We start from the raw sequence: 144,179 nt of genomic DNA on the forward strand, positions 1-144,179 counted from the left end.
TCTCTCTCTCTCTCTCTCTCTCTCTCTCTCTCTCTCTCTCTCTCTCTCTCCATAAATAACTAAATTAATGCATAAAAAGGATAAGCAGTATGACCATCACGTTAGGGGTGGCAATCGGGGCGGGTTGACGGGTCAGCATACCTCAACCGGAACCCGATCCGTTTATTAAACGGGTCGGCTGCAGCAAACACTAACCCGACCCATTTAATAAACGGGTAACCCGACATGACCCGCCAACCCGTTTAATAAATGGGTTGGGTCAGAAAAACGGGTTGGCTGGTAGCGGGCAGGTTGGGTTGGTGGGCAGGTTGGCGGGTTGGTGGGCGGGTTGGCAGGTTGGCGGACGAGTTGGCAGGTCGGGTTGGCGGGTTGACCCGCCCGCCTAACCGGTTTATTAAACGGGTCAGCTGGGTTGGCGGGTTGGCATACCCCCAACCCGAACCCAACCTAAGAGGCGGGTCGGGTTGGCTTAAGCCCAACCCGAACCCGCCTAAGAGGTGGGTCGGGTTGGCGGGTCGTGTCAGGTTTTGCCACCCCTACATCACGTTATAACTGTTTGTTCAAGGACCAGACCGTCTGTGCTCACATTCTAAAGATGAAAATTCTGGTCCATTGAAACCATACTTGATTTAAATATGATCTGATCTTAGCCAGACCCAATCCAAATTAGTTGGGGTCTTGGACTTAGCTTAACATACGTCAGTGGGTTAGTGGACATAATTGGGTTGTAGGGCTGTTGATGGGTTGTGGTTGTTTCAGGTATACTTGATCCAACCCGAATCTGGATATCTAGGTAGGATGAAAAAATTATATGTTGAAAATCAGCATTGAAGCATCCTTCTTCAGTACACGAAACTAGGATGTGGACTTTTGACACTCAGTAGCAAGTTTTTTTTTTTTTGTTTCGGAGAAACCACCCCAGGCGCAGAGACTAAGATGTGGACGCCAGTTGTACTTATGACCCCAGGAAGTCGCCAAGCTTCGGCTTACGCAGGAGGTGACATCATGGACTGCCCGTCAAACGGTTTAGGCCCCCATCCCACTAGGCCAAACCCCTTGGGTCGACATTCAGTAGCAAGTTGAGGATGATTTCGATAGTGTTAAGTGCATAAATTCCTCTCCAAGTTGTATTATACTGAGAATGACATGAAGGTCCGCATCTAAAGGCATATTATAGGCGTGTGCCATCTTTGATCTGGTTGCTGGGATTCCTAGGAGGTAATCATTTTCATATTTGAGTGAATAAACCAAGAATCATTTTCATTTGCCCATAAGGGTTCGGCATACCTAGATGGTGGGTCAGATAAGGGCATTCAAGTTGAAAGATGACGTTATGAGTTTGATATTTGGGTGTGCATACCTTGCTGCATGGTCAAAGCCAATGGAAAACTATCCTTAGTGATCAACATGGCACTGATAGGACCATAACAGGATATTACTATCATAATGGTGGGTTTTCCTTTCACAAAAAAAAAAAAAGCAAAACATACGAATTTCAAATTATTTTATATTCTTCTCCTGTTATTAAATTTAAGCTGAACCCTTTGTTGATCCCTTACTTATAAGACCATGCACGATCATGGGGATGCTTATAGACTTCAAACCAATGTTGTCGGTATTGGAATCAGACCTGTATCTTTTGGCCAACGATTCAGGTGAATCGGTCCATACTGTTTTTTAAGTGAATAGTTCTAAATAGGCCAAAAAATAATTAAAAAATATTGTGTGTCAATCAGAGCGAGACACGTGTTAAAGCCATTAAAAAATATTAAAAAATTAATTTTAAGTTTTTTATATTTATTAAAAAATAGCCAATTCAATATCGTATCGATTTTCTGTCGATACGCACCGATAATGACAACACTCACTATAAGGATGCAGGTCAATAGCGGTGATATATCTTGCCGCTATTGCCCTATTTCTTGTTGTTATAGGCTTATAAATGGTCTTTGTTGAGTAATAACGGTGATATTTATAGCTCACACTTAAAGGGCGAACCAACACTTGGGAAGAATCTCGTTGAATCTTGAAACATGAATAGCGGTGTAGCAATCTTTAACGGTGAAGTTGTTTTAACGACAAGACAGCATATAACGGCGAGATATCTGGCTCACTGTTATAAGGCTACCTATAGGTTATAACAGCAAGGTATTATTATTATCGTTATAGGCTATAATAGTGAGATCCCTACTCACTGTTATAGGCTATACGGGAAGAATTAACTCATTGATATAAGCTATAACGGCGAGATAGGGATCTCGCCTATAACGGCAAGACATGGATCTTGCCTGTAGCAGCGAGACAGGAATCTTGTCGTTATAGGCTATAAACCTACAAACAAAAAATTAAAAATTAGTTTAAAAAAAAATACATTCAAAAGATTTATATCCAAATAGTGACACCAGCAATAATAAATAACATATCACTTTGAGAAATAACAATGAAAAAAATGTGAAGGGCTCCAAGAAATAGTAAAAGGCCCAACCTATCAACCAAAATGTCTCTTGCATGTACATGTAACTAATCAACTCAGACTAGTGAGAAAATTTGTTTATAACTCTGTTACTCATTGGATCTTGTGCCATAACAGTAATATCATACTCGATAAAGAGAGATCTTATACCCATGAAAAGCAAAAGCACAAAGAAAACTCCATACGTGTATACAGTGACAAACAACAAAAATATTAGTCAACACAAATACAATGACTCATCTTTTTTTCTGATTCAACCAAAACTATAATCAATTCTTACCAGAGTGGACACTCATACAAAGCAGCAAGATCCACACATTAATTTGCTTAACATAATCTACCCATATGTTCATCTGTCACAACAAGCACCAATTAACAAATTAATCAAAGAGAGCATGCACATCAGCAAGAGGATAGCCAATATCTAAAGGGAAAACCAAATCGTTCTGACTTTGTACAAGCAATCTCAAAATATAAGATGCAATCTTGGTCTAACAACCTCTTATATTGTCTATAGAGGATCTTTGGTCTGACCCCTCTCCATTGGACTAGAAATCCACGGATTTGAGGGCATTTTAAGCTAAAACAAGCATCACAAATCCTCGAATATGAGATTCTTTGTTCAAGGAGTCAGATCAAGGCGTGCGGCCCATACCTTGATCCATCCACAAACTAGCTCACTTAGTCCAGTTTAGTAAGACTTTTAAGATCTCAGGCAGGTTCAAATTGGTTTTAGGTTTTCTTGTCTAAATCTTTAGAAAAAGAAATAAACATCAGAGCATCAAAATGCATTTGCATATAAAGGTCTAATCAAATAGGAAGATGAATAATTAGTGTTCGGGCCTTAAACCCATGGTCCAGCCTAGTGAGGGTCAAGTATTTGAGTAGAGAGTCCTTGTGGTTTAGATGGTCCTATAGGGTAGTTTCGTGGGGATGGAAGGGAATTTAAGAAGGTATGACCATTTTAGATATAGCAGCCAAGTGGTTCATAGGGGATGGTAGAATGGTAAATTTTTGGATAGACAATTAGGTTGGTTATTTTTCTCTTGTATGTCTTTGAGGGTCGCATGAATTTTAGAGAGTATCAACAATTGAGTCATATCAAAGTCTAGGAAGTCATTGATGAGTCTTATAGGGATAGGTGTGTTAAGGTACCCGGAATTATAAAGGAGTTGGTGGAGCAAGTGTCAAGGAATGCCATAGAACCAGACAAACTGATGTGGTTGAAAAGAAAGGATTTCTCTGCAAAGGTCGGTTGGGAGTCCATTAGAGACAAGGGGTAACCATTCAGATTAGCGAAAATGATTTGGTGTAAAAACTATTGGCCCAAGGTGGCATTAACTATGAGATTCTCAATTAAGAAAAGTTTTGGTGACCCAAGATAAGTTAAAGAAAATAGGGTTTCAATTAGCTAGCATTTGCAGTTTATGCAGGAATGCTGAAGAGGACATAGATCACATCTTCATTACATGTAAGATGGCTAAGATGGTATGGGGGCAGGTCACACATTATTTCAACACCAATCATAAGGTTCAAGGAAGTGTTAGTGAGGCTCTTAAGAGATGGGGCTAAGTCGAGGGCGAGAATAAAGCTATCAGATCAGCGTAAGTGGTGTCCTTTGAGAGGAGTTACTTATAACATTTATATTGGCTGGCTTTTTCCTGGAAGATGGAAGTCCCCATGTGAGGGATGGGTTAAGGTATCAATTGCCAGTTGCAAGAACGATGTACTAAAGACTGGTTTCAATGTTAGAGATCGTAAAGGGTGGTTCTTGAAACTTGTCTGGCTGGTGAGGAAAATTGATAAGGAGGAGCATAGATGGTGGTATGACATCCTCAACGATCTAGAGAAGAACCTCAATATTATTATTGAGTCTTATAAGAAAGATATAATGGATGAAGTTAGATCCATGTTAGAGGGGAGACATGGGAGAGGGCTGGAATTGCTATATGAGAAGTTGTTATCCTTTAACAGAATTCATTGTATGTGGTGTCTAAGATCTCAGAACTATATTGCAAGTTATGTGATTTATGTATTGTTAAAGTGATGTCCAGAAGCTTTCCTCAATATTTAATAACTCATGCAACTGATTTTTAAGCTTTAAACCCTCTTCAATCAAAGAAATCTGACCACAATCCAGTTTCTTTTGCACCTCCTCCAACAAGGTTCTAACTGAACTGATCCTTTCCTAAATCACACTGAAATCAATTTTGTTCCAAGCCTTTAGCCTCTTTTTTATCTCCTCCAGCTTTGTCATCACTATAAACATATTGTTAGTATAAAAAACAAAAACATGATATAAAACAGATTTTCATATAACATGATATGCAAGTAAAACATTTGATTCAAATCATAACAGGGTTCAAGCATGTCATATTCGGTTTGAAACCAAAATCCAAACAAAGGCAACAAAGCAAACATATGCCTGAAACAGAATAAGAACAACAAAAAAATCATGTTATTATTCTGCAAAAGGCTAAGGCATATAAGAATACTCCCCTTAGAGAAGATTTTCCCCCACATACGGTGCAAAAAGGGTCAGGCATCCTTCTCCCAGGATACAGTAGCCTCGGCGATCTGAGTCGGTGCACTCCGATGATAGATCACCCTTCGAAGACAACCTTAGCGAACGACTGATGCAAAACTTCCCTTTCTTGGAAACACCCACAGAGAAGCAAACGAGAGAGAGAGAGAGCAGGGAGAGAGAAAAATGAGAGTCACTTGCGTCTATCTGTGTATATGCATAACTACAACCCTCTAGCAACGTTTTATAACCCCTGAACGGGTACCAAAATGTGGAAGAGACCTGTTACTATTTACGAAGTAACGTGACCCGTTAACGGAATGATCCGTTATCCATTTATCTTTTCCCAATATTTAATCCAAATAAAAACAATAAATGCAGGACAAAAAGAACATTAGACTTAGAATATATATAGCCCTAAAGGGTCAATTACTCAAACTTGAACCTAGACCGGCTCGGCACGGCGCGGTAAGCGGGCGCACGCGCACGCATGTTTGTGGTAGCCATCTCATCCCCTTGTTCTTTGGAACAAGTGATAGAATCTCCATATAGGTTATAAAGCAAACAACCTTTTTTGAGATTCTTCAATATGGGATCATTCTACATCATCAAAGTCCAAAAGCACTCCATAAAGGAGTGGTCCCCAATTGTTTTCTTCTTTGAATTATCTCATCATCTTCCTACATCCAACATTCTCCCACAAATTCAAAGAATGAAAACAGGATGAAACAAAGATGCAAAATGCAGTAATCTGCAGCAAGACATATCATGCTTTCAGTAATGGTACCTTCCGGTTTGAACCACTACCTTAGTTGACTAACTTTACTCTCACAAAAACGAAGTGAACTAAAGTCTTGAACTTGAACCTTTGGTGTAGGAGTGTCCATTAGCAACAACATGATAAAGGTTCCGGTTGTAATCTTTAGGGGGGGCGCATAAAAGGTCATGCACCTGAATCCTATTTCATGAGTGACTTCAGAAATAACCCAATTCCTTATATTGCGGCCACACAGTCACACTCACATAGGTGGGCTTCTCCAGAGATGCACTGCTAACATCTCGCCAATAAGGCTTTGAACTCATTCAGAGTTTTAACTCTTCCTTAACTTGCAGCTACAACACCTTTCTAGAGTAATCAGAGGAAAAGACACAGATACATAGTATATAATTAAGAAGGTGCTATCCAGTTCACCATACAGCTTGTTATTACCACATTGAACCTACTTTATGGGATCTTCACTCAGATAGGTTGGGTTGCCACTGTAGATGAACTACTGATGGGTTTCAGTCTCATCCCCTCTCTAGATTTCAAAACTAATGACTTATTTAGTCTTCAGGTGAATGAAAATGCTAATATGCTTAGACTTGATTTGTTATGCTGGATTTGGATATCGTTGTCTAGTTGTTTTCATGGGCATGAGCAATCATGAAACTAATGCTTTATTGCTTGAATCCACATGCATGAGTATTCACATGATATAATAAAAATTTAATCAAAAAAATGACAACATACACTTTGGTATAAATATGTGAATCCTTGCACATGAATCTTTGAAACCGTGCTTGTGAATGTTGTTGTTTTATGTCCATGGTTATATTGGCATATATGGATATGCATTTGTAAACACTTGTCGTGGATGTTTATGCTTTCACTTGACTGTTATGATTATGGTACGCATGAGTGTGAGCATGATTCAATCTTTAGTAATTCTTCTTGAATATGTACGCTTGATTATTGTGTGAAATGGTACATGTACACTCACACACTTAAAGAAACCATAGATTTGGTTAATGCCCATATGTGATGTAGGTAACACACACATTGAAAATGCATATGAATGAATTATCACCAATTCCCTTACAGATTTTATTTTGACTTGAATGTGTCTTCTCTATTTTTTATTATATTTTGTGCTTTTGATCTTTGCAATTGTGGTCATATTGTCACAATGCAGAAATATTGCAGGAATTGGTTTGCTCATTAAAGAAAGTTCCTCAAGAAGTCTCTTTAACCATTCAGCTTTCATTTCTTTGATATCTAAAGCACAAAGCTCAACTTCAAAAGTAGACTGTGACAAGATGGTATGCTTTACTGATCTCTAAGCGATTGCGCTGCCACCCAAGGTAAATATATACCCTATTACGCCATAACTCTCAGAGTTCATGGCAATCCAGCTTGCATCACTATATCCCTCAAGAATGACAGAGAATCTCTTGTAATGCAAACTCAAGGAAACAATTCTTTTCAGGTACCTAAGTATCTTTTCCAATGAGTGCGATTTAGACAACTTGTGTATCTACTTAATTTTGTCATAGACAATAAAATACTTGGTCTCTTGCAATTTGTAAGATACATCAAACTTTCAATAATTTGAGAATACTTTAATTGAGACACAATAACACCAGTCGTATTCTTATAAAGAGAAGTAGAAGGGTCATATGGAGTTGCTACAGATCTTTCTTGGTTATAGCTAAATTTTTTGAATACTTTCTCAACAAAGTGAGATTGAGAAATAGTTATTCCATCAGCTGAATGAGTCAGTTTTAAGTTTAAGATCATATTTGCAATTCTCATATCCTTTATATCAAATTTACTACTAAGAAATGACTTCGTCTCATTCACAATTCCCATATTGAAACCAAACAATATCATATCATCTACATACAGACATAAAATGATACATGCATCACTTTTAACTTTACAATAAATACATTTATCAGATTCATTGACAACAAAGCCAAATGATAAAATAACTTTATCAGATTTCTCATGCCATTGTTTAGGGGCTTGTTTCAGTCTATATAATGACTTAACAAGTCTACAAACTTTATTTTCATTACCAGGAGCCACAAAACCCTCAGGTTGATCCATATAGATCTCTTCGTCAATATTGCCATGCAAAACGACAGTCTTCACGTCTATTTGATGGACCGAGAGATCATAAATGGAGGTCAGTGCAATAAGCACCCTAATTATGGTCATCCGTGTAACCAGAGAATAGGTGTCAAAATAATTTATTCCTTCCTTTTGTTTCTAGTCTAGCCTTGTACTTATCAATTGATTCATCTGGTTTTAACTTCTTCTTAAAGATCCATTTGCACCCAATAATAGAGCCACCACAACGGAGGTCAACCAATTCTCAAGTGCCATTAGAGACAATAAAGTTTATTTCACTTTTTATGGCTTCTTTTCAATGCCTTGCTTCAGGTGAAGCCATTGCATCTCGGAAAGTGGGAGGATCATCCTCGATAAGGTAAGTGATAAAATCACTTCCCAAATCCTTGGTAATATGTGTTCTCTTGCTCCTTCTTGATTCAACCACTTCCTCAGACTCATTTGGTCTAAAGTGGGGAACAAGATGACTCAACCCCCACATTTGTCATTCTTTCTATATGTTCGAGAATAAAACCAGAAGTCGAAGGTACATCTACAGAAGAAAGATTCTAAGGTACACCAACTTTCATGAGAAATACATCCTCAAAGAATGTAGCTTCTCGAAGCTCAACAATAGAGTTTACATCTATGTCAGATATCTCAGACTTAATTACTAAGAACATATAGGCATAGTTGTTTTCTATATGACCCAAAAAGACAACATCTATGGTTTTAGGACCCAACTTCTTTCTTTTGTGTTCTGGGACAAGTACCTTTGCAAGGCACCCCCACACTTTAAGGTATTTTAAGCTAGATTTTTTATTTCTTCAGAGTTCAAATAGGCTACTATCTTTATGCTTCTACAGAACTCTATTCAGAATATGGCAAGCCGTATTTAGAGCATCCCCTTACATATAGGTAGGTAATCCAGAACTCCCAAGTAGAGCATTTATCATATCAGTTAGGGTTTTATTCTTTCTTTCTGCAATCTCATTAGATTGAGGAGAATATGGAGCGGTAAACTCATGAACTATACCAACAGATTTGCAATATTCATCAAGTTTGTTAGACGTATATTTTTCCCCTCTATCAGACCTCAATCTTTTAAGTTTTCTACCAATTTGTGTTTCTCCTTCATTCTTAAAAATAAGAAACTTATCAAAAGCTTCATCTTTTGATTTTAGCAGATACACATAACTGAATTTAATGTCATCATCTATAAAAGTGATAAAGTATTTTTTTATGATTTCTAGTTAACACTCTGTTAAACTCATAGATATATGTGTGCACCAAATCCAATATTTTAGAATCTCTAACAATCGTATGGAAGGGTTTCCTACATTATTTTGCTTGCACACAAATTTTACACTTTTAGTTTTATCTATGGAATGTTCAGGAATCATCTTCAAGTTTATCATGTGTTTCACAGAATTAAAATTCACATGAACCAATCTATTATGTCACAAATCAGATGATTCTATATTGTAAATAACATTAGACAATGAATTAAAAGAAATAGCATTATCTAATTTATTACTGCAAACATGTTCAACACAAAGTTTAAACAAATCATCATCTAAATACCCCTTGCCAATAAATGTTCCAGAATGTAAAATAACAACTTTATTACATTTAAAATTAAACGCATAACCTCTTTAACTAGACATGAACCACTTAAATTATTCCTTCTAACTATAAACACATGGTGCACTTTGTGTAAAGATAAAACTTGTACTGAAGGAAACTTCAGGTCCACTCGTCCAATCCCCAACACCTTTGCAGCTGTGGAGTTGCCCATAGTCACGGATCTGTCTGCAACATCCTGGTATGAGACAAAGATAGACTTATCAACACAAACGTGCACATTAGCCCTTGTGTCAACCATCCATTCAGTTGGCTCATAAACATGATAGACTTGAGGGTTAACAGAAACATACCCAGCACTGGTCTCAACGACCTCAATCACCATATTGACTTGAGGGGTATCATCTGTGGTCCCATGAGCCTTGGCCTTCTTGGAAGGACATTCCTTAGCCCAGTGCCCAACCTATCCACAATTCCAGCAAGGTTTGTTCTTTGCCTTCTTCTGGATTTTGGCCTTAGATTTAAATTAGTTTTTCATTGCAGGTTTCACTTTTTGTCCCTTGCCTTTAAAAGATCCGGTCATCATATTCACTTTAGGCTATTCAGTTGGCATCACAACTTGTTTCTGACTCCTATGCTCTTCCTCAATGGCTATGGCTACCATAAGATCATCCACGGAGATCTTTCCTCTACGATGCTTGAGGGACATGCCAAAGTCTACCCAAGACTTAGGAAAATTTTCCACGATGGTCATTACTTGAAACTTCTCAGGAAGTTTCATATTAGCCTCAGCCAAACTATGAAGCAATAACAGAAACTCATGTGCTTGTTCAGTGACTGACTTGCCCTCAACCATCTGATATTTCAGAAACTTGGCAATCGAGTACTTCTCAAGACCTTGGTCTTCGGTATTATACTTTTTGTCAAGTTGATCCCATAAGGCTTTAGCAGTAGTAGAAGAGAAATTGTATACATCGAACAAGGAGTTGGATAGAGCCAACAAAATACAACCATGACATATACCATCCTTTTCTTTCCACTCTACAGCTGCATTGACAGCGACGGGAGCAGGATCAGTCTCAGAAACCTAAGGGCATTCAAACTTTAGAACAAATAGCAAGCCTATTGTCGTGAACTAGATTTTCATGCATTGTTGTCAGCGCTTGAAATTCTGACCGACAATTTTTTTAGGCATACCGAACATGTCTACTTTTGGTATAAAATCGGATGAAATCGACATGCTTAGAATCTTATCTAAGACTGTTAGTATCAAAAACAGAATCATGATATAAATTGAATTTTCATATAACATGATATACAAGTAAAACATTTGATTCAAATCATAACGAGGTTCAAGCATGTCATATTCGTTTTGAAACCAAAATCCAGACAAAGGCAACAAAGCAAACATATGTCCGAAACAGAATAAGAACAATAAAAAAATTATGTTGTTATTCTATAAAAGGCTAAGGCGTATAAGAATACTCCCCTTAGAGAAGATTCACTCCCACATATGGTGCAAAAAGGGTTCGGCGTCTTTCCCCAAGGATACAGTAGCCTCAGCGATTTGAGTCGGTGCACTCCGATGATAGATTGCCCTTCGAAGACAACCTCAACGAACGACTAATGCAGAACTTCCTTTTCTGGGAAACACCCACAGAGAAGCAAAAGAGAGAGAGAGAGAGTAGGGAGAGAGAAAACCGAGTCACTTGTATTTGTCTGTGTATATGCGTAACCATAGCCCTCTAGCCACGTTTTATAACCCTTGAATGGGTACCAAAACGTTTAAGAGACCCGTTACTATTTACGAAGTAACGTGACCCGTTAATGAAATGATTTGTTATACATTTCTCTTTTTCCAATATTTAATCCAAATAAAAATAATAAATACGGGACAAAAAGAACATTGGACTTAGAATGTATATGGCCCTAAAGGGCCAATTACCTGAACTCGGACCGGCTTGACATGGCTCAGCACGGTGCGGTGGGTGGGCGTGCGCGCACGTGCGTGTGTGTGGTAGCCATCCCATCCTTTTGTTCTTTGGAACAAGTAATAGAATCTCCATGTAGGTTATAAAGCCCACAACTTTTTGAGATTCTTCAATATGGGACTATTCCACATCATCAAAGTCCAAAAGCACTCCATAAAGGAGTGGTCCCCAATTGTTTTCTTCTTTAAATTACCTCCTCATCTCTTCCTACATCCAACACATACCACATCCTCTAATCTTCATTATCCAGGCTTCTTCTATGATCTGCTTGCATTCAGGTTTTTACATTCATATCTTAAAAAATTTAAATGGAACCACAAACTTACTAGAATTTTGACCAATTCTCACCGCAATAGCATTATGATCTGACACACTTTTAGGAAGCAATTCTGCCCAAGATATAGGATATTTGTTCAACCATCCCTCATTAACAAACACACAATCAATTTTACTAGCTTCGAATATGATCTCCAACTGATTATTGTGCCATGTAAAAACCGCATTGCCTAAACCAATTTCTGATAACCAACAATCCTTATTCATCCCATATAAATCTTCTAGCGCCTTACTATAGTTGTCGTCTCCCGACCGCTCTTGCGGGTTCCTAACTGCATTCCAATCTCCAATCAAAATTCATGGCTGATATTGCCTATAGGATGGAGACTCAGAGTATCCCATAACTCCCAACGCCTTGCATAATAGTTGAAACCATATATGCTAGACACAAAAAAGACTCACCACCTTTGATGGCCTTTACAGTAAAGCATTGGTTAGTAGTACATAAAGGCACAATTGATATGGATCTAGGATCCAATAGCAACAAAATGTGGCTCAATGGGCATACTTCAAAATTACCCATTATTTCATAATTTGGAAAGGAAATATGAATCTTACCCAAAGCATTATAAGAAACTTTAGTTTCTAAGAGAAAAATAATATCATCTTTTACTTTTTGGAGGACTCTATTGATTTTTTTTCTAGATCAACTTATACCAAGACCTTTTACATTCCAAGACAACACCTTCATTGAGACTCTTTTTTGACAAATTTTTTTGGAATTTAGAATTTCCTTTCAAGAGAGCCAATTTATGCATCATTATTGAGCCATTCTTTATTGAGTCTTCTTGCATTGCCCTTCCCCTTTACTGCTGGGACTTATTTTTTCTTGTGGTTTCATAGAGGAACGTCTACCTCTTTTGGATTCAGTATGGTCCAACCCATATACAACCATGGCCCACCCATTTGAATAATGTTCTCTCTATAACCTTCCTCCAAAGGATTTATTCTTTCCATGTTCTTTTTTATTTCCTTCCTTTTTCTTTCCATTTCAACCCCACTCACTAGGTCTTTTGGGAGGGTGTTGTGTGTTCTCCCCTGAGGATAAATTTGCATGTTCTGGTGTGTACGAAGGAATATCTTGGGACCCACGATAATTCATATGCCAATGTTACCTATGACGATTTTATAATAAAATAACATATAAAAAAGGTAGATATGTGTTTGACAGAAATGTCCTTCCATAAAATAGATATCCGTTTGACAGAAATGTCCTTTTGTAAATAGCTTTACATATTCCTGCGACTCTTATCATTGCCTGAGTCAGAGCTCATTGACTTCTTCAAGGGGACAGTGTCTGAGCTAAAGTTTGTGAAGCATATTCTCAAGAGTTCACCATTGCTAGAGTCTCTAAGAATCAGCCTTAGTCTGAGGAAAATGGTGCACTGGGCTGCCATTACTAATGAGCTTGTTTGCTTGGAGAGGATGTATCTTCAGTTGCACATAGAATCGCTTTGCAGTAGGAAATGAATAAACGTTCTGGATCACCCTTTGACAATGTACCATTTGCTGTAACAGGAGTTCCCTTTGATGATACACCCTTTCTCATTGTTTGTTGTCGTCGGAGCACCCTTTATTGTCGTCTATTATCCTTGGAGCACCCTTTGTCGTCATCTGCTCGTAAGAAATAGTTGAGCTACCAGAGGAATTAACATTTTGTCTATTATTCATCATGATACCAGGGTGCAAGCATCAAACTGAGTAGATAAAGAATAATGATTTACAAAAGAGATAATAGTGGCAGCGTCGAACTGAGTAGACAGAGAACAATGATTTACAAAAGAGATCAGATTAGAGTGTAGCGATTTACAGTAGAAATCAGATCAAGGAGTAACGATTTACAGTAGAAATCAGATCAAAGAGTAGCGATTTATAGTAGAAATCAGATAAGAGAGTAGCGATTTACAGTAAAAATCAGATCAGACAGTAGCAATTTATAGTATAAATAAGATCAAAGAGTAGTGATTTATAGTGGAAATCAGATCAGAGAGTAGCGATTTACAGTAGAAATCAGATTAGAGTGTAGCAATTTAAAATAGAAATCAGATCAACGAGTAGCAATTTATAGTAGAAATCATATCAGAGAGTAGCGATTTACAATAAAAATCCGATTATAAAATAGTGATTTACAGTATAAATCAGATCAGAGAGTAGCGATTTACAGTGAAAATCAGATCAGAGAGTAGCGATTTATAGTAAAAATCAGATCAGAGAGTAGCAATTTACACTGGAAATCAGATCAGAAAGTAGCGATTTACAGTGAAAATCATATCAGAGAGTAGTGATTTACAATAGAAATCAGAACAGAGAGTAGCGATTTCTAATGTAAATCGCTACTTTCTAATCTGATTTCCACTATAAATCTCTACTCTCTGATTTGATTTCTACTGTAAATTGCTACTTTTTGATATGATTTTTACTATAAATCGCTACTCTCTGATCTGATTTTTACTGTAAATCGCTACTCTCTAATCTGATTTTGACTGTAAATCACTACTCTCTGATCTGATTTCTACTATAAAACACTATTCTTTGATCTGATTTTTACTATAAATCGTTACTCTCTAATCTGATCTCTTTTATAAATCGTTGCTTTCTGTCTACTCAGTTCGACGTTGCCACCATTATCTCTTATGTAAATCACTATTCTTTGTCTACTCAGTTCGACGCTTGCACTCTGATGTCATGATAAACAATAGACAAAATGCTTATTCCTCTGGTAGTTCAACTATTTCTCACGAGCAGACAATGACAAAAGGTGCTTCGACGACAATAGACGATGGAAAACAATGCTCTAGTGGTAGCAGAAGATGGCAAACGGTGCTCCGACAACAGCAAACAACGACAAAGGTTGCTCCCGCGACAACAGACGACGACAAAGGGTGTGTCATCAAAGGAAGCTCTTGTTACAGTAGATGGTCTGGTGTCAAAGGATGATCCAAAACGTTTAGGGCAAAATATTGCGAGGAGTTCCTGTTACAACAAAGGAGTTTACTTTTTAGGACGAAAACAAAATGTTTGAACTTTAAAGAGTTAAGATCATCCTCTCTTTTCTGGATGAAGGACATTTTTGTCTTTTTTTGGAATCATCGTTTCATGGTGGAAATGGTGAGAAAGGGTACTTAAGTCTTTGCAACTGCACCAAACTTCAATGTTAACTAATGCTGACACACAGAGATACGAGCTCCACGTGCTTACATATGTGGCGCTCATTCGCACCCCCGAAGATGCACTTGCATGTTCGGGGAGGGGGGGCATATAACCTGCTTCTATGTCTTTCCCTATTGCCCATAGTTATCAATGGTTTTTAACCTTCTAATTATATTTTTGTTATATTCCTGATTTAGAACTTCGAGATCACATTTTGAAACTATAGTCACATCATTGGATTTTGGTGAGGAGTTATCGGAAACCCGAACAGTCACATCCAAGTCACTTGAAAAAACATGCATACCTTGAACCATACCGGGATCCTCTTGGTTGGTCAGGTTTCAGTGCTGATCGCCAGTACCTCAACCTCCATCTATGAAGTCTTCACGCCATCTTCGTCCATTTTTGCAAGCACGTCAAATTTGTTCGGAAGTTTATTCCCTTCGTGATTCAGCTCCTTCTTTCTCCAAACTCTCTTCGGTTTTACTTGATGCCATTGCTCAACAACTATTTTTCCATCCTTTTCCTTGGATGGAGCAGCTCGAACACATTTTTCATCCTTATGACACAAAGACCTGCAAATTTGACAAAAAGATATCATTGATTCATACTCGATACTTTGCTTTATCACTTTTTCATTGCCGATTAAAACTTCCATCTCCTTCATAGGCATGAACCATGTCGGGACTTCAATGTATATTTTAGCATAAGCTACCCTATCTTGCCTTCTTGTGCGATTATCAATTTTCAAAAGAGATGCATTCAGAAACATTGTCACAACTTTAAAGAACTTCTCATCCCAGAGCTCTACCAATAGATCTGGTAACCGAATCCATAATGAAATAGTTGATGTCATTTCAAGACGCCATTCTTGGCAAGGTTTCCATCTATTAGTGATCAACGTTCTTCCGACCACTTTCCAGGCCCCTTTCTTCATAATCAGTCTCATATCTTCCTCACTCTTGACTCTTATAAAAAAATAATCCATTTTTACCCGACGAGAATTTGATTCTGGAGATGCCTGACCATAACCTTGCTAGGATCTAAAAAATAAAGTTGAACTCCATTTTTTTTCCTATCTTCTCCACTCAACTTACCAGCTATGAGAGTGCATGAGTGTGGTTTCAACAGTTCCTCATATCGGTCATCCAGAATGAACATCTTGCGATCTCCCACCATGCTCGAAGCAAAACCTTCATTCTGAGTATTCGACTATACACCATTATTACCAACCACTTCTGACCAAGATCTTACCTTCAATCCATCAGAAGTGTTGGATGCCCGATTTTTGCTCCCTTCTGGATCACCCGAGTCAGGGTGCCCACCCTTGATAACATCTTCCTCTCCCTCGTTCTCACCTCTCTCCATCACAATAAAAATATTTCTTTTTTCTTTCTATATTTACATCGAAAATGCACCCAAATGATCGAGAGGGTGGTGTGTTCTCCCCGGAACACAAATTGCGTGTTTCGGTATGTACGGAAGAATATTTTGGGACCCACGATAATTCATATGCTAATGTTGCCCACGATGACTTTATAATAAAATAACATATAAAAAAGGTAGATATGCTTTTGATGGAAATGTCCTCCCGTAAAATAGATATGCGTTGGACGAAAATGTTCTCCCGCTTCTGGTAAATAGATTTGCATGTTTCGCCTTTGTTTTTAGCCTGTGTTACAACACATGGCTGCCTTCTTGTTCCTGCCTTGTGTTAGATAAAAAACTTTTCCGGGTTCGTTCCTACCTCATGGAGATAATTATAAATCGAACGACTGGTTCGATCATTGGTGGGCGTCATAGGGAGATTTGTCGGACATCTCTTTTTACAACCTTCTCTTCTCGTTTTCGTTAGGCAGTATGGAAAAAAACAATGACGCACAAACATTCCAACAAGTGCCATTAAAGCATGGTGAGTACCTTTCCATGTCATCATGCTATTGTTGAAGAACGTATGTCATTGTCAGTGCCATTAAGGCGTTTTGTTATTGCAGATAGATTTTATCGTTTTAACGGTTGGAAACTTGAAGACATTTGTAAGATGCTGGGACCTGTTGACAAGAATGCTTGGTTACAGATGTGAGCAAGGGCCTCTACCCCATCCGCTATCATCCATTCACTCAGTATATTCAATGTAACGCAAATCGCGGTTATAGTAACACATATATCGATTTATGAGATATTATTTTGTTTGTTAATATTGATTTATAATATATTATGTTGAAATATCGTATATCGATTTATAATATATTATGTGTTTTCTAGTGTCGATTTGTGAGATATTGTTTTGCTTGATAATATTGATTTGTAATATATTATGTTGAATTGCCGTATATGGATTTGTAAGATATTATGTATTTTCTAGATTCATTTATGAGATATTGTTTCGATTGAAAATCTTGATTTATAATATATTTTGTTGAATTTTCATATATCGATTTGTAAGATATTATGTGTTTTCCAGTGTCGATTTGTGAGATATTGTTTTATTTGTTAATATCGATTTGTAATATATTATGCTAAATTGCCATATATGAATTTGTAAGATATTATGTATTTTCTATATTCATTTATGAGATATTGTTTTGGTTGAAAATCTCAATTTGTAATATATTTTGTTGAATTTCTGTATATCGATTTGTAAGATCTAACGTATTTTTCAGTGTCAATTTGTGAGATATTGTTTTGTTTGTTAATATCGATTTGTAATATATTATGTTGAATTGCCGTATATCGATTTGTAAGATGTTATGTATTTTTCAATGTCAATTTGTGGGATATTATTTTGTTTGTTAATATCGATTTGTAAGCTATTATATTGAATTATCGTATATCGATTTATAAGATATTATGTGCTTTCTAGTGTCGATTTGAGAGATACTGTCTTGTTTGTTAATCTCGATTTGTAATATATTATGTTGAATTGTTGTATATCGATTTCTAAGATGTTATGTGTTTTTCAGTGTCGTTTTGTGAGATATTATTTTGTTTGTTAATATCGATTTGTAATATATTATGTTGAATTGTCGTATATCGATCTGTAAGATATTATGTGTTTTCTAGAGTCAATTTGTGAGATATTATTGTTTGTTAATCTCGATTTGTAATATATTATGTTGAATTTTTGTAAATCGATTTATAAGATGTTATTTGTTTTCCAGTGTCAATTTGTGAGATATTGTTTTGATTGTTATTATCGATTTGTAATAGATTTTGATGAATTGTTGTAAACGTATGCGCTGGCTAACACAAATTGATGTTTTGCTCATGACAATGTTGAGCATATCAACTGGTTGCAGTGAAAATGATGTGTCTCAATCACTGGAAAGTCATGGAGCAACGGACATCAGTACTATCGATGCACCTGAAGAAGTGAATATGTGCACTATTGATGCACATGATAAGAAGGGTGCAGGCATTGGATTCACTCTAGACTTGAATATTCCAACAGACAAAATGCAGTTCGATAATGATATTTCATCAGACGAAATGTAATTCGATAATGAGGTAGACGATCAAGAAAGTGCACTTGACAAAGGTGCAGGCACCTCAAGTCTACATGATATTACACTTGACTTTGTTCCCGTAGAGGGAATGCATTTTAATAATGAGGAAGTTGCATACAAATTTTACAATGATTATGCCTTAAAACTTGGCTTCAGTGTTAGAAGGTATTCTTGAGCAAAAAATGCACAGGGTGTCGTGGTGAGAAAGGCATATGTTTGTTCTAAGTAAGGTTGAAAGAAGTCAAGTGGAAATCCAATAAGGAGCAAGCCAAATTCAAAATGTGGTTGTCCAGCGAGAATGGTGTTAAGAAGACTTCTGAATGGGAAATATGTATTTCGTACTTTAATCAATGATCTTAACCATGAATTAGCCCTTTCATTTATGACTCCTATGTTAAGGTCACATCGTAAAGTAACTGAAGTGCATGCTACAGTTGCTAAAATAGTTGATAGCGTCGGCATTGCACCAATGAAGACATACAATTTGTGCGCGTGCATAGATGGTGGTCGCGAGAATGTACCATTTATACCTATGGATCTAAGAAACCATTTGAGAAGGAAGAGGTCAGACAATATGAAGAATGGAGGAATATGATCTTTGGTTGATTACCTACAAAAGAATTCAAACAATGACCTTGGGTTTTTTAGTGCAATACAATTGGATGAAGATGGGTATGTTGTGAATATGTTTTGGGCAGATTCAAAGTCAAGAGTAGATTCTGAATGCTTCAATGATGTGCTTGTTTTTTATACGACACTGAAGATTAATATGAAACAATGGCCATTTACGCAGTTTGTCAGAGTGAACCATCACTCACGGAATTGCATATTAGGCGACGCTTTTTTGTATGACCAGACCAAAGAAACCTTTGAGTGGTTGTTCAGAGTATTTACATAGGCAATGAATGGGAAGCACCCTGGAGCTGTACTTACAGATGGTGATCATGCAATTGCAGCTGCAGTGTCTCATGTATGGCCATATACACATCATCGCCTATGTTTGTGGCATATCTTTCAAAATGCAACAAAGAACATAGGACACATTTTTAATCAGAAGATAGGGTTTGATAAAATGTTTATAAAGTGTGTACTTGAGAGCATGGACGAGGTCACATTTCTGTCTGATTGGGAGCAAATGATTCAGTTGTACGACCTTGAAGATTGTGTGGTTATAAAATTTATATGCAGACAAAGAAAAGTGAGCATTGGCATATGGAAGACAATACTTTTGTGTAGGTATGATAAGCACATAAAGAGTTGAATCTATGCATGCCACACTGAAAAAAAGCCTTGTATTCATGTTTAACAATATTTCGCTTCATGGAACAGTATGAATTATTTATAGACGGACTTAGACAGAATGAGCTTAAATAAGATGTGAAATGCTTCAACACTTATCTTGTAACTTTGGGCATGAAAATATTGACGCTATCTGCAGATCTATATACACTAACTGCATTTGAATGGACCAAGAAGGTGGTTATACAAGTCATGAATTGTAACATAGAAGGACGTGTGCAATATGGGAATATGCACAAATACCATGTTGTATGGGAGGGTGAAGAGCAACAAAAAAGGAAAGAAGCACATGTTACATATAATGTTGACAACAGAACAGTTGAATCTACGTGCAAAATGTTTAAATTCAAAGGTATTTTATGTCATCATGCATTAAAGGCACTTAATCAAGAGAAGATACAAGTAATACATGAGTCATATATAATGCAAAGATGGACGAGACAAGCAAAGTTTGAACTGCTGGATAGAAATAATGTCAGTCTATATGGTGTTGATGATAAGTGTCACATAGCCTCCTCTTACCAACAACTATGTAGGTCACTTATGCAAGTTGCAGATTTGACATCGAAAAGCGAAGAAGTCTATGTATATATGAGAAAATTGTCAAGGACATTACTTGAAAAAGTGCAGTTAATTCACCATGAGTCTGTTGCAACTCATGAAGATCAATCTAAGAAAATGAAATCGAACAGCATGGGTGAAATTTATATTTTTCCTGACTCTTATGACAAGTTACGCTGAAGCGTCAACATCATCTTCGACAAGTCAGGAGTAAACCTTGTAGATTATGATGGAAATATTCACCTAGCGAAGGGTATCAAAAGAAAACTTGCCTCTCATCACAGTCATCAGAGAACAATGGGTGCACTGGAATTGGTTTGTAAGAAAATATGTAAGAAACAACCAACCCTTAAGCAACCAAGCCCTTCACATGAACATGTATGTAATACAGTATATTGCTTCTCATATAAATTATATTATGTGCAACTTATCAATATCTAATTTGTGTAATTTTCAACATGCAGCAATACCCTACAAACGTGCATTATAATGTTAGAACCTGCAATCTCTCCGACCTGTTTCAGTGGAACGATGGCATGAGTTTGACAAATCTTTTGGTATGTAACAATTTGGGGATGATGTTTGCATTTTTTGTTGAACTTAATGTAGTGCCTGATATTGTTCCGTTTAATGACATGCTCAGTTCAATTCAAAAGTGAGCAACAAAACATAGAAATCATGTGTGGATTATTCAGCTACAAAATACTTGTAGCATTTAACTTTCATTAGTGTAAATCATTGTAATGTTTAGCATTCTGTAATTCTTTGTTGTAATTCTATAATTCGTTATTGTAAATCAATAATTCTTTCTTGTAATTCTATAATTCTTTGTTGTAAATCTATAATTCTTTGCTGTAATTTTATAATAAAAATCACACTACAAATATCATAAAACTCATCCCTAGAAAACACATAATATCTCACAAATCGATATACAACAATTGTGCACAATATCTTACAAATCGATATACGACAATTCACCATAATAAATTACTAATTGATATTAACAAACAAAACAATATCTCACAAATCCACACTAGAAAACACATAACATCTTACAAATTGATATACGACAATTCACCATAATAGCTTACTAATCGATATTAATAAACAGAACAATATCTCACAAATCGACACTATATCGGGAAGCTCCACTAAAAAAGGCAGGTTGCGGATGAGGTTTTGCCTCATTAATTTTCTCGAGAGAAGAGAGGGTGTGCTGACAAAAACAGTAATCAGGCTGACATTAAGAAGCCAAAGATTGAACTCAGTGATGAACCTTTCCCTATTTCATCAATTAATGACCTAAAAGTGACCATTTCTAAGAAAGCTTGTAAGAATTTTCACTTCTCTTTGGCTTGATATCTTATAAATCGATTTACGGCAATTTAGCATAATATCTTCCAAATTGATATACGGTAAATCAACATAATATATTATAAATCAATATTAACAAACAAAACAATATCACCAAATCGACACGTTTATAAAATTAAGGAGGAACTTTCCACTTGTTAAGGAATTCAAAGGTAGTAAAGGAAAGAAAAAAACCTAACATCCAAAGTTACCTCCTGGTCGAAAGCTACCACAGCGCATCACTGTATCGGGCCTCCATTAGTATGCTAGCACGGGCCGGGCTTGGGCTTATAAATTAGGTTTAACATCAGCCCGAACCGGGGCGAGGGCTGGCCTATATATATATATATATATATATATATATATATATATATATATATATATATATATATATATATATATATATATATATATATAAGATATATTATGTATAAAATAGATTTTATATATATATAAGATATATTATGTATAAAATAGATTATATATATATATATATATATATATATATATATATATATATATATAGGCGCGACCCCATTAGGCGTGGGCGTGGGCACCTCTAACTGCAAGTGTAATTCTCATTGGTATGTGGTATGTAGGTGGTTGATTAACTGATGTAAGAGGAGGGGTCCTTGATTTCCCCAGCTTTAATACGAAAAAAAAATTGGGAAAAATATTTGGTTGAAAAAGGTGTGGACATATGCATATGCATGTGTGCCCCCATCTACAAGAACTTGAGCCCAGCTTGAACAAATTTTGTCTAAACTCGATTCTAGTTGAAATCGAGCTTGGCTAGAGTTGAGAATTTTTTTTATTAAAAAAAAATTAAACTGATCATAAAACAATGGGATTTGAACTATCCAACTCAAGGTTGTTAAATGCGATGAGGTGAAGCGAGGAGTAAGCCTCGAGGCATTGAAGCGTAAGCTTCATGATCAAAACAATAAAATATATAATATTAATAAAATAGCACTGGTAAATGGTTTTTTAATATAAATATACATATATGAGTTTGTTATATACTTCAGGAGAAAGAAATTAAGAAAAAGCATTCCCAATTACTATGTATCACATATAAAAATTGGCCACGGAAACTAAAGAATGTCATTTTGGCCTTTCAGAAAGAAATTAAGAAAAAGCATTCCCAGTTACTATGTATCACATATAAAAATTGGCCACGGAAACTAAAGAATATCATTTTGGCCATTCAATTAGTTCAAAGGACAAAAAAAGCTCGATTATTTTCTCCTCCATCATAGAATACATTTTTATCATACTATCACAACCAGTATTTACCTTTAACTAACAGGTTTCAGCGCAAAACTAATACTATAAAACTTGCACAAAAAAAACAACTATTTTTTTTCAGTGCTGCTATTGTCTACTCAAGTAATTTATGATGCAAATATGACTTAGAAGCCTTCAACTTGATTGCAAGAGGCCTATATTTTGGTCAATACAGCATCAATCATACCCCTCAAGTGAGCGCATGCTCTCTCACATTTCTTTTCCATTTAGTATAGTTTATACCTGACTAGAAGCTTCCTACTTAATAGCGTTTGAAAAGCTTTCTCATCTTTTTGAGGTCGACCTCAACGCAATTGTTCTCGTGTCCGCCTTATAACCTTAGTAAGGAAAACCTGTTTTGATAATACTCTGCACCTTGACTTACATACTTATGCAGAACAGGGAAGTTCCTAAGCCATGGGCTTATTCAGAATAGAGTGACAATTCATAAGACATTGTATTTCAAAGAATCCAATTGATGGTGTTCTAGATCAAATTATAACATCTCATAACACATAAAGAAAGCTCAGAAGCTTTAAGGGTATGTCCTAACATCCACTGAAATCTTCAACCAGGCTAAGTAAATTACATTTTTACTAAAACCTGTGCCATTTAAATAAGTCAGATAGATTACATTTTGAACTCGAAAGCAGGCTGCACAAGAAAATTTAAGAAAGAAAGAACTAAAGAATTAGAAGAACATTAAAACACTTAAATTCAACTTACTCTAACTCATAATGCTAAAACCCAAAAAGGCCTTTTTTCTTCTGAAAAGGTATAACATCTTTTTCGAATTCAACCAACTTAGATCATACCAACCAACCAAATTGAGATTGGGAAGTAAACCAAAAGATGAATTTTTCCGCTTTAGTTAACTCATACTGCTTAAGCCATGAAATCAACAAATGGGAATTCAGACCATAAAAGGAAATCAAGAAACCAACCCTAAAATTGGCATCGTTCTCACGAATCCTCAAGAAATGGATGATGATATACGTTGCGTCCTCTTGGGTCATCCACTTTTGTTGAGAATTGAGGATCCTGATAAGCGTGGCGGGCTTGTGGGAGGGCAGAATCTTACAGAGCCATGCAACTTTCGACCGCCTCCATTGCTTGGGAAGCTCCTCCAGGTCCTTCACCTCCAACGGAGGGCCTGCCGGCGTCCAAACGTCTCCGTCCAAACCCGAAGGGTCAGCTTCGGCGAACCTCTCATCCTCAACCTCATCCTTGGCGGTTCTTTGGTCCTGCAATTCGAGGGAAGAGGCGGGCAGAGTGCCGTGGAGGAGGAGGTGGCGGCGGCATCGCCGGGAGGTGAGGTGGATTCTGTTGTGGTGGTGAATGTGGGCATGGGGAGGAGCCCATTGACAATGGCACCAACCTGCTCGTCACTGTCCCCGACGGCGGATTTTGGCAGGAAAGGGGCGGTTTGTAGGGACTACACAGATGCGTACGCTTTAGAAGCGAAGTGCGTTTCGACTTGAGGCGTGCACTTCACATGAGTGAAGCGTGCGTTTCAAGCCTGAAACGCCTCAATGCAACGCCTCAATACCTTGAGCGTGCGTTTCGCCTATGAGGCGTACACTTCAGGTATTGAGGCGTACGCCTCTCACAACACTGATCCAACTCATTAGTAAAAGGTTATATCTGTTCGAGCAAGGCCATTTCATGTGTTAAATTTACAAATATAAATTGTACATATATTATATTACATGCATTATATAACTAAGTAAACCGAGTTTAATCGGGCTAATCTAGCTCAACCAAGCTTAATTGTCTGATCAAGCTTGACTCATTTATGAGTACCGAGTTTGAGCTTGTGCTCAAACTTGACTCGTTTATCAAACGAGCCGAGCCACATAGACAGACAGGTTTCTTTTTGTCTGATGACACTTTTCTGTCATATGCTACATGATACGCTCTGCTTCCAGAGGTCTCAGCGAGAGAGAGAGAGAGAGAGAGAGAGAGAGAGAGAGAGAGAGAGAGAGAGAGCTGAACTATAACCATCAACATTACGAAATGAAAACAGGTTCAACCAACATTGAACCTATCGAGAAACCAAACACGGGCCCAAGACATGCCAAGGAGCCCCAAAAAAGGGAAAAAAAGAAAAGGAGAGATGCAAGGAGAAAAGGAAGAAAGAAACAAGAAGCAAATACAGTTAGGCGACGAGCATCACCCAGGATCATGAATGGTCCCTGGAGGCAGATGGTGTTGCAGATCAGGGATGTTGATGCGGAGAATGGCGTATACGTCCGCCAAAATAAGGTTCACCATTTTGTTGAACACTGCCGGAATATGCCGAAAAATAGCGTTGTTGCGAGTCATCCATACGGCCCACCATGACGAGAGAAGCCAAGTTCGCCAAATAATACGCCATTTGTTGCAATGACGAACTGGTTGAGGACCCCACAACAAATCATTGGCGAACGATTCCTGACGCACGCTGACCCCCGGCTTATTCCAAGTCACCTTAAAGATGTTTTGAAAAACAGAGCACTCCCAAAAAAGGTGAAAGGCAGATTCTTCAGCCGCCTCACACAACACACATTTACTCGGCAGATGAAAACCGATGGATTTGAGGAAGTTGTCAGTCTGCACCCGATTGTGTAAGATTAGCCACGCCAGGAAACATGATCTCGGAGTGGGACCCTTGCCCCAGATCAGGTTCGTCAGAAACCGGTCCACCCCCGACGGAAGGAGAGCGAGGTAGCCTTCTTTAGAGCGGAAAGATCCGTTCGGAGCAAGGTTACGACCAAAGAACAGAGACTGCGATTCAACATTGCCATTATGAAATAGAACTGCAGACCATGCTTGGATCCATGATCGTCGAAGCTTTGACATAGATCGCTGACGCACGCTTGTGACCCCCACCAATGATTCCACACCACCGTATTTAGCTAGAAGCACGCTTGCACACGGAGACCCAGGTTGGTGTGCAAGCCAGCTCTGCTTCACGACAAGAATCATACTCCTCAGCCGGGGGTCCTTGATTCCCAAACCCCCCCTATTTTGGGGTAGTCGAAGAGTGTCCCACCCTATTAGGTGGCGCTTGTTTTTGTGACCACGCCCAGACCACAGGAAGTGCGTCACTACCTGAGCTATCTTCTTACTAACCCCTATGGGCATCAGGAACATAGACATAAAAAATTCTGGCATAGCAGAAAGAACGTGCTTGATGAGAGTTAGTCTACCTGCGATAGAAAGGTAGGACGCTTGCCAGCCCAAAATTTTTTTCTGAACCCTTTGGATAGTGGTGCTCCAGGCTGCCGTTGATACACGACTGATTTGTAGCGGCAGACCTAGATAAGAGAAAGAGTTATCCGAAACCGAGCATCCGAATATCCGCTGGCCCAAGTCCAACATTGAAGCAGGGGCATTGACCATGGAAAGACAACACTTCTCGTAGTTCAAGGATAGACCTGACATCGATTGGAAAAAAAGAAGGACAAGCTTGAATCTTAACATTTGTTGGATGGAGGCCCTTCCGAAGATAATTATGTCATCAGCGTATGTCAGGATCTGACTACGACACTCTTGAATACCGAGAGATTCAATTAGATCACCCTTCACTGCCCTCTTAACCAAGACCACCAGGCCTTCAGAGACGATGTTAAAGAGTAACGGAGACAGAGGACATCCTTGTCGAAGACCACGACCAAGTTTGAATTGTTTGCCCTTGACCCCATTGATCTGAAACTGAGATTGGGCATTAGTTACAAACTCATGCACCCAGCTAGAGAAACGCCTACCGAAGCCCAAGTTTTCCAACATGTTGAAGAGGAACGGCCAATGAACCGAGTCGTAGGCTTTATGAAAGTCAAGCTTCATAGTGAAAAAGGCCCCCCCGCTGATCTTGAGAGAGTGCAACACTTCTGTGGCCAAAATGAAGGAATGTTGAAGTCTTCTGTTAGAAATGAAGGCGAACTGAGCCTCTGAGAAAATCCTAGGAGCAATTGAACGCATCCTGTTAGCTAAGACCTTGGCGATAATGCGATATAAACTGCCTAACACTGATATAGGTCTAAACCGCGAGATATCCGATGCGGCTTCCTCCTTAGGAATAAGCGACACAATTGCTAGGTGAGAATGAACCGGCAATCGGCCATTTCGATGAAACTCGGCGAAGACACTAAGAATGTCACTCTTAACGCATTGCCAGAATATGCGAAAGAAATCCACAGGATAGCCATCAAATCCTGGAGCTTTCCACCCAGACGACTCCCGCACCGCCGAGACGATTTCTTCTTCGGTGAACAACCCCTGAATCGAGTTGGCTAGCGCTCGATCCATGGACAAAAATAAAGTTGAACCCATATTGCCACCTACAGTTTGGTTGCAGGAATACAGGTTATAAAAATAGTTGGAGACAGCATTGAGTACCTGATCGCCCGAAAAGGAGACACCATTGATATACAGAGTGTGAATCGCATGTCTTCGATGCCTGTGAGATGCTAACGAATGAAAGAACCTTGTATTCCTGTCACCCGCTTTAAGCCAATTCACCCTTGACCGCTGCTTCCAACGAATTTCATCCTTTAGACGCCACGATTGCACTAGAAGAGTCAGCTCGGCCGATCTAGCATTGAGACATTCAATATCTGATGCATTCATATAGGACGTATCCAAGAGAGACTGATTGATAGAAGCCAGTTCTCGCTCCCAAACCCCCAGATTTTGGAATTTACTTATACTATTGGAGATAAGCCAAGATTTGATATCGCGGGATAGACGAAAAAGCTTAACCATGCATCTTGTAGCCGCTCGGACAGCAAAACAAGGTCTACTCCAAGATTGATGGACTAACGACTCGAAGCCCGCCTCCTTAAGCCACCATTGCTCAAATCTAAAGGATCTATCGCCGGTGAAGCCTTGACCCCATCGGATAACAATCTGACTATGTTCTGAGACAGATGGTGGCAGAAGACAACAAGAGATGTCATTAATAGAACTCAGCAGCTCTGACGAAACGAGCACCCTGTCTAGCAGACGGAAGCACGGAGTAGATCGTCGATTGGACCACGAGAAAGCTTCACCAACATGGGGAACGTGGTACAACCGGTTCATCTGAATAAAATTTTGGAAGCCCCTCATTGAAGCCGAGAAATTAACCGGAAAGCTAGAATCGATAGGAGACATAAGGCAGTTGAAATCTCCCATGATAATATGATGATCCCCGAATGAAGCAATTACCCTATTTAAGTCCAACCAAAACTCCTCCCGACGACTTTGACGGTGGGGACCATACACCATAGTGACCACAGCTGAAATAGTCTGAGTAGGTAAGGGAAGAGTGATGGATATGGAAAACGTACCTTCGTCTACCTGTTGAAAGGCTAGAGAATGCTTCACGAGGATGAGGATGCCTCCCGCATATTGAGTCGCAGGCTTGAAGAAGGAATCTGCACCACGCCAGATTTCGGAGACGACGGAGCTCGAGATATCTACCATCTTCGTTTCACAAAGAGCAATAAGATCGGGCTTTTCTTGACGGATCCAACTCGCCAGGAAAAGACGTTTGGTGGGGCAATTCAGTCCCCGAATATTCCAACACAAGATCTTCATAACTGAAAGTCCGGAAATACCCGAGGAGTGCGGATCCTCACAGACCGCCTAGGAGAGACCCCAGACTCGCCGGATGGAGATAGCGAAGGTCGACGACGTCTCCTAATAGGGAGACCACCCCACCCAGGAGGAGATAACCCCTCGACCGAAGGAGAAGTGGTGTTGATGAACGAGATACGCCCAGCATCCGCGACCGAGGTCGGTAAACGGTCTGCGATCGCGGCCAAGGACTCACGCATAACAGAATCGACGTAGAGGAGCTGGGCTTGGGAAAGCGCAAGCTTGAGCCGCCGAGCTGCATCGTCCACAGACAGACCCAAAAAGGATGAGAGTTGACCACTCAAAGATGACGAACCTGCAATTGACGGATAGACCAAGTTTGGGGAGCCCTCCAGGCCTGCGAAGTCGCCCTCCCGGATGAAAGAGGAGGAGTTCAATGCCAACGGAGCCCTGCAAAACACGGCTAACAGAGGGGCACTTACCAAGCTGATGGAGACCAGGCGAATCGGACATACGATGCACTTTGTTGAGAAAGACGAAACCAAGACTGAAAGGCCATCAACCAGCTTGAAGAAGAAACACTGTCGGATCGGGACTCTGATAATAGGCGACCTGTGGGCCCGAGCAAGGAGAGAGTCCTCTGAGAGATGAGACATGTTACGCGAGAAAGACCCAAACTCATATGCCCCATAGGTCGAAGCAAACGAAATATAGGATGTTGCAGCTGCCGAGTGGCAGAGAGAATCCTTAGACGCCAAGGCGACACCTGACGGTACCCGATCCCCATCAAGCTCGAAGAAAGGATCCACCAAAATGTTCCGCAACAACATAGCCCAAGACTCAGACCACCCGGGAAGCCACGACAGCCAACATCTTCCTGACCGAGGCCAAGATGCGTCGTCACACCCGCCATACCACCTGAAAGCCCGCCCCGCTTCGAACAACGAGCACAGAAAGGAAGATACTACAGATGATGATGATGATGATGATGATGATGATGCGAGCAGATTCGCACCCCGAGGCTGCAAAACGCCCCCTGCCGACACAGAGACACAAACACCGCCAGGGAGCCGCGGTAGCCCGAACCCCAACGCCCCCGAAGGAGAGCAAGATGACGACAGCGGACAAAGAGAATCCCTGCTCACCCAAGAAGACCTCGCCACTTCGCTAACGGGACCCACGGTATCCACCGATCTCCGTACGGCTTGAAAACCGAGTGGCCAACACGACCACCAAGACAAGGAGAGGCGAGATCTCGATAATTGAATCGGGGAGAGCCTGCTTGCCTCACCTCTGGCCATAACAACTCCTCGCACATCAAAAGGAGCGAAAGAAGAGAAAAAGTACCTTCGTCGACCAGAAAAAGGAGAATAAATCGAAGGCACCCCCGAGCACGCGACCTGCATCCCCGATCTACGCCGAGGAGAAAAGGACGGATAAAACGCAGGCATCCCCGAGCAAGCCACCTGCACCCCCGAGCATGTCGCAAGCACTCCCTGGCTGCAGAAGTCACCAGACGCGGAACCCTCAGAGACAGAGGCAGCACAAAGGACAGGCGGGCCCGACACAGCAGAGCAGAAACTATCCCGACCGAAGATGGCAGGCGAGCCACAGGTACGGTCACGACAAAGATGGTTAAGATTTAAACGCTTCCCTGCGAAAGACATCGGAGCAGCCGTAGACGGTCGCATCAACACCCAAACAGAGCCGATCTTGAATCCCAAAAATGACGACGAAGGATCTTCCAAGATACCGATCTGGACCCAAGGCGCGAAAGAGGCTTTGCGAGGGCGGTGCATACCTCGCGAAGAGGCTCGTCCGAGGGAGGGAAGAGGGACTACCGCCCACGAGTGCTTCAACACTGGGTGCCGCCGAGACCTGAACAACGAGGCACAATGGAGGCAAGCACGACGCCTGCGAAAGTTGAGTGAAAGGCAACCCGCGCACCACCAGTCACTCGGCTTCGCCTGTGAAAGACAAGAGCGAAAAAGCTTTTTGGAGAAAGACCGCTGCCAGGTAGCTTTCACCTCCTGCCAGCCCCGACCGTCGATCGAGCTGGGCGGCCTACGAAAGAAAAACGAAGCCCGAAGAGTGGCGCCAACAGAGCATGCCTGAAGGGATTCCACCCTGACAGCTCTAAGAAATCGCCCGACATCACGAGCCAGCAGTGAACCAGCGGCGAGACAGGACGCGAAGGCCTCCGATAGAGAGAAAAACACACGAAAAGATAAGCGGAAAGGAAGAGCAACAAAAGCACCTTGGCGGCGAAGGGCGAAAGCGAGTCCCCAATCGTTCAAAGCCTCTAGGATAGATGATAGAGCATGTTGGTTGACCTGCATGGAGTTGGAGGCTCCTAAGCCCCAGAAGAAGAGGGGGAGAGAGAGAGAGAGATTTGCAGTGGTAAAGGAAGAGCCGAAAGTAATTCAACATTACCACTCATGAAGATCAACAAAATGTTGAACCCGTGAACTGAACAAGAACAAAAGCCAAAACAAATAAGGAAAGCACTAGAGAAAAGAACATTAGACAGATAAAAATGGGCTAACGCCATAGCCGCTTGCCCAGATTGTGACAAAGGATAGGTAGCATCAGTAGGAGGGAGGGAGGTGTTGGGGTGGTGGTGAAGAGGGGAGGAGTGATGGCGATGCGGGTGCTGGGCAAGATGATTGGAGGCATCCGCCCTAATCTGGGGAGGCTCGTCGGCGACGATGTCCCCTTTCCGCACTCCCCTCCTCCTCCTCCTCCTCCTCCTCCTCCTTCCCTGTCGTTGTTGTCCTGCTCCCTCCCATTGTTCAAGGAGAAGGAGCCCTTCCTCGCCACTGGTTCGTGCATCGACGGAGACGTCGACGAGCGCTCTGCCTTCGTCGTCCGCAGCACCGCGACCACGACCACGACCACCACCAACAACCATCAGAGGAGACGGAGGGCAGGGAATGACGGACACGTCGGTTTCGGCCGTCACCTTCCCGGCGTGTCCATCTCTCGGCGACAGTCGTTTAGGGAGGATATGGGCCACGCTGCCGCCGAGACCTACTTGATCACCCGCCTCAGCTTCAAGTTGTTGCGCTACTTGGGGTAACTACACCCATCTCTCTCTCTCTCTTATTTTGATGTGTATGGTTTATTAGTGGTGATTGGTTGCGCTTTTTCATTGATGGTTTTATAATTTCTCGATTGGTGTTGCATGAAATTGAATCTTTGATTGTATTATGCTCAGATGATTCGTTCTGCGAGGAAAAAGATTGGGTTTCATTCTGTTTTGTCAAGTGAAGAATCTGTCGAGCCTGGGTTGGATCGGTGAATCTCTGTTATGATCTGTCTGCCTTTTTCTTCTGCATTTACAACCCACCCACTTACTGGTTAGTCAGAGTTATTAAGGATCGCTTTTCCGATGGGGGTATTCTGTTTCGCCTTTCTTTGCTCAGTTTCCATTACGGATTAACTGGAAATGAGAACCACCAGTCTAGGTTCGATTATCATTCTGCTATTTAAGCTCCCTTTTAGGCATACTTCGACATTGGAGGACACAGTGAATTTGTTGATTTCTTTGCTTGAGGAGAATACTTGAAGGATGATTTTGCCTGATCTATAAGAGCAGGCTGCCGATGCTTTCTAATTGTTTGGATTAATCCATCTGGGTAGATGATAAATTCTATAAATGGTTGTTGTTAAAGCTCTGGTGATCTTTTGTGGCTCTTGAAGTTGACACTTCTGCTGCCATGTTTGTTCTCTGAACCACATGCACCAAGATGCTTGGAGTCCATGCCGTATTCTTTTTAAGTAGTTCAACTGGAAAAAGGAGGTAAAATAATCTATCTCTTCACTGACCTAAACCAAGTCATACTCAACGATAGTGCACTTATCAGAGACCATAAGAGTTACCAAGTAGCTGTCACGTCTTTGTCTCTAGTATAATATCTGAGATTCAATTAGGAATCTGCTCCAGGGAACCATGTGGTTGTTATTTGATAGAGCAATCCGAGCAAAATCTTTTCCGTAAGCACTGCTTTTTTCGGTTCTAGTCTAATTCCAATATTAGGACTATACCAGGAGAGTTTCTTTAAACATTTCAAGGCCTATGCACTTTTTTGTCTTCTATACATGGTTTTTGAGATATTGTCTGATTTCTTCAATTGAATTATGCTATTTAAAGCTTTTATTTGATTACTAGGATCTGATTATTCTGGAAAACTAACCAATCCAGTAGATCTGCTATAATAAATTCTATGGCATACTCGAATCATAGTTTATAATCATCTTTTGTTGCTGGAATAATCAGCAGATGGTTTGTCTGTAATTTGAACTTTTTTTTTTCTTTGGTGTTCAACAAGTAATTGTTTGAAATATTCTTCAAAAGCATCAATTACATAAGTTATTTAAAGTGCTAAGTCACCTAAACCTTGATTGGGTACTTTTCTGTTTGGTTCTACGGGTCTTAGTCTTTTCTTTTCTTGGCACCAGCTCTTGGTGCCCTACGAATGTTAAAAATCATGATTGCTATCCTTTCTAATCAATTTGAATTTATGCAGGATAGGATACAGGTGGATTACGAAGTTTTTTGCTCTTGGTTTTTATGCTTTGCTACTTATGCCAGGATTTTTGCAGGGTGGGTGGTTTTCTTCCAGATATATGAACTTTTAAATTCACTTGTCTTGTCTGTCTTTATCATGTTGTTTGATTTGTGATTTTCAGCCAAGTTCTGCACGTATGAGACAAGTCCTGAATTTCATATAACTGTAACCAGTGTCAGTTTATTGCAGTTGGGTATTTCTATTATTTCTCAAGGCAAATCCGTCGCAGCATAGTTTATGGAAGTGAACCAAGAAATCGGTATGCAAATTACTAGGCTTTCTTATTCTAGCTAGACAAACATAGAATCATACATTGCTTTTGTATCTCAATGTGTATTAGTGTATGCATCCAATCGTTGGGATCTGATTTTTGGGCATATCGTGGATGCTACTTTGCAGGTTGGATTTATATTTACCTGTGAATATTGATGAGCCAAAACCTGTTGTGGCATTCGTAACTGGTGGAGCGTGGATCATAGGGTAAGTTCTTATTAATTAATTTTCTTTGTGCACAGATGTCTTAATATCTTTCACATCAAGTTAATATAGTATAATCCTGAGGCTAAATCATCCATCTGGGATGTTTGATGTTCAATGCTTTGAATTGAGATTTTTTTATTCATAAGTTGATTGTTAGGTTAAATGTACTTCTAGGGTTTTCTGTCTGTAGGTACAAGGCATGGGGTGCACTTTTGGGGCAACAATTAGCAGAAAGAGATGTTATAGTAGCATGCATTGATTATAGGTTTGTGTTTTCTCAAATTTTTGTTTCTGTAGTGTGAAAAGCAGGATCAATGTTTTTAGTTCTTCATATATGTATTGGTATTTTGACAGAAATTTTCCTCAAGGGACCGTTAGTGACATGATTAAAGATGCTTCTCAAGGAATCTCATTTGTGTGCAATAACATTGCTGCATATGGTGGTGATCCCAACAGGTAAATTTATTTCCATTCATGCATAATGTGAGTGTTGTATAAGTAAAGCAGTGTATGCACCAACTATTTTACACTTTTAAAATGTGGATTATTACTTATGATTTGTTTTGTAGAATATATGTGATGGGACAATCAGCCGGTGCACATATTGCTGCTTGTGCTCTTGTTGAGCAGGCAATGAAGGAATGTGGTGGAGTAGAGCATCCATCATGGAGTATCTCACAGATTAAAACATATTTTGGCATTTCTGGAGGGTAAGCTCTTTTTGTTTGTTGTGCATACAAAGAGGCATGACACTTGCTTGTGTGTGTGTGTGTGGTGCATGCAAAGTCACACGTCACTTGCTTTTGTGCATGTGTGTGTGTGTTCTTGTGCTTGCAAAGCCACACATCACTTGCTTTTGTGTGTGTGCATGTGCATGCAAAGTCACACATCACTTGCTTTTGTGTGTGTGCATGCGTGCATGTGTGCACATGTGTGTGTTCTGTGTGTGGACATGCTTGCAAAGCCACACATCACTTGTGTATGTGCATGTGTGTGTGCATGCAAAGTCTCCCCTCACTTTCTTATATGTGTGTGTGTGCACCTCTGTCACTAAATTTGCATCCTTGCATGCATTTCCTTTGAGTTACAACTACAGAATGAAGCATATTTTTTTGTTAGGGAAGCAAATATGCATGATAATATGTAATCTTTGCATATCATTTGTTGGTTAGGCAGAAGTCTAGTAAAGACTGCTGTAGCAGAAAGGTATGCAAGGAACTTTTTCAAGGGATAAATGATAAAGACATGGATTTCATGCTAATAGAAAAAGGAAAAAATTATGAGTGAAAATTATTAGAATACAGATCGGATATGGATCCAGTAGAGGATCCATATAGACCACGTGTATGCTATATTATAATGTAATATACATTACTAACTAGGGGTAGTCTTGTCATTGTAAAAGATTTGTAAACCTATTTTACCTTAATGAAGTTTAGTGCAGCAATAGAAAAAGTCTGTGTGGCTGCCGATTCCAAGAAAAATCCTCTCTCCTCTCTCCACTCTTCTTCCACTCCTTCTTCTCGGTTTTCACGACTAAACTACCAACCCAAAGCAGTTTTATCATGGTATCAGAGCAGCGATTGCTCTGGGCGTAAAAGTGCCTTCATCAGGGAACGTGAAAGGGCCTGCTCCATTGGCCACGATCTACCGAGTCTGCTCCACCTTGAGCCGAGCCTGCTTCTTCATCAGGGAACGTGAAAGAGCCTGCTTCATTGGCCACAATCTGCCGACCCTACTCCACCTTCAGCCGAGTCGAGCCTGCTCTTTCTCCCCTTCAGTCGAGTTCACAACAGGCCACGATCTGCCGAGCCTGCTCCACCTTCAGCCGAGCGTGCTCTTTCTCCCCTTCAGACGAGTTCACAGACAATCGAGCCTTTTGCTCTTTCTCCCCTTCAGTCGAGTTCACAGACAGGTCACGTCTCTCTCGTCTGTCTTCTTCTTTTGTTCCTTTCTCCCTTCTGCTGAAATTTTTCTTTCCTTTCAACGTCATCATCATCTGTTTCTTCTATTTTCTTTCGCTGAGTTTCTCTGTTACAGATCTGAAGTAGTTTCAGATCTGTTATTGTTCCTTTTTTAGAGTTGAGTTCCCTTCCAGTTTCATTCCCATATCACGCAAATTGTTTCTTTTCCACGCTGTTGTTGTTTTCTGATCTTCTTCTTTGTCGGTTATGAACATCACGTTACTACTGATATGAAAACTGCCTTGTCACGTCTGCGTTATTCTCTTTTACTTTAACCCTTTTATCTTGCACTCCTTTGTCAGTTTTTTTTTTTTCAGTTTCAGCCACAAGTGTTTTCATTTCAGCTTCAGTCACTAGTGTCTTCCTGTTGTCAACCAGCTACCAATGGATACTTCAGGCAATTCGGGTCTTTCTTCCAACTTCCTTGGACAGCTAGTTTCAGAAAAGTTAACTACCAACAACTATCTGACTTGGAAAAGGCAAATTGCTCCTTTTATTCGAAGTCAAGACCTTTCAGGCCACTTGGATGGCTCCACTCCAATACCCCCAGAATTTATCATAACCGATGCCAAAGAGGATGGAGGATTGCCGAATACTATTCGCAATCCTGCATTCGTTTCTTGGATGAAGCGTGATCAGGCTCTTGTCACATACATCACTTCCACATTATCACAAGAAGTATTGATTTTCATTCCTGATGATTGCACATCCAAAGTTTTGTGGGAGGTTTTAGCTCAGACATATTCTCAGATATCAGAGGCTAAAGTGCTGTTTCTCAAACGCGAATTTCAGATGTTAAGAAAGGGGGCAATGAGCATTATTGAATTCTTAAATCAAGTTAAAAGCATTACAGACCAGTTAGCCATGGTTGGATATCCAGTATCAGATAAAGAAAATGTGCAACCGACACTGAATGCCCTGAGATCAGAATATGATGTCCTTGTGACCTCTTTATTATGCTTACCTACATTACTCAGTTTTGAGGAATTATGTGCCAAACTCCTTCAGTACGAAATGACTCTAAAGAGCATGTCTGATGCTTCAGCTGAACAATCATCTATGCATGAGGTTCTTGCCACAGGGATGATAGTTGATCGTGCACGAGGAGGACGTGACAGAGGCAAGGGAACTGCCATCTAGGGTGGACGTGGATTACTACCTACACCAAATTCCATAGTCAGTTTTTCAAGGAATGTTCCCACATGCTATCAGTGTAATAAACGGGGTCACATCAAAGCCAACTGTTGGTTCAACCCGCAAAATCGAAACAGAGCGCAAAATAATAGAAATGTTGCTACACCAGGAATTGCAGGTACTTTTCGGGTCAGTGATGATGCTAAGGATCTTCTCCTATCTGCGATGGCCAACTTGAACCTGAAACAAAATGATGATGGAATATGGTATGTTGATTCTGGGGCAACGGCTCATATCACTGGCAATACAGGTAAATTCTCTACTTTGTTTCCCTATTTTGGAAAATCTAATATTGTAACTGGAGATGAGACTCATCACCCTATTTCAAACATAGGCAATGTCCTTATTCCTTTGTTTGAGTCATCTATTTCTTTATCTGATGTTGTTCATGCACCAAATATAAAGAAAAATATTGTCTCTGTATCTAAACTTGTTGACTCTACCAATTCATCTATGGAATTTACTCCTACTTCTGTCTTTGTCAAGGATCTTCAAACGAAGGAGATGTTCGCTAAAGGAGAGCGATGTGGGAACATGTATGTCTTTAATGAAGATCCAACCATCAGTGTCTTGAAGCCCAAGTCTGATCATGTCTCTGAAAATGTCCTAAGTTTATTCAAATGTAATAAGCCAGATCTCTGGCATTCTCGTCTTGGTCATTGTAGTCAAGCCTTTATTGAAAAGTTAGTGTCCAATGGTTTTCTTTCAGAGTCTGTTTCACTTTCATTAAAGAATAAAATGTGTTCCAATTGTCAAGTTTGCAAGAGTCATGTACTTCCTTTTCATCAAATAAATAAAAGAGCCTCTATTCCTTTTGAGATAATATGTTCTGATGTTTGGGGTCCAACTCCCAATCCTTCTTCTTCTGGAAGTAAATATTATGTATCTTTTATTGACAGTTTCTCTCGTTTTACCTGGATATTTTTTATGAAACACAAATTAGAGGTCTTTCTTATTTTCTGTCACTTTCATGCCTATGTTAAAAATCAATTCTCCCAAAATATTCAAATTTTCCAATGTGATGGAGGTGGTGAGTATTCCTCCAAAGAGTTTTTAGATTTCCTCCAAGATAATGGGATACATCATAGAGTTTCTTGCCCGTATACTCCACAACAACAAAATGGAATTGCTGAACGTAAACACAGACATATTGTGGAAAGTGCAATGAGTAATCAACATGGTTGTAATTTGCCCATCAACCTTTGGACAAAAACCTTTCACACTGCCACTCATGTGATAAATCGTCTTCCTATGCCTATTCTTGAAAATCAGTCTCCCTATTATGTTCTCTTTGGTATACACCCTAATTATGATGAGTTACGAGTTTTTGGATGCACATGTTATGTACATGGTGACAAATCTATGAGAAATGATTTTCAAGACAAAGCCTCTATATGCCAATTTGTAGGCTATGCAGATGAACACAAGGGGTACAAGTGCTATGACCCTATCAATAAGATCAGAATTTTCAGAAATGTTGTTTTTGATGAAAATAGCTTTCTGGAAAATAAAGCCAACTATGATCGTGAACATGGTGATATGGCCGATAATTGGTATGATCCATGGCTCAGTGCTGAACTTATTTCACATGCTGCTGAATGTACCACTTTGGCTCCTGAAAACATACATGATGAGACAACTTCAGATAAGGTATTGGAAATAGAATGTCAGAGATACAAAATGAATGTCTACACCAGAAGACCCAGAGAGCAAACAGATGCCCCTGTTGGAGAACACATGACATTACCTAGTAATAGAGAGGCACCAAGAAGATCAAGCAGGATAAGGCATCCAATTGAAAAATGGGTAAGTTACAATAACTTCTTTATGGATTTTCAAATCTTTCTATCCAAGATTGAAAAACATGAGGAACCACTTGGGTTTTGTCAAGCTGTTCAATCTAACAAATGGATTGAGGCGATGAATGAGGAGATAGAGGCACTTCATGAGTGTCGAACATGGGAGATAGTTGGTCGTCCTCCAGATAAAAATATTGTTGGCTCGAAATGGGTGTATAAGATTAAATATAAACCGAATGGGAGCATTGAACAATACAAGACACGTCTTGTTGCCAAAGGTTTCACCCAAGAATATGGTGAAGATTATGATGAGACCTTCAGCCCAGTAGTGAAAATGAGAACCATTCGTATTATCCTTGGCCTGGCTATTGAACATGGGTGAAGCCTTAGTCAGCTTGATGTTAAAAATGCGTTTCTTCATGGAGATTTAAAAGAAGAAGTTTACATGGAGCAGCCTCAAGGTTATGCAGAGGGAAACCCAAAAGAATATGTATGTAAATTAACCAGAGCATTGTATGGTTTAAAGCAAGCCTCCAGGTCATGGTTTGAAAGCTTCTCCTCAGAGATTCAGAACCACGGTTTTATTCGTTCCCAACTAGATCATTCTTTATTCATATACAGGAATGAAACCGTTGTGGTTTTCTTACTTATATATGTTGATGATATAGTGGTCATTGGTAATGCTCCAGAGCATATTCAACAAATTAAAGTTTTGCTGAGTATGCGATTCAAGATGAAAGATCTTGGAGAGCTAAGATATTTTCTTGGTGTAGAGGTGGACAGACAGGATGGAAAAATGTCATTAACTTAACACAAATACACTCTTGATCTTTTGACCAAAGCAGGAATGACAGATTGCAAACCTGTGCCTACACCCAGTGCTGTCAATTAAAAACTCAGCATTTGTGATGGCGAGTTGTATTCTGATGCAAGCAAGTATCGCAGTTTAGTGGGCATGTTACAATATCTTACTTTTACTAGACCAGACATTGTATATTCTGTAAATCAAGTATCTCAGTTTATGCATGAACCAAAGACTGGTCATATGGATGCCGTCAAACGTATTCTCCGATATCTAAAAGGCACGGTGGGTGATGGACTCATATATGCTCAATCTTCATGGGTAACACCGAAACATGACATATTGGCCTATACAAATGCAGACTGGGCAGGGGACCCAGATGAAAGGAGGTCTGTTTCAGGATACTGTGTTTTCATTGGAAGCAATCTTATCTCATGGAGTAGCAGAAAACAGAAAGCTGTGGCAAGATCTAGCACGGAGGCAGAATATAGATCTATGACAGCTACCACAGTAGAAGTAACCTGGATTAGGCATCTCCTTACAAAGATGGGAGATAGTATTTCAAGTTCAACCCTCATGTGTGATAATAGAAGTGCTATAAAAATTGCGTTCAATCCTGTTCATCACAGTCAGACCAAACATATTGAGATTGACCAACATTTTATCAGACAAAAAGTAGCAGAAAAAGAGATTGAACCGGTTTATGTGTCTTCAGAAGACCAAGTTGCTGATATGTTCACAAAAGGTCTCACAAGTAACCGCTTTTGGTATCTGAAGAACAAGTTGCACATGGTTCAATCCCATGCACAACTTGAGGGAGGGTATCATAATACAGATCAGATATGGATCCAATAGAGGATCCATATAGACCACGTGTATGCTATATTATAATGTAATATACATTACTAACTAGGGGTAGTCTTGCCATTGTAAAAGATTTGTAAACCTATTTTACCTTAATGAAGTTTAGTGCAGCAACAAAAAAAGTCTGTTTTATCAAAAATAAGCCCTTATGTTTCAGTTTTATGAAACATATTGGATAAGTTGTATGAGTAGGATGTGATTAAGAACACAATCATATGGTGTATCTTAGAGAGTTGACTTGTTATGGCCATTTTCCTTTTTGATGGGGACTCTTCTGAGACCCTTCTGAAAAGCTTCAATATTCTCTTAAAAGTGAAATAGAGTTGGAATTCAACCGATATACACTTGAAATAATGAAGCCAAAGTTATGATAACTTTTTGGGTAAAAGCTTATATGGGCCAGTATTTAAGTGACGCGCCCTTTTTTCTTGATAGATGAGTTACACAAATCAATACTAATTTGTCAAGAGATAAAGTCTCTGGATGATTACTTCAGCTGGACATTCAAATTGAGCATAGCGACCATTTTTGTGGGTTGTCGTTCATAGGCCTTTGTGCTGAGACTTCGTTTTATTCAGAGTTACCGGAAGCACCTAGCCTAGTGGGGAAGGGTGCTTCCCCGAAGCGCAAAATGTCGTGCTTCCTAAATGTGCTGGGAAGCACACTTCCCATTTATAGGAAACACGCTTCCCATTTATGAGAAGCGCGCTTCCCCGTGCTTTCTCCATTTTTTTATTTTTATTTTTATTTTTTTCTCTTTTTTCGCTTCCCCTCGCTTCCTCCTTGCTTCCTAGGTCGCTTCCGGTTCGCTTCCGAGATGATTCTTGATTCACTTTTAAGTCGTCTCACGCTTCCTAAAATTTTGAAAGTGCCTCACTTCCCGCTTCCGCTTCCCGTATCGCTTCTTGCTCCCGCTTCCTCGACTGGCAACCATGATTTTATTAGGTGAGACCGTGAGAGATCATGTGATCTATAGATACAAAGATAAACTAGCTACTTGACTAGCTTCCCTACTCATAGGCATAGACAAGTGAGGTTGTGTCCATTTTTCAGAGCACACATTTTTGGAGTATTTGCCAAGTGAAATGTAACTAGCGTTATTAGTGGACAAATGCATAATGACATATAAAGTTCAAAGTAAAATGCTACATAGGAAAAATGTGTTTCATGACATGATCATCAAACAAGGCAATCTATATATGTGTAAAAATAACTATAGGAGTAAAACTAATGTGACAGCTAACAAAATAAGATATTGAAAGTCATTATGCCTTGAAGAGAAACTATTAAAATCAATCTGTCTCAACAAGAAGAAAAAGAATAATGATCTATTTAACTATCTTATCTTGGAAAGCACATCTGCCAATTTTTACGACATTTTTGTGATTTTTTAGTTCTTGGAAAAATGGTAAAAATTTCCAAATTCTTAAAAAGATAGGGTTTGATGTCAAATGATTCTAATTGATAGGTTTAGGGTATGAATGAGGATTTTAAGTTGACACATTTCTCCTGCTTTTTGTCCTTTCCTTTCTTTAAAAAACAAAGGGAAATAAATTTTATTGGTAAAAGAACAAACACAATGTTTCCTCCTTTGTACAAAACAATTGATGAAAGAAACCATATGTCGCAAGGAAATGGGACACCATTTTGTAGAATTTTCCATTAAGAACAGTATATAACGGAACATGAGAGTCCACTGGAGTATCCTTGTCACAGAGAAGAAACCTGTTAAATATCACTAATCACTGCAAACAAACAACCAAAATGCAATAATGGGCAAAAATCAGCTGAATATAGCGATATAAATACATGTGGACTTCCATTGAAGGCTAAAAATGTCAACCTAAATAGGTGAAAATTTACCAGAAAATACTAGTTAGATATACCATCAGGCCCCTTTGTTTGACACAAGGGAAAACTTTGGTTTTAGGAACCCATGTTTTGCCCTAAAAGCCAGGCTTTTGGCAAATTAGGTTTTGCCTAAAACTTGGTTTAGTTTGTTTTGATTAGAACAAAACTTGGAAGACTAGGCTTTGGTATGCAAAACTAAAAAAGGTAAAAAATGGAAAAAGAAAAATAATGCCTGGCCATTTTTTTGCCAGCCACTAGTTGGTAACATCCATGCTGGGTAGTACCATCCCAGCCATTTTCCATCTGGTGGTTGTTTGAAAAATGGATGTTCAAGAAAAAAAAAATAAGAACGGAAAACAGAAAAATGCCTAGTCAGTTTTCCGTCACCCACTAGCCGAGCTGGTATCGTTCGGTTGGGATGATACCAGCTTCATGATCTTTAAGTAAGTGGGTGGCCAAAAACTGACCAAATATGCAAAAAAAATGGATGAGTAAACTGGCTGGAAAGTAGTTGAGCTAGTACTGCCATGCCAGGCAGTAGCAATTCGGTGCTTTTTCGTCTAGTTGGTGGCCGAAAATGACTGGTGGTAGGAGGGGAACATGATGGGGTTTGGTCCAGTGGGAGTGGATTTCGGCCAAAAAACCTAGTTTCCAAGGTGAAAAATCTATCTTTGGCTAGGTTTGCAGAACTAGGTTTTGACCCAGCTTTTGCAAAAGCTATGGTTTTAGCTAAACCTAGTTTTGTGGCATACTAGGTTTTATTCTCAAAACCTGGTTTTAACTAGGTTTTGAGTGCATCTTGACCCATAAGTGGTCTCCATTTGTGTATGTTGTACTTGCCCATAAGCGGCATTTGTTTATATTTGCCATATTTCACTACAAATATCTACTTTGATAATATGGAGTTAAAGAGAAAGATCCAATTGATTTCTCTTTCTTGATACCATTTCTATGGAAGAATGAATTGATAAGAGTTTGGAGATTCAAGGGGAGCAAACTCAAATGACAGAGTATGTTTAGGCAAACATATTCTAGGAGGCAAGAAAATGTGGTTGAAATACCATTCTTCAATCAAATAGAGATGGAGGAGACTAACAACTTAGAGGCCAATTTTGATTCCATTCTAGCTGATTCAGAGCACATAAGTCTAGAGTCTCCTTTCATTACCTCACCTCCTCAGGTACGTCGGAGTTCTAGAGTTTCTGTTCCTCGTGTTATGTCTTAGGATTCTTTCCTCAGCATCGTGCTTATCTGACCCTAATTTGCTCTTATATTGAACCTAGTTCCTATGTAGAAGCAACTTCTAAAGAGATGTGGCAGCAAACCATGGTTAAGGAACTTTGTGCACTGGAGAGGATGCATGCATTGGACCTTGTAAAACTTTCACCTAGAAAGAATGTGATTGGCTGTAAATGGGTGTACGAAATCAAGACCAAGAAAGATGGGTTAATTGAGAGGTATAAGGCAAGGTTTGTTTCGAAGGGTTATATCCAAAAATTTGGAATTAATTTTGTTGAGACTTTTGCTCCTGTTGCCCATATGCCTACCTTAAGAGCTCTACTTGCTGTGACTGTTGTAAGACAATGGAATATGCGGTAACTAAGAGTAAGTTTGGTTGTGTTTTTGAAAAGTGAAAATACTGTTCAAAAGAGATTCACTTTCAAAATTTCACGAGACCTCATGAGAAAGTGAATCTCACTCAAATGGGATTCACTTTCTAAATCTCACTTTTGGGGTTCTGTGCCAAATCACTTTTTACGAGGCTTGCTTTTGAGGTTTTGTGCTAAAAAGTTTTATGTTTGGTTGCTTTTGGGGTACTGATTAAATGAGATTCACTTTCTAAATCTCATGTAATTCTAAATCACATGAGATAGCAACCAAGCATACCCTATATGTGAAGAATGCCTTTCTAAATGGAGACTTGGAGGAAGCGCATATGGAATTACTACAAGGTTATGTTAGATCGGAAGGCAAAGTTTGCATATTGAAAGAGCTCTATATGGGCTTAAGCAAGCACTATGGTTTGAAAATTTTTAGTTAAACAGTTAAAAGTTTTGGGTTTGACTAAGGCTATCATGATCCTGCTCTTTTTGTTTCTTCCTAATCTAAAGGAAAGTGTATATTACTTTTGTATGTGGATGATTATTATAGGTGATGATATGTAGAAAGTGGAAAATACGAAAAAGAGGTTGGCTAGCATATTTGAGATGAAGGATCTTGGGAACCTAAAATATTTCCTCAGATTGAAGGTTGCATACTCGAGACAATATCAAGGCTTCATAATAGGGGTGTCAATGGGTCGGGTTTACTTGGACCCGACCCAAACCAAACCCTATAGGGTCTGGGGTACGGTGATAAATAAAAAGACCTAATTAAGACCTGGGTTTGATTAATACATGGACCCGGGTATAGTTTGTGAAATTTTATACTAGACCTGACCTGAGTTCTAATTAAGACCCACAAATTTTCAATGTAAAAATGATAAAAAATATGGTTTTACCGGGTATGGTCTGGGTTTGGTTCATGTAGTTCTTATCGAGTCCGAGTATGGTTTTTCTTATAGTGGACCCAATTAGACACGGGCCTGGACCTAATACCATACCCAAAAATTGGGTCCAAGTCTGGTTCCACCTAGGTCCGAACCAAACCCGACCCGTTGACACCCCTACTTGATATTATTTATGCAGTTCATGTAGTCATTTAGTTTATGAGCTCCCTTGGATTGGTTCATCTTGTTGCAGTTCTTCGAATTATTAGATATGTGAGAGATACCATGTGTTTTGGAATGTTCTTCTCATCATCCTTTACTTTGGATTTTAGAGCTTTTGGTGATGCTGACTTTGAGGGATCTACACAAGACAGACTCTCCACCATAGGATTTTGTGTTTTCCTTGGGAGCTCTCCAATATCATGGAAAAGTAAGAAGCAACAACATGCAACATTATCCATAGCAAAAACAGAGTATAAAGTCATAGCCCAAGTTCTTGCTGAGATTATATGGGTTAGATGGCTTCTGGAGGTATTTGTTTATGGGAGAACCTCCTTATATTATGACAATATGAGTGTCATCCATGCGAAAAATTCAAAATTCTATAAAAGATTAAAGTACATTGAGATGGATTATCACTTTATTAGGAGGGAATTTGAGGATAAGATTAATTCATTGGAGCATGTAGGCTCAAAGGAGCAAATTGTTGATATTTTACCAAGAGCCTTGCACTATTACACCTTTGGTCATTCTTTTCCAAACTTGGGATGATTCCACTTCCATCATCTCAAGTTTGAGGGGGAGTGTTAAGAAGTGTAGTGTTTGTCCTACATGTTTTCTTCTTTCTTTGTAATACCCCTTCTATATAAATATCATTTATTGTGAGGACATTCTTGTATTTTAGCTATAGTTAGTTGTAGGGCTATAAAGTCAACCATTTTTGTCTTGTGCCATAGAGGGTAGACACCTATGTCACATTAGATGCGGGTGCAGATGTGGCAATGAGACAATTTAAAAAAACTTGGGTGCAGGGAGGTTCTATATATAATTTTTAACAGTTTTAAGTTAACACTAATAAAACGAGAACAATTATTATATTATCAATTTATCATGCAAAAATTCATGCAATAAATCAAATTAATAATCTATAATTGCTATTTTTCATCATACACAATGTATATGACGATGAGGTAATGATCCTAATAATTTTCTACTTCATCATCAAGTTTATCATAAGGAATAGTAGACTCAGTTAAGTCTATGTTTATAGTGTTGAAATCGTGCTCCCTCTCTAAGTCATACTCTTCTAGGTTTACATCCCAAAATTTTGATGATCTTTGTCTGCATTATAATTAAAATTTAAAAATGTTAAATACATGCATATTTAAATGAAAGAACTAAGAAATAGTCAAATAACTAAGAGCAATTAAAAAACAATACCGATATTCCTCGTTGGTTCACAAAAGTAATCAAAGATTGTAATGAATAAAGATTAAATTCTTTGCACGCTTGCTTGTGAGTTTATTTATCTTGATGTTGTGGATTTGGGCATATATGCTCTAATTTCTTTCATAACATGATGATATAGAAGGCTGAGATAACAATATAAATGCCAAACAATGGAAAAAAGTTGTTTCTGATATATATGTTTACCACCATGTGATAGGATCTATATCATCCTCATCTCTCGCTAGGAATGCTTGTCCATATAACCTCCAAGAGAAAAAAATTTCAAACTCTTGTGTGGCTTGCTTTATAATATTTTGTTCTCGATAAAGTCTTGCAATACACATATTTCTATGCTTTGATAGCTCTGGGTCTAGATTTGGAGGGACACGACCAACACCTCATTCTTGCCACTTTGCATAATATTTGAGATTGAGAGAATACACTATGCAATACAAAGAAATGTTGCTCTTATCCTATCTTTTCACCAAAATTGAATGTGTATAATTAAAAAATTCTGAATCATCAAGTGCAAGATCTTTTCCCTCATACTTGAAAATTGCAACTTGAATTTTTTGAATCATAGTATTTCATAAACTTTGTGAAGCATTTACCAAATAGGAAGCACATGACCCTATCCCAAAACTCATCACCAATAATGGATTTCTTAATTTTTTAGGCTTGACAACATCATCAATACGATAGAATGTTCAATTACCATTAATCACCATGTTCATCAAAGCATTTTTGACTTCCTTAATGTAATGAGATGTGCGTAAATAAGAAATGGTTCAATAATGAACCAAATAACACAAACACGTAATATGCAAATCATGTAAAACCCACAATGGAACGAGGGCCGAAAGACAAAAAAATATTATTCAAGAAGAAATAGAGGAGAGAACTCCTTACATATGAGAGAGGGGGAGTCCCCTATTTATACAAGAGAGAAGGCATAAAGGGGGGCCATTGGGGCTCTCCTTAGTGAACGTTGGGGAGCCCCAACGTCTCACTAAGTGGGGCCCCCAATGGTCCCAAAAGAAAGAAAAATAAAAATAAAAATAAAAAGAGAGAAAATAAAAAGGAAAAAAATAAAAAGAGAAAAAAACTAAGATCCTAAAAAACACATGAAAAGACCAAAATACCCCTATCGGGTATTTTGGTATAAATACATAGAATAGTATATATATACATATATATACTCATGTATATATATATATATTTTTAACACTCCTTAAACTTTACGTGGAAAAGACCGAAAGTTTGCTAAGAAAAAACATAAAATGAGGAGTTGAAAGAGCTTTGGGGAAGAAGTCAGCTAACTCATATTCTGATGTAACATAAGGCAATGTAATAGTCCCTCTGAGTAGGGGCGGCAAAATCTGACACGACCCGCCAACCCGACCCGCCAACCTGCTTCTTAGCCGGGTTCGGGTTTGGCTTAAACGAGTTTGTGTCGTAAACGGGTAGACCCGCCTAACCCGTTTATTAAACGGGTCGGGTTTGTGTTAGGGGTATGCCAACCCGGCTGACCCGTTTAATAAAAGGGTTAGGCAGGTGGGTCAACCCATTTACCCGAACCTGACCCGCCAACCCGTTTACCTAACCCCGACCTGCCCGCCAACCCGTTTACTCGTACCCAACTCGCCAACCCGTTTACCCGAACCTTACCCGCCAACCCGTTTACCCGCTAACCCGTTTACCCAACCCGTTTATTAAACGGGTTAACCGTGTCGTGTCGGGTTACCCGTTTAATAAATGGGTCGGGTTCGTGTTTGCCACAACCGACCCATTTAATAAACAGGTCGGGTTCGTGTTGAGGTATGCTGACCCGCCAACCCGTGCCAACCCGACCCGATTGCCACCCCTACCTCTGAGGTATTCATCTCGAACATAATAACAGTCCATTTCAATATGCTTGGTGCGCTCACGGAATGTATGATTGCTTGTAATGTAAATCACACTTTTGTTGTCACAACACATCTTGGAAGGAGTTGAAATGACAATCCCCATATCATAAAGGAGACTTCTAAGCCAAACAATTTTCATACTTGTAGTCGCCATAACACGATATTCAGCTTCTGTTGATGACAAAGATACCTTTTGCTGCTTCTTGCACCTCCATGAAATAAGCAAATCACCTAAGAAAATGCAAAACCCAGTAGTTAAGATACGATCATTGGGATTACCTCCCCAATCTGCATCAGTATAAGCAGTTAAATCAAAAGAAGAAGAGGACGATAAGAAAAACCCTTTTGAGATGCTATTCTTGATATATCGCACAATTCTCATGACAACTGCAATATGAACTGTCATAGGGGCATGCTGAAACTGGCTTACTGAATGAACTACATGCGCGATATCTGGTCGGGTGATAGATAAATAAGTAATTCAATTAATTGACGATAAATAGTGAGATCATCAAGTAGAACACCATCTTCAAGCCTTAATTTGGCATTTATAACTTCAGGAGTCTCTACTTTCTTATCATCTGAAATCCCGGACTTGGCACAAATATCTGCTGCCAGCTTCATTTGAGATAGAATATATCTTCGCTGTGAATAGGCCACTTCAATACCTAGAAAATACCTCAGAAAACCCATGTCAGACATATCAAATGTTTTCGTTAACATAGATTTAATGACGTCTACTCCCTCTTTGTCACTTTCAGTAATGATCATATCATCAACATAAAGAAGTAGAATTACAATAGAATTATCTGTTTTCTTAACAAAGAGAGCAGTGTCAGTATAACATGAAACAAAACCCAAATTAATCAATACATTACTAAACCTATCATACCAAGCCTTGGGAGCTTGTTTAAGACCATACAATGCTTTCTTTAGTTTCAAAACCTTTCCATTTAAACTCATACCAGGAGGAGGATCCATATAAACCTCTTCATTAAGGTCTCTATTCAAAAAAGCATTTTTAACATCAAGTTAATAGATATGTCATTTTTTGATAGAAGCAATCGCAATAAGAGTTCAGACACATCATTCGAGCGACTGGGGCGAAAGTCTCATCATAATCTACCCCATACTCTTGAGCATATCTTTTAGCTACCAATCTAGCTTTATATCGTTCTAACGATCCATCACTTTTCGTTTTTACTTTAAAGACCCATCTACATCCTATGGGTTTCTTTCCCTGGGAAGGATCTACAACTTCCTGGGTTTGGGCTTTCATAAGAGCATTTAGTTCATGCTCCATTGCTTCATTCCAACGTGTGTATTGTTTAGCATCATTATAGTGAGATGGTTCATAAAATGAGTGAATGGCTAATAAACAAGTTTTAAAATGTGGCGAAAAGGACTCATAAGACACAAACCTATTTGGTGCTTTAAAATACGATTTGACCTTCTTTGAGATGATTCTTCCAAAGATATATTTTGAGAGAATTGATCAAAAGCGCATGGATGAGAGTTTTCACTTCTCCTAGTATAAACTTGAGTGTTGTTTGTCATATGTTCATCTACACTTTCATGAGATTCATTTCTTTCATTGTCAGAGACTTGATCATTTTGATTTTCAATTTCATTAAGATGCTCAATATTTTCAATTGAATCTGATTCATCTTGTCGGGGCAGTAAATCAAACAAAAATGCATAGTTATTGTTTTCTTTTAGCTCAAGATTTACAAAACCATCTTTTTCTTCAAGAAAAGTAACATTTTTAGAGATATAAAGTTTATTATTTGTTAGATCAAAGCATCGATATCCTTTTTGTTTTTCTCCATATCCTAAGAAAACACATTCAATAGCTTTTGGAGAAAGCTTGTCATTTTTGTGTGTAAGTACATAACATTTACAACAAAAAACTCTTAATCTTTTAAAATCCGGAGGCATGTTATAAAGCTTTTCGAAAGGAGAGACATTGCTTAGAGATGACGAAAGAATTCTATTAATAAGGTATGTTGAAGTTAAAGTGCCTTCGGCCCAGAAAGACTTTGAAATATTTTTTGAAATCAGAAGAGTTCTAGTTGTTTCCATAATGTGCCTATGTTTTCTCTCTGCAAGATCATTTTGTTACGGCGTGTTAAGACAAGATCTTTGGTGACAAATTCCATTTTGTCTTAAATAAGTTTGAAATTCGTTTGACATATACTCTCCTCCAGAATCTGATCTTAAAATAGACAAAGTACTTAGAAATTGATTTTTGATCATTGCATGAAAATCTTTAAAGGTGGAAAACACATTAGATTTTCTACTTAGGAAGAAAATCCATGTGTACCTAGTGAAATCATCCACAAAGATAACATAGTATAAGAAACCTCCCTTAGACATAACAAGAGAAGGACCCCAAACATCGGAATGGACTAATTCAAACGGTCGAGTAGAGACAAAGCTTCTTTGAGGAAAAAGAGTGGCTTTCAATTTACCAAATATGCAATCTTTACAAGTCATAACTTTTTCATTACAAGATTTTTCCAAAAAAGAGAAGAGAGACATCTTTGAAAAATTCGGATGGCCAAGCCTCTTGTGCCATACATCTATACTTTTGTCATTTACAAAACTACAAAATGACTTGGAGGGAAGAGACAAAAAATCCATAAAATACAGATCACCCTTCCTATGGCCTTGCCCAATCAACTTCCCTTACTGGAGATCCTGCACGAAGCAATCCTTAGGTGAGAAAGAGACTTGGCATCCAAGATCGGAAATTTGAGAGACCGAAAATAAGTTTAAATTGATTTTTGGAACCACCCTTACTTTTGGAACAAAATTTTTTTTGAGGGTGTTTTGAATCAAGTGTTTCAATATTTTCAATTTTCAATGAAGTCCCATCGGCCGTTGAAACATAAGATGTTATGAGGTGGAATACACATTAGAAAGGATGTGTTTATGAGATGTCATGTGAAAAGAAGCACCAGAGTCTAAAATCCACATACCTAGAGGAGATGAAGAGGTTGCGATAGCGGCACTCGAAGAAGAGGAATTTTTAAGAAGATGTTGGAGTGCCTTCGAAATTTGATTTAGTGTGTTTTTAATGTCTCCTCTATTGTTGTTGACTTCACTTTGAACATTCTCACCAACCGCGGCCACTTTCCCTTTGAGCTTAGGACATACCAGTTTGATGTGACCCGGTTCATTACAATAGTGACAAATAACACTCTTTCTAAAGCCATTGTTTTTAGCTAAATGAGGTGACCTATAAGGCTTAACATTGGATCCCCGCTTAGTAACGACCAAAATTTCATCATTTTTATGAGTCATGCCAAGATGAGTTTCCTCTTGACATACTTCGACAAGGGCATCTTCAATAGGTAAGGCCTTGCTTCTATGAAGAAGGGATGCCCTTGTTCAAATTTCGGCCTACGACTGTGGAGAAATTGAAAGAAATGTTCTTTCTCAACTTGTTCTCTTCTTAACTCAACATCTTCCGGAGCCACCCACTTGGGCTCAAGTAGAGCAAGCTCATCCCAAAGAGGGGATAGAGCACTAAAGTAATCCTGGACACTCATGTCCCCTTGTTTAGTAGACCGATTTTTTTTTCTTGACAAAAAAATTGTCTAGCTAAATCTTTTTTGGGTATACATCTGTAATGAGATATTGCGGAAATATAAAAAGTGCTTATAAGCACTTACAACAATGAATAAAAGAGACAATATCACAAGTCCATTAAGGGACAATACAAGCACAAGCCTTTAAGAAGGCAACAATATAAAAAGCCTCTTATTGAAAAGAAAGAGAGCTCTCAAGAATGAAAAATGTACAAGGGGTTCACCCCTATTTATACAAGAGGGAGAGGAGAGAAAGGAAGGCCAAAGGCCTCAAAAGGAGAGCCCAAAAGGGGGCTCCCATAGAGTCGTTGGGAGCCCCCAACGGTCACATTTGTGACCATTGGGGGCTCCAACGACTCTATGGTTGGAGCCCCTTTTGGTCCTCAAAAAATACAAAAAAGAAATATAAAAAATAAAAAAGAAAATTACATTTTAACAAAACTCGAAAATAGTTGTTTTCTAAAACAACTATGTGAAATTACAAAAATACCCCAATCGGGTATTGATGTAATATATATATATATATATATATATATATATATATAAAAGAGGTACATTTTAACACCCCCCTCAAACTTTACGGGGAAATGACAGAAAGTTTGCCAAGAAGAAACATAAAGCGAGGAGCCGGAAGAGCTTTAGTGAAGAAGTCCGCCAACTGATATTCTGAAGTGACATACGGTAGAGCAATGGTTCCTCGTAAGAATTCGTCACGAACATAGTGGCAATCCATTTCGATATGTTTTCTAGGCTCATGGAAGGTATGATTGCTCGCAATATAGATGACACTCTTGTTGTCGCAACATAATTTTGAGGCTTCGGTAATATCAACCCCCATGTCTTTAGGCAGACTGAGAAGCCATACAAGTTCTATTGTCGTGGTTGCCATAGCCTGATACTCAGCTTCAGTGAATGATAGTGAAACTTTCTGCTGCTTCTTGCATCGCCAGGCAATCAAAGAGTCCCTTAAAAAGACACAAAAACCAGTAGTTGAGACTCGATCATTGGGATTACCTCCCCAATCTGCATCAATTTAAGAAAGAAGATTCAAGGAAAAAGAGGATGATAAAAATAACCCTTTATTGATGGTATTCCGAATGTAGCGGATGATTCGGAGAACAACACTCATATGCATAGTTATAGAAGCATGCTGAAATTGACTAACTGAATGAACCGCATGGGCGATATCTGGTCTGGTGATGGTTAAATAGGTAAGAGACCCAATGAGTTGTCTGTAGGGTGTGGGGTCTTCCAGAAGAACCCCATCCTCCAACCGTAATTTGGCATTAATAACCTCGGGAGTCTCTACTTTCTTGTCATCAGAAATCCCAGACTTAGAACAGATATCTGCAGCAAGCTTCATCTGTGACAAAATATATCCTCGAGAAGAGTATGCAACTTCAATTCCAAGAAAATATCTAAGAAAACCTAAATCAGACATATCAAAATTATTTTTTAACATATTTTTAACATATTTTTAACATCAATAATACTATTTTGATCATTCCCAGTGATAATCATATCATCAATATAAAGTAACAATATTACGATACTAGTACCTGCATTTTTAACAAAAAGAGCAGTGTCAGTATAACAAAAGTGAAATCCTAACTTTATCATGATATCACTGAAACGATCATACCAAGCCTTAGGAGCTTGTTTAAGGCCATACAATGCCTTCAAAAGCTGAAGTGTTTGACCTTGCTTAATATTAATTCCGGGTGGCGGATCCATGTAAACTTCTTCACTTAAACTTTCATTTAAAAAAGCATTTTTTACGTCAAGTTGATAAATATGCCATTTTTTGGTTGATGCGACAGCTATTAAGGTCCTGACACTGGTCATTCGAGCTACGGGAGCGAATGTTTCTTCATAATCAATTCCATATTCTTGGGAGTATCCCTTAGCGACTAATCTAGCTTTATATTGTTCCAAAGAGCCATCGCTTTTAGTTTTAACTTTGAAGACCCAATAGGTTTTTTGTGTGAGGGTAGATTAACTATTTCCCAAGTATTAGCCTTTTTTAATGCATTTAGTTCAACTTGCATTGCTTCAACCCAATGTGGTATAGATTTAGCTTGATTATAGTGAGCGGGTTCAAAATAAGAATGTAGGGTTATTAAACACGCCCGATAGTTGGGTGTTAAGGAATCATGGGATACAAACTTATTTGGGGGTATTGATATTCTAGAAGAATGTCTAACTTGTGGTTCCTCAGTAGATTCAGAAATTTGAGAGTATTTTTCGAGGGCACTAATAGGTTTTTCTTGATTTCTTCTTGAGTAAACATTTATATTTGTATCACTATCATTTGAGGGTGTTATATCAAGATGGGGCGCCTCACGTGTATCTTCTATGTTTTCAAGAAAATCTTCTTGTATGTCATCAATAAGATCATATAAAAATATGTAATCAATTTCATTTGTTTCTTCTATTTTATCAAAACCGTTCTCTTCTTCTAGAAATGTTACATCTTTTGAAACATATAGTTTATCATTCTTAAAATCATAACATCTATACCCTTTTTGATTTTTAGCATATCCTAGAAAAACACATTCAATTGCTTTTGGAGACAACTTATCCCTTTTATGTAATAGGACAAAACATTTGCAACAAAAAATACGAAGACGATTGAAATCGGGTGAAAGATTAAAGAGCTTTTCATAGGGAGAAGCATTTTTTAATTTAGAAGAGGGCATTCTATTGATTAGATAAGTTGAGGTTAGAACAGCTTCAGCCCAAAACTTCTTTGGAATATTCCTAGAAACAAGTAATGTTCTAGCGGTTTCTATAATGTGCCTATGTTTCCTTTCCGCCAGGCCATTTTGTTGAGGAGTCCTAGGACATGACTTTTGATGGCAAATTCCATTTTGGGTTAAATAGTTTTGAAATTCGTGAGATAAGTATTCGCCACCGGAATCAGATCTTAAAATAGATATGTTATTTTGGAATTGATTTTGAATCTTTTTATGAAAATCTTTAAAGAAAGTAAATACTTCCGATTTATGACTAAGAAAATAAATCCAAACATACCGAGTAAAGTCATCAATAAAAGTAACATAATACGAATAACCCCCTTTAGACATAACCGGAGAAGGCCCCCAAACATCCGAATGCACCAATTCAAAAGGTCTTGATGAAAGAAAAGTTCTAGTTGGAAATTGAATAGACTTCATTTTTTCAAAAATGCAATCTTTGCAATTAATTTTTTTTTCCTTACAAAATTTGTTTCAAAAGGAAAGAGATACATTTTGGAATAACTTGGATGACCAAGTCTTTTATGCCAAGTTTCCATGTTTTTTTCTTGGACATAAGAACACAAATAATTTGTAGGGAGATCGAGATGATTCATATAATAGAGGTCTCCCTTTCTATGGCCTTGCCCAATCCGCTTCCCGGACCGAAGATCCTGCACAAAGCAACCATTAGATGAGAAAGATATTTCACATCCATGGTCGGCAATTTGAGAGACCGAAAAAAAAGTTTAAATTTAGTTTGGGAACAACTCTTACTTTTGGAACACAAAAATTTTTAGAATCTTTAAAAGAGCCAATACTTGAAATTTTTAAAAAGGTTCCATCGGCCGTAGAGACACAAGAGTCCTTTGAATTGGTGCAAACATCAATAAGTGCATTTTCATGGGGGGTCATATGAAAAGAGGCTCCAGAGTCAAGGATCCAAGAATACGTACCGGGTGATGATGTCGAAGCAATAGCCACACCCGATGTGGAGGAAGAAACTTTTAGAATTTGTTGGAGAGCCATAGATATTTGTCCAAGAGTTTCTTTGAGGTCATTGTTCTTGCCTTCATCTTTTTTGGTGGTAGTTTCTTCAAGAGAGGCCACCTTAGGCTTGAAAGTTTCATTAAGCTTTGGGCAAGCGGGTTTAATATGACCCGACTCATAGCAATGATGACAAACAATCATTTTTCTTCCTCCATTGTAGTTTCCTTGTTTCCCAAAATGAGGAGGTTTATAGGTTCTTACATTGTTACCCGGTTTTGATACGACAAGTACTTCATCAACATGTTTACTCATACTAAGCCTTGTCTCCTCTTGAGTGATTTCGGCAATAGCATCCTCAATAGGAGGAAAAATAGATCTATGGAGAAGTGAGGATCTCACTTGCTAAAATTCGGGACGTAGCCCAAAACGGAATTGAAACAATCGTTCTTGTTCCATTTGTTTTTGTCTTAAATCAATATCTTCCATAGAAACCCATTTTGGCTCCAAAAGAGCCAATTCATCCCATAGTGGGTTTAGGGCACTATAATAGTCTTGAATGCTAGAATCACCTTGTTTGGTGGTTCTAATCTTTTCTTGCAAGAAATATGCTCTTGCAAGATCCTTTTGGGTATACATACCCTTCATAAAGGACCAAGCCTCATTGGCTCTACGAAATTTATCTATATTAGCACATACCTTAAGCTCAACATTGTTCATAAACCACGCAAGGATTTTTGCGTGATTGCTTTCCCAATCTTCCACTTCTTTTTGATGATTTTCAATGGCCTTGAGGCGATCATCTCATTCAAGAGCCTTTTCTTGACCTTCTTCGTCCTTCGTGAGCATAAGCTTAGGTTCCGGAACGGTACCCATGACAAAACCCCAAAGTTTCTTTCCTTTGAGATTATTTTCCATTGCCGATGCCTACATCATATAATTCTTTCCATTGAGCTTGAAGGATAGGTCAATCTTTGCCTCCATGATGTTGCCAAGAAGTGAGAAGAGATCCACCAAATATGAAATACACGAACCACACCTTTCCTTCAAGAATCGAGTGGCTCTGATACCATGTAATGAGATATTGCGGAAATATAAAAAGTGCTTATAAGCACTTACAACAATGAATAAAAGAGACAATATCACAAGTCCACTAAGGGACAATACAAGCACAAGCCTTTAAGAAGGCAATAATATAAAAAGCCTCTTATTGAAAAGAGAGAGAGCTCTCAAGAATGAAAAATGTACAAGGGGTTCACCCCTATTTATACAAGAGGGAGAGGAGAGAAAGGAAGGCCAAAGGCCTCAAAAGGAGAGCCCAAAAGGGGGCTCCCATAGAGTCGTTGGGAGCCCCCAACGGTCACATTTGTGACCGTTGGGGGCTCCAACGACTCTATGGTTGGAGCCCCTTTTGGTCCTCAAAAAATACAAAAAAGAAATATAAAAAAGAAAAAAGAAAATTACATTTTAACAAAACTCGAAAATGGTTGTTTTCTAAAACAACTATATAAAATTACAAAAATACCCCTATCAGGTATTGATGTAATATATATATAAGAGGTACATTTTAACATCCCCTTGAGAAAGAACCAAGCTTCATTGACTCTTCTAAACTTGGCAATATTGACACAAATTTTTATGTCAACATTGTTCATGAACCATGCCAAAATTTTGGCGTGATTACTCTCCCAATCTTCTACCTTAGATTGATGATCATTTATTGCCTTAATGCGATCTTCTCCATCAAGTCCACTAAGGGACAATACAAGCACAAGCCTTTAAGAAGGCAATAATATAAAAAGCCTCTTATTGAAAAGAGAGAGAGCTCTCAAGAATGAAAAATGTACAAGGGGTTCACCCCTATTTATACAAGAGGGAGAGGAGAGAAAGGAAGACCAAAGGCCTCAAAAGGAGAGCCAAAAGGGGGCTCCCATAGAGTCGTTGGGAGCCCCCAACGGTCACATTTGTGACCGTTGGGGGCTCCAACGACTCTATGGTTGGAGCCCCTTTTGGTCCTCAAAAAATACAAAAAAGAAATATAAAAAATAAAAAAGAAAATTACATTTTAACAAAACTCGAAAATAGTTGTTTTCTAAAACAACTATATGAAATTACAAAAATACCCCTATCAGGTATTGATGTAATATATATAAGAGGTACATTTTAACATCCCCTTGAGAAAGAACCAAGCTTCATTGACTCTTCTAAACTTGGCAATATTGACACAAATTTTTATGTCAACATTGTTCATGAACCATGCCAAAATTTTGGCGTGATTACTCTCCCAATCTTCTACCTTAGATTGATGATCATTTATTGCCTTAATGCGATCTTCTCCATCAAGAGCCTTTTCGACGCCACCTTTAATCTTGGTGAGATTCAATGTTGGCTCAAGAGACGTCCCCATCACGAAGCCCCATAACTTTTTGCCACGAAGGTGATTCTCCATGGCCGACGCCCACATCAAATAATTTGATCCATTGAGCTTAAAAGAGAGTTCAACTCTTGTGTCGTGCTCCATGATGACAAAGAGAGGTATAAATGAAAAAAGAACAAAGAAAAATACCTTCAAGACAACAAGTAATTCAACCTTGCTCTGATACCATGTAATGAGATGTGCGGAAATAAGAAATGGTTCAATAATGAACCAAATAACACAAACACGTAATGTGCAAATCACATAAAACCCATAATGGAACGAGGGCCGAAAGGCAAAAGAATATTATTCAAGAAGAAATAGAGGAGAGAACTCCTTACAAATGAGAGAGGGGGACTCCCCTGTTTATACAAGAGAGAAGGCATAAAGGGGGGCCATTGGGGCTCTCCTTAGTGAACGTTGGGGAGCCCCAACAGTCATAAATATGCCCATGGGGGACCCCAACGTCTCACTAAGTGGGGCCCCCATTGGTCCCAAAAGAAAGAAAAAGAAAAATAAAAAGGAAAAAAAATAAAAAGAGAAAAAAAAACTAAGATCCTAAAAAATACATATGAAAATACCAAAATACCCCTATTGGGTATTTTGGTATAAATACACAAAATAGTATATACATATATATATGTATATATTTTAACGCTTAATTCTTTTCACCATTACAATGATGGACGCAAAATGTGTTTCAACAATTTTAGATCAGAATGCCTATTAAACATATGGTGGATGACGATAATTTTTTTAGTGTTTTTGATATTTTTTTTAATTCCTCAATCCATGAGCATAGAGCATATGCAAACAAATTTTCTACCTCTTTTGGGTTGTAAATGCTCTTGAGAGCCAAATTCAAGTTGTGTGCTACTCAGGGAGTCCAAAAAATATGAGGATACTCACTCTCCAAACTCAGTGCTGCACTTTTACAAACTGGAGCATTGTTTGTTATGATCTGCACTACTTTCTCATCACCCACTTCTTTTATTACTTTTATAAATAACCCCTTCAAATACTCAACCTTTTTATATTGCCCAGATGCATAAGCTGCTTTAAAGAATACTAGCGCACTACGAGAAAAAACAATGAAATTAATCAGTGAATGCCTTTGAATATTCATCCACCTATCATAAACAATGAAAACTCTATTTTCTTCCCATGATTTTTTTTTAATCTCTAGCAACCTCTCAACATTTGCCCTCTTCTGCAAGAATTGTTGTTTATAGTTTTCTGAGCTTGGAGGTACATATCCACTCAAGTTATAATTTGTCACTGAAGTAATTAAATCCTTTCAATAAGGATTTCTAGCTGCATTAAATGAAAGTGAATTAGAATAAAAATACCTTCCTACTTTTCTATCTATCTCCTTTCTTCCATATGTCATGCTTGTATCGTTCCTTTACTCCTATATTCACTTTTCTTTTTTTTAGCATCTTCTTGGTGCCTTGAAAGCGGTATATTGATTGCACAACTCGTTTACATCCTGAAATGTCATGTCTTCATGTCTTAAACAAATGAGCTTTAACTCTTGTGTAAGACCTAACAAAAACTCCTTCACAAAACTTGTACCAAAATCTCATATTTCTACCACCTTCTCCAGCTTTTCCAAACCTCTTCACATGTGCCCATAGTAGCCCATAATCACATGATGCAACCGGCAAACCAACACGACCACTACCAGCAACGCTAGCACTAACAACAAAACTTGCATGTGGAGATGAGGATGACACAATTCATTTCCCTTTGTTTTGTAAGTCCTTTCTCTTTATCCGACATTTTCATCCTTAAAACAAAAAATAAAAAAGTAAAAAATAAAATTTTTATTAAAATAAAATTCATAAAAAAAAAGCTGGCCGAACTCAGAACCCAACCTAAGCTTGGATTCGTTTTTGGTGAACCCAGACCTGGGTTCGGTTCTGTTGAACCTAATCTTGGGTTCACTACAGGCTTAGGTTCCTCCCTTGCATCAATGTGGGGAGGAGCATGAAGAAGAAGGAAGAAGAAGAGAGAGAGGAGGAGAAGGAAGGAAGGAAGGAGAAAGACAGGAGGAAAGAGGAGAAGGAATAAGAAAGAGAGGAGGAGGAAAAGGAAGATGAAGAAAGAGAAAGGAGGCGAAGGCAGAAGAAGGAGAATGAATGAGAAGAAAGAGAGGAGGATGCAGTGGAGGAAACAAGAGGAAGAGAGTGAGAGAGAGATACCTATTTTGCTGTCATTGTCAGCACTGTCGATGAAGTTGAAAGAGGAGTCAGTCAAAGTTGACTGAGTCCATTTTGGACAAATATACACCCGCGTCGCATCACATCGACGCGGGTGCGACGACCTAAATGACGAGTCCATGTGACTTAGGTAGACACCCATGTGTTGTAATCATTCATTCTTGTATTTTAGCCATAGTTAGTCGTAAGGCTATAGAGTCAACCATTTCTCTTTTTGTGCCATAGAGGGGTAGATCCCATATATGTTGTAATCATACATTCTTCGCTTGGATTAAGTTTCTCTTCTCATCTTCTTCTTTGCTCTCTCTCTCTCTCTCATGGTTGGAACCCTATTGCTTTGATACTTGTTAGTCTAGGTTAGTCAGTGACCTGGTTGTTTTTTCTTGATGTCCCTACTTGATTGTTTATGGGCTTCCGAGCCTCAATCAAATTTGCATGTCATATGAGATTAGGGCTATGAATGGTTGGTTAAGATCAGGTTGCGACTAAAATGTATAGAATTCCAATATGCTAATAAAATATAAAAGCAAAAATAGGAAAATTTCACATTTGTTTTTGGTTCAAGCTGTGACGAGGGCTAAACTCCTGGCTCAAGCCCTTTTGCAAATGAGAAAGATATCAGTCAGACCAAGGCCGAGCTGGATTCTGTCTTATTTTGAGCTGTTTGGCTGGTTCATCAAATGACTAATATTCTACAATTAGAGTTCCTTGTTTTACCTTGTCATCGTCTTTTTTTTTTTTATGTACTTTCCTCTAGCTATTGTTTCCCTATCTTTTGCCATCGCTGGAACTGCTTTTAGTTCTAAATATTATGATTTTAGCTGTGTTTTTTCTCTTTTTCTGCTTCTCATAAATGCATTTTTAATCAATAGGTACAATATGCTGAACTTAGTTGATCACTTCCATAGGCGGGGTCTATATCGCTCTATATTTCTTAGGTATACTCTGCACCATCTTTCTAGCTTTGAGTATCTATGTATTTTCTCATTACTCTTTTTTTCTGGTTATGTAATGTTGTGTGATGAATTGCAGTATAATGGAAGGAGAACATTCCTTGCAGCGTTTCTCTCCTGAAACAATTGTTCAAGATCCAACTAATCAACCTGCAGTTTCTCTCCTACCTCCCTTCATTCTTTTCCATGGAACCAAAGATTACTCGATACCATCAGATGCTAGGTATTAAAAGCAATATCAAGAATGAACGTTGATCTTCAGTATCTTAACTTTAAGATTGATGTTTTCCCTTGAAGTGTTAGGATTATAGATTTATGTATTATTTGTTTTGTTGGGTGGGAGAATGACATTATCATATTATTAAATGTCAAACATTGAACAGAAGGTAGCCTTCTATATACATGACCAGCTGACTAGGTAAATGGTACTATATATATATATATATATATATATATATATATATATAGAGAGAGAGAGAGAGAGAGAGAGAGAGAGAGAGAGAGAGAGAGAGAGAGAGAGAGAGAGAGAGAGAGAGAGAGAGAGAGTTCCAAATGTGCAGTGCTTTAGAAAAATTGATGCATTGAATTGTAGGAAGAAAATATGCTTACTTGCTTCACCAAGTTATCCAAAAACACCATATAACAAAATAAACATGAGGGATTCAGAAAGATTTGACAAAGAAAAGATGCCGGTTATACAGTCAAGTATGGGCATATAGACATTGTGTTTTATAAATGTATTATCTTTCTATGTTATTGTCAGAGTTGAGCTTTTGGTGATATCTGGAACTAACCACATTATTTAATTATTAAAAAATGAAACAAGAATTTGAAAGTTCTCTTTGAGGATCTTTTGAAGGAAATATAAGGCTTGATAATTGAGTCAGATTAACCTCTAATCTGTGTGATTCAGGGGACCATCTATACTGGTTGTGTGATTCCAAACACACCTGATTTGTTGGTTGAGTATTCTTGAACATTTTGATCTCATGTTGGAGATTCCGATGCTTGCAAGTTGGTCTTTCCTATGTAACATCTATGTCACATGGGTGCGGGTGCGGGTGCGGGTGTGGGTGCGGGGATTCGGCACTTCCAAAAAACCCGGGTGCAGGGGTGCGGCAGGGGAAAAAATGTGTATATATATATATATAAATATATAAAAGGGGGTCTGGGGGTTCCCCCGGCGCGGGTCGGGAGTCCAATTTTTTTTGTTGGTGTGTGTGTTTGTTTGAAGACTCGTTACCCACGTTCTGCTTGTTGTGTACTTTGAGGCAACATGACAAAATTGATGAAACGAAAGGATTGGCAATCCCAGCCTGCTGCGTTATGCTGATTGTCATGATTCAATCATGTCTGAAACTCCCTGGTCTTCATGAAAAAAAATATAAGCGCAAGGTTTGATGTGGTTTGTTGGAGAGAGAGTCTTCATGAGGCCTACGACTCCACTGCCACGCCATAGGATTTTTCAAATTTCATTTTATATACAGCTGCACAGAGATGACAACTAAAAGAAATTTATTGGATTTGACATGTGAAAAAGAGAGGTCTACACAAGGCTACAGCTGGAGCACCGAGATACTAATAGTTTTTATTCTACACAAGGCTACATCTCGTCAGGAGAACAATGAATACTAATAGCCAGCAAGGCTACCACCATCATTATCATTTATTATGGAGAGAGAAAATCCTTTACGAAAAAGAAGGATCTGGATGGTTTTAAAAGTGCGCCTTTATAAAACAAGAGCAGCAACAACAAGTAGCTGTCAACAGAATTTTTTTTTTTTAAAATTCCGCAACCCATTTCATAGGGCAATTTTTTTTTTAAAATTTTTTTTTTTAAAAAAAATGAACCAAAATGATCCTAGGTGCGGTCAACGCACCCAGGATCGGGTTGACCGCACTCGGTGCCGCACCCGCACCCGCATTTGCGTCGAGTCGCGTCGACGCGAGTGCGGCACCCTGCTAGCTGAATCCCTGTGACATAATGTAACATGGATATTCAAAATGCCCAACACACCTGTGACGACACTCGCACTTCCAGGTTCTAATGCTGGGTGGTGTCATATATACATATTATACTATATGTAGGATACAATATATGTTTCAACCAAGGTTGTAAGTATTGTATCGTTACCTGTATCGGTCGGGCCCAAATTAAGACTATATTGTATCATATTGTAAAATATCATATTTTTTTAATAAAAATTTCTAAAAAATCCCAAAAAACCGAGAAAAATCAGAAAAAATAGCAAAAATTCTAAAAAAATCATCAAATGAAACAATGATGAATTGCACAAAATACAACCATAAAATCACATATGAAACATTGATGTCTCTACGAGCTGCATAAGACATCATCAAACATCAACTAATATAGAATAATAGATAATATTACATGCATATCTCACAAGAACAATGCAAAATATTAAATCTCTTTCAATTAAGAACATGCTATACTTTCATATTATATAAACAAAAATATTATGGCAATAGTTGAACTCGATTTTTAATCAGTTTTCACTCATTACTTGGGCGCCTCATTGCTATGCTGGATCATCTAATGCCATTTTTGTTGGAGTGTAGAGCTTGATTTCTACTTTGATATAAATCTCTAATTTCCGCGGTTCTAACTTCACGGTAAGTTGGCGGGGCAAGGCAAATTTTTTGGAGGGTAGCTTTGTAATTTTATACATAATAAAGATTTTTTTACCTTAACCCACTTCCTTGAGTAAAAAATTATAGAAATGTACTTTTACTTTAGCAAACTGCAAAATCCCTCTCCCTTGTGCACAAATCAGCCTCTAAATCGCTCTCACGAGTCCTTGGGTGCGTGGATACATGTCTAGTGGCTTCTACACAAGTGAGGGAGTCGGCTCTCAAGAGGTCTTTAAAGCAAAAAATTGAAAAATTACGATTTGGTCATTTTTTAAGAGTGCTGACCCTTGTATCGTACGATACAGTACAGTATAATATAGGCATGTATCATACGATACATACAATACACACTTGTATCATGATACGAGTGCATATCGTATCAATATTCTAAATAATAATGATACATATCGTACAATAAGTACAACATTGGTTTCAACTATATTTTTTTTGCTTTTTATTCTATCTTTCTACATTGTTTCTTTATATTTTAGTGGTTTTCTACATTTTCTATAATATCTCATATTTTTCATGATTTTTAAAACTGAAAAATATAAAGTTTGAATTATTTATCTATAAAATTGATAAAATCATGAAAAAATACATTAAAATATAAGTGACGTCAGTAGGGTCTGGGCGTGGCCCAAAGCCCTCTTACATAAGCTATTTGAGTTGGTTATAATTTGAGATTTTTTTTGTTTTCAACCTTTAAATTCAAACGAAATTCAGGTATGACCACCGTTAGATCCGCCTTGGAATGTGGATTGTGTTGGCGACCTGTTTTTTTGAAATTCAATTACAATTGGCCAGAAAAATGCATTTTTCAAAAATTACCAGCCTCTATTTTTGACATTTTTCGGGATTGGATCGGACTCGATCTGCTCCGTTTGATCTAAGTTAACATTGGATTTGAACCCAGTCTAGGACCCATATTGACTAGGATCTGGTTTAGGTTGGATCCATGTAGATTTGGACATGGATTTGGATCTTGGATCCAAATCTGAAATCCATCCATGACAATTTTAAAATGACCTTGAATTTAGAGTTTTAAAAATAACTTTTAAATTTAAGTAAGGATGAGGTAGAGTTCTACCCGGTGTAGAACTGTACTCCATAGCATCTTCCAGAAGGGGGCATCACCCTCCTGGAATATTCTTTTAGAATATTTACATAAAATTAAATTAAATAAATATTAGAGATAAGATAGAAAGATAAGGGGAGTAGAGAACTCTACCCAATTAGAGTGCTCTAGAGGGGACGTCACCCCCCTTCTATACTCATTTAGAATTAATATAAATGGGGCTAGGATCTCCTTCTCTCTAGAATTCATATTCTAGAGAGAGAGAGAGAGAGAGAGAGAGAGAGAGAGAGAGAGAGAGAGAGAGAGAGAGAGAGAGGGCTTAGAGAAGAAAGAAAAGAAGAAAATGAAGAAGAAGAAGAAGAAGAAGAAGAAGAAGAAGAAGAAGAAGAAGAAGAAGAAGAAGAAGAAAAGAAAAGTATTTTTTTTAAAGCATCTGCTGATTTCTCAATCTTTTTCATGCTACGAATCAAGCTACAGGTTTTTCTCTAATTTCTCATGAGAAGGAATACATATAAATCGATTTGGGCATAGGTTTAGAGGGAACAAGGGAAATCTGATCTCATATATATATATAGATTTATTATTTTTGGATTGTCAATTTCTCTTGTGCATCAAATCTGAAAATATGCATGATTTGATTTTATATATGTTGATTTTTTTTCTTGATTCACATCTGAATAAGCATATAGTCAGAATTATCGATTTTATTTTTTATGCATACTGAATATATATATATATATATATATATTCATTCAGGTGTGTTGAGTTTTCTTGCTCACGCCAATCTGGATATATATGTATATATATTTTAGTTTGGTCAATTTCTATAAACTTGAATATATTGTTACTATTTCAGACTTAACGAGTTAGCATGCATGCATCTGAATATCTTTTTACTGTTTCAGACTTAACGAGTTCAGCATGCATGCATTTGATTATCTTTTACTATTTCAGACTTAACAAGTTTACTATACCTGCATCTGAATATTGTTTCTTTGATTCAGATTGGCCAAGTAGCATAACCATGCATCTGAATATTTAATTCTTTGATTCAGATTTTATCGAGCTACACAATCTCATGAATCTGAATATATGTTGTTTTGAGTCAATTCTGAATATACATATTGTTTTGATTCAGTTCTGCCGAATCACATCCATATACTGTTTTGGTTCAGATCTGCCGAGTTACATGCATATATTATTTTGGATCAGATCTGCTGAGAAACATGCTGATGCATCTGCATATATTTTTTTATGTTCAGTTTTATCGAATTTAGCGCATATATATATATATATATATATATATATATATATATATATATATATATATATATATATATATATATATATATACAACAACAACAACAACTACGCCTTCATCCCAAAACAATTGGGGTCAGCGATATGAACCAAAAAAGAAATTCATTTTAGGTCTTCCACATGAATCCTTTTCCTCCAATCATTTCTATCCAACGCCATGTCCTCGGTGAGGTTCAAAGCATTCATATCCTTTCCTATCATCTCCATCCAAGTCTTCCTAGGCCTACCCCGACCTCTTTTAACTAATATATTTTCCCATTTCTCCAACCTTCTAACTGGAGCATCATTAGGCCTTCGCCGAATATGTCCAAACCACCGTAAACGATTCTCTCGCATCTTATTTTCAATGGGTGCAACACCTACCTTCTTACGTATCTCTTCGTTCCGAATCTTATCTTTTATTGTATTTCCACACATCCATCTAAGCATCCGCATCTCAGCTACACTCATTTTTTGAATATGATGTCTCTTGGCAGCCCAACATTCCGTACCATAAAGTAAAGCGGGTCTAATAGTCGTCCTATAAAACTTTCCCTTCAACCGCAATGGCATTCTACGATCGCACAACACTCCAGTAGCACTTTTCCATTTCATCCACCCAACCTTTATCCTATGATTTACATCTCCATCAATTTCTCCATACTTTTGAATGATGGATCCCAAATATTTGAAATAATCATTCACCGGTATATCTTGCTCACCAAGCTTCACTACACTCCCATCACTACTTCGTTGCTTACTAAACCGACATTCCATATATTCAGTCTTACTCTTACCCAACTTAAAACCTCTAGCTTCCAATGTCTGTCTCCATAATTCTAACTTAGCATTAACCCCAGCTCTAGACTCATCAATCAAAACAATATCATCAGCAAACAACATACACCACGGTACATTTTCTTGAATTGATCTCGTAAGCTCATCCATCACTATCGCAAATAGGAAAGGGCTTAAAGCAGATCCTTGATGTAACCCAACCGTTATCGGAAAATTGGTTGTCACCCCTCCACAAGTGCGGACATTGGTTACTACTCCTTCATACATATCTTTAATTATACTAATGTACTTGAGAGAAACACCTTTCTTCATCATTGTCCACCAGAGAACGTCCCTAGGTACTCTATCATATGCCTTCTCTAAATCAATAAAAACCATATGCAAATCTTTGTTCCTCTCTCTATATCTTTCAATAAGTTGTCTAAGAAGATGTATAGCTTCCATAGTTGATCTTCCAGGCATAAAACCAAATTGATTCTCCGATATCATGACAACCTTCCTCAACCTAGACTCAATCACCCTCTCCCAAAGTTTCATAGTATGACTCATGAGTTTTATACCACGATAGTTTGTGCAATCTTGTATATCACCCTTATTCTTATATAAAGGCACCAAAGTACTCTTCCTCCACTCATTAGGCATCTTATTTGTTCGCCAAATCAAGTTAAAAAGATTTGTCAACCATTCTAAACCTTTCTCTCCCAAGCATTTCCAAGCCTCGATAGGTATACCATCTGGGCCAACTGCCCTTCTTGATTTCATTTTCTTCAAAGCCTCTGCAATTTCTTTCTTTTGAATCTTGCGCATGAAGTCACGATTTATCTCATGAAAAGGAATGGAGAAGTCTCCAAGATCTTGAGCATGACTATCATTAAATAGCTTATCAAAATAATCTTTCCATCTCTCCTTAATCTCCTCATCTTTGACTAAAACCCTTTGCGTTTCATCTTTGATACATCTAACCATACCCAAATCCTTCGATTTCCTATCTCTCATCTTTGCAAGCCTATAAATATCCTTCTCGCCTTCTTTGGTATCCAACTTGTCATAAACCTCCTTATATACCTTAGCCCTTGCGTTTCGAACAACTTTTTTAGCTTCCTTCTTTGCTATCATATACTTCTCCAAATTCTCATTATCACGACTCTTACTTAGATTTCTATAACACTCTCTTTTAACCTTAATAGCTAATTTGACATCCTCGTTCCACCATGATGTATCCTTACCTAGTGGTGCACCGCCTTTAGACTCACCCAATACCTCCTTAGCTACTTTTCTCATACCACCCGCTATCTTATTCCACATTGATTCTGAATCCTCCTCGAGACACCAATCAACTTCCTTAACTACCTGCTCTACAAACATTCCTTGTTTAGCTCCTTTCAGTGCCCACCACTTAATTCTAGGATCTATCCTATGTCTATCCCTTTTGCGGCATTGTCTAATTCTAAGATCTAAAATTAAGACTCTATGTTGTGTAGCTACACTTTCTCCTGGTATAACCTTACAATCGATGCAACAACCCCTATCTCTCTTTCTAAGTAGGAAAAAATCTATCTGACTCGTATTAACCCCACTTTTAAATGTTACTAGGTGAGACTCCCTCTTCCTAAACCAAGTGTTTGCTAAGATCATATCATAGGACAAACAAAAATCTAAAATCCTTTCTCCACTTTCATTTCTTTCTCCTATACCATAGCCTCCATGGATATTCTCAAATCCATCCCTACTAATGCCTACATGTCCATTAAGGTCACCGCCGATGAAAAGCTTTTCTCCATAAGATGTCTCTTGTACTACTCCATCTAAATCTTCCCAAAATTGATGCTTAATGGAATCATCTAAACCTACTTGAGGTGCATAAACACTAATAATATTAATAATATCTGTACCTAATACTAATTTAATAAGTAAAATTCTATCACCCTTCCTACGGACCTCAACTACATTATCTATAAACTGACGACTCATAACAATCCCTACTCCATTCCTATTCCTATTATTCCTGTATACCAAATCTTATATCCCCAAGGTTCTATCACTTTAGCTTTCTCACCTACCCATTTGGTCTCTTGAAGACATAAAATATCAATCTTTCTCCTACACATAACATCTACTAACTCTACCAACTTACCAGTTAAAGACCCTATGTTCCAAGTGGCTAACCTAATTTTATGGTATTGGACTAACTTCTTTACCCCCACCCGTCCAACAAAGCGAGGGAACCCTTGCCTATTTGACACCACACCCGGGCGCCGGTGTGACGCGTCGCTTCTGGGCGACGACCTAGCAACCCTTGCACATTTATCACTGCCTCCGGGCCTAGAGAGTACAGCGCGTCGCTCAGTAGGGAACGCCCCAACGAAATTCTCATATTGGTTCATTTTCATAGGATATGACAAAGTTTTTATGCTGGCTGTCACAGGCCTACCGCAACCCTCCTCCTTTATCCGGGCTTGGGACCGGCAGTGTATAACTACACAGGCGGAGTTATATATATATATATATATAATGTATGTATGCAGACCAGAGTGTATAGTTGTGTGCACAGGTCTGGCCGACTCATGTACATGATTACGACCATGTAAATGGATCAACCAGCATGCTGCCCACGTGGTACAGGTCTGGCCGACCCATGTACATGTTTGTGAACATGTACATGGATTAGCCAGCAGACTGGTTCATGTATACCTTGATTTGGTTGACCCATGTACATGATTAAGATCATGTACATGGATCAGCCAACAGGCTGGTACATGGTTACTTATGGTCTGGCTGACCCATATACATAATTTTAATCATGTACATTGATCAGCCAACATGCTGAATACAGGTTTGTTTCAGGTCTGGCCAACCCATGTACATGATTATGATCATGTACATGGATCAGTCAGCATGCTTTTAACACGTATTTTTCAGCTTTGCCAACCCATGTACATGATTTTGATCATGTACATGGATCAACAACAGCTATTGGCTTGAATCATACCAGCTGTGTATGGTTTTGTGATGGCAGATGCACGCACATGAAGATGGTCATGTACCTGTTTGTGATTATATTATATATTTTCTTAATTGATACGTAAATCTGATCCTAAATTGTTTAGTTTGCAATTGTGCATATCATACGCAAGAATCTGAAATTTATTTGATGTTTGCATGACGGTGATCATATGCATGTTTTGTGCTTATGCGATCATGAATGGTGTGTTTTGCAAGCATTGTATTCACATGCGTATGTGCTTGGTTAATGTGCATTCATTTTGTATGTTTTGAATGTTCATTGTGAATATGTATGGAAATAGTGTGTGTTGCATGTTCATTGAAATTTTGCAAGTTGCATAAATTATTTTTGAGATGTGTTGGTAGTAAGATGTGAACCACTGCGGGTCGTGTAGGCCAGGAGCATGTGTTGCTCCAACTGTTGTTGATTTTATTTATGCAATGCAAAATTTATTTCTAAAAATTATTGAATTTTTCAAATTTAATTACATTGTTAAATTTTAAGGGCTAGGATCTGAAATTTGTTTGTTTTGCATGTAGATTTGCAAAATGGTTTTTGCGTAAAGAACATTAAATTGTTTTGAAATAATAAAAGTGACCAAACAATATAATTAATCTCTTCATTGATTTCCCTTCCACAGTGTTAAAATCTTGCATGGTGGTCATGGGGGACCGTAAAGATATTAAAACTTTGTGTGCGTTTGTGCTCTTGAACCCGATATGGTGGTTCACCTCCCGACTACAGTTTTAGGGAGATTTCAACTACTTTGCCTGGGGATGGTGTTGTTGACTTAGCTGTAGTTATCGATATACAAAGAAAGTGATGTCAATGGTTGAAGATTTTCATTGATGTCCCGACGTTAGGTGAGGATTTCTAATATTCCAATAGAAGGTGATGATTTCTGATATCGGTCGAGGAACAAGTGTAGAACTAGGTAATAAAATATAAATTGTGTGTTAAACTATGATTAAAAACCTAACTTGAATTTTGAGAATTGTGTCCATTTTGAGTATTCGCGGGATTAAGGAAAAGTGAAAATTAATAATAGGGACATGCATGCAAAATCAAATATGATAAATAACTTAATAAGTTATTCACACATGTGCATTGATTCATGCATATTTTACTGTTCAACATTAGTTCATGCATTCTTGCTTATTTGGTTTCACATATTTGTTTCTGTAAGATATTTGGTTAATTGCTTGAATGATAAAATGATTGTGATAAGTTATTGCTTGTGATATTCCTTTAAAATTTATACATGAATTTGTTTGTGCTATGTTCTTTACTGTTTGGATTTTTAGAGGAATTTGTACGAGGACTTCGGTTCTTACTCGTTTTCTTAAAACTGTTTTACAGGCACATATGCTCAGTGATGTCCTCTGGCTGGAGACTACGAGCTGTCAAGCTGTCTGACTGGATAACTAAAATTGATATAAATGATTTTTGTGTCTTAGACTATTTGATAGTTTGATTAAATTAATAAAGTTTGATTCATTCTTCAGTTGATTCAATGCACGATATGGTTTGTGGTTTGGTATATTAAATCTGTGATGCCCTGGATCCTTGGGTGAGTTTCCGCAATTGTTTAAATAATTTTTTTTTACTATATTTAGGAGGGTTGTTTGTGGTCGTTATATTTTCAGTTTGTACATGTGTGGCATGCACAACTCAACCCCACCCTCACATACCTACGTGACACAGGTCCTTGTCCAACCGCACCCTCACATACCTACATGACACAGGTCCTTGTCTTACGTCAGAGTGATTTAAAGTTTTTGGTCCTTTGGAGGTTATCTAGAAGTTTGTGAATCCATCCTGTAATTCATTTATCTTGCAAAGGGTCTCTTATCAGACATTGGTCAAGTAAAATGTTGCAATTTTTTTTAGAGCTTTTTAACGGATAAAGTAATCAATTTGATTGAAAAAGTTAGCTTGAAAACATTTCTACAGATGTAGTGAAAATGGGAATGTCTTAATGTTGTGTTTGAGACTTGAGTATTTGGGAAATCCTATAGTGAAAAACAAAATGACACATCTGTTTTTGCTAAACAAGCAGAACAATGCTGGAAGAAGGAATAAATTTTTAGGAGATACCAGCTGGTTTCTTTTTGGCTTAGGTGCGACTCTCAGAAACATGTTTGAGACTCGACCAGTATGTCTAAATCAGCCTGAGCATGGATGAGGTGCTGTTGGTTACTTTTTTTTTGTTCTCTTAAAGTTTGGTCCTTTCTCATGCTGAGATGGGCCTAATCGCATGTCAATAAAGCTTGGCACCAACTGTAAAGCTCAGGGTGGCTTAATCCTGATTGGGCACCCAAAATCCTGTGGAATACCTAGCCCTATGTCCACTTTGTTCACTTCTATCAATATTAAGGTTTGTATGCCTCAAATTGTTGTGGAAATTAAGATAAAAGACTTGAAAAATTATGACTCTGGGCTCGATGGTTTTGGTCCTTTTGGAAAGAGAGTAGGAGGAATGGTCATTCATTCAGCTGAAACAAGTTGGAAGCACAAATTGCATATAAAATAACTGGAATTTACAGAGGGAAAAAAGGTGACAAATGGCACATGATCTGGTTCCGAAGTCTTGGTTCTTGTGTAAATTTGGGTTGCATTATGAATTTCATATCATTTTCAGAACCTTAAACATGATTTTTTGCTACGGATTTGTTGGTATTGAGGTTAAGCTGCTTGGCTTTATTATTTATTTCTTTTCCTTTTTCAAGGAGAGTGAGAACAACAGTGCCTTAATCCTTGACCTTGGCTATGCTGCTCCCTATGACGGTACCACTAGCTCTAGTGGTTATTTTATGAGCATCTAAAAGAGAATTTGCAAATGTAAAGGGTGGAAGAAAGTTTTCGATTTTTGGAAGGGGGATTATTGTATGTGGAGGACCAGTGTTTAAGTTATAAAAACAAAAGTAATCAAAGAAAGGAAAGGTCATGCCTTCTCGATCTTAAATAAGGAATGTGGTTGATTGGGTGGCTTTCATCAATTTTAAGAATTTGCAAGCCAGTTATTATTTTTTAAAGTATTTTTTCACGGGTGATTTATGTTTACATAGTTATCAGCCTATAGTTTAAAAAATGTTCATAAATGGATGCTGATATATTGGAAGCCTCTAAACGCTACCTTACACTGATGCTCAAGATGATTATTAGAAGTTGAGATCTGCTTGGAGAATTGCAAAAATGATGGTCTGACCATAGATGGCAATGCCCAAGCTGTTCATTGAGAGTTCAAAGTTTCTTTGTAACTCAAGTTGGTGGTTATCTTGTTTGTTAAAAGTAAATTCAGGGCTTAGCAATTTTGTGGATCTATGATACAGTTGAAACTGAGGCGCAAGCTTCCTTGAACCAATGGGTTTGTTCACAAACTGCAATTGAGGCAACCTAACCTAGTGAACTTAATGATGAAACTTATGAAGCAATAGCAAAATATATTCATAATATCTCAAAATTTGCAAAAGAAATCTTACATCCGAATAGTGTCATACTTGTATCACTGTAATTTTACAGAAAATTCTAACATCCAAATAGTGTCATGACTTGGAATTGGGATTCCCGCATAGTTTAAGGGATTCTGGTAACTGTGGTCTTGCAGATAAGTGACTGAGGATGTGTTATTCTGGAGAGAGCGATCTGTTTTTTTTATTCCGTCTTTATTAGTAGGTGCATGTAAAACATGCTTTTTTACCTTTTCTTATTTGAAGCGCACTGCCCCCTAATTTGTTTCTGAATCTTGTTTTTGTATAATATGCATGCAATCTTTTCAACTATGATCAGGGAGTGAGAATTTAAAAAATGACAGTATCTATATGATAACATGCATCTTGGTTCTGTTTAAGTCGGGATTGTGCATGGTTCATGTTCCAAGTTATTTATGCATTATTTTTTTTAATATTTATGGGACTTCCTTTCTAATTTAGTTTGAGGAAATTCTTATATGTGCTTGGTCATTGTGAATATTTGGTTATGCAGCAAATCGTTTGCGAATGCTCTTGAGGGTTCTGGAGCTCAAGTTAAACTAATTCTGTACGAAGGAAAGTCACACACTGACTTATTCCTTCAGGTAAATTCTGTTGAACTAACGTGTAAAGTCTGAGACTAATATCGTGCGAATCTGTCTTCATTTTACATCGCTATACTATGCATGGGTATGGGAATCATTTTGGCACCGATATGGGGCACTGGGTTGTTCAGCCTTGAATAATAGGGCTTGGCAATCTACATGCATATGGATTGTATATGCATTTTCAAGTTGATATAAGCGTTGGACTTATGGTTAGTTCCTGAAAATGGATTCCTTGACCCAGTTTTAGTTGGAAAAAATGTCTAATAGAGCATGTAAAGTTATGGAAATCTTCTCTTCAGAGAATCCTTGAAGTTCTCTGTTGAAACCAGATGCACCTGAATTTGTGCAATTGGCAGAGCGACAAAGTTGAACTCGACATTTACTTGTTGGAGCTGGAAAGTTCCAACGCCCTTCTAGTGCCTTTTGGGCATCAAGTATGATTTGAATCAAAGTTTCCAGTCGAGAAAGCGGGAACAGCGATTCGGGAAGCGGGAAGCGAGACACTTTCAAAATTTTAGGAAGCGGGAAGCGTGGGGATAACTTAGAAGCGAATCAGGAATCGTCTCAGAAGCGACCTAGGAAGCGAACCGAAAGCGACCTAGGAAGCGAGGGAGAAGCGAAAAAAGAGGAAAAAAAATAAAATAAAAATACAAAAACAAAAATGGAAAAAAGGGAGAAGCGTGCTTCCCAATTTTTTTGTGCGCTTCCCAGCACGTTTCGGAAGCATGACATTTCGCGCTTCGGGGAAGCATGCTTCCCCACTGCCTATGGCACTTCTAGTAACTCTGATTTGAATAGAAAATTAGTAAGTGGCTCTATTACCATGTTCAATATAAAGATGGAAATGAAGAGAAGAAGGAAGGAAATCAAGTGCCTCATTTTGTTTTCTTAAAGAGTTTCATCATGATACCTACACTACATAAATACCAACATGCTAAATGCTATTAGCCATGGATACATGAATAACCTTGGGTAGGAAAAGGAACCTAGTTATCTTTGCATCACCAGAGTATGGTAAATGGGGAATAAAAACCTTTATTGAAGTTGTTCTCATTGTAGTGAAGAAAATAACGACTCAGTTTTTAATGGGAACTTAACACCAACCATTAAAAACGATGAAATATTGTCAGAATAAATATCTCACATTTATTTTGCTTTTAAATTGTGAACATTAGTATGATATTTATTGCCAAAACCTACTAATTTTTCCTGTGTATTTAGAAAAACCAATTTTTAAGAGATCAAGGAAGAAAAATCATAAAGCCTGATTGTTTTTTTTTTTCCGAGTGAGTCCCATCTTGAATGAACAGGGAGGAGGAGAATTTAATGAAAAGGAAGGAAAGGGAAAAAAGGAAGAGAAAGAAGGGGAATGACAAGGAAAAAAGCAAGGGAAAGGAAAAAGAAGAGGAAGAAAGGGAGGAAGAAGGGACAGTTCTCTTATTTTCTTTATTATATATATTTATTTAACTTCTGGAAAAAACCAACCTAAAAAAAAGTTCCCTGAGATAAACCCTGCCAAGAAATTGCCAAGAATGATATTGGTGGCTATAGTTCTATTCTATGTCAATTAAACATTACCCTGCATTGACAAGTGGCAATAAGCTTGAATATCTTGTTTCTAGAGTTTCAAGTTGTAAGCTTATTGTCAGAAGATCGATGGACATAAGATGAAAAGTGGCATATAGTATGGAGATGTGGCTTTCCACTTGCGGTGGACTCTTTGTTCCATGCCCACATTCAAGTGGAAATTTTGGAACTGAGCTATGTCTAAATGGCAGGTGAATAACACTTATTGGATAGGTTGTTATAGGATGAGGAACAGCAACTCCACCCACTCATGGCCATATTTACTTTTAATACTTCTTGATTCAACTGGTATATGTGTGCGTGCATACATGAAAAGGGAGGGTGTGGGGGGGAGGGGTATGTTGTGGATGGGTAGGGAGAAAGGGAAGGAGACCGGGGGGATGGAATTTCCTGCATAAACTTTCAGGTTCTATATGGAGTTTTCTAATTGAAACACATAATAGTGCAAAGAATCAGAATTAAATTAGATCATTTCACATGCATATTTCAATCCAACAAGGGTAATGAGCTCAACAGCTGTTAAGAGGCCTCTAAGTGAAGAGTCTGAAACTGGTTATCCTCCCTCAATCTGGCTAGAGTGTGCGTATTCCTATGCCCAAATGGTTTACATTCTCATCCTCATCTGATAGTTCATCATGTATGGTTTTCTTTTTACAAGGCAGTGAATGGTGCAGGATCCTATGAGAGGAGGAACAGATGAGCTTCTTGGAAACATTCTTTCTGTGATTCATGCAGATGATCCAATGTCCCCGGCTGATGATGCAGTGGCACCACCCAGGCGTCGTCTTGTCCCAGAATTCATGTTGAAGTTGGCTCACGAAATTAGTCCATTTTGAGTCTAGTGTGTTTCCTTCAGATTCATGGTTTCACTGATTGGTTTAACGGTCTGGTTCCGATGATATGAGTTGGCATAGAACCGCATCAGTGATGAACCCCAAGATGGTGGTGGTTCTTCTTGTATCCTATCATAGTTATCTGATACCACACCTGATCTCTGCTAGTCTTGGACTTGGGGAAGCTAAAAATTCATGGCAATTTTTGCCTCTACAAGATCAAGTTATTGAGATAAAATGTAACAATATATTATAATTTTTATGTAATTTTTTATTATAATGTAACAATTCATAATGTTAATTTAGTTTTTCTAGAGTTTGCATCCAGTCAAGGTGCGTCAAGGTGCCTCAGGTGTGTGTATACGTGTGATTGGCACTTTGGGCATTACAGTTATGGTAGTTATCTCGACTCTTTACTGATTTAGTTGAACATGTCCAATGATAAATAATATCATCGTAGCAGCTTCTACGTATCAATTCTTTCTTTCTCATGACATGATCAACATGTGGGCTGTTTAGCATGTGATCCTCGTTTCATATCATTTACTGTAAACCAAGAAAATGTACCAGCTGCATTTGGAAGCTCAATTAGATCGAACTGGTAATAATAACAATATGTATAACACGTAAACAAGATCACCCTTAAATTATTTTATAAAGCTGACCTAGGTCAGATACATGCAAAAGCTTACATGGGTAAAAAGTAAAAACACTGAAAGATGACCACCCCCTGAGCCAATAAGGCCTTCACTTCAGTTTTTTGATGCTTGTTTGCCACCCCTTGCCTGTGCACAGAGGAAAGAAACAACAAAAAGAGTTACAAAACAAAGTAAACCTCCTTTCTAGTTACCATATATTCTATTCCCTGACTGCCAGTTGGGATTCAGAAGGGAAAAGAAATGCCTACTCTTTATCCTTTGAGTATTTGGTTCCAATTCTGATTCTATTAATTAAGTTCTTAAATTAGGAGAGAGAGAGAGAGAGAGAGAGAGAGAGAGAGAGAGAGAGAGAGAGAGAGAGAGAGAGAGAGAGAGAGAGAGAGAGAGAGAGACCTTCTTCTTTGGCTCCCGAGGTTTCTGCTCAGCTTTCTTCTGAGCAGTCTTTGAGGACTGAGACTTTGAGGCTGGTGCGCCTTCACTGGCTTTGGCCTTGGCCTGTCCAGGCAGTGCCGTCTGTGGGGCTGCTGGTTTCTCCGCTTTCATGGATGCCATCTTACAGGACAAGCAGAGAACAAAGCTCTCTTGGTTCAGTCACGCTTGGTGTCCTGCTTTGAAGAGAATTTATAGGCAAAGCTTCTCTCTCTCTCTCTCTCTCTCTCCTTTTCATTCATAATTCAAGAACTTGGTTAATAGAATCAGAATTGGAACCAAATACTCAAAGGATAAAGAGTAGGCATTTCTTTTCCCTTCTGTTTCCCAATTGGCAGTCAGGGAATAGAATATATGGTATTTCATGAAAAGGAAAAATCATGGTTGTAAGCACTACACGAGAGTATGGCATTGGATGCTATAACTACTTTCCCAACAAAATCTCTAAAAAAATCACAACATGAAAATATAAATATTAATTTATTGTTGGATGTCTAAGGCTTTTTATTGCAATCAAATGACATTGTTGGTGATGACGGGAGTATCGGCTTAGGGTGGGGGAATGAGCAATGTTGTCAGTATCGGCCTTGAGTTCGTTAGGCTGTCGATTCATCTTTATCTACTCAGCTGAATCGTTCTGTATCAGCCTAAAAATAATAAAAATTATTACACATGACACATGTTAAAACCATCAAAATAATTTTAGAATGGACGCCATCAGGATGGTTTAAAATCAATGGCTCACAATGAGTTTGTTCATTGTTTTGATGTTTGTCGTTCATCTTCAAGATGAACGACATCTACATCTACGGTGCCTTGTCCTCAGCCAAATTAGGGCTACGTTTCATATGACATCGCCGTCCTTTCCTTATCTTTCTCTACAAGAATGTCATGGGAAAGGTCACCGAGCGACTTGATGTGCATCGCAGTTGTACGTCACAGAGACACGGTATATTATATGCTTCTATGTCAACATGACACTGACCTGTTCTACATAATTTTATAATCTTAAATGATCATTTTCAGTAACTAATATATTTCTACATATTAAAATATAAATAACATATTAAAAGATGATATCCTCATGCCCTACGTTAAAAAAAAGTTGCATATTCGTGTCTCGTATCCACATCGAGCCGTGTCCTCACGACATTGTTGTAGATAAAAAGATCGGCACACTGAAGGTGGCACTTAGTCCCGTAATAGCGAGTTGTGTGCTTGCAAGTTCTGCTTTTTATCATCTTTTTTGCATTTCAGTTGGCACCTTGTCACATGTCATGTACAGTTTGTCATGGGCTGTAGGGCCAACATGTGTTTGGAGTCGGATACATAGTTACCAGGAAGTGAAATACACTGCGTGAAGTGGAAGCGGAGAATCAAGTGTTAAAAAGTAGTGTGAAGCGGGATTCGTTTTGGAAGCAATTGTGAAAGGGTGCACGAAGGGAAAAAGGAGACGTGAAAGAAACGAGTGGAAAGCTTGGGGGTAAAAAAAAAAAATATATTAACATGAAAACACAAAAAACCAAGAAAAAAAGAGTGAGAAATGAAAGAGAAGTGAGTGGGAAATGCATTTTCCACAAATGGAAAGTATGCTTTCCATAAATGGGAAGTGAGTTTCTCCCACATGGCGCTTTCTGCTTCGGAAACACGGTTCCCCCCTATAGGGACACTTCTAATAACTATATATGGTCCAATGTACATGCGGCAGTGGTTCCACGAACGCAATTGTCCCATGCAGGCTATATCACATAGACACGCTAAGGACACGGTACACACCATTTTTGTGCAACTTTCTATCAAGAATAGCATGCAAGGAGACACGAGTATAATTATCCTTGTGATTAGGATTAGGGGTGTCAACGGGTTGGGTTTACCTGGACCCAACCTGAACCAAACCTTATAAGGTCCATGTATAGAGTGATAAATAAGAAGACCCAATTAAGACCCAGGTCTGGACCCAAAGGTCCAATTAATATAGGGACCAGGTATAGTTTGTGAAATTGTATATCAGACCGGGACCCGACCGAGTTCCGATTAAGACCCACAAATTTTCAATGTAAAAATGATAAAAAAATCTGGTTTTACTGGGTATGGTCTTTCTTATAGTGGATCCGTTAGACCCAGGACCCGATACCATACCCAAAAATCAGGTCCAGCTTGGGTCCGAACCAAACCCTACCGGTTGACACCCCTACTTGTGATATAGCATGCAGGTTTGCGTAGGAGCTGAGCAGTAAACGTTCTGAGATTGTAATCATGCAACATGAATGGCATTACATATGGATGTAAATGGATTGGATTCAGCCAATACCAAATCCTACTAATTGAGTATTGGCTAATCGGACTTGGATTCGGTTTCTGATAGAAAAAGCTAATACCAAATCTGAAAAATACATATAATCTGATTCGGATATCCATCGAAATTGGATATCCATCGAAATTGGATATCCATCAGATTCAGTCATGAAATCCAAAATCAAATTGTAACCTGATCCAGTTCTTTTAACCAAGTCTTACTAATCTGATTCGGAATCAGGTCAGATATCGGATTGCAATAAAGTTAGTGTTCTTTTAAAGAATCCAAAGAAAACTGAGTGATACATGACTTGACTTAGTATTTTCTTTCATCATATTAAAACAAAATATTGTTTTTTGGCAACCCAATTGAAAATTGTTTGAATATAGGCCGACTTTCTAAATCATTTTAACAAATGATGCACCTTTCGAACCAATTTTACAAAATTAGTTTGATAGGACCAAAACAAGGTTGTCCTTAGGGTCGGTACACAAGCCAAACAAATCGAACAGAGGGTGTTGAAGCTCAGTTCGTTTCTTATGTCGAGCCTAGCCTAGCCGAGCTTGAGCTCATGAGCAGACTAAACTAAACGAGCCGAGCATGAACTAGATCACTTACAAAAAAAAAATATATATATTTTTTCAGAGTTGAAAAAAATAGAATTGGACCCTAAACCTACTAAGCCAAGCTCAAACTGAATCATTTACAAAATAAATTATTTCAAACTTGTGAACAATAGGATTTGAACTCCAAAGTTATTGTTTGCAAGACAAACACTTCAACCATCTTCGCTCTATGATATAAAATATATGTAAAATATATCTTTTATTAATTAACAAGCCTATATGATCCGAGCCAAGCCGAACAATGGTTGTTCATGCTCGAGCTTGCCGAGCCTATCTTATAAGTTCAAACTAGCTTTTTACGAGCCAACCATGAGTCAAGCCATCTGGTTTTACAGCCCTAGTTGTCCTTACAAATGCACTCTAGATTAGCCCTAAGTTCAAGGGCATCCTAAGGTGAACTTCTCTTTGTTAACTTTCTAGAAGCTTACCATAGACATCATTATCTTAAACCATTAAACTATCCTTGTCTGAAAATTCAAAACTCACCCTAAAATGTGTTCCTGAAAAATTATTCTATATATTCCATATATTACCTTCAATAGTTAAGGGAATAAAGTTCCTCATAACCAGACATTTTCTATTGGCACCTTTTATTACTTGTGCCTTTCTCTTTCAACGGCCCAAATTTAGTATCTAAGCCAATTTCCTAAATATCACCGGTTCTCAAATCCCACAATAACTATACAGTTGTTTAGAATTATTTATTGAGAAAAAAAATCAAAACGGAAAAAATTCAAAAATGTTGCCTAAGTTTTTTTATGTAACTCAAAAATGTCCTAAAGTTAAATTTGTTCAATCTACAAAAACGAGAGTTCAAAGTTTTGTAGAGAATAGAAAATGATTCACAAATTTTTAAAGGTAATATTTAAGATTTCACTATAAAAGTTAATGCCAAAACTGTCCATTGATTTGTTGATTAAGCATAACAAATATTAGGTCCATTTTTTTTGGAAATAGGTGCTTCTTTAAATTATGGTGAAAAATTAGGTGCCAATCTATAAACTACCTTAAAAAAAGAAGAGAAAATAGCAATCAAACATTTCACGTGGAAAATAATTTCGTGATGAGGAGGTGACTCTGAAATCAAGTCCAGACAGCTATGTGATGCCATGTGTGCAAAACAGGAAGTATCCTCCAAAATACCTGCCACCTGTTTTAAATTAAAAAAAACTTTGTTTATTTTACAAATGTTAGTATGAAGCCACAAGTTGATATCTATGTGCTATTCTTGGCCAATCCTGCGTGAGTAAAACATATCCTAGTGAGTTGTCAAATGACCTGAGCTGAGACTGAGTGGTTAGGGGTGTCAACGAATCCGTATGACCCGATTCCAACCCACACTAGATCCTATAGGGTTAGGGTTTGGTTACAAAGAAAGGGGTCTGATTAACTATCTGGATCGGACCCATGAGGTCCGATTATTAAATGGATTAGGTCTGGTGTATGAAATTTTATACCAATCCCTGATCCGACCCCAGTTTGGATTAAGATCGGCAATTTTCAATGTAAAATCTTAAAAATTCATGTAAAAAACTGGATATATGGTATGAGATCTTCACCATCAGAATCCAAATCCGATTAGTTTGGAGCAGATATTAGACACATACTATCTGAATCTGAACCGTTTACATCCCTAGGGGCTAGCTATGGTCAGATCCAGATCTGGTCTATCCGTACATTACTCAGGTCCAGTATCTTCCATTTTCTAGTTTCTGGGCGAAAAAACATTCGTTTGGCTGGACCAGTTATTACATTTGAATACATAATCTCAGATCAAGATTTGGCAATTAGCATCCTATTCAATCTTGATTTGTCATAGTTAAGTGTTGAGTCGTCAAACTTGATCAGGGAAGTAGTATTTGGACCTAAAACCAATTTTCCTGACCCGATCTAACCACACTTCTCTCTAGGGTTTCTCTTTGGTGGATCAGACCATTTTCTATGGAGCTCAAGTTGGCCATATATCAATGCCTTTTGGTCTAAGCTGTGGTCATGACTCATGATAGACCTATGAGGACTTGATGTTGCATGACTCTATGGCGCCCAGTTGCTAGGCCTAAATGTGCTTGAACCATACAACTAGATGGGCCCAGTTCCAATTTGAATGCACTTATTTGGTTGCTTGAACCATAGTTAATACTGTTGCTCAACATTTTTAACATACTGTTGCACTCATGGTACACAAGAATAAAAGGATTCAACGTATGTTATCAAAGACTGCCTACTAAAGGCTGAGCATGATGTATACTTCTTATTTTCAAATTTGATCAAATTAGTTAATACCCCTACAAGTTAGCATATATGTCTAATTTTATCCAACAACTCAAAATCAAATATTCAAACTTTATTTTTGATCACCCACACCAAGTAGATCCAGACACGATAATGATTTAAGAAAATTCATAACATGCTCATGTTTACAAACATTTAAAGATCTCATACAAACAATCAGCATGTCTCACTAATCAAATATGAAGGCAAAATAACATCAAATAAATATTCTAATTGATTAACTCTTTGAAATAGTCACACTGATAATTAGTTTTCTCACAATATCAAAAGTAGGTTTAACATACTAACCATACTCAAAAGGCAAGTGGTCATATTTCTCACAGTACATAACACTCATCTCAAGGGATAAGAAAATAACTTTAAGTCCAATAGAACTTTATACTCATATTGTCATATAGAATATTGGCTTCTCAATAGTCTTCATGAAAGACTTTATTGTCTACCCTTATGACTTTTTTGTATTTTATACGTGCAAAAAATTGGATCATAGACCCGAAATCAAATAATGTATATCCTTTGTCCGAATCAAACATAATATATCTATTTACTACTACCACCATGTCACTGGGTGTATTTGCCTTGGAGCCTATAGAATATTGGCACCCTCTCGCAAAGCAACCAAGTTAGCTAAAAGAGCCAAGGCAAGATGAAATTGTTCACTCATTAAACAAGATATCTCATACTTGAGTATAAATACAAATTGAAAATTTAGATCATGCACAGTTAAGCCCACTTATGTTCCAACACATACATTTGTTATATTTGTTTCTCAAGCAAACTTTATTAATTCAAAATAGGCTAGAAGGTTACCTGAGGAAAAAAATTTCGTAACTCTTGATGTATAAACAATGTTTAATCCAACCCATGATAAGATTATTACCTTTACACAATAAAGATGAAAACAATCATATATCCATATCCAAATGAATCATTACATACATATGACATGATATTCATTTTATCAAGTCCAAGCAAGATACATCTCATGAATTATGAAAAATTATCATGACAAATCAGCACATTGATCTAATTCACAAACATAGATTAAAAACCACACTTGGATCCAAGTCGCAAAGATTATGGATATGAATCAAAATCCAAAACCAAAATGGGTCTCAAACAAAAATCGATCAAGTTATGGTCAAATACACCTCTAACCATGTAAATTCATTAACATATATTAAAACATAAGGAATGGTTATGGCATATGTCTAGTCATATGAATCCAACGGATATGGGCCCTAATCCAAAGCATTGGAATAAATAAAATATAGCAGACCCAATGCAAAATTCAATTTCAACTACAAAAACATACAATCACATAAAAAAATAAAATAAATGAATATTAATCTCAAATGAATCCAAAGCATGTACCTAAGTAGAAATGGATATGAGAAACATGTTAGATGTAGAGAAAACCCTACACAAAAGTAATAAAGACTATAAGTGAACACCAAAATTTGGCTCACAGCTACAAAATAACTAAATGATCTCAATTAAAACAGAAAACCTAAAGTAGATTAGGATAAAATACAAGATCCAAGAGTGAATCTAAAAAATCTAAAATTCGGATCTAAAAATGGGTCCACACAAAAGAACATGCATCTATCAAATTTTTACTTTTTAATGATAAAAAATACCCATATTATCCATTTATATACTAACGGTTTCAAGAAATTAGAGAAAACCCACTACAAACACAGTTGATACCACTAAATCCAAAAGCATAGACAATAGCGTCTTGCCAAGAGGATGAGACTAAAGAAATGATTAATATATATCTTACACCATTCAATTTTCTTATGATCGATTTTGGGTTCTTTTCAACAGTTTCTTTAATCCCTACGCAATCACCATGGAGCATGATTTTTGCTTTCAATTTTTTAGAATTTCTATATGATTCAAACAACGACTTTGGTGATGATGAGACCAGAATTAGCATGAATGCACACATGTCACTCTCTTAAAAGCAATAGTTACTCCTTTAGGTAAAAATTTGGGTGTAGAAGGGTGAACCACAATTTTGCTTTTGGGATACAACCATGCTCGTGCTATACCGATCACCTCTCATACTAAAGCAATCGTCCACCATAACACGGTTACCCTAATCCGACTCAAAGAGAGAAGAAAAGACTTTGATGCAATCAAAGAAAGAAGCCATACAAGGACAATATCTAGACCTAAGTTAAATGGCTAGTCAATAGTCCTTGACTTTGAAAGGGCTATTGACTACAATGTTTTGCATGCCCCCTAAAGGCCCAAACCCCCAAAACGTTTTGGTAATAAAGGTCCTTTAATAAGATTTTGAAATTCTTTTAAAGAGGTTCTAAAGACTTTATTTAATGGATTTAAAATGATCCAAATCTAAAGCCAAAGCTTAAAGTTGAATTGACAGGTCCCCAAAGGGCATTGCCTTTAGAAGTTTTAAACTCATTGTGTTTTAAAAAAAAATGATTAAAGTGAGACTAAAAAAAATTTCATAAAATAAACTTTTCCTCCAAAAATCAATTTCAAAAAACTTAGGCAAAGAAAAGGCTTTTTTTTTTTTGGTGCCAATAAACTTGGTTCAAAAGCTAATAATTTTGAGCCCTTGCCGCAAGGTCAAAGCCTTTTCTTTGCCAGAAAATGATCTCTTATGTGAAGTGAGGCATGTTAACAATGGTTCACATCGTCAAATCATAAGAGTCAATATTATCGTTTAGATGAAAAACGAAACTCATCGCTATCTACAACATCATCACAGGGTGGTTACGCGCCTCTTTTAAAAAGGACATGGTCCAACTCTTGACAATATAACTAGTACGCGGTATATTAGCCTGTCCCCATATGGCCGGGAACTAGGTAAGTAAAGTTTATATTAAAATTTTTATTATAGCAAAACAATAAGTAATAAATTACGTGAATAAATCTAAAAATAAAATGTTTTTTTTTTAAATTTTTATACAGAAACTATTAAAACAAAAAATACCATTTATAGCACTTGCAATCTCAAAAGGTAAGTTATCACAATTTAATAGTGAAAATGGAAAAGGGGTTATGCAACGATGGCAATTGAGAACAACAAAAGAGAAAGAGAGATCGATGTTTTCTAATGTGCAACATTTACTATTTGAAAAGGTAATCAATAATTTTGTAAAAAAATTACATAAATGATTTGTAAGTAATACATTTTTTTTTTAAATTACAAATACTGAAAGAAATTTATAATTTCGTCCAAGGAATACATGATAAACGGGTCATATGAGAAAAAGTAATAAAAGGAGAAACTTTTTGGTTTCCAATACACAGGAATTTTCTTATATATATATATATATTTATTTATTTATAAAATAGAGAGTAGCTGTTAAATTATGTAATCAAACTTGTAATTTCGTATATATATTTTATATATATAAGGTAATACATATACATATATATAATATATGTATATGTATTTACCAATTATATATATAAAATATATATAGTCATAGTAAGGGTAGTTTAGGAATTTTACACATATTCTTTTTCAAGAATATATTTTTTTGTATTTTCTTTTTCTTTTTGTATTTTTGTTTTTTGCATTTAATGCATTGTACATGCATTGGGAGGGGCCCAACCCACTAGTCGTTTGACCCCTCCAACGGTCACATTTGTGACCGTTGGAGGGGCTCCAACGACTATGTGGAGCCCCTCCCAAGGCCTCCTCCAAGCCGTATTTATATGGGCAGCTCCTCTTGTATTTATATAAGGGATTTGGGATTATAGCCCAACCTCTTTAGTGTTTATGAAACTTATGGGTGCAAGTGCACATTTGTGATTCGGTGTGTTGTATTTTTTGTGCACAAGTGTTCTTGGGTGTGTATGTTCACACATTTATTCTTAAGGTTGTTGTGTTATCGACTAAAGTATCTTGTTGAAGATACTTTCACATGGTATCAAAGCCTCGTTGAAGAAGAAGAATTGCGACTCGCCTTCTTTTGCATTCCTCGAGAAGCGTGCCTTCAAGTTTGTTGAAATCAAAGAGGATCATCTTCTTCGAGCAATATTTTAGGAGCTTCTTTTGTCAAGAAAGACGCAAAAAGTAATTAAGGTACATACTATCTCTTGCATTCTTTCCTCTCTAATGGGCGAAAAAGACTCCCATTTCTCTCTTGGGTTTAAGCTTAATGGCTCAAACTATCATGTTTGGGCCGGTAATATGGAAGCCCATATTAAAGGAAAGGGGCTTTGGGGTTACGTTTATGGATCCATTCTGGAACCGGAACCCAAAATTACCATTGTTGAAGGAGGTGATATTAAGATTCTTGAAGGGGATGAAAGACAAAAGGCCCTTGAAGAATATTCTAAGAAACATGATGATTGGGAAATAAAGAACTTCAAGATATTATCTTGGATTTTCTCATTCGTTGAGACCAAGATAAATGCCAACATCATCAAATTTAAAAGGGCTTTCGAAGCTTGGGTATATCTTGAGAAAATGTACACCTCAAGAGATCTATCCCACAAGTACTTTCTTCAAAAGAAGGCTTTGACTCTCCAACAAAATGACATGACCATTCGGGAGTACTTTGCCGAATTATCCTCTATTTGGGATGAGCTCGCAATCCTTGAACCTAAATGGAGTGGTGAGGCTATCGAATTAAGGCACAAACAACTTGAAGAAGACCGGTTCTTCAATTTTTTAAATGGCCTTAGACCCGAATTTGAACAAGTTCGGTCCTCTCTTCTCTCCGCCTTCACATCCCCCTCACTCGAAGATGTTATCACCAAGCTAAGTGGTGAAGAAACCCGTATGGGGATTGACAAAAATAACCCTAGCATTCTTGTTACTTCTTCTACTCAAGAAGATGGTGAAATGGCTAATGCCGTGTCAAGACCGGGAAATAACATGAGGACTTATAGACCTCCTCATTTCAAGAATCAAGGTCAAGGAGGAAATGATCGGTATGGCAAAAGAGACTATAGCAAAGTAACTTGCTATCATTGTAAAGAACCCGGACATATCAAACCCTTGTGTCCTAAATGGAAGAAATTGATTGCAACGGCTATGGCATCTCAAGTTGAAGAACGACCCCCTTTATCAAGTGAGTCTCTTTCTCTTCAACAAATCGTGGAAGCCCTACAACCTCTTCTCAAGGGAGGTACTTCCGGAGCCGCTATGTCATCCTCTTCCCCCGGTAAGACATCTTGGCTTTTAGATTCCGGGGCATCCTTTCACATGACCCCTAGTTATTGCACTCTTTCAAATTTTTCTAAAAGTGCTTTTCCATCCTTTGTATCAACCGCGGACGGTACATCTCTTGAGATTAAAGGAATAGGTAATTTTGAAAAACAAGACTTCTTTGTTCCAAAAATTCGTTTTATCCCAAACCTTAACCTAAATCTTCTTTCCGTTTCCCAACTCTCGGACCATAGTTGCGATATAAAATTTTCTTCTAATAAATGTTGGATACATGATCGCCAGTCCGGGAGATTGATTGGGGAAGGCTCTAAAAGAGGAGACCTCTACTATGTAGATTTTCTTCAAGTTCCCAAGAGTCAATTTTGCAACGTCGTCCAAAACAAAGACATTCATGTATGGCATAAGAGATTGGGTCATCCCAATATTGTTAAAATCTCGTACTTGCCTTTTGTTAAACATCTTTGTAAAAGTGACTTTTTGTGTAATGAATGCATTCTTGGGAAAATGAAATGTTTGCCCTTTCCTCAAAGATCCATGTTTACGACAAAACCATTTGAAATTGTCCATTCTGATGTATGGGGACCGGCTCCGGTAATGTCTAAAGGAGGTTTTTCATATTATGTAATCTTTGTGGATGACTATACTAGGTTTTGTTGGATCTATTTCCTTAAACATAAACATGAAGTTTTTTCAACTTTTAAAAATTTTCACATGATGATTTCAAATCAATTCAATGGATGTTTAAAAATTTTTAGATCTGACTCTGGAGGAGAATACCTCTCAAATGAATTTAAGGGTTATCTTGAAAATTTTGGAATTCTTCACCAAAAATCATGTCAAAAAACCCCTCAACAAAATGGGTTAGCCGAATGAAAACACAGGCACATCATTGAAACCACTAGGACTTTGCTCATTTCTCAAAGCATTCCAAAAAATCTTTGGGCTGAGGCAGCTCTTACCTCTGTCTATCTCATAAACCGACTTCCATCGAAAAATTTAAACAAAATTTCTCCCTTTGAAAAACTGTATGATAAGGAACCTGATTATAGCAGGTTAAGGGTCTTTGGGTGTAAGTGTTTTGTTCTTACTGATAAGAATGACAAACTTTCTCCAAAGGCCATTCCTTGTGCCTTTCTTGGCTATTCTGAAACCCAAAAGGGGTTTCGTTGTTATGATATCAAAAGTGATAAGTTGTATGTTTCCAGGAACGTGAGTTTTTTGGAAAATGTTAGTGGATTTGAAAGTTGTGACCCCCATAATGAAAATATGGATTACTCTTTTTTATTTGATTTACTGAATAAGGACGATGATACTAGTGATAATGAGTCAGATCAAGGTAACCCAAATGGACTTGAAACCGAGGAAAACATCTCCTTGTCTCCTTCGTCACATCAACCTATTGAATTACCTAGAGACCCTATCACCTACTCTCATAGAGATCAAAACAACTTTAGGAGTGCTCTTGACAGATATAATGATGCCAGTTCCAGTGCCTCTCAGAATGAAGTGATCCCTCGTAGAACTGAGAGAAGTAGAAGGCCTCCTTCTAGGTTCATTTTCTATGACTCTTTCTCACCAAGATATAGAGTCTGCCTTAGTGCCATCCACTCTTATATAGAACCTAGAAATTTTGAAGAAGCACGTAAATGCCCTGAATGGATTAATGCCATGGACAATGAACTTGAGGCTCTGAGAAGAGCCAAAACCTGGGAATTCCAAAATCTTCCTAAAGGCAAGAAAACAATAGGATGCAGATGGGTTTTCAAAGTAAAAACTAAAAGTGATGGATCCCTTGAAAGGTATAAAGCTCGCTTGGTTGCAAAAGGATATAGTCAAGAATATGGTATTGACTATGAAGAAACTTTTGCTCCTGTAGCTCGTATGGTCACTGTTCGATGTCTTATAACCGTTGCCTCTATCAACAAATGGAACATCTATCAAATGAATGTGAAAAATGCATTTTTAAATGGCGATTTAAGCGAAGAAGTCTACATGGATGCTCCTCCTGGAATGGAGACTCCTAAGGGAAAGGTGCTTCATCTTTAGAAAGCACTCTATGGCCTAAAACAAGCTCCCAAGGCTTGGTATGATAGATTTAACTCTGTTATGATTGAGAATGGTTTTTCCTCTTGTTTTACTGACACTGCTCTATTTGTTAGAAAACCCAATGCAGGGATTGTTATTTTACTTCTGTATGTTGATGACATGCTCATCACTGGGAGTGATTCTAACGGGGTTAAAAGTATAAAATCTATCTTAAAAGATAAATTTGAAATGTCTGACTTGGGTTTTTTAACTTACTTTTTGGGAATTGAAGTGGCATACTCTCTTCGAGGATATTTCTTATCTCAAACTAAGCTTGCTTCTGAGATCATTGACAGGTCAGGTATTACAGATGAGAAGCTGTGTGAAACTCCTGCGGTAGTAGGAGCAAAGATGAAAATTGATGATGGAGTTCCCCTATTGGATCCTACACCTTACAGACAGCTTGTAGGGTCCCTGATGTATCTGAGTATTACCAGACCAGATATATCCCATGCAGTCCATACTGCAAGTCAATTTCAGCATGCGCCTACATCCGTTCACATGAGTGCCATCTTACGGGTCGTAAGATACATAAAGGGTACTCTAAATAAGGGAGTTTTTCTGTCCTCTTCCTCTGATCTAAAATTGATTGCTTATACTAACTCAGATTGGGGAGGTGACCCAAATAACCGTCACTCCACCACTGGTTTTTGTGTGTTCTTAGGAGACTCACTAATTTCGTGGAGATGCAAGAAGCAACAAAAGGTGTCGCTCTCCTCAACTGAAGCTGAATATCGTGCCATGGCCACTACTACCATGGAGATTGTTTGGATTCACCAACTGCTAGAAGACATGGGGATCAAAATTGAAGGACCCACCAAGCTATGCTGCGACAACAAAAGTGCAATCTACATTGCAAAGAACCGCACCTTTCATGAGCGGACAAAACACATCGAAATGGACTGTCACTATGTTCGTGAAGCATATCTCCGAGGAGTTATCGACCTTCCTTATGTCACGTCCTAATATCAGTTGGCCGATTTCTTTACTAAAGCCCTGTGCGCTCCGCGGTTCAACTTCCTTATTGGCAAACTATCGGTCATCTTGCCCTAAGTTTGAGGGGGGGTGTTAAATTATGTAATCAAACTTGTAATTTCGTATATATATTTTATATATATAAGGTAATACATATACATATATATAATATATGTATATGTATTTACCAATTATATATATAAAATATATATAGTCATAGTAAGGGTAGTTTAGGAATTTTACACATATTCTTTTTCAAGAATATGTTTTTTTGTATTTTCTTTTTCTTTTTATTTTTGTATTTTTGTTTTTTGCATTTAATGCATTGTACATGCATTGGGAGGGGCCCAACTCACTAGTCGTTGGACCCCTCCAACGGTCACATTTGTGATCGTTGGAGGGGCTCCAACGACTATGTGGAGCCCCTCCCAAGGCCTCCTCCAAGCCCTATTTATATGGGCAGCTCCTCTTGTATTTATATAAGGGATTTGGGACTATATCCCAACCTCTTTAGTGTTTATGAAACTTATGGGTGCAAGTGCACATTTGTGATTCGGTGTGTTGTGTTTTTTGTGCACAAGTGTTCTTGGGTGTGTATGTTCACACATTTATTCTTAAGGTTGTTGTGTTATCGACTAAAGTATCTTGTTGAAGATACTTTCACAGTAGCTACCTACCTCCAATTGAGCGAACAACAGGCATATGCACGTGCATGACGTGTGTCTGTTGGTTTTCTTTTTTTTTTTATTGAACAAATGACATTTAGTGGTGATTGTGACCGCCACTGAAACTTCTTTTTTGTGAGTGTTGTGCACGCAACGTCCACCGGGTGGTGTTCGCTCAAGTCGGGGGCATAGTGACAAAAGCTGAAAACGGCAATATATCATTTTTCAAAAATTCATGAGAATTTGAAATTTTTTCATAAATCTCATGTTTTTTTGGCAAAATTTATATTGGCAATAAAAAAATTTAAAAAATATAATAAATAAATTTTATAAGAAACTATTAATAAAAAACATTTAAAAATAAAAACATGGTTTTTTCAAGATAAATAACCATTTAAAACATAAATATCGTGTTTAAATTGCGGTATTTATGCATTTTCATAAATGTCACGATATTTTGAAAATCTAGTAAGAAATTGCCGTTTTAAACTTGCAGGCAATTTCTCGCGATATTTGTCACTATATATGGTCGGGGGTTGGCAGGTACCTCATACCCTATATAAAGCATTATCTCACTTAATATCTGTTCCATTCTAGATAAAACCCTTGAATGGCCTTGCCATGTACAGAGGTCGGCTGGTTGAACACAGCCTGTTCGGGCTTGGATTGTTTCACTTGGGTGAGTCCGAGACCAAGGAAGACAAATTGAGCTCAAACTTTTCTCAATTAACCTATTAGTTGGAAGCATTTACACCATCCAACCAATTAACATGTCATTGCTGATATGAATGCTGTGTAAATAATACATATGCTCATGTCAACAAGCAAGAACAAGCTGAGCCCATACCACATGATCCCCAACAAGCATCATCTGAGCCAAACTGAGTCTAACTACAAGCTGCTCGGTTCGTTTACCAGTTCTACAGCCTATCGCTGCCCTGTGTAAAATGATTGTGAACACAGAAATCAGAAGATGGTAAGCCAAATGATGATATATCATTTGGGAACCAATACAGAATACAGTAGAAAATCAAACAAAAAAGAATGACGGACTGAAAACCAACCGAGTTCAAAAAGCAGGAGAGCCTAGGCCTGCTAATTCAGTCCAGACACCATCAGATGAGGACCTGATTCACGCCAATCCACTGAAGATCCTGGTTTGGCCATTTCATGTGCACCCTGCTAGCGGTCTCCCATCTCAGTTGGAGTAGAAGCTGACCAGGACTGAGCTTTACGTCCCTGAAGATACGATAATCATGTTCCAGCCAAATTATCCTCTAGGCTGACAACAACCAGACCCGTCATACAAATGCTCATTTATTTCCATGCTGTTGAAAATGTTGTGCAATTAGAACATGACGAGGGAATTGCAGTTTGTTTCAAGCCAAATTGAAGTCATTCCAAGGTTGCTGCAGTAGATTTTCTGTGAAAGGGCAGTCCCAGAAGAAAAGATGAGTTGATTCCTCATGACCATAACATAACATAAGGAGTATCTGCTGGCTAGGTGAAAGCCCTTTCAATTTGGCCTACATTTGGTTTGAATCTTTTCATGAATGATGGGCAACCCGGTTCGCAAACCCACCCCCCACAAGGATATTTTTGACATCCAAACCGAGGAGGGATCACCTAAAGCCTTGTAAAAAGAGGCTATCATGAACTGTGAAGAGAATAAAATAGAGAATGGAGAGAAAAGTTGAGAACAATTATGGAGAATGACTTCTAATACTTTTACTCAAAAAGGCTCTTCACACTTTTATACATACAATGACTCTTAGACTAGGCTTTTATAGCACTATTAAGACCTTTCTAGATGAATTTAGACTCTAAAAGACTCTTAGAAACTTGTACCTATTTAATAACTCTAGAAGACTCTTAGAAACTTGTACATACTCAATAATTCTAAAAGAGACTCTTAGAAACTTGTACCTATTTAATAACTCTAGAAGACTCTTAGAGACTTGTACATACTCAATAATTCTAGAAGACTCTTAGAAGCTTGTACATACTCAATAATTCTAGAAGACTCTTATTCAAGTTTAATTTATTCTCAACAATGCCTCTTCTAAATTAAACTTGCTCCTTACCCCCAATCTTTTTACATTTCTCTTGAAGACTTGTCCATTAAGTGGCTTTGTGAAAATATCTGCCATCTGATCTTCCGTTCTGCAGTACTCCACATGAACATCACCTTCATTCACAAGTTCCCTCAGAAAATGATACCGAATCCGAATGTGTTTGGTCCTTCCATGAAGAACTGGATCTTTCGCAACTGAGATAGTTGAGTTGTTGTCACAGAAAAGAGTTGTTGGCTTATTTTGCTTCTGCTTCAAACTCTCCAAAATTCCACGCAACCAGATTAACTGACAACCTGCAAATGATGCAGCAATATATTCTGCTTCCGTAGTAGAAAGCGCAACAATTTGTTGTTTCTTTGAGCTCCACGAAATTGCTCCACTTCCAAGATTAAATACATAACCTGAAGTACTTCTGCTATCATCAACACTCCCTGCTAAGTCACTATCAGTATAACCAATAAGGTTAACTGCAACATTAGTTTCATAAAGAATTCCATAATCGATAGTTCCTTTCACATATCTTAGAATTCTTTTTGCAACTTCCCAATGATTTGAATATGGTTTATCCATGAATCTACTCACCAAACTGACAACATACATAATGTCAGGCCTTGTGGATGTGAGATACATTAGATTTCCAACCAAACTTCTAAACATAGTGGAATTGACAAGTTTTCCTTCACCTTCTTTAGATAGCTTCAAACCTGAAATGCATGGAGTCGAAACTGGATTAACATTCTCCATCTTGAACTTCTTCAAGATCTCTTTTGCATAGCTCTTCTGTGAAATAAAAATTCCTTTCTTGGTTTGATAAACTTCAATACCAAGAAAATGATGCAATTCACCCAAATCTGTCATCTCAAACTCTGCCATCATTGAGTTCTTAAACTCATTCAACATCTGCATATCATTCCCTGTGAAAATTAGATCATCAACATAAAGACTTACAACAATGAATCTTCCTTCTGAATTGGCTTTGATGTAGAGAGTATGCTCATATGGACATTTTTGAAATCCACACTTTTCAAAATATGAATTGATGCGACTGTACCATGCTCTGGGTGATTGCTTCAACCCGTACAAAGTTTTCTTCAACTTGTACACTTTATTCTCTTCTCCTTCCTTAACAAATCCAGGTGGTTGGTCAATATAGACTTCTTCATTAAGAACCCCATTCAAGAACGCAGATTTCACATCCATTTGAAAAAGCTTCCAATTATTCTGAGCAGCAAGAGAAATAATTAAACGAACAATCTCAAGTCTTGAAACAGGAGCAAATACCTCTGTAAAATCTTCTCCTTCTTTTTGCTTGTACCCTTTTGCTACCAGCCTTGCCTTGTGCTTGTTGATAGAGCCATCTGGATTCATTTTTGTCTTGTACACCCACTTTACTCCAATAGAACTTTTGTGTGGTGGTAAATCTGTAAGCTCCCATGTATCATTGTTTTCAATTGAAACAATTTCTTCTTTCATGTCTCTCCTCCATTTTTCTTCTTGACATGCATCATCAAAAGAAATTGGATCTTCACCTGCAAAGAAGGCAAAACATATGGCATCATTTTGACTAATTTCTTCTGTGACATCATATAATTCTTGGATGCTTCTCATTTTTTTTATAGGGCTGCTTGATGAAGTACTTGGGGAAGCAGGAGAATTTTCTGCTTGGGCACCATTTTCATTATTTTCAAATGCTAGACCATTCTCTTCTTCTTCAATCTCAAAAGGAAAGATAGGCAAATTTTCCTTTTCTGCCTCCAAGTCTTCAAATATGGAATTTTCATCAAATCGAACATCTCGACTGATCACAATTTTCTTTGTCACCGGGTTGTACAGCTTGTAAGCCTTGCTTCTTTCGCTGTAGCCTATGAAAATACACTTCTTTGATTTATCATCCAACTTGTTTCTCATAGCATCTGGAACATGAGCATAAGCCACGCTCCCGAATACCTTAAGATGGTGAACACTAGGCTTTGAACCATACCATGCTTCATGTGGTGTGCAATTTTCAAAGCTTCTTGTTGGTGATCTGTTAATAAGATAAACTGCACAAGAAACAGCTTCTGCCCAAAATCTTCTTGACAACTTCTTCTTCTTAAGAATGCATCGCGCCATCTCCATAATTGTCCGATTCTTTCTTTCACATACACCATTTTGCTGTGGTGTATGTCGAATTGTCATTTCATGTCGAATGCCATTGTCCTTGCAATATTTTTCAAACTCATTTGAAAAATATTCACCTCCGCGGTCAGTCCGCAAAGTATTGATTTTCAGTTTAGTAAATGTTTCAACTTCCGCCTTGAAGTCTTTGAATTTCTGAAAAGCTTCAGATTTTTCTTTGACACAATACACCCAAACTTTTCGTGAGTAATCATCAATGAAAGAGTTAAAATAACGATTACCTCCCAAAGATGTCACCGTCATCGGACCACAAAGATCTGAATAAATAAAGCTCCAAAGGTCTTGTTGCACGCCATGATGATTGAGGAGGAAATGGATTTCTGTGTTGCTTTCCGAGTTGGCATGCTTCACAAACTTCATCAAGATGATCAATTTGAGGCAAGCCTTTGACCATCATCTTCTTTGAGAGAAGCTTTAAATTTTCATAATTCAAGTGTCCATATCTATCATGCCATAGCTTAGAAACTCTATTATCAATACTTGTAAAACAAGACAAATTTTTATTTTGAAGAGTGAGTGAAAAGAGATTATTTGAAGCAACTCCAACTCTTGCAATAATTTGCTTTTTCCTTGACAAGTAGCAAGCCATGTCATGAAAATGAATGTCATATCCCTTCTTCAAAAGATGCCCCACACTGAGCAAATTATTTTTTAAACCAGGAACGAAATAAATTTCAGACATTTTCTCAATTTTTCCTGATTTTGTTTTGAACTCCATTTCACCAACACCACTAATTTTGTAAGCCTTTCCATCTCCTACTTTAACTTCACCATAATTAGATTCAAACAACTTAGAAAATAAATTTTTGTTACCTGTCATATGTTTGCTAGCACCACTGTCTATGTACCAGACATCATCAAGACCTCCACCATGAGACACAAGCAACAAAATGTCATGATTTTGTTCTTGGTTTTTGTTTTCATACACCAAACGAGCATCATGCCTTTCTTTCTCCTTGTACCAGCATTCACTTGCCATATGACCAGGTTTGTGGCAATTATAGCATTCAAAATAGCTACGGCCTCTCCCTCTTTGATTTCCACGACCTCTTCCTCTTTGCGAGCTTTTGAAATTTTGATTTTGATTCAAGTCATTCTCCTTGCTTGAATAATCGCCTCTTCCACGAGCATATGAGGCTCTTCCTCTAAAGCTTTCACTTCTTCCACGACCACGTCCTTGACCTCTTTGATTTTTGAAATTCTCCTTCTCATTTAGAGACAATTTCGACTGGAGTGCTTGATCCAAAACTACTTCTTTCTTCTTTTTGATTAGCCTTTCTTCATGAGCTTGCAACGAGCCCGTAAGTTCATCAATGGTCATGGAATTCAAGTCCTTTGATTCTTCAATGGTTACCACAATGTAGTCAAATTTTGAATCCAAAGAACAAAGAATTTTCTCAATAACACGAACATCATCCATAGTTTCACCATTTCTTTTTAATTGGTTAACTATAGATAATACTCGTGAACAATAATCAGAAACTGATTCTGACTCCGTTTTGTGCAAACATTCAAACTCACCTCGAAGAGTTTGCAAACGAACCCTTTTTACCTTTTCACCTCCTTTAAATGAACTTTCCAAAATCTCCCATGCTTGCTTTGAGGAAGTAGCACACGCAATCTTCTCAAAAGCGACTTCATTTGAGGTTACTCCTTGGTGGATTACCACAAGAGCTTTCTTATCTTTCTTTCTTGACGCTTTTAGACTCTCTCTTTGAGCCTGTGACATTTCTTCTTCATTTTCAACTTCAACATAGCCTTTTTCGACTATCTCCCACAATTCTTGAGATCCAAGAATAGCTTTCATTTGGATACTCCAATTGCCGTAATTTTCTTTGGCTAATTGAGGGACGAAAGGAAGAGGAATAGAGTTGCTCATTTTAATCGAACAAAGCTTTGATACCAATTTGAAGGGAATAAAATAGAGAATGGAGATAAAAGTTGAGAACAATTATGGAGAATGACTTCTAATACTTTTACTCAAAAAGGCTCTTCACACTTTTATACATACAATGACTCTTAGACTAGGCTTTTATAGCACTATTAAGACCTTTCTAGATGAATTGAGACTCTAAAAGACTCTTAGAAACTTGTACCTATTTAATAACTCTAGAAGACTCTTAGAAACTTGTACATACTCAATAATTCTAGAAGAGACTCTTAGAAACTTGTACCTATTTAATAACTCTAGAAGACTCTTAGAGACTTGTACATACTCAATAATTCTAGAAGACTCTTAGAAGCTTGTACATACTCAATAATTCTAGAAGACTCTTATTCAAGTTTAATTTATTCTCAACAAACTGTCCATCAGGTGATAAACACCACACGACCTCATCCAGTTGCTGCGTCAATAGGACTCCCTCCAAGTCTGACATGAGGGCAGACCATTGCTGGAATACTTCCTCAGGAAGGCTCCGGTCTGAGCGCTATATTCCACTACCTTGACGTAGGCGAGCCAATATCCTTCACCTTGCTGAATTTACTACGGACAACATGAGATAATTAAGGAAATAATTCCTTAAGTGGACAGTCCTCCTCCAAATGTCATGCCAAAATAGTGTGATCCCTCCGTCATGGACACTAACCGCGATAAATTGGCAGAATGCATCAATAACTGTCAACCATCCTTTCCAAATCCCAGAACCCCCTTGCCGTCTATAATTTTCGACCAGCTTCAAAGCCAACCCTATAAGTTATATTTTTTCCAAAAAACTTTCTAAAGTCTACCTTCCTTCTTGCCAATCATCCATAACCATTTGGCAAAGAGTGCTAAATTAAACCGTTGAATGTCTTGAATTCTCAAGCCACCAAACTCAATTGGTCTTTAAATATCCGACCAACCCACCAATGCGCTCATGAGCTACCATCAATGCTTCCACTGCAAATAATTTTTTTGAAACACCTTAATCAACCTCTTTTCCACCTTCCGCTTGTGCTAACAAATTAGCTAAGCATTTTTGATGTTTTTATTCCCTTACAAGCAAAAGGTATCCCTTCCTCTTCATCGTGGCATGGCACGAGGGATTGGCGAACTCTTTGTACAATGACAGGCACATAACTCACCTTAAAAGAAAGTTTAGAAGTGACGAGCTACATAAGCCTTAGAGTGTGGAAGCAATCGACGCCGTGCGCATCCCATGCACACAAGCAAAATGAGAGTATTTCATGAAGCCAAGCTAAAGGGGTTTGATATATAGAGGAGCAATGCCATTTCTTTGGCATGGGAGCAACCAAACCCAGTAGCAACAAGACACCCTTCCCTTGATGAGCGTTGATGCATCTGATGGTTGAGTAGTGTCACGCATCTGAGATAGCAAAACAGATCAATAAGAAGCATGCGTTCCATTAGAGGGTCAATCGAACGGGCCAAATTTCGAGTTCTGAAACATGTGGGTCCCACTGGATGACCGGCCTCCTGTCACCAACTAGAAAACCCTCACATTGCCAAACGAAGCTAGTTTCTAGAAAGGTCATAGCTAAGATCCCTAGACAAGGTCCTTTGCCTCACGACCACCCTGCCTTAAATGGCCCAACAAAAGCCCCCCTATATAGGTATTTATAGGAAGAACTAATTGAAAAACACATAATTAAAGAACCCATAAAAACTTTTGAAATGCCACCATCTGCTGTTGAACCCCACAACAGACACGGGAGTATCAGGTGCAATGGGACTGCACCTGATCTCCCTATCCCCAAGATGGAAGGTGATCAGGTGCAGCGACGCATTGCACCTTATCTTTTTTCACAACTGACAAGCTGTATGGGAAATATGGAGGGTGCTCAAGTGCAGCGGCACATCACAAATGTGCATTGTGATTGCAACTGATCCACCCTCCGGTTTAATTACTTGGAAATTTGGAGAATGCGGTATAGTAGGAGTTTGTCACCTTCCTTTGAGATCTTGGACCTGTGATGATGTGGCTTGAATGGGTCCATGATGGGATCCACATGACACTATTATGAGGGGTTCCTGGAGGGCGCGTATTGGGTTTCCTTGTCCATTAAGGAAAATTAGAGAAGGGTTGTGTTGACCTACCCATAGTGAGACTTGTCACGTTTTGGGACGGTAGGTTATGAGAGGCGCCTTTTGGTATGTCTTGATCCTCTTTTGTTATTATAGGAAGAAACTGCACCCGGCATGAGGACCTGGTCGTGCTGGCTCAGCCTTTCATACCTACTGTCATCGTGCCGGCAGCGTAAACTCCAGCTAGGACCCCTGCCCCCGGGGCCTATGATAGGCGTTGGCTTGCACAGAGGGGCGATGCCCATGGGAATCGAACCTTCTAGCAGCCAAGGCTTCAACCCACTGCACCAACCCTCTTGGGGCATGCCTTTATATTTTTGAATGAGAAAAATAAATAAAAGCTCCCACTAATGATTTTGGGGTTACTATTTGAGGTTAAAAAAAAGAGATGGAGAACAGCTAATCGTGGCTTTTGGTGCAAGGGCTAACCTCCATTGAAGGCTATCAAAGCAACTGTTGGGTAGCTCTTCTTGGTAATCGAAAGAGGAGGAACTTCGCTTCATGAATCAATTTCATTTGTGGTGGATCGAAGAATAGGTGCAGTCATTTCTTTTGTGATTTTAGTTACATATTTCTCTCTTGTATTCTTTTGGTACCTGGTTTTGGATAATAAAACTATCTAGGACTCACATTGCTGCAGCTGAACCATGCAAAACCTTGTGCCTTGCGTGTGTTTGCTTGCTCAAATTTCTCGCACTAAGGTCCTGACCAGATCCAAAACCCGTAAAAATCCTATGTTTGAACCCTAAAATCACAAGGCCTGGCTTCTCAGTCCCACCTTGTTTTGTTAGCATTTTCTGCTTTGTAACTCAGTTTTCAGTTTTATTCATCATTGATAAATCGCTTCACAAGTTATGGTGGGGAGCTTTCTCCTTAGCATTGACAGTTAAACCCTATTGACCGTAACCTTCAAATAATCTAGCTGAATCGCATCCCACTCTTACCATAGACGCCCCCTCATACTCACATTACATAGTCTTATTGGCTCATTATCTCTAGAACATTACGTTGGCTTCCTTTTGGATGACTCAAGGAGTAAAGTAACAGCACAAGAACACAAAGCGAATAACGCGGTTCTTATATATTGAAAGTTATTGTTGGAAACTACTATATATTGTTGTTGTTATCTTTCTTTTACATTTGCTAAATCATTATAAATCAGGTAAGCTAACTACTTTCCTAAACTGTCATGTGTGTATTCAGGATCTGATTTATCCTGAATCAAGAAACTAGCTAAATCAAAAGAGATAACAATACAACGTTATCGAATATGGGGACTTCGCTTGTATCCCAACCACTTACCCCTACACATGAACCAATGGTTGCTGTCATGGACAGGAACAATCAAAACATGAAATCTGATAATCCAAGTTCATTTCAAGGCTGCACATGATCAAAATGTGACCATTGTGCTAGATTTGGTCATGTGAAGGTGAAGCGTTATTATCTTCACGATTTTCCTAATTGACTAAGGAGTTCTTTCAATGTTTGTTCCAACAGCCAAGCTAATGCCAACCTCACCACAACCGAGAAGCTGAACTTGAACCCTAGTGTATCTCAACTAACTCAAGAGCAGTACGACAAAATCATGATCATTTCCAACTTAAGAAACAAATCACCCATAGCCAACCTTGCAATCCAATCTCTCTTCTTGTCTATCCAAGTCTCAAACTTGGATAATTGATTTAGGAGTCACTGACCACAAGAAAAAATTCTTAAATAATATTTTCTCTCCTGTGATTGTTTCATATCCTTCTACCGGCTTGACAGATGGTTCTTCCACTCATGTTACACACATTGGCAACATCACCTTGTCACCAGAAACCACATTGTCTAAAATTTTATATGTTCTTCGATTTCAATTCAATCTCATTTCTTTTAATAAATTGATTTAAGATCTAAAGTGTGATATTATATTTAAAGAAGATCATCATTTTTTTAGGACCAACACTTAAAGACAAAGATTAGAGCTGGTATGCTGTAGGCCTCAATGATAAAAATGTCTTAAATGCTTCTTCTCCCTCATTTCTTTGGCATTTTAGACTTGGTCATTTATCAAAGTTTAGACTTCAGATTCTTGTTAATTCCAACAAAGTGAATGAGCGTATAACTCATGATCATTGTTTCATTTTCCATATGGCCAAATAAACCAGACCATCATTTCCTAATAGCTCTATAGCCTCTTCAAGGTTGTTTGAATTAATCCACTGTGACATATGAGGTCCATATCAAATCCCATCAATGTCAGAAACACAATACTTTTTAACCATAGTTGATGATTACGGTCGATGCACGTAGGTGTACCTCATGCAATATAAGTCTGAGACTTATGACCTTATTAAAAATTTTATTATGATGATTGAAACCCAATTTCTTACCAATATTTTAAATCTTCGATTTGATAATGGTACTAAAATTTTCCCTCATGATACGAAAACATATCTTTGAAAAAAATGGATCAATCACCAATACAGCTGCATCGCAACCCCCAAACAAAATAAGGTGGTCAAATGCAAACATAGAGACTTATTAAATATTGCTTGTTCTCTTCATTTTCAGGCTAACTTACCCATCAAATTTTGGGGTGATTGTATTTTCATTATGACATATCTTATAAATTGTCTCTCAAAACCTTTGATGGGAAAGAAGTCATATGAGATAATTCAGAACAAAGAGCCCAAATACGACCATCTTAGGAATTTTTGGTGTCTTCGTTATGCATTTAATATTCATTATGCGCACAAGTTTGACAACCGTGCTTGAAAATGTGTTTTTTTAGGATATCCTTACAGTCAAGTTGGTTATCGAGTCTATGATCTTGAAGCCCATAAAATTTTTGTTAGCATAGATGTTAAATTCGACAAAATTGTTTTCAGTTTCAAGATCAATGTTCCTAACAATGATGCTGATAGTATGTTCCTCATACCGATACTTGAGTATCAAGATACAAAACTACCAAATCAAAATCATTAACCTGAATCAGGTAAGGGACTAGAATAGTCAAGTAACCCCATGTTGGTCGATCACAATATCACCCACATCCAAGACCCAATTTTGCAGTCTAGTCTTCACATTCAGGACGTTGTGGATCCAACCCCAGTCAATATTGAACACCCTATCTAAGATGCATAACACATTAGAAAATTAGATCAAATTTGTCAACTGCCATCATATCTCAGGGATTACAAGTGCTATTATGTAGCCCTTGTACTTTAATCTGACCATTTGCGTGATGTGGTTCTCATCACTCGTCACCCTCCTAGTAGTCACCTTGCATATGATAAATTTTCTCACAGTCATTGAGTTTTTCTAGCTGCCATCACTAACCAAGGACATTTACCCAAGCCATGAAATACCAATATTAGTATGATTCCATGGTCGCAAAAATTTGGGCACTTGAAGAGAATAATACTTGGTTTGTCTTGGATTTACCTGAAGAGAAATAACCAGTTGGATGTAAGTAGATCTAGAAAATTAAATATAGATCTGATGGCTCAATCGAATAATACAAAGTGTGGTTGGTCATAAAGGTTGAAAATCTCAATTACACGAAAACCTATGCATCCGTAGCTAAAATTGTTACAGTTCATCGCCTGCTTGCCATTGCTGCCATACAAAATTAGAAACTCTTTCAAATTGATGTCAACAATGCCTTTCTTCATGGAGAGTTAGATGAGGAGGTCTACATGCAAATGCCTCTTGATTTTTGTAGTAAGGGGATGCAATGTATTTATTGTTTAAACAACTCTCTCTATGGAATTAAGCAATCCCCAAGAAATTGGTTTGCCAAACTCTCTACATATTTAAAACAAGTTGATTTTATCCAATAAAAGGTAGACTATTCTCTATTTTCTTGAATCAAAAAACAAAGTTAGATGTTTATATTGGTATATGTCAATGACATCATCATTGCAGGGGATAATCAGTCTCATATCGAAGAACTCAAATCTCATATTAATGATCAATTTTATCTTAAAAAGCCTTGGTCAACTCAAATATTTTTTGGGAATGAAAGTGGTCATGTCTAAACGAGACATATTTTTATCTAAGAGAAAATATGCCTTCTACATTTTAGAAGACATGGATTATCTAGGAGCCAAACCATGTAACTTTCCTATGGGACAATAGTTTAAACTTATCAACGAGTATGGTGCTACTTTAGAAGATCCTAGCAAATACCAATGTTTGATTGGATGACTTTTTTATCTAACCATCACAAGGCCCGACATTCTATTTACTGTCCAAATCTTAAGCCAATTCTTGAGTCAATCACATAAATCGCATATGGAGGCAAGGATACTTCGGTATCTCAAAGGAACTCATGGACAAGAAGTCCTCATGTCATTGACCAATAAATTGAAAGTTTTTGGTTATTGTGATTCAGATTGGGATTCTTGCCACATGACTCGAAGATTCACTTTAGGATATTATGTCATGATCTGAAACAATCCAATATATTAGCAGTCAAAGAAGCAATCTATAATATCTCACTCCTCCACAGAGGCTGAGTACCATTTGATGGCATTGGCAAGTTGTGAGCTCACTTAAGTCAAATATTTACTGGCATATCTAGGAATTCAACATCCTCAATCCATGATATTTTTTTGTGACAATCAAGCAACTATGCACATAGTTGTCAATTTGGTTTATCATGGACACACAAAACACATTGAAATAAATTGCCACCTCATATGTGAGAAAAACCAAAGCGACATGATCCATACCCAATTTATTACCATGACCTCATAGACATATTTACCAAGGCATTGAGCAGTGTCTGGTTTTCTCTATTAAAGACCAAGTTGGGCATTCTCGATCCAGATGCTCTAACTTGAGGGGGCATATTGGAAATTACTATATATTGTTGTTGTTATCTTTTTGTTACATTTGCTGAATCACTACAAAATGAGAAAGCTAACCACTTTCCTGAACTGTCATGCATGTATTCAGAATTTGATTTAGCTAGAATCACAGAAGTAGCTAAATCAAAAGAGATAATGATACAATGTTATAAAGTAGTATGTCTTGTATATTTTCCTTATTCATTTTCTGTTGGAAGGCAAAATAAGATTTCATTATCTTCGCCATATGATTTACCTTCTTACAAGTTATATGGAGCCACAAAAAATGTACAGTTACAAGGTATAAAATGGAAGCAGATAACGTGGAGCATAGGTAAGCTTAATATTTGTTAATGACGATCCCTTGCATGGGATCTTATTTTTTTTTTTTTATCTTTCAATTTCTAAGTCTATTTTTTCTTTCTTTCCAAGTTTTTCTCTTATCTTCAACAACTTTCCTTTCAACAAAGATAAACTTGGATTGATCTTTCTTATCCTCAATAATCTTGGATTGATTTATGCATCCTCCATTCAAGTGTTTTCCATTCTTGCATCATTCATTCAGGTGCTTACCATTTCCCTTGGATTGATTTTCATTTTTATTTATGCATCCTTCATTCACATACTTACCATTTCTCTTGGATTGATCTTCATTTCCATTCATGCATCCTTTATTAATGTGCTTACCATTTGTATGGAGTCCCTCTTCCCATGCACAAATCACAATGACTTACTTTTTAATTCATACAAACATCCAGTAATATCATTAAAAGAAGGGTGGATTAGGTACAATCATATTTTACACTTTGTGTTACATTCCTGAGCCCATTAGGTTGGTCTGAGTTCAATTTTAGGTTTAGGATAGGTTGGGTATGTTAGAGACAAGGTCAGGTTCAATTGGCTTTTTGTAGAATCCAGTAAAAAATTTAGTTCTCCTAATTTACTGCAGATAAATTATTGAAAATTTAGGAGGGACTTATGGACATGTCAGACTAGATTGGTAAAAATTTCAGGATTTTATGACTTGTATTTTATGAGAAATAATTATTATATTTTTTAAGTTTTCTAGGGATTGGGTTTCTATCGGTTTCTGATAGACCTTGAGAGAAAAATTTATCTCTTAGAATACTAATTAAGAAATATAAAAAATTAAGGAAAGTTCTGAGACATGTTAGGGAAGTTTCTGGTAAAGTTTGGGGTTCTAAGCCGACAAGGTTTGGGAAATAGAAACATGAGAACAGGAAAAATGGGAATGGTCTTGACTGGGATTTGTCAAAAATAGGTTTATTTCTCATAATTGAGATGGAGTCTAAACCCAATTTTTGGTGGGTTGGTTAAGGACAAGTAGGGGAAGCTAGGGTTCAAATTTTAGCTATGGGAGAGGTTTGTTTCGGGAGTTATGGTCAGGCAAGTTGGGTCAAATTCTGCAAGTTACAATAGGCAGAATTCTAGACTTGGGCTTGGGTTCTACGTCTTTGGAAGAGGACAAGAGGTGGTTTGGGCCTAGGGAAGGTATTGTTTGACATACTTGGGTTGGCAGAGGTCAGATCAGGGCATGGTCATGGGTTGGAGGTATGCTAGATGTTGAGTTCACTAGGTTGAGCTCGATAGGGCTTAGCCACCAAACACTTGAGTTCACCCACACATTGGAGCATGGATTGGGCTGCAACCGAGTCCATGACCTAGAGAAGGTCTATTTCTGTAGTGATAGAAGAGGGGGGTCTTATGGGACAACAAGAGGTGTGAGGAAGACCTAGGGGCCAAGGGGTATGTAAGAGAAAGAGAGAGAGACATGAGAGAGGGCCTAGGGGCCCAAAAGAGAGAGAGAGAGTTCAAGACTTAATTCATAATTATATAATTATATGCTCTTTAAAAAGAAACTTCAAGCCTATATATATAGGCTGAGAGGGCTTCATAAAGCTGTGATCAATTACATGGATAAGTAAATTCAAAATGAGAAAACCTAATAAGCTCCTTGGATACTTAAATCTATTTAATGAACAATACCTCCCTAGACTTGCCCAATTAGATAACACCTAGGGACTTAGATAACACCTTCTTACAACCTTCACATCCTTCTAGGCACCTCTACACCCTAATGCATATCCATCTAGGATCATGAGGGGAGGTCGACCTGACTAGGTGGGTCCCACATGGTCCAATGGGTCTTAGGCAGTTTGGAGGATCCAGGTCTGGATATGGATATTATGGAGATGGACCCAATTGGGTCTTGCTTGGTCTCTTAGGAAATGGTCCATATCATCCCCTCCTGGAGATTTGCCTAGTCTCTTAGGAAAAATATTCCAATGAGGCAGCCAACATGCCATTGTTGTGGCACTCTAATTTCATTACTTGCAATGCTTCCTCTTCTTGCCACAATCAAGTTATCTTTGCTGAATTGGTAATTTGATCAATTGAAGAAGTCAAGCGTTCTAATGGACATTAGAAAAAAATTTCCAATAAGAATTTTCATGCCCACGTTACCTCGAGCCACCATGAATACATCACTTGGCTTGTGGTCAAGTCACGATACTGAATAGGTGCGACAACATTCACAATGATCTTCTAGTTATTGCAACCACAAGCTGAGAGTTTTCTGCCAATTGACTACCAAGAAACCAAGGTAGAGAATGTCATCCTGGTTCCAATAGCTCATCGAATTTTCCAAACCTCTCTTTGATAGCAACATTTGATTGCTCCGCTTGTATACAACAATGATAATTTCCCATGGTTTACTCTCTTCTCACAGGAATTTGCTCTAATGAAAATGGAGTAACTTAGAACACCAAATAGAAATTTTATGTCACTGATATCTTCTAATTCTTTTCACCACTCCACATGCACCTTGATACCCACCTTTCTTAATTTACTGGACATGGTTAGACTTGGGTAAGGGAACTTGCGCTTAGAAGACTTAGGTTAGGTAGGATAGGCTGGTTCAGGTAGACTTGGCAAAAAAATTTGGTTCTCTCGAATGGTACAACATAAAATCATGAAATTTAGGGAGATGATTGTAAACACCTTAGGAAAGGTTGGGTCCAAATTTCATGATCAAAGGTTATGGAATTAGGGAGCTATGAATTTTCAAAGATGTGAAAATTTAAGATGGGTGTAGGACAAACTGGGTCTGGTTCGGAGGCAAAGTCTGGTAGAAAAATTGTTCTTCCCAAACGGTGAATCAGAAAAATCTACAATTTTGGGAAATGAGTTCAGACACCTTAGGGGATGTGTGGTCAAAATTTGGGGTTCATAGAATATGGGAACATGGGGGTAAATTTTTTTTTGAATTTTTAGAAAAATTTGGAACTATGCAGGAACAAGCTAGTTTTGAGCACCAATAGGCTAAATTATAAAATCGAGTTATCATTACTGAGAAACTCAAAAAATCTTAAAATTTCAAGGTTAAGATAATGATAGTTTGAAGAATCTACTTGTGTATGGTACAAATTTTAGGCATGTGACTGAGATGCTATCAAGGGTTGGTACGAGCTTGATTCAAATAGGTAAGGCCCTTATTACCATACATAGAAAAGAGGGAAAGAGAGAACAAGGTAAAAATTTTTAAGTACACTTTCTTCCAACCTATTGCGCACCACCGACACTTGTGTGCGTTCTTTACACACAAGCGGTCTACAGGGGTGAGCCTCTTAAAGATCCCTCCTTCTACTAGTGGTACACCTACTGTCAGCCTCTTCTGGGATCAAACGTCGAGTTTTGGTCAACCACTTCCATCGCTAATGTTGATCTAACCTCCTTATGTTGCAAACATGGAATCCAAACATCATCTGATCCCTTCCACATACCACAGTCCCATGGCCTTATCAACACATTAGGCCTTGGACTGTATAGCAATAGTTGTGTAGGCCTGCAACTTGTACACAACATATACAAACTCATCAATAACAACAACCTCTTATGCCTTTTGCTGCCTCCAATTGCAGAAGAAGGCTGCACTATTCCCATGATGACTAATGTTGTCATCCGCCCGGGCTCAGTGTAGTTCTTGTTATGCTGTTTTTGCCTATGATCATGGTTGTCATCAGGCACACATCACTCAGATTTATGCTGCCCCTGCACATAAGTGACTTCTGTGATTTGTAGTATTATGGGGTCAAAATAAAGTTTTGTTGTAACTGGGTGTGCAATTAGTTTATGGAAGCAAGTGTGAACAGAGTTGTGTCTGCCTCCTTTCACGATTGGTGCACACCACTTAATGCACCATGATCATGCATATATTTTAGGGTTATTTCATATCAAAAATATGCATGATTTCATAAAAAATGATTTAAAACCCAATTTTATGTTGGTTTTGAGTGAATGAGCTAAAATGAATTAAAAATAGAAAATGCTTGAAAATTAGTGTTATTTTGCAATTTAATGAATATTTTAATGTTTGTCATTGTGAGTTCCTAAAAATAAAATAAAAATTAGAGTTGAGAATATAGTTAGTTAGTTTTAAAAAAAAATAAGTTGAAATGAGGTTTAGTGTAAATATTTTTAAGAAGTAGTCTTTAGATTAGAGTAGTTTTGAGGTTTTTAGCAAATAAAATTCTTTAAAACAGTTTTTTAGATTTTGAAAATAATAAAACAAACCATTACACGGTTTGGTTTTTTTTAAAAACTGAAAAAAACAATGTGTAACAAACCGGTTCAAACCGGTTTGTGATTTTAAAAACTGATTTTTTTTTTACAAACTGGTTCAAACTGGTTTGCATTCTTTAAAAGCTGAAAAAATGAAAAATGAAATTTGTCTTCACCCTGTGCGCCAAAACCGATCCCCTTTCCCCTCTTTCCCTCTCTTCCCTCTCTTCTCACCCTTCTCCACCACCGCCGGTTGTTCCTTACCTCCTTCTTCCCCTTCTCCCTATTTTCTCTATCTCTTCCAGCCGGTGGTGGTGGTGGCTACTCAATCCGGCGACGACGTGGACGGTGGAGGCCGCCATTTCTCTCCTAACCCTTCTATTGTTACGGTAATCCTCTGCTTCTTCTTCTTCTTCATCCTCTTCATCTTCTTCATCTTCTTCTTATTCTTCTTCAGATTCTTCAGTCTTCTTCTTCTTTTGTTTTCGTTTATTCGTTATTTTCAATTGGTTCTGTTTTGTTACAGAAAAACAAAAGAAAAATCGGTTCAATCGTTTTTGTGTTAGTCTGTTTACAGAAAAATGAAAAATAATAGACCGCATGTCTTTGTAAATACATATTTCTCATTGTGAAATAAGCATCAGATCTGTATGCATCCTAATTTTCATTACATCTGTTTTGATCATCATCGTAATTAGTGTTTGATTTTTTTTCTTTGTGATTTCCTGTTTTTCCTCAGTTTTCCAATTTCCTGTTTATTAAATGATTCCCTGATTTCCTGTTTTTTTTATTCATTGAAATCTCTGTGTTAATTTTCTGTTTGATCTCATTGCATTTGTTCTTTTCGTTGTTGTAAGTTCATAAGTTTCATTTGCTTTGTTATTTTCCAGAATTTCCATTTTTTTTATTTTACTAAGTTTCTTTTCTTTTCTTTCCTCATTTTACTGAATTTCTGTTGTTTTCCATAAATTCTTGTTCATTACCTGTATTTTCTGTTTTGTAATTTCCTGCATTTATGTTTTATATATGCTGTTTTCAATTCCGTGAATTTCTGTTTTTCAAGTCTGTTTTCAATTCCGTGAATTTCTGTTTTTCAAGTGTTTTTCATTCCTTGTAATTCCTGTAATGTGCAAATAATTTCTTGTTTCCTTTTAAATCACTTCTCTATTTTCTGGTTTTCTCAGTCAGTCATTTCCTATTTTTCTATTTTTCATTTTCACAATTGTCAATTGTCTGTGTTTAATCATTGTAATTTATGTTATTAAATTCTTGTTTTTTTTTATTCATTTTCCTGTTTTTCAAATCCTTAATTTCCTAAGTTTTTTACATATTGAAACTGTTTTTCATTAGATTTGAATTGGTTAATTTTTCTGTTTACTATTCATATTTTTTTACATGCTGACTCTGTTTTTCAATACATTCAATTTCCTGTTTTTTTCTTTTACATTCAATTTTTCTTGATTTTCTTACATTTTTTCTGTTTTAGTTCATTCTTTGAATTACTGTTTCTGAGTTAATTTCCTGTTTCTTTATTAAGTAATTTTTCTATTTTTCACTCTTGCAAATTTCCTGTTTTTCTTTATATTCCTTCAATCTGTGTTTTTCAATCTCTCATTTCCTGTTTTGTTAACTAGGTATTAGTTGTTAATTGAGTTACTTAAATCATTAGTTCGTTGTTAGTTAAGTAAAACAAGTTGGTTTAATTAGTTGGTAATTAGTAACTAGTTAGTTAGATTTACTTAGAAATCATTGTAATTTGAAATTATCATTTAGATTTCTTGCATAATTTCCTTCATATTCTTAGCATTTAGCTAGTTTAATATTGTTTTTACTTCTATCTCTGGCACTGCTCGTGTTCATTTGATTTGTGCAGGATAGCACAGAAGTGGAGCTGAAGCGCATACGTGACACAAAAGTGCAAGAATAAAAGATTTTTGTTTTCAGTTTAGAATTAGGAATTTAATTGGGTTTGTAAATATTGTATTTTACGCCCTCTGCGAAGGGTATTCATTTGTTGTAATAGATAGTTGTTTTTACTTTTCTCGAACATTTTATATTTTAATAATTCTGCAATAAAGAATAGTTTAGATTTGTGTGCTTGAATACGAAATATTCCCGTTCCTTGAGTTTGACCCGGTCTCATCCACTAGTGAGAACCGATTTTTATTATTTGATGTCTGGTTTTCACATGTTTTACATATAAAAATCTTTTCAAAATTACAATGATTTAAAAGAAGACATCACACCACTCCGGTACATTACAAGGATATGATTGGAATTAGATTTGAGAAGGATTATCTTGAGAGTTATCAACCGCCTTCTAGGAAGAATAGTATGAGCATCACAACTACCTAGTGTTTGTGACATCATTAGTGCGATGTGGCTGTGAACATCAGCAAGAGCTTGTTGATATGCTAAGCAACCACAACCAATTTGATGCGTGTGATTGTTCTCATAGTGTTGCACCTCTCTATGGATGTGGGGATGCAATAATGAGTTGGGGTCAACAGCAGTTGTTGGGCAACATATTTGCAGTTGTTGGACAATAAATTTGATCTTCACGAAGATCATCATTTTGAGCAATAGGGTCAACGGAGAAGGTGTCAAGATTCTCATCTGTGATGATCTGATCCATTTCTGCTTGTTCTTCGTGAATGAATTCTTGCATGTTTATCTCCTTCTGATCATCATGCGCCTGCTCGAGAACATCACCACCTTTGTAAAAGGGTTTGAACTATTGTCAGGCAGGTGGCTTGCATGTCCACTTAGACTTGCTATACCAAGTTGAGGACTTGCAAGATGGCTTTGACTTCAGCCATGCGAACACCATCAAATTTAGTGTTAGTCCTTCCATTGAACTTGTTGATGACTTTGGACTCACTTATGTAGCATGGGTTCACTCCAGATTTGACCTGATATCAGATTTGTTATGTTTCTGGGCCCACTAGTTTGGTATGTATTCAAGCTTAGGTTTAAGCTGGGTTGGGTAGGTTAGAAATAAGGTCAAGTTCATTTGGCTTTTGGTAGGGTTCAGTAAAATTTTTTGGTTTTTCCAATTCATAGTAGATAAATTGTTAAAAATTTAGGAGGGGCTTTTAGACAAGTCAAATTAGCTTGGGTAAAAATTTTGGGATTTTATGACTTGTATTTAGGAGAAATAATTATTATAATTTTGAGATTTTGAGAAAAAATTATATCCATCAAAATACTAATCATAAAAATATAAAAAATTAGAAAAAGTTATGAGACAGGTTAGAGAAGATTCTGGTAAAGTTTGTGATTCTAAATCGATAGAGTTTGGGAGATATAAACATGAGAACAGGAAAAATGGCATTGGGTCTGGACTGTGATTTGTCAAAATTAGGTGTAGGTGTCAGATTTATTTCTCCTCACTGTGATGGAATCTAAACCCTATTTTTGACGGGTTGGTTAAGGACAAGTAGGGGAAGCTAGGGCTCAAATCTTAGCTATGAAAGAGGACTGATTTGGGAGTTATGGTCAGGCAAGTTGGGTCAAATTCTGCAAGTTACAACATGCAGAATTTTAGGCTTGAGCTTAGGTTAAACATCTTTGGAAGAGGACAAGAGGTGGTTTGGGCCTAAGGAAGGTATTGTTTGACTTACTTGGGTTGGCAAGGGTCAGACCAAGGCTTAGTACAAACTGGAGGTTTGTTGGAAATCGAGTTCACGAGATTGAGCTCGCTAGGGCTTAGCCACTGAACACTTGAGTTCACCCACACGTTGGAGCATGGACTGGGCTACAACCGAGTCCCTTGAGTACCATAACCTAGGAAAGGTCTAGTTCTATAGTGAGTGAGAGAGAGAGAGAGAGAGAGAGAGAGAGAGAGAGAGAGAGAGAGAGAGAGAGAGAGAGAGAGAGAGAGAGAGAGGAACTACGTGCCAACGAGTGAAATGAAGATGTAAAACCCAAGATTTTTCTTTGGTAATTAAAATGAATAAATGATGATTTATTGGTGCATCTATGACTATATTGTGAATTCTTGATTTTCTTGATTTTGATTAATTATGAATTTCCATCTCAAGTTTTAAAGAATATTGCAAGAATAATTGTAAAATTTAAAAGTAAGTGGTTCTAGATTTTGGACTTTGGTTTTGGATCTAAATTAAGCACTTGGATTCAATATGGATCTGAGGTGACATTTGGATTGCATTCAATTTAGAATATTAATTGGATCCAATGGTAATAGATTGGACACTCATATGGGACGTCCTACGTAGACCCCATTTGGATCCAAGAGCCTATTTGGGCTAAAATCTTATCTAGTTTTAATTTAGATAAATAAATAAATAAGATAATTAAGATTTTAATTAGAAAATTAAATTAAATTATTAATTAAGATATTAAAGAGGGTGGGACGTCCCACACCTCTTGAATATATAAAATTTAGTTGGATTTATTAGTGGTTAGTTGTAGAATAGTCAAACTTAAGAATTCTAATCAAATAAAATTTTAAGAAAATCAAGTAACAAATGAGGAAGGAGTCTTGAAGATAGAGTCTTTATCATAAAGGACTCTTCTCCCCCCCCCCCCCAACACGATTTTAGAGGGGAAAGTTTTTCACCTCTTAGGAGATTGGGCAGGTGAGAGGGTTATTTATACCCCCTCCCATACGCCTTTCTCATTTTTTTAGAAGAAATCGCTCTCTCTCTCTCCCTTTCTCTTCTCTTTTTCTTTTTGTTCTTCTTCTTCCTCATCCCCTAAAAAATGTCTAGGAGGTCTGGAGTGGTGATGAACACCCATTAAATTGCAAAACCTTTGGTGGTGGTGGTGGTGTAGAGATTGGACTACCCGATTTTCTTTCGGTTTAGCGGATCTATTAATTTTCAAGTAAGATTTTTGTAGTAGATACTTTGTACATACACCAAGCATGCATATATGTATAATATATTATTTCAGAGGTGTATTTACATGTTTAGATCAGTTATACATGCTTTCCTTTATGAAAAAAATATTATTTGGATTTGCAAAGTGTGAATCATGGGTTTTTTATCAAAACAATTTTGAAAAGCATGTATAAATAGGGTTTCTTTGTCAATTCAGGTTAGATTCAATCATAATGTGTTTATTTTTGGTGATATTAATAAGTTAACCCTTAATAGATCTGGTTAAGTCTAAAATACTGAGATTTCAAAGGTTTTATAGTTTCAAGAAGATTTTTAGCAAAAACGTTTTCTGAGAAACTGTGGTTTGAGATATCTGATATATTTTCCTAACCTGTTTCAGAAATAATTTGGTACCTCCTCGAATATCAGTCCAAAAAATCTAAATAAAAATATTGAGTTAATTTACACATCTTAGGATTGATTTTAGCATCTTGTTTTACCCGATTTGAATTCGTATTGAGGAAGAAACGTCCATCCTATCAGAGCTCCAGTTTCAGACTATGGTTGCAAGACAATTTCAACCTATCTATTTTGAAAGTTATAAAAGCTCAAGCAAAATCACTTCAAATATTTTATAAAACTTTTGGGTAAAGTATAACACACATAATTAAAAGACTGTGTAAAAAAGGTTTTGTCAAAAATGTTTTCTATAAATTTCAAAAAAGTCTTTAATATGATAAAAATCCTAAAGTTTAAAGATTCTGGATTGAAACTCTGGCAAAATAGGGTTCAGTAGAAGATTTTTAATTATTTTTTTGCTCATTTTTTTAAGATCGGTTTATTGAGTTGTATTCTTGATAAGACAAGCATCCATAATAAAAATATGGTGATTTTATATGCAATTTGTAATGTTTGGTAGATTTTATAAAAATGAATTATCAGGAATTTGAATTTCCCTGATGACTTCTGCTTGTGATTAGTTAGTAACATATTTGGATCTTATTGTTTTACTATTTTTCTATCATATTATGCATTTTATTAGTGTTAAGACACCTTATTGAATCATGAACAAAGAGTCAAACACCAAGAAAGAACTGAATTTGTGCATGTTGCAGTTGAAAGATATTGCTAAAGCTTGATTGTTATGCAAATTCACTATTTTGGTTGATTTCAAAGAAAAGTATTTCTATTTATATGATTGTGTTCAGCATTTCTAGTTTGTTAAAAAACTAAAATCATGCTTAACTTAATAAAATTTGAATGGTTTGCATTTAAGAGAATCAAAATTAACCCTAATTTCTCATAAATCAATTTAGGGTCTTGGGATCTTTCTTAGAATTTGATTCTTATAAATGCATATGTTGTTGTGATGTAATTTTTTTAAGTTATGTAAAACATCAACTGAATTAAATTATGTGTATTTACCTTGAGTAAGCATGGAAACAATTGAACATAATTAAAAATATATAAGCCTTCCGATTTAGGCTTACGGAGGCTTAGACAAAAAAAATCGACTGGTGTATTTTTTTTGTGGGTTAGTTGTAATAAACTCATTGATTTAATTTGTTATCATAGATATTTTAATCAAGTCTGATATGATTTAAAATATAAAAAAATCAATACATTAATTGGAGTTATGACAATTTGCTCGATAAGGGTTTATGGGAGCTTTTATTGGGAAAGTCAAAAAGTCGGGTTTCTTGGCTCTAATTATGTTTTGATATTTTTCTTCAATTTTTTTTTATAAATTTTGTTTTTAATTATATTAGATCTGATATAAATATTTATGATAGAGATAGAGGTGAGTTAGATCACAATCAATAAGTTATGGTTCTGGTATAAGGATACCCTGTTTCGGAGAAATAGGCTCATACACGAATTTTATTTGATACTCATGATCTAATCCATTTATGATAGCATAACTGTATTTACTTTTATGATAAATTGAGCATGAACATGATCTTATTTGCAAACCATGTGAAATATGAATATGAACATGTTTGATTGCATTGTGATTTGGCAAAATACATTTTGGTTAAACACTTTTGGGCTACTCTAGCCACGAGACCTAAATAACTTGACAGTGATTTAGAATTGTGGTTTATTGAATAATTTATGTTTGTGATAATGGTGTATGCTGATTTCTATTTATTGAAATTATGTGACACTGCATGAATAAATTGTTGAATAGCATGTTTACATGATTCATTGTTTATGAGAATGCACATAATGCTTTGAGATGCAGTATTTGTGAAATGCATATAGGGTGATAAAAATCCCATAGGGCTGCATGGGCATTTGGGTGCTCAATAAAATGCTGAGTTAAGGTTTCAAAGAGGGAACAATAAGATGACAATGTACTAGCCTAAATGGTAGACACATTTACCTGTGACCTAATTAATAAGATAACCCTGAGCAAAATTATGGGTATGCCTTTACCGAGGTATACTGAACCATACGGGTCCTTAGTCTACCTTAGAGAGGGAGGCAGTATAAAACTCTCTAGGCCTTTTCTTTCTTGTTACTGTGAGGGGCAATGCCTCGACGACCTCCTAACCGAGAGAATTTAGGGAGGTCAAGACTGCCTCTTTTATCCTAGGTGGGCATGTCCCTAGGTCTTCTACAAAAGTGTGCGGTCATGATCATCGTATGACACAAAGTCATTCTTCCAAACAAATTCTCTCTAAGCACGCCGCTACGTCTTACGACCTGACTCCGCTCTTGGAGGGACGACTCAGTCAGTTACTCAAGAAATTAAAATACATAGCATAATAAACCCCTGAGTAGTCTAGTCTATTTTGTAGAAGGCCTACACATACTCAATAGACTTTCTGGTAATCAAGTGAAACTTAAATTATATGCTCACTTTACTTTTCTATACTTTTATTTATGCTTACATGATTATGTGGATTCATGCATATGATTAAATATCTTGATTTAAATTATATTGCAGTTGTGCATGCCTGAAATCATAATATCATGCTTATGCATATTTTGAGAGTTATGAATGCATGAACTTTATTGTTTGATCGTTTATCTGTATAGTAAATGTTGAATTCTGTATACTGTGATGGAAACATGTGATGTAAGCTTAGTGTATTGTATACTTGCGTTATCTGTGTGAATCATACTGAGACTCTACAAATTCTCATGTTTTCAAAATTAAATATTTTCTAGGTAACATGTGAGAGACTGATGATTTCGAGATTTCAAGGGCTATTTGTCAAATTTTAATTTGATACTCATTTGACTATTTAATTGTCTATTTTTTGAACAAATGCTTGAACGATTTGATATTTAGTTGGACTGTTTCATATTTTAATTAATTTCTTTTATGGGTGGTTGAATAAAAACTTTTTTAAATGTAATATGTTCGAGAGATTTAATAAAAAATCTAGCATATTAAATTGATTTCAAATCAATATTTTCTGCTATGTCTACTCACTTAAATAAAGGTATAAGGATTTTGTCTTGGACACCTTTGTCTCGAACTTTGTTCTAAGGAGCTTAATTTGGTTAAGGCAATGCCAATGATGAAATACTTAAATTAATAAAAAAAAATTTATGTAATGTTTCAATCGGATTTGTTAAGAGTGATTTCGTACTGGATTTGGTACTATGAGGCTAAGACACGATCGCACTTGCGCTCAAGCGAGCCGTCTAGTACTTGGTACGGTTAGAACGTGTTCGTTGGTGAGACTATTGTATTATATATTAGAAAGAAAAAAGAAAATCAACAACGCGTTACCTACAAAAAAAATACTGATATTTTTTGGTTGAAATCTATCGAACCGTTACAGAAGAAGAAAGGTGCCAAGAGGTAGGTATGAGAAAGAGAGAGAGAGGGAGATGTGAGAGAGTACCTAGGGGCTAAAGAGAGTGTGTGAGTTTAAGACTCAATTCATTTTTATATGATTCTATTCACTGTAAAAGAGAAATACAAGCTTATATATAGGTCGAGAGGGCTTAATAAAGCTTTCATGAATTACAATGATAAGTAAATGCAAAATGAGAAAACCTAATAGGCTCTTTATAGTCTCAAATTGATTTAATGGATAATACTTCCCTAGACTTAACTAGTTAAATAACGCCTAAGGACTTAGATAGCACCTTTCTACATTCTTCTGGCACCTCCACACCCTAGTGCATGCCCATCTAGGATCACAAGGAGGGGAGGTTGACCTCCCTAACTGGGCACCACATGGCCCAATGGGTGTTGGGTGGTTTGGTGGATCTGGATATTGTAGAGATGAGCTCAGTTGGGTCTTGCTATGTGGATTCAGATACAGGTCCATAAATGGCCTGTATCCCTTTGCCTTTGAGTGTGATTAGGTGATTACCTACCCCTAATATGGACGGTGATCAGGTGAATCAACACACAAAAAGTAGGCAATCACATTGCACCTGATCCTCTCTTGCTCTCCATCTCTAGGATACAGCCTGCCAGCTGTGAAGCTCAATAGAAGACGGACGACAGATTTAAGTGCAGTGACTGACTAAAGTGTGTAATGTGATCCGAAATGATCTCTCATCCATTAAAAGTGTACCCCATCTCTCTCTCTCATCTTTGTGCATGTGTGTTTGTGTGTGTGTGTGAGAGAGAGAGGTGTTGATTAAGCATGACCATTATTGGTAACCATGAATCGACAGTGAAATCTTGTTACTAAGGGATACCATATTCTCATATCATTTTACTGTCTTCATACTCGAATATTTTGTTGTAATCTATGATTCAGAAAAAAAAATGAGGGGCCTTCAAATCATGGTGGCATTATGTAGAGTGAGGATCAGGTGCAATGCATATTTTTCGTGTGCTACTGCAGTTCATCACCCTTCATTTTTAAGATACAGCCCCACAGCTGTGGGACCCGCAAGCAATGATAGAGGTTGATTACGTTCAACAGCAAACTAAAAATGTACAATTGCATTGCACCAGCTGATCCACCACCCACCCATTGTGTACCTCTGATTCAGTGTGTCCTCTCGTTTCTTTTTCTAAGGTGCGTGCGTATGATGGTGATGCCACCGAGGATGATAAAAGTCTCAAATGGAACATGACCATGACCCAACCCCAAAAACCACCAACTTGTCGCACATGACCTTCTTCCCAAACCATATAATGATTCCTAGGACTCAGCAAGCAAGTCCATATTTAGCACGAGTCCCCACTAGGGCAAGGATCAGGTGCAATGCGATTGCACGAAAAACATGGGTCGCTTTCTCTCGCTGAGTGACACCTCTCTGATTGAGATTGCGGAGTTGGGCTGAATTGGAGAGGTGTCATTGCATGAGAAGGGACACATCACAATGCACCCGATCCCTGGGCCATATTGATCAATGCAACCGGTTATATTAAATCTCCACCACACATCTTGCTTGGGAACTTTGAGTGGGCCCCACTCTCTCAAGTCAGATCCGTGCTGAGGAATATGACCTGATTTGTAGGGAGTCGGGTTTGAGTCAGACCCAGGTGAAACTAGACTTGAACCAGATTTTTGGGTATTGTATTGGGTCCAGACCCAGGTCTAATCGGATTTACTATAAGAAAAATCATACCCGGACCCTATAAGAACTACATGAACAAAACCCAGACCATACCTGGTAAAATCATATTTTTTTTATCATTTTTACATTAAAAAATTGCTGTCTTAATCAAAAGTCTGCTCGGGTCCGAGTTTGGTATAAAATTTCAACAAACTATACCCGGGTTCATGTATTAATCAAACCTTTGAGTCCGGACCCAGGTCTTAATCAGGTCTTCCTATTTATCACCATAGCGGGAACCTATAGGGTTTGGTTCGGGTCAGGTGCGAGTGAACCCGACCAGTTGACACCCAAATGATCAGTTCTTGGAATTGTAGTTAATTGTTCATATAGTGATTCCTGTGACTCAGCAATTCATGTCTTTCCCTTGTTTCCTAGTCTATTCTCCTTTTCAAAAAAAAAAAAAAAGTCTATTCTCTTTAAGCACGAGTCCCCACTAACGCTCTTTGGAATTTTATGGTTAATTAACAATTAGCTCTCAATATTTTCCATAACAAAAACCTTAGTTATGTCACAGCCTTATAATACAAGGTGCAACTTAGGAAAGAACCAAAAGCTCGACTATCTTCTTCCCGTCGAGAAGAAAGAAAAACATGATCTAGATTGCACTTGAATTCTCTTGTCCTCTTCTTTATTCCATGAAAACAATAAAAATAGGGCCCCTTCCATCTTCATGAGGAGAATCCTTGAAACTAGGATACATGCTAGAAGAGACAGGTGGGGAGTTAGATACGGTTGAGGGTGTTTTTACACTTCTTAGATAGAAAGAAATTCTAAGCAAACCATGACAAAACCGATTATTCTAAGAACGAGCTGCCCTACCCATTCTCAAGGCAGCATAAGCGAAAAGCCTATAACCAACAAGCATAACAGTCAAAGCAGCCACATCGAACCCCTTATGGTCGAGCCCCACATGCTTAATTGCAGGGTAGTCTGCAACCCTGCAGAGAGTGCGCCCTTGGGAGAAAGACCCACCACAAACATAGTAGTCCTCATCTGAGTACTGAACCCCAAGCAGTAGTTTGTAGCAGTAGTGGCTAAAGGAGAAGTACTTGAGCCAAGACATAAAAAAGGGCATGTGCTGAACGTAGTAGCCACCAGCTAGGAGAAAGGTGAGCATTAAGACTGAAGCCAAAGTAGCCCCTTGTTTGATGTCCATGAGCATTGCACCAAGGGTTAGGCCCACTCCTTGGGACACCAAGACATTGAAGAGAATGACAAGGAGGGTGAGAAAAAAGGCTGATATGGTTGGTTTGAGGCCTCCCATCCAGTAAGTTATGGTCACAAATATTGTAGGGAGGACTAGTTCCATGGGCAAATCCCCAGCCATCCTAGCCACAAAGTAGGAAGAGAGGCGGTACATTCTGGAATAGCGCTCTTTTACCAGCATAGGCCTCTCTTGTGGGAAGGTGAATACCGCATTGAATAATGGGAAGAAACCCCAGAAGATGGAAAAGAAGAAGAGCAGACCCACCTGAGGATTTAAACCAAAAAACAGGGTTATTATTTTAATTCCTTGATTTAAATAACAGGAAAGAAGAGGTTTTAGCATGTGGGTGGGACTTGGGAGAGTGGTTGATGAGTTGATATAATATAAAAATGAGAGGATTATATATGATTTATAAATCATGACATAGGTACCTGATCTTGGATGTTGGAAACTTTTGAATGCCACCACATGAGGCCAGACAGAACTGAAACAGAGAACACTTGGAAAAGCTTTAGGCCCGAGAAAGACTCATGCTTCCTTTCCTTCAAACTCCTTGTCAACAACACACTGAACTGCTCCCACCAACTTGTGCTCCACTGGTGCTCGACGCCTGCTTTAGTTCATTCAATATTCAGTTAGAGACCCTTATTAGTTAAACGAACAATATCTTTTATGATTGTTGCATTGAAACAGTTAATTAATAGATGACATTAGAATGTATCTGATTATCAGGAAAAGCAATCAAAGGAGGACAGTTTATCATACTTACCCCTACACGAGAGTGAAAAACGGTGAGCAGGTTTCGGTTGCTTCACGAGAGTATTAGAAGAGTTATGTTGGTCCCAACCATTGTTAAGGAGGTCTGTTTTCACAGCAGTGGCAAGGTTCTTCTTGTATGACAAGATGAGTGACTGCTTGATGGCAGAGCTAACATCGTGATCAGGCTGCTCCATGGCACTCAATCCCTCTGACCCCATCTTTGAATCGGGCGAAACGCCTGCGAATTGGACAACAATTATTCGATTTGTAGGAGAAGAAAGCGGTGATCGGTAGAGCAGGAGAGGGTGCTTAATTCAATTACCATTGGAAAGATCAAGCAAGAAATCAGCAGGATTCATGGCAAGCGACGGAGCGAACCCGAGGGAAGCAAAGTAATCCATGGCTTCGGACGCCTTGCCGCTATAGATGCAGTTGCCTTCACACAAGAGCAGAATCCTATCAAACATGTGGTACAATCTGCTGGATGGCTGGTGAATGGTGGTGACCACCGCCCTTCCTCCTCTTGCTAGGCCATGGAGGGTGGCCACGATCCTCTGCGCGGTTGTGGAGTCCATCCCGGAGGTGGGCTCGTCCAGCAGCAGCAGGCTGGGGTTGATGAGCATCTCCTGCCCTATGCTCACCCTCTTGCGTTCCCCACCAGAGACTCCCCTCAACAGAGGCCCCCCAATGATGCTGTTCCTGCACTTGATCAGCCCGAGCTCCTCTATAACGTGCTCGGCCTGCTCCATCCTCTCCTCCCTGCTCAGTGTGTTGGGGAGCCTGAGCAGGGCTGAGAAGACAAGAGTTTCCAACACGGTGAGGTGAGGGTACAGCACGTCGTCTTGGCTCACAAAGCCCGTCATCCTCTTGATTGAGCCGGAGAAGGGCTGCCCATTGTAGGTGATAGTACCGGAGATCTTCCCCTGATGCTGCAGCCTGCCTGCTAAGGCAGTAAGGAGGGTGGTCTTCCCACTTCCAGAGGGCCCCAACATTGCTAGAATCTCCCCTGGTCTCACCACCCCACTTATCCCTTCAAGGATGGTTAGGGACGACCTGGCCACTTTGGTGGGGTTCCCGGGTAAGCATGAGCCACCATTAGTGGAACCCACCTTGATCTTGTACTCGACATCCTCAAACTGCAGCAAAGAAGAAATGCATATCATTATGCTAGTAATGATGGAGAGAGTTGTCAAGTAAGAAGATGGAGAACAAACCTTGAGTGTGATTGGACGCAGAGGCTGACATAGAACCAAATTGCGTCCACTATTTGTACTGAATTGAGACTTTCGCTGCGGTTGCTGAGGTTGTGGTGGTGTTCGAGGTTGGACTTGAGCAGGAGGAGAGGGGTTCACATATTCCACTGGTGGATTAGGAAGTAAGTCTAGAGCCGGGGGAGGATGGTAGTAGTAGTCACTAGACTCGTCGCAAACGCTGCTAACATCTTCAGGCCTATTGGCAGCAGGAGGAAGTCCGGCCGAACTGCGGATCGGAGTTTCTTTCTGTAACCGATCCTCAGGAGCCATCATTATCTCCAGATTTTAAGAGATTGGATGAGGAAAAGTTAAACAAGGAAAAACTTGCTGAAACTGTTTTAGAGGAAGCCACGAGGGAGACTCGAGCTCCTTATATAGGTGAAAGAAAAGGTAAAACGTGGGTGGTGCGGAAAAGAAAAAGAGTGGAATCAGGGGAGATGAATATATGAGGGGTTGGAGTGTGTTGGCAGCAGCGAGTGCCTGACACGACGCCTATCACATGCAAATGAGGCTCACCATGGTTGCATATGTGCGCGGGCTGTCCTATCTGGAACCAACTTACTTCAATGCTTTGATTGTGAATGTGCCACGAGAAACAAGCGTTACCAGACCAAACTTTTTTTTATTCTGCATTTCTCGATCTCCATCACATGACCATATTGATGATTGCAATGATAATCACGATTCCTCTGTTGCAGTGATAGATGCTGATTGTGTTGTCAATGCTGCAATGTCAACAATGAAGGTGATGTGTGCGTTATCCTAATGATGGTGGTAATGAATGGTTGTGATTTTAATGATAAATGGTCGTGATGATGAAGATGATGCTGTATGATAAATGCGTAGAGAAAGAGGGATTGATGTTGCTGCTACTGGCAGCTCTCCTTTCTGCTTCAAGCTCATTTATACTTCTCTCCTTCTCTCCTTTTATAAAGAAAAGGGAGCTAGGTGCCTATTATTTAGACATGGGAAAGAAAGAAAAGCAAAAGGAAAATGCTTGCGTTTGATTTTGAAAGACACGTTGTCCTCTCTCCCTCTCTCTCACCATTTAAATGGAGATACAATGCAGGTTCCCCTCTCCCTATCTCCCACGGTCCCACCTTTTTCCCCATACACGTGTGCGTCGGCATTTCATGGGACGTTTCAAGTGGAATGCTTGCTGACATGTGAAAGAAACAGGAATACTGTACTGCAAAGAATATCATACTGATAGAAGCCTTATTTTATTTATACAACATTTGGTGTACAATGTATGGAAGACAGCCAGACCTTCTTCGGAAATGCTGGTGCAGGCCTTCTCTGTTTCTTTATTTTCTCAATTTAGATTTATACTTTCTTTATTGCATAAATAATGATGCAACAATTCGCAAAGCCTATGTATATGCCCGTGTTAAAGTTTCCTAGGTGAATTAATAGCCTTTAATGCAGACAGATTGATAGGCACAGACCATTCCCAAGATAATAGTGTTTTTAATGACTTACAAGTAGGGGTGGCAATCGGGTCCGGCGGGTCAGCATACCTCAACACGAACCCGACCCGTTTATTAAACGGGTGGGCTGTGGCAAACACGAACCCAACCCATTTATTAAACGGGTAACCCGACACGACATGGTTAACCCGTTTAATAAAAGGGTCGGGTCGGGTCGGGTAAATGAGTTGGCAGGTTAGCGGGCGGGTTGGCGGGTCGGGTTCGGGTAAACGGGTAAACAGGTTGGCGGGCGGGTCGGGTCGGGTAATTAATGGGTTGGTGGGTCGGGTTCGGGTAAACGGGTTGACCCGCCCGCCTAACCCGTTTATTAAACGGGTCAGCCGGGTTGGCGGGTTGGCATACTCCTAACACGAACCCGACCCGTTTAATAAACGGATTAGGCGGGTTGACCCGTTTACAACATGAACCCATTTAAGCCAAACCCGAACCCCGCTAAGAAGGAGGTTGGCGGGTCGGGTTGGCTGGTGGTGTCAGATTTTGACACCCCTACAAGGAAAAGCAAAGTATAAAAAGTGCAAGGCTGTGATTAGCCGTTAACAGCCGCTAGCTGGGAACGTAGGTGTCGATCTTTCTGGGCCATACTTCTAAGTGCTAGCCATCATTGTTTTAATTTCGGTTAGAAAATTTTCTCTTCTAGAGGGTGGAATATCAGAATTTGCTAAATAAGAACAAGCACCAATTTTTTCTGTTTTTCCTTCTTTACTGTCAAACCCACTCAAGTCTCTCTCTCTCTCTCTCTCATTGTTCTAATCCTTTCATTAGAAAATGTTCTTTTATAGAGCGTAGAATACCAGAATTTGCTAGATAAGAACAAGCACCATCATCTTTTTTCTTTTTCACCAACCCATTTTTTTGAGAATTTGGATGAAGCAAATTCACAAGCGAAAGACACTTAGGAGTACGAGTCCTAAACACTGCGGTGCCGTGTCAAATGGGTAGGGGCACGCACTAGCAATGGTGGGTTGCTTAGAAAGAACATGAAATGCATTGCATCTTTCGTACCAACAGCCCATGAATTGCTTTTGCTTGTCAGGAAAAACTGAAGACTGAAAGTTTTCAGCAATATTAAAGCACTAGTTTCATACGGAACATGATCTGGCCCTGCCTGGCCTCTATTATCAACCATCTTTTATGCTACAACCAATGGAATGGCAAAGAATTTGGTGGGGTGTCCTCCATGTCCACTGGAATGAGGGACCCTTGCTGGCTTTGTGGATTGGTCAAGGTGGGGTGTTGAGCATTTGTCAGGAATCTGCCTAAAAAAGTGAACATCTCGGGTCACTTTTTGGCGTTATTTTGACAGACTCGATAACATGAGCGCAGTTTGGTCGCAGTATGCTAGAGGAACATGATCCGGTCCATATCTAAATGGATTAGGCTCATACGCGAAACCTCTATACACGTTGGAAAAGGTTTCTCTCATAAAAAAAACCAATCAAGATAAAGAATGAAGACATAAGGAAGATTCAAGAAGATAAACAATCCTTAGTTGATAAGGATTCAATGTTTCTTAAAATACATAGCATAATAAACCTCACGTGGACTTGGCTTGATTCGTGGTTCTACCCTACGAGTACCCGCTGAGAAAGTTAAATAGAAAAACTTAAATGTTATAACTGAGTAGTTTAAATTTTATGCATTGAGATGTATGCCTTTATATTATTAATATTGTATTACCGCTAGGTTCATGTATTGTTTTTAATATGACCTTTGTTTGCTTGATGATTTGATAGTTATATTAATTGAAATGCATATGATTTGCATGTGTCTATAAATAGCATACCTTTGTGTTCTGAAAATGTGTACATATGTACACTTGGCATTTTGAATATACATATTTTTATTGTGTTTCCTACTTAGACCGATTGTAGTTTAACTCCTGTATTTTACAATTTTTTAGATAAAGAATGATAAACATGGAGTGGTTGCAAATGGAACCTCCTCCCTTTGAAACTGGTTGAGAGAATGAGAGGAGAGAACCTTCTCGTGAATGTAGGCTTGACAAGCCAAACCATGTTAAACCTTGCTATGTGTGTGTGATTGCATTGTGTGAGTGTGTGTGCGCTTTCATGGTATCATAGCAACATGTGGGTGGCTTGCCTTTTCTTACGCTGAAGTGGTGATCTTCATCATTGAAGCTGCAACAATAGTCTCTGCATGTTGGAGTAGTCTGCTGCATAGAATGCCTTCTCACGTTCTTAGCTATTGCCTTTTGTTCCACACTCAACTAGCGAATGTTGTGAGGGCCATGTGAACCATGTTTTCAGTTGCAATGGAGGATACTCAAAATTTTTATCAGAGTGAAAGTCATATGTCATCTTAATTTGAACCCCTCTGCTTCTAATCTGCAATATTTTTTGTCAACTAAATTGTCAAGTGACAACTATCTGTTGTGGGAATACTGATTTATTCCCCTTCTCAATACTTATGATCACATGGGATATGTGGATGGATCGAAACCCATGCCTGCAAAACTTAAGGATCAATTCAATACCGTTCGAGATCCAGATTATGTTAAATGGCTTAAACAAGATCAACTGCTTTTGAGTTAATTTATCTCTTCGCTAACGAAACTAGTGCATTGTCAAGTGGTCAGTTTAAGAATGCCATTTGAAGTTTGGCAAACCTTGAAAAAATCATATGCAGCTCAATCTCAAGCCACAATTATGCAACTCAAAGGACACTTACAAGATCTTAAAAAAGAAAAATAGCAGATAAATATTTTCAATGAGCAAGATTAATTGCTCACCAACTTGTTGTTGCCTCTCGACCTACCCCCGAATAAGAGATGATTATGTACTTGCTTAGAGGCATTCCAGGAGAATATGTTGCTTTTAAAACCTCCATAACAAGTAGATCAGATCTTAATTCTATTTCTAAATTACAATCTCTTAGTGAAGAAGCGTAAATAAAAGATCAAGAAATCAAAGAAACCATAAATCCCTCAGATAATGTCACCCAGTTTCAAGGTTAGAAGAATCAGAATAATTATCAAAATCAAAATAACTTTAGAGGAAACAACTATTGTTTTAGAGGACGAGGCAAGTGGCAAGGTTGATCCAACTTCCAACAAAAACCAAAAAACTTCCAACATCAAAATAAAGGTGGTTCTTCTTCTGAAAAGACCGTGTCAAGCGTGCGACATGCCTAGACAAAATGCTAGGCAGTGCAAGCCAATATGCTCTTCTCTTTTAAGGAGGTCCGCAATCACATCATGTCAAGACAACAAGCTTTAGTGATGATGGATGGTACTTACCCAGATTCAGAAGTGACACATCATGTCACCAATGACCTAAGCAATTTGTCATTGCATTCAAAATATAGGGTCATGATTGAGTCAAAATTGGCAATGGCACATGTTTGCAAATTTCGCACATTGGTTCCTCTATTGTTTGTTCTTTAGATTCATCTTTCAGATTGAATAGTATTTTGCATGTTCCCAAAATAACTTGGATTTTATTAGTTGTGAGCAAGTTTACTAAAGATAATAATGTTCTTTTTGAATTTCATTCTAATGGTTGCTATGTGAAGGATCAAACTACGAAAAAAACTCTGATTACAGGTAAAACTGATCAAGGGCTATATAAAACTGACCTTGGCATCAAACGTAAAGAGGCGTTAGTTGGAGAACAAATCACAATGAATCATTGGCATCAGCGTTTTGGTCATCATTATTTTTTATTAGTTAGACATATTTTGAATAAGCATGGTTTGCCTTATGACAACAAAACTCTATATGATATTTGCATAGCTTGTTAGCAAGGAAAAAGTCATAACCTTCCCTTTGATCACTCACTTACTATTACTTCAAACCATTAGATCAAAATCATACGTAGACTCTTATGCTTGCTCATACAACCTCTCATGTGGTTGATTGCAAGTAGATTTTTAAGGTCAAAAGATGCACAAATAGTTCTCTGGAGAGCTATAAGGCTCGTTTAGTTGCCGAGAGTGTTAATTTCTTTGAAACATTCAACCTTGTGATCAAACTACCCTCCATTTGTACCATTAAGGTTAGTCACGGTTGAGGGATTCGTCAACTTGATGTTCATAATGCTTTTCTGCATGGTCATCTTCAAGAAGAGGTATATATGTCTCAACCTCATGGTTTTCAGGATCCTACATTCTTCAGTCATTTTTGTCATCTTTATCGAGTTATCTATGATCTTAAACAAGCTCCTCAAACTTTGTTCTAGTGCCTTGGCACTTTTTTGCTGGAGTTTGGCTTCATCACATCTCACTCAGACTCGTCCCTTTTCAATTATCATTGCTCATTGGTTCTTATGCATCTCTTGGTCTATGTAGATGACATTATCTTAGCAAGAAGTTCTACAATGATGCTTTAGGATCTCCTTCGCACTTTGGGTCATTGATCTACTATAAAGGATCTCAGGCCTTTACACTATTTTCTAGGTATTCAGGTCTTAGAGGCTAAGGATGGCTTATTTCTTTCCCAAAGAAAATATCTTTTGGATCTTTTGCAAAAAAACAATATGCTTGGGGCAAAATCAGTACCCATGCCTCTTTCGATCAATTCACAACTCTCTGCTCATTCTGGTCTCGACTTTAGTGATCCATGGATCTAAACCCATGCCTGCAAAATTTAAGGATCAATTCAATACCGTATGAGATCCAGATTATGTTAAATGGTTTGAACAAAATCAACTGCTTTTGAGTTGATTTATCTCTTCGCTAACGAAACTAGTGCATTGTCAAGTGGTCAGTTTAAGAATGTCATTTGAAGTTTGGCAAACCTTGAAAAAATCATATGCAGCTCATTCTCGAGCCACAATTATGCACCTCAAAGGACATTTACAAGATCTTAAAAAAGAAAAATAGCAGTGTAGATAAATATTTTCAATGAGCAAGATTAATTGCTCACCAACTTGTTGTTGCCTCTCGACCTACCATGAATAAGAGATGATTATGTACTTGCTTAGAGGCATTCTAGGAGAATATGTTGCTTTTAAAACCTCCATAACAAGTAGATCAGATCTTAATTCTATTTCTGAATTACATAGTCTCTTAGTGAAGAAGCTTAAATAAAAGATCAAGAAATCAAAGAAACCATAAATCCCTCAGATAAGTTTCAAGGTTAGAAGAATTCGAATAATTATCAAAATCAAAGGAACTTTAGAAGAAACAAATATTGTTTTAGAGGACGAGGCAAGTGGCAAGGTTAATCCAACTTCCAACAAAAACCCCAAAACTTCCAATGTCAAAATAAAGGTGGTTCTTCTTTTGAAAAGACTGTGTCAAGTGTGCGACATGCCTAGACATAATGCTAGGCAGTGCAGCCAATATGCTCTTCTCTTTTAAGGAGGTCCGCAATGATATCATGTCAAGACAACAACCTTTAGTGATGATGGTTGGTACGTACCCAGATTCAGAAGTGACACATCATGTCACCAATGACCTAAGCAATTTGTCATTGCATTCAAAATATCAGAGTCATGATGGAGTCAAAATTGGCAATGACACAGGTTTGCAAATTTCACTCATTGGTGCCTCTATTGCTTGTTCTTTAGATTCATCTTTCAGATTGAATAGTATTTTGCATGTTCCCAAAATAACTTGGATTTTATTAGTTGTGAGCAAGTTTACTAAAGATAATAATGTTCTTTTTGAATTTCATCCTAATGGTTGCTATGTGAAGGATCAAACTACGAAAAAAACTCTGATTACAGGTAAAACTGATCAAGGGCTATATAAAATTGATCTTGGCATCAAACGTAAAGAGGCATTAGTTGGAGAAAAAATCACGGTGGATCATTGGCATCAGCGTTTTGGTCATCATTATTTTTGATTAGTTAGACATATTTTGAATAAGCATGGTTTGCCTTATGACAACAAAACTCTATATGATATTTGCATGGCTTGTTAGCAAGGAAAAAGTCATAATCTTTCCTTTGATCACTCACTTACTATTACTTCAAACCATTAGATCAAAATCATACATGGACTCTTATGCTTGCTCATACAGCCTCTCATGTGGTTGATTGCAAGTAGATTTTTAAGGTCAAAAGATGCAAAGATGGTTTTCTGGAGAGCTATAAGTCTCGTTTAGTTGCCGAGGGTGTTAATTTCTTTGAAACATTCAGCCTTGTGATCAAACTACCCTCCATTTGTACCATTAAGGTTAGTCACGGTTGAGGGATTCGTTAACTTGATGTTCATAATGCTTTTCTGCATGGTCATCTTCAAGAAGAGGTATATATGTCTCAACCTCATGGTTTTCAGAATCCTACATTTTTTAGTCATTTTTGTCATCTTCATCGTGTTATCTATGGTCTTAAATAAGCTCCTCAAACTTTGTTCTAGTGCCTTAGCATTTTTTTGCTGGAGTTTGGCTTCATCACATCTCGCTCAGACCGTCCCTTTTCAATTATCATTGCTCATCGGTTCTTATGCATCTCTTGGTCTATGTAGATGACATTATCTTAACAGGGAGTTCTACAATGATGTTTTAGGATCTCCTTCGCACTTTGGGTCATTGATCTACTATAAAGGATCTTAGGGCCTTACACTATTTTCTGGGTATTTAGGTCTTAGAGGCTGAGTATGGCTTATTTCTTTCCCAAAGAAAATATCTTTTGGAGTTTTTGCAAAAGAACAATATGCTTGGAGAAAATCAGTATCCATGCCTCTTTCGGTCAATTCATAGCTCTTTGCTCATTCTGGTCTTGCCTTTAGTGATCCCACTCTTCACCACAGTACAGTTGGCGCCTTGCAATATTCTACTCTTATGCACCAAAATCTATCCTTCTTGGTCAATAAAGTGTGCCAGTTTATGCATTTCCCTAAGGAAGAGCAATGGACTGCTATCAAATGCATTCTGCAGTATATCAAACACACCTTGGATATATGTCTTCTCATTTCACGATCCTCCTGCTCCATGCTTTTTGTCTATTCTAGTGCTGATTGGGCCGGTTGCTCTGATGAATGGAAGTCCACTGGTGGCTTTGCCATTTTTCTGGGTGTCAATCTGATATCCTAGAACTCTCCTAAGCAACATGTCGTTGCTTGCTCTAGCACAGAGGCTGAATATAGAGCTCTTGTTAATGCGGCTTGTTGAATTACCTAAGTCAAACAACTGCTTCTCGAACTTCACTGGTTCTATCCCGATCCTTTGGTGTGACAACATCAGTGACACTTACATGACTGTGAATCTTGTGCTTCATAATTACAGTAAGCATATTGAAATAGATGTTCATTTTGTTCAGGATTAATGGACTGCATTTTACAGTATATCAAACACACCTTGGATATAGGTCTTCTCATTTCACGATCCTCCTGCTCCATGCTTTTTGTCTATTCTAGTGCTGATTGGGCCGGTTGCTCTAATGAATGGAAGTCCACTGGTGGCTTTGCCATTTTTCTGGGTGTCAATCTGATATCCTAGAACTCTTCTAAGCAACATGTCGTTGCTTGCTCTAGCACAGAGGCTGAATATAGAGCTCTTGTTAATGCGGCTTGTTGAATTACCTAAGTCAAACAACTGCTTCTCGAACTTCACTGGTTCTATCCCGATCCTTTGGTGTGACAACATCAGTGACACTTACATGACTGTGAATCTTGTGCTTCATAATTACAGTAAGCATATTGAAATAGATGTTCATTTTGTTCAGGATTACATTACCAAACGTGAACTCTGTGTTCGGTATATCTCACAGGTCGATCAAATCGCATATGTCCTCACCAAGCCATTAACATCAGCTCAGTTTGTTGCCTTGTAGTTCAAGCTTCATGTGCGCCACCGCCCATTCAGCTTGTGGAGGGATGTTAAAAGAACCAGATCTAATCCATATCTAAATGGATTAGACTCACACATTGGGAGAGACCTCTCCCACATGGAAACCTCTATACATGTTAGAAAAGATTTCTCTCATAAAGAAACCAATCACGATAAGAATGAAGACATTAAGAAGGTTCAAGAAGATAAACAATCTATGGTTGTCAAGGATTCCACAAATAAAAAAGGTTTCCAAAATTAGTTGAGTGAGAGGAGAGAACCTTCCCATGGATGTAGGCCTGACAAGCCGAACCATGTTAAACTTTGTTGTGTGTGCGTGTGATTGCATCGTGTGAGTGTGTGTGAGTCACACCTAAATGAATAAGCCTCTAGAGTGGTTTTCATGTGTGTGATAATATTGCAGTTAACTTTTGGGCTTGAACTACTTGTTATGCTTAGTTCAGCTTAAGGATTTCCTTTTTAAAAGAATCCCTCTCTTCCTGTAAATTTCTTTTCAACAAATAATGGTAAAAATGTGAATATGTGAGTTTGTAATAGTTTTAGAATGGAAGTTGAAATTCTATAAGATCTAATTTCCCGTTATTAATTAGTAGCTCAGTGGTAGAGCAATCAACTGTTAACTAATTGGTCGTAGGTCCCAATCCTACTTGGTAAGATTAACGAAGGAGGGAGGATCAGGTGCAATGTGATTGTGTGCTGCTGCACCTGATCACCCATCTTTGGGATACAGCCTATTAGCTGTGGGGCCCAATAGTAGATGGCAGGTGATCAGGTGCACCAGCACACCAAAATTGTGCAATCGCATTGCACCTGATCCCAATTCTTAATAAAGGGAGCTTGATTTGACCTTTAGAAATAATCCATTCCCAATCTTTGTTTCTATTGCATTATATCTTATCTCGCATCACATTCGATTCTCCATATTTGAGAATCATCAATACCTCAGTGTTTATCGAGGATAATACCCATCCTTTGCTCCAAAGCATGGGGCTATTTATAAATAGTTATTAAGACAAGGCTAATGATTGTATAATTAATGTTTGAGTTTGAAGAATAAGTCCCAGCGACTGACTGCTTCCACATGCAAGGGTATGACAGTGCTCTCTTTGCCTCTTCAAAAACTCCTTAAGAAATCGCAAAAATGGCAGTATTGAAGGGTGAGCTTGACCTTTATATGTTCTCATAATAGTTGCCCACTATTCACTATGATTTAGATGCACTTTTTCTTTTTTTATCCAACATAGTCCTGTATTCTTCTTCTGCGAGTTAAACCACTTACAAGACTTCTTTTACTAAAAATTGAGAATATCACAAGGATGAGAATAGTGACTTTTGAGTAAAGCTAGTTTGGTTCACATTTTCATCATTTCTTCTTCCTCAAAAGATTTCAAACGCTAATCCAAGTTGCCTTTTTCTCCTTTCTTTTATAATACTATATTTATTCATTGAACTTAAGAGCTTCTGCATAAGAAAAGTATCAAGCTTCAACAACCCCTTTGCTTTTCTGTATGACAGAAAACGTTGAAGTCATCTTATATAAATTGATTGTCAAGATAGCCGCGTAGCATGCATGAGAATAACAGGATGACTTATTTTTTGGACTTATCATGGTGCTTTCATATTAGTTTCCCCGCGCTTCTTCCTTGTCCAATATTTGTTTTTGAAGGTCTTCGTTTCTGTGTAGAAGCAAACTCTCCAAATTTATGATCAACCAATCAGGAGTTTTTCCATTATAAATTTGTATGGATTTACAGTGATGATGCACGTAATTGCCATAGAAATTAATAAAAGAAGAGTCCAGGAAACAGCCTCACTGTAACCTAGCACATCTTATGTCACAATGTTCCCTCTTTTATCAATGAAATAGCAGGAATAGATGTTGATGGTCATGAGCACCCAAAGACTCCCATGAAATCAAGAATTTCTAAGTTGTAAGCAATTGCAGAAAAGGAGCACACACTTTGGTAGCTAGGCTCCATAGGAAGAAAGTTGGGTCCCTGATGGTCATGGGGGGGAGGGGGGGACACATTGCATCACATGAAAAACGAGCACTCCTTTTTAAGCTGTGTGGGGACCTGCCTAACCAGGTTTGACCATATTGCTCCCGTTGGAATTCTAGATTGCTTTCTAACTATTTTATCTCTCCTCTCATTTTATTAATCGTATTTCTTTCACTTGGTTTCGGCATTATCGCTTTTGACCTCTCGCAATCATGTTACTGTAGTCTTTTGCTGATTAATATATTGATTCTCTATTGTTCAAAGAAAGTAAAAGTAGACACTTCTTTCTCTCACTTATTTTGCTTTTTAAGTTAATTGAGAGCTCTTATCTATCTTGATTGTGGCTTGAATGAGTTTTTGTTGGACTAAAATTTACCTCATCACGTAAAGAAGTCTTTTTTGGACTTTTATTTAAAATCTCACATGAGATAAAAAATAAGAACCATATGAGTTTCTTTGATGGATATACTTTACTTTGAAAATTATCAATAGAGAGTGTGCTCTCTTTTGAAAAAATTGAGAGGTAATTCTTGGCTTGAGAGAGAGAAAAGAGAAGGTATCTCCATTTTTAGTGTTGAAAGAATATTGTTTTGCTCTCTTGGGTAGTACACTAGTGTTTGAAGCTTATCTTGGTTTTTAAGAGAAGTGTGAGAGAAAAATATGGTGACTTTTTCTTGGTGAGTGATAAAATTTTGGGTTGCATGCATCGATCATCTTGGTGGGTCGAATGATAGGTGTAGTTATTTTCGTTTGTAAATTTATTTATTCTCTCTTGTATTGGTGATTGATTCTATTAATAAAAAACTCTTGGCACTCTCTGTGTGAATGTAGGCGGTTTTGATGAATCACATAAAATCTTCTTGTCTTGTAATTATTTGCTTATTTATTGATTTTATTGTGATTGCCAGTGTTTCTTAATTGCATCAATATCAATCTGACCTAATATGATCTTGAGCATGAGCCTAAACATCATAACAACCCTAAACAAGATTAATTTAGTGCCAGTGTTGTTCAGCTGCCCAAAAACTAATGTTGGAATTATTAAACTTGGAACTGGGATGTTAAAAGCAAGAACACGGTAGACGCCATGGATGAATAGAACATTAGCGCAGGTGCATGACATTCTCTTCAACCTATCGATGCCCACGATAAGCTTAGGTCGTCAAGTCGATGATGAGCAAGACCCTGAACCCAAATGAGAGAAATAAGACACATTGATTTGCACTCATCAAGCAACCATGCCTCTTAATTTATAAACTTTTGAGAGAAGAGTAACTCTCATGAGTCATGCTATCTCATGATATACCCATGTCAAACCGGGTCACATTAGGTTGAATACTATCCATATTCCAATAATATGAACATAGTGATAGTGAAGAGAGAGAAAGGAGGGTGGTGTAAGGCACATCTTTGAATTTTATATTTTTGAAGACCATTGTGATTCACTGGTATAGATAACCAAGGTAGACTTCGACCAGACCATCACAAATGTATCTTTTCTAGCACAGATTTATAGAGTGAGCCAATCTCAGATAAGGCCTGATCCATATAGCCTCTCTCTCTCATCAGTTTTTGATCTTGATTCGTGGTAATGTTGTATTTCTTTCTCTTTAGGCTCTCTCATAGGTTTTTTTTTTTTTTGAGATAGTTGAAGGGAAAAAGTTCCTTCATCACCACAGCATGTTGGCTGGCCTCTAATTGGTAGGCTTCCATTTGGTAAAACCTTAGAGGTCTCCTCCACTCACTGAAAAGTACACTCAGATTCGACCTTGCAACCAAGATGCATCCGTGGGTTTTAAACTTGTGATATTCTGTCAGTTTGGCAACCCTCATGGGCGCTCTCCATAAGCTGGGTTAGGCTGACCCCCACCAATTATTATTCAACTTACCATTGGGTTTACAAGAAGATGGTAACTGACAGCTCCTACCAACCACGGGGAGCGCCCTTTGGTCTCCATAATCCATTAGTAGTTCTATGTTCTATGGATAATAAACCTTGTAATGGCCACTAGGACAACAGCACACATGTGAGGTTTATGCCATTCATACAAGAGAGGGTGTTGCCTGTGCATTTTCGAAACATGCACTGTAGCTACAGTGTGTGTTCCGGGGTCTCCACTGAGCGTCGCGTGGTGCTCAGTAGAGTGTATGGGGTAGCCAGCCAACCATGTTCAACGGTGTATGGCTTCTCCGTACACTTCACTGAGTGTCACACGACGCTCAATGAGAACCCATGAACATGCACTATAGCTACAACGAGTGTTCCTCGGAGAAAATATAACTTGCCCGCTTCATAAGTGACGTGTTGCCCCCAAACAAAACTAAAAAAATAAAAGGAAAAGAAGAAAAAGGTGACCCTTATTATTATTGAATTATAATTCATCTGTAGGTTATCCTCTTTTTATATTTACCAACCTTTCTCAGCATGTCACCAACCTTTCCCAGCACGAAGAGGAGATGGTTATTAATCTCTCTCTCTCTCTCTCATATAAACACACCACTTGGGTCACTTTTTCTTTTATTTTCCTCTAATTTAACCCAATCCTCTCTGCCAGAACCACGTGTAAAATACCTCACACGTGCTTCCAACTAAAAGCCGTAGCACTATGCCCCCACTGTGCTACCACAATGAGCCTGGTCTTTGAAACGGGTCGATCCATGAAATCGTAACTATATCCCACTCACCTTAGCCTTTCAAGTAACAGCACACAGGCCTGAATAGTCATTATATGACAGTTGAGTGAGCTCCCAAGACTAGAGACAGACGAACCAGACATGATATCTGATTCGGTGGTACCTGTTCCAGACGTGCAGAAGCAGGTCCGGATCTGGGTCAGACCCGACCCGTTCACATTTTTAACAAAATGAGTGGAGCAGTAGACTGTCCCCCCTCCCAACGTGTGGCTCTCTCTAATGGTGGCAAACAACTGGCACCCATGTGATGTGCAAGCAGGTACGGTAAAAAACAAACAGGTACGGTAAGAAAGCATGAGAAATAGGATACGGAGGATCCTATCACAGGATGTGGAACGCACTAGCCTTTGGTTAGAGGGCTCCATGCAGGACTTCCCCTTTTACTCTCTCTCTCTCTCTCTCTTCCACACACGTGCCAAAGTTTAACCACCCATGCTAATGGAGGGGTCCATGTCAAATCCTTCAAAGATTGTCCAACACAAATATTAAAAAAAAAAAAATTAGAGAGAGAAGCATGATTAACACATTTTCTTCCTGCAATTAGGACAATATAATTAACACCAGGGGGTTGCTGCGTGGCCAGCGGGGTGGTTGTGAAGGTGCTCAGATAAAGGCACCAGATCAAGTCCCGCGTGGGTGTGGACCAGGTAAGGCAGGATGGATGGTCGTGGGGCCCAACCGGAGATTTTCTCGCTTCCATGAGGGTTCCTCATCATAAAAAAAGAAAAAGAAAACAGTTTAATTTGTATGCGATATGGTGTATGAGATAATCTTTTCTTTTTTCCTCAAAATCAGACGAGTTAATCTATAAAATTGTCTACCGCTAATGATCTTTGATGATGGTAATGTCAACATTTGATGAGGTCACTGCAGTCTCAAAGGGTGCAGCTCTCCACACCATATCTAGTCGTGCTATATAGTAAAAAACTAGAGGTAGCACATCAACTTGAGTCGATATCCTTGAAAATATTAGATTCGTCCGACCCAGATAAAACCTGGTCCTTCTCTAACATCATTCTGACATTGAATTCCCTGAAAATTGGTGGGGTGACACTTAATTATACTGAAAAAGGGAGGTTTTCAATTCAAATCCTGTTGGAGGGATGGGGAGGCATTGTTTCCTTGGCGGGCGCCCTTCTTCCTCTCAGGTTAGGAGTCGTTAGTTTCCTTATGGATGCGCCCCCTCTCCTTCACTTCGACGTTTATGCTTAAGAAGGTCTTGTTGCTTCTCCCCTTCCATCTCCAAGTACACCTCCTTCTTTCGTTGCCCCATACCTGTTCTTTTCAAAGATCTTCCTGCTTCAGTTATGGAGGGTGTGAATGACAAGGTTTGGAGTATATCCCCCTTCAACTCTGCTTCCTTCAATGCTGATGCCCTCAACAACCTGCCAAGACTTTTTCATTTGCCTTTCATTCGTTTTCAGAAATGCACCATTCCCCTCATTGCTAATGAAGATAATCAAGTTTTAGTAAGGAAACCAGAACTCTAGTGGACAGACCGAAGCATGTAATGCAAATTTGTCTTATCCTTATCTTGCTATCACCGAATGTGTCCAACTTCGTCTCCATCAAACTCAATCACCAAATTTTTTATTATGAAAAATGCAAATGTTGGCCCTGATAGAGAGTTAGGATATGGAGGGCTTTTTCACTGGTGAGACAACCATGCCAAATATTTATCAACATAAATCGTGTTTCAAGCCCTATGTAAAAAAAATCAGATAAGTTGCTAAAGGGTTGGATCACAAAAACTCAATCTGAGAGTGTCATTAGCCTGGTTGTTGGTTCAGAGACATCCAAAGACATTTGAACATCTCTTGTCGAGGTTTTTGCCCAAGATTAGCAGGAAAGGGAATTTTATCTCATGCAACAACTAACCACAATCAAGAAAGGATCATACAATTTGATTGAGTATGTGAGAAAATTCAAGAGAATAAGGGACAATCGTACTACTATTGGAAAATCTATTGAGGATGGAGTTAAAACATTCTTGTTGATGTAAGAGTTAGGCCAGGGTCATGAATTGTTTGTCATTTCTATGCTAAAACCTCCTCTTCCTTCTTACAAAGATATATAGTGCCCTTGCCTCAAAGTTTTCAGGCAAGAAATAATCTTAATAATAATGATCAACCTCAAGTGGCTGCATAGTTAATATAAAAAGAGGAAATCGGAATCAACACTTCTATTCAAGGGGGCGTGGATTCTTTTAAGGGGGGAATTCCAACAAAAAAGAGCAAAATAACAATCAAGCTCAAAATTTTGGACACACTCAAAATCGACAAGACAATGCCAATTAGAGTCAAAATAAAGAAAAAATTGAGTTATTAGTGTGACAGATTTGCAATAAATGTAATCATTCAGCCCTCAATTGTTATAATTGGTTCAATCACTCATTCCAAACTAAAGATATTCCTCAAGCCTTAGCCGCCATGATAGTTGCTGACTCTCAAGTTTTAGAATGGTTCCTAAACACAGGAGCCTCTTCTCACATGACTGGTGATGGAGAAAGACTTCATATTTCTCATATTGATGAAGGCCTCTCCTATACATTTAAAAAATATTTTATGTGTGCCAAACGTAAAAAAATAAGAAAAAAGACTTGTTATCAATTAGTCAATTAACATCTAATTTTTTATATATTTTTAAGTTCTCATCTTTGGGTTGTGTGATAAAGGACAGAAGGACAAGCATGACAGTAGCCATAGGGACTAGAAGAGGAGACTTATATGCCTTGAATCAATGACCAATTGATTTCTTTTCAAATCATTTTAGAAAAGCTTTTGCAAATAAGTGGCATGCTAGATTAGGTCACCCTCAATAAAAAATATTTACTTTTTGCATAAAAATAATTTAATTGATATTGTTAGTCATAATAAAGATCTGATTTATGCTAGTTGTTGGATGGGGAAAGTGTGTAGATCGCCTTTATCTCTAACAATGAGATTTCAGATGAACCGTTTTATAAGATTCATTCTGACTTATGGGGACCCGCTCCCACCTTGTCAAGGGATAATTTTAAGTTGTATGTTATCTTCATAGATGATCACACACACTTCACATGGTTCTACCCTTTGAAAAGGAAATATGATTTTTTTGAAGCTTTTAAACACTTTTATAGATCTATTGAGTGCCAATTTAATAAAAAAAAATCAAAGTGACAGAGGTGGAGATTTTTCTAGTAAAATTTTCTTAATTTTTTTGAATAACTTTGTGATAAAATGTAAAGTGTCATGTTCGTATATTCTAAAACAAAATAAGTCTCCGAACTTGGGTTAACAATGATGATCCATGCTAATGTTCTTAAGAGATTATGGGTAGATGAATTCTCTATTGCAGTATTTTTAATTAATAGACTACCATCAACATCTTTAGACATGCAATCTCCTTATTTTAAGCTTTACAAAAAATACCCTGATTATTCCTACTTAAATTTTTTTTGTTCTCGTTGTTTTTCATATTTACGAGATCAAAGTTAATCTAATTTTGATCCTAGCTAACTCATTGCCCAATGTGTTCCTTTGTTATAGTATGATTCATAAAGGCTATAAATGTGTCTATCCTCCTATAAAATTTTTTTATTTTTCACATGTCTTTTTCTATGAGAAAACAACACCTTTTGTAAATCTTGTACTCTTATTTAAAAGTAATAATGTTGAAGTTGAATTAGCCTCTTTTTCTGATTGGGAAATAGTTAGCGATAATATTTTTTTTCATAAGAATATTTATGTAGAAAATAATAGTGGTGATTGTAGAATACATTATGTTGATAATGATATCTCTCTTATAGATAATGTTGGACAAGAAAATGTTTGTGCATGGGATGAATAATAAAATATTATTGAAAATATTGCAGTACAAGAAAATGATGTAGGAGGCATTGAAAATGAAAGCGAACAATAAGGCTCTCTTGAAACCGTGTGTGAAAATAATGCAGGTACACCCGAACATGAGGGAAAACAACAATGTGTTGTTGAAAATATGTAGATTAAACATGACACATGCATGAGTCATACTAATGCAGGTAATCCACATAGTGAAGAACATTACTCTATAAGTCAAGGTTCTTCCCAAGATGAAGACCAAGATCAAAACCGATCTATGGTCACATGAGGTGTGCAAGGTATCTTTAAGCCAAACCCGAAATATGCTATGATTCATGAACAAAAAGGGTTTATTCCCAAAAAGCTAGTCCATAGAAGCTGTTCTTGCTCACCAGGGTGGAAAATGACTTTGGATAAAGAGATGAGAGCTTTAAAAGCTAACAACACTTGGGAACTCATTCCTAAAGATCCTAAATCAAATATCATTGGGTCAAAATGGGTCTACAAAACAAAACTTAAAACTGATGAAACTTTAGATCATTTAAAAGCATGATTAGTTGCAAGGGGTTTTAATCAAGTTAAAGGTATGGATTTTTGCGAAACTTTTTCCCCCATTGTTAGACCGGTTAGTATTCGAGTTGTTCTCAATATTGGTACTATTAGAAAATGGAAAATTAGACGTCAAAAATGCTTTCTACATGGTTTCCTAAAAGAAAATATTTTATGAAACAAACACCTGGATATGAAGACCAAAACATCCAGATTGGGTTCATAATTTTAAAAAACTCTTGTACGGAGTTAAGTAGGCTTCACGAGCCTGGTTTGATAAATTTAGTATCTTTTTATTAGGGCACAAATTTTATTGTAGTATTGTTGATCCATCGATGTTTATTTATTGTGAAAAAATATTATTATCATTTTACTTGTTTATGTAGATGATAATATTATCACAGGGAATAATCCTAAGGTTATAAAAAGTTTTATTTTAAAACTCAACCATAAGTTTGCTATGAAAGACCTATGATACATTCATTATTTTTTGGGAATAGAAGTTCATTATACTAGAGATGGCCTTTTTCTTTGTCAATCTAAATATGTAAAAGATCTTTTTGAACATGCCAAAATATAGGGCTGTAAGTCTATTTCCACAACAATGGCCTCAAATAGATTTCAGAAAGAAAAGAGTAATGATAAATTTCAAGATCCCACACATTATAGAAGCCTTGTTGGTGCGTTACAATACCTCACCATAACGAGACCTGAATTATCTTTTAGCAAAAATTATGTTAGTCAGTTTATGCATGATCCTATTATCGCACATTATCAAACTGCCAAACACATTTTGTGATATATAAAAGGTACAACTAATTTTGGGATGAAAATCCATGCTAAAAGTACTCTTGATTTGTATGCATTTTTTGATGTTGATTGGGCAAATTGCAATATTATCAGATGGTCTACCACTGGATTTTGTACCTTTCTTGGTAGTAATTGTATATTTTGGAGTGCTAAGAAGCAACACATTGTAGCCAGATCAAGTGTTGAAGCTGAATATCGTTCAATGGCTTCAACAACCATTAAACTCACTTGCATCTCTTTTATTCTAAAAGATCTTGGGATTCCCTTAAAAAATCCGAAAGTTTTGTGATAATATAAGTGCTCTTTGTATGACTGCTAATCCTATTTTTTATAGCAGGAGTAAATATATTCAGATTGATTTTCATTATGTTAGAGAAAAGGTAGCACAAAAAGCTCTTATGACTCAATTTGTTCCTTCTTATCTTCAAATTGTAGATATTTTACTAAACCACTTGCCAAAGTTTAGTTTTCTTCTTTAAGAAACAAACTTAGCCTTTGCTCTCGGCTACGTTTGTGGGGGGATAATGAAGATAAGCAAGTTTTAGTAAGGAAAATTTTAATTTCCATGAAAGGAATCCAAAATCGTGTGATGAGCTAACTATGGTAACCGACAATTTAAATTCAATGAATCAAGACAACAAATCTATATCATCTATGGTAAGTGACAAAGGAAATCCATATCAGCTATGGTAAGTGACAATTCAATGAATCAAGACTGTAAAGCAGCTATGGTAAAATCCATATCAGCTATGGTAAGTGACAATTCAATGAATCAAGACAGTAAAGCAGCTATGGTAAGTGACAAATCAAGCAATCAACAATGCAAATTTGTACCAGTCAACAAATCTATACCAGCTATGATAAGTAGCAATCCAAAATCATTTCCAGCAAGGAATCAAGGCTACCCAAGATCGTGTGGGCTTCAAATGGTAAGTATAAGTCAAGAGATGAATGAAAGGAAGGATAAAAAACAACATATGAAAGAGAAGTGTATTGGAAACAAAGAAGAAAAGAAAAAAGAAATTCTACTTATTTCCAAAACATGCAAAGATATTAAATTTGTTTCCTTTTTTCTTTTCTTCTTGTAAAATCATGTAACTTTCTTTTCTTACTCTCTTTAACTATTTTCACTATTATATTGTATTTATTGTCATCTCTTTTGAATAAAGATAAAGTGTGAGCTCTTTATTTTGTGGATGGAGGTTCATTCATTGAACCAAACCACGTAAATTATTGACTTGTTCTTTCTCTCTCTATCTCTCTTGCATCGATTCTCTTTAATTGCCTCCTTTATGAGGAACCTTTGAAAGGAAGCCCTTTATGTCGTTGAAGTTGTTGGTTCATGTCATCTGCATTTTTTTCTTTACTCTTCCTGCAACTCAGAAGGATGGGTGATAGACTATCATCTCCAAGCACTCCTTGCCTCTTATTCATAAGCTTAAGCTTGCACAATCTTCTTATAGATGTCATGAGGACTGGTGGTGTCAAGCCTGCCATTGCCTCATCTTTCATAGGAGAGAGTTGTGTTTTAAGTATTGTCTCCCTAGATGATCCAATAATCTAAATCGGTTTGCAATGGTGGGTGGCATGATCCATAAGGGGAGAGGTTGACCTACCTCAAGGGGTGCTTCTTTCAACCAATTCACCAAGACGGTAGATGGAAATGACTGTGTGATGTCTGCCTTCAAAGTTAGATAAGTATGGATCTGCTTGGAGAGGCTATGATCACCTCTTTGGCCTCGTTTTTTTGGTACCTCTCCAAAGTAGTCACTGGTCCCAGTCCAGTTATCCACAACACTATTGGCACCCATGCAACCACATATGCAGATGACAACATTATCATTTTCATCACCTTCATCCTATATTCAACCCACGTTGCCAAAGTCATCTTATCATGGAGTTGCTTCCTCCAACACAATTGTATGTGCAGCTCCATCACTGCAATTTCTTGTGCCGCCAATGCTTCCACTCTCACTAGTGTTGCCAACCCTCCCTAGAGTCATGCTCTGTCAGGTTGAAACAAGGTTTCTTGTGTCGTCTTTGAAGAACTGTCTTTTATGGGTCAGATATTCTTCATTCTAAGGCATCATTGTTCCCTTGTTCTTTACCCCCCCCCCCCCTCCCCTTCGTTTTCCTCTTAATTGTTTTTCCATCATGTCAATTGATGCTCCTAAGATGGTGGGTTGTTCTTGCTTCTCCCATTTGGCAAATCCCATTTCAGTGTCTTTATCGTTATCACCTTCCACTGCCAACTGTATGATCCCTTTCTATATCTCTCATTGGTGAACCCATCCTTTTTCCTTCACCATTATCACATTTCCATGTCAGTTGTTCTACCCTTTTTTGGTTACGACCGTTACAATTGTTTCGACTTCTGCATATTTTCTCTTTCTCCTTCCCCCTTCCTGATATGGACTAGCTTTGCTACTGTTCATTGGTTCATCCTCCTTC

General features: G+C 37.8%; 2 protein-coding genes and 1 long non-coding RNA gene across 5 annotated transcripts; 1 reads left to right on the top strand and 2 right to left on the bottom strand.

Annotated features, from left to right (window-relative positions):
- Window positions 1-31,092: 31,092 nt before the first annotated feature.
- On the top strand, window positions 31,093-76,414 carry LOC149846827 (isoprenylcysteine alpha-carbonyl methylesterase ICME-like). 3 transcript variants are annotated; one of them, XM_089996600.1, is made up of 11 exons: window positions 31,093-31,579; window positions 33,034-33,110; window positions 33,265-33,334; window positions 33,475-33,555; window positions 33,746-33,820; window positions 33,910-34,011; window positions 34,125-34,265; window positions 60,699-60,764; window positions 60,859-61,002; window positions 73,598-73,688; window positions 75,953-76,414. In XM_089996600.1, the coding sequence occupies exons 1-11, from the start codon at window positions 31,143-31,145 to the stop codon at window positions 76,112-76,114; spliced, it is 1,446 nt and encodes a 481-aa protein (XP_089852726.1). In that variant the 5' UTR covers window positions 31,093-31,142; the 3' UTR covers window positions 76,115-76,414. The 3 variants fall into 3 exon arrangements, with proteins under 3 accessions (XP_089852726.1, XP_089852728.1, XP_089852727.1); XM_089996602.1 differs by having other exon boundaries at window positions 31,097-31,579; window positions 75,937-76,414; XM_089996601.1 differs by lacking the exon at window positions 33,746-33,820 and having other exon boundaries at window positions 31,097-31,579.
- A 288-nt stretch (window positions 76,415-76,702) lies between these two features.
- Window positions 76,703-77,376, bottom strand: LOC149846828 (uncharacterized). Its single transcript, XR_016430562.1, has 2 exons — window positions 77,164-77,376; window positions 76,703-76,896 (listed from the first exon to the last, which is right to left on the bottom strand). It is a non-coding gene; the product is annotated as an uncharacterized LOC149846828 (long non-coding RNA).
- A 42,458-nt stretch (window positions 77,377-119,834) lies between these two features.
- Window positions 119,835-123,512, bottom strand: LOC149846829 (ABC transporter G family member 21-like). Its single transcript, XM_089998167.1, has 5 exons — window positions 122,573-123,512; window positions 121,681-122,494; window positions 121,369-121,596; window positions 121,031-121,212; window positions 119,835-120,863 (listed from the first exon to the last, which is right to left on the bottom strand). Exons 1-5 carry the CDS (start codon window positions 122,882-122,884, stop codon window positions 120,192-120,194), a joined length of 2,208 nt encoding a protein of 735 aa, XP_089854293.1. The 5' UTR covers window positions 122,885-123,512; the 3' UTR covers window positions 119,835-120,191.
- Between the last annotated feature and the right edge of the window lie 20,667 nt (window positions 123,513-144,179).

The sequence above is a fragment of the Nuphar pumila genome, chromosome 2 (genome assembly GCF_984573655.1).
Source record: "Nuphar pumila chromosome 2, dmNupPumi1.hap1.1, whole genome shotgun sequence".
NCBI classification, from domain to species: Eukaryota; Viridiplantae; Streptophyta; class Magnoliopsida; order Nymphaeales; family Nymphaeaceae; genus Nuphar; species Nuphar pumila.

What these genes read in the sequence shown, in the direction of transcription:
- LOC149846827 (XM_089996600.1), top strand. Translation starts at nt 31,143, where the DNA reads ATGGCGATGCGGGTGCTGGGCAAGATGATTGGAGGCATCCGCCCTAAT. An exon ending in GGAAGTGAACCAAGAAATCG is followed by an intron (nt 33,335 to 33,474) that starts GTATGCAAATTA and finishes GCTACTTTGCAG; the next exon opens with GTTGGATTTATATTTACCTG. An exon ending in TATGGTGGTGATCCCAACAG is followed by an intron (nt 34,012 to 34,124) that starts GTAAATTTATTT and finishes TTTGTTTTGTAG; the next exon opens with AATATATGTGATGGGACAAT.
- LOC149846829 (XM_089998167.1), bottom strand. Translation starts at nt 122,884, where the DNA reads ATGATGGCTCCTGAGGATCGGTTACAGAAAGAAACTCCGATCCGCAGT. An exon ending in TTTTTCACTCTCGTGTAGGG is followed by an intron (nt 121,213 to 121,368) that starts GTAAGTATGATA and finishes AATGAACTAAAG; the next exon opens with CAGGCGTCGAGCACCAGTGG. An exon ending in TTTCCAACATCCAAGATCAG is followed by an intron (nt 120,864 to 121,030) that starts GTACCTATGTCA and finishes TTAAATCCTCAG; the next exon opens with GTGGGTCTGCTCTTCTTCTT.